This window comes from Eleutherodactylus coqui, chromosome 11 (assembly GCF_035609145.1).
Source record: "Eleutherodactylus coqui strain aEleCoq1 chromosome 11, aEleCoq1.hap1, whole genome shotgun sequence".
NCBI lineage: Eukaryota > Metazoa > Chordata > Amphibia > Anura > Eleutherodactylidae > Eleutherodactylus > Eleutherodactylus coqui.
Window position 1 is genome coordinate 128,544,561 of NC_089847.1, and position 133,365 is coordinate 128,677,925.

The window sequence follows — 133,365 nt, forward strand, 5'->3', positions numbered from 1 at the left end:
GGGGAGAGGGATCTCCCCTCCATTCCTCCCTGCTCTCCCCCGCCGCTCCCCGCCCCCCGCTGGCACCCGAATCTTTAGAGACGAGCGGGGAGATACTCGGCTAAGGCACTACTCACTCGAGTAATGTGCCTTAGCGAGTACGCTCGCTCATCTCTCATTCCTATCCAATAAGCTGCTGGTAAAAGTATAATATACTGCAGTACAGTATTGCAGTATGTTGTGCAGATGAAGTATAAAAAAACCCATAATTGGCATTGTCACATTTGTAAAAGTCTGAACTATTAAAATATTGCTTTACCTGTGCTCAACAGTAAAAGTCGTTAGAAGCACAATACCAGAATTGCATTTTTTGAGCACCTCTGGCCCCCAAAAAGAAATAGGAATAAAAAGTCATATAGCCCCATATATGTAGCAAGACATAAAAAAACAATATAAAGTTGTATCACTGTAACTGTATAGACCCACGGAGCACAGTGAGCATGTCTTTTTTAGTGCACCTTGCATATCGTAAAAACAAAACCCCAAAACCATTCAAATTTCAGTCCACTTCAACATTCTTAAAAGTTATGCAATATATTTTACGATACATTAAATGGTACCACCGAAAAATGTAACTCGTCCTACAAAACACAAGGCCTTACAGCGCTATGATGGTGCAAAAATAAAGAAGTTACCGTTCTTGAAAGGCAGGAATGAAAAAAATGAAAAAGAAAAACTAAACATCACTGGTCTTCAAGGGGTTAAGGAATCACATGTTTATTTTTTTAAAGGTAGCAGGGTAGTTGCTGATAAGGTCCTTCAGCCAGTAGCTCTTAGCTGTAATGCTGCCCTCCTCTGTGAAATTGCAGGGCACCGCCTGAGACCAGAGGCCTCATGATAGGAACATCCCTGCTGGTTTTTGGCCTAGTTATGGTTAAAGTGGTATGCTCATTTTGGCCCATCATGGCTGTAATAGGAATACTTCCTTGTATGAGGTGGCTGGAAGTAACAGAGCAGCACACATGTTTCTATACTTACTAGTAATTATTTGGAAATTATAGTACCAGTGTTATGCACATCACACACACAGCTCTGCTACATGCACGTCACACACACAGCTCTAGTACATGCACGTCACACACATAGCTCTAGTACATGCACATATCACACACAGCTCTGCTACATGCAAGTCACACACACAGCTCTAGTACATGCACATCACACACACAGCTCTTCTACATGCACATCACACACACAGCTCTAGTACACGCACGTCACACACAGCTCTACTACACATATTGTTCATCCCATAGAACAGGGATCAAAAGCAGCACAGCACTGGAGATGAAGGACCTGTGATAACGTCACCGTCATGCTCCACCCCTGAACACATGATGGTGACTCTCATCCCAAGTGAATAACTTACATGCTGCGCCCCTGATCATATGATGGTGACGTCATCAAAGATCCTACATCCTTGTGCAGATTACAGGCAGGCTACAAACCTCCTGCGGCCTCAGTTGTCATGGAATACTCACGAACACCTAGCAGGACAGCAGCCATGTGCGTACAGGTCCTGTGATGTCACCATCATGTGATCAGGGGCAGAGCATGTAAGTCACTCACAAACCCACTCACTCATGCACGGCCGGACAGATTGTCATTAGTAGTTTGACTGTCCACCCCAACAGCCGCATACAGCTAAATTGGGAGTGGTCAAGCTTGGTTGTGGAGATACATATGGGTCCAAAAGGTAGTGGGTTCTGGGATAGGCCTGGCTCACGAGATAATTAGGTTAGAGCTGGCATTAACCTGGCGGCCTCACCTTTCGCTGGTAGGTGGTCACTGCATATGGATAGTAAAAGTCGTGTGAGCCAGGTTTTTGGTTCAACAGTTAGTGAGGGGTGCAGATATAAGATGAGGCCACATCTTGAACAGATAGTACACATACCGTAGTAACTTTTTAAAAAACTTTGGTAGCTTACTCTTTACAACTTTTGATGTTGTTGACACCAGGAAGATGGCATTCTGGTGCCAGGTTTTAGGACTTGATCAGTGCTTCTGAATAGTTTAGTACCACGGTCTGAATTCACCAGCAACTGCTCCGTGGCACTTGGCCAGCCCTTGGAGACTCAATCTCCCTTCTGCGCCGCTGTCCATATAAATCCCCGTGTTGTACCAGCGCCGACTCCGCACGTACTTTTCATGCACTCTCTTCACTTTCTGTCTTGCGAGAAACTAGATTGCAAAAAAGCATCATGGATGCTAAACTGCGCCAAATCCATCGTAAACAATAGCGATCGATCGGCTCTCTTACATCCGCTTCCTTCTTTTTTCGACATACATATTGGCAATTCTTCATCTCTGCTCGCTGCAGGCATTGAACGGGTCACTGGTCCCATTGGGGGAGGCAACGACCATCGAAAATTGCTTAATAGAAAAATATACTACACTTTTCGATTGAAAACCAGCGCCCCCTTGGGTTTAAACAAGAGATCATACCTGCACTACTAAGGGTTAATTGCTCCCTTATCTCCCTTTTTCTGCTTAGTCACGTGATTACTTTCTTGTTTGTTTATTGGTTGTGTTGTTGGGATTTTAGTATGCCTCAATAAAGCTGTGATTGTACAAATGCCGGATATTTTTCTTGTTGTCTTCTGAATGTCAAAGGAGGTCCAAAGCGCTACTAGATGGGGGTCTCTAATAAAGCGTACATTCAGTTTAGCTGATAAAGTTTGGTTCATTCAGAAGGGGGGAGGGGGGAGTGCTGCCGGTGGCTGCCGCAATCAGAGTTAACTCTGATCATGGCAGTTAACTTTTTGGATGCCTCTGTCAAATCTGATCATGCAGAGGGAGCAGAGACCCCTTCCTGCACCCCAAAGGGACCCCTCAATTGTGTTCCGTGAGGTGATGATGGCCTAGCATGGCAACCTGAAGCCTACTGAAAGATCCCAGAGCTGCCATGCAAAAATGCCTATCCTTCACAGGCAACAGTAAAAATCTCTATTTACTGCAATACTGAAGTACTGCATCACAAGGTAAAGAAAAATTTAAAACTATTAAGTTGAAACAAACAACCCTTTTCTCATTCCCCCCCCCCCCCCAAATCTAAACAATTAATACCCCTCACCAGGGGCGTAACTAAAGGCTCAGGGGCCCAGGTGCAAAAGTTCAGCTGGGCCCTCCTTCCTCCATCTGTACCCATACCAGAGACATAACTTGAAGATTTGGGGTCCCAATGCAAAATGCTTTATTCATACTACTTGGCTCGCTATATAGAGAGGAGAGGCCTTATGGGCCCCCTAAGGGTCCTGGGCCCGGGTGCAATCGCATCCCCTGCATCCCCTATAGTTACGCCCTTGCCCCTCACATATTTGGAATCGCCGTGTACTTAAAAGTGTTAACTATTAAACTATCACAATATTTATCCTACATTGTGAAGGCCTTAAAAAAACAAAGCTGGAATGGCAGAGTTGCAATTTTTTTTGTATCCCAGCTCTAAAAAAATGTCAATTAAAAGTTTTCAAAAAGACATTTGTTTCCCAAAATGGTACTAAAACAACAGCTCACCCCTAATGGGTTGGAGGGCCAGAGTGCACAAAAGGAGAGTATTGTGGAAAGAAAAGCTCACATCCCTAAATCTACTAGGTCGCACCTTGACACGCCCGCAGCCGATTGCTCTGATCATCAAGTCAACATTCCCATACTCCCTAGTCTAGTATGAAGGAATGGAGGAGCACCCAGAAGATGGGGATAGCTGCAACCTTCTGGTTGTCAAAGACAGAGACTGGAGTCGTGGATGAGACTCAACTCTTATTAATAATAATAACTAGAGATGAGCGAGCATTGCCCTTAGCGAGTACCTGCCCGCTCGGAAGAAAAGGTTCGGCTGCCAGCGTGGGTGACAGGTGAGTTGCGGCCATAAGCAGGAGGGAGCGGGAGGGGGGGGGGGAGAGAGGGAGAGAGAGATCTCCCCTCTGTTCCTCCCCGCTCTCCCCCGCCGCTCCCTGCCCGCCGCCGGCAGCCTAACCTTTGCTCTCGAGCGGGCAGGTACTCGCTAAGGGCAATGCTCAATCGAGCAATTGCCCTTAGCGAGTATGCTCGCTCATCTCGCTAACCTTTATTTGTATAGCGCCAACCTATTCCGCAGACTCTTCTGTTTTATTTAGAACCATCAGCATAAAAAAACCTATTTCGTGAGTAGCATGCCCCTTCTTCAGATATAGCTGGAAATGAGGACCAATATCACAAAAATAAATAATATATACAGATCTTCATCTTCCATATTTATAATTCCACCATCATTTTTGTGATATTAGTCCTCATTTTCAGCTGAAGAAGAGGCATTCTAGCCTCGAAACGAGTTATTTTTGCTGGTTGTTCTAAATAAAACAGAGGAGTTAGGTCTATACGATCCTATCAAAAGTAAGAATGACAAGTAGTATTTATTTCCATATGTTAATACTTAGCGGGACTCTTTTGGCCCTAATGACATTGGATACTCTCCGTAGTATACTTTCTACTAACGTCTGATACACTTCAGCTGGTATTTCCCTCCATTCATCCTGTAAATGTCTGATTAGTTCTCTCAAAGAAGATTCATATTTCCTGACCCGACATTTCAGTTTGTCCCAAAGATGTTCAGTAGGTTCAGGTCAGAATTCTGTGCAGCCAGTCGAATCATAGAACATCCATGCCCTCAATCCAACGTAAAGCAGTGTTGGATGTGTGACAAGTTGCGTTGTCTTGTTGGAAGTATGGCCGACCATTCCCAGAGTATTGTCACATTGTTGGCAGCACATTATTGTCTACAATGTCAGGGTCACCTCCGTCTTCATGGTTCTTGTCACTACAACCAACGGACCGAGACCATGCCACATAACACATCCTCAGACCATAACACCACCTCCGCTATACTTAGCTGTTGCCACAACACACTTAAGCAAAAGGCGTTCCTCAGGCTCCTCCACACCCAGGTACGTCCGTCTGAGGTGGTTCATTACTCCATAGAACGTTCTTTCATTTCTTAACTGTCCAATGACACTCCTTACACCATTGCCGATGGCTCGATGCATCTTCTATGAGAGAACTTGACAGATGTTTGCAGGATGAATTGAGGGAAATACCACCTGAAGTGTATCAGACGTTAGTAGAAATTATATCAGGGAGAGTATCTGATGTCATTAGGGCCAAAAATAGCCCCACTAGGTATTAACATATGGAAATGAATACTTTTTTTGATTCTTGCTCGGCTGTCCAGTAACCTTTGGTACGATAGTGTAATCCACGACTCTGGTATTTTTCTCTCAGAACTAGTAGGTTGTGCCTAACTCTAACTTTTGTGTGTTCCTCTATTACTTCAACTGCCCCCATTGGGATCTAGGACTATAGACATCAAATGAGACAGAAGTGCCAACATCCTCCTTTGGCAATGTGTTACACAGTCTTACTTGGATAAAATGTAGTCTTCTCCAAAACACTTGAATCTCCCGAAGGACCTTCACCACCGATGAGTCCAAAATAATAAACTCTATGACGAAGGAGAGGCCAGTTTCATCACCTCCACTTCGTTCAGTAATTTATTATGGGTAAAACTTTTTAATAGCAACCACCATGGTGATCTCATAAAAAAGGCTGTCAGGTTTATGTGCCAACATGATGGGCACTCTTACCCACCCAAGCCGGTTTGGTAAGTCATGCATAACTCGTAGGATTACAAACTGCTCATCCAGGTTTATAAGGCTTGTAGAATACAATGGGTAAGTGTGAATGGATTAACCATCCCATATATGTGTCAAAATATGAAATAGCTGTATAGTCACCCAATCCTAATTATGTAAATGAGAAGGTCCACCTAGTACCCGAAGGTTTGTGTTCAATAAGGTATTCAGTATCTCAAGGCTTCTATATGAACCTGCTGTAGTACCAAAATATGACATTGACCAGGCATAATAAGTACAAGGTTCAGTCAATCAACCCATAAGAAATCGACCCTAGTGGCGTCATATGACACTACAGTCAGCATTAAATTGTGTTGTCTTCTAGTGGAGCTTTGGGCCTTCTACTTTGTGAAAGCCTTGGCCCCCTGTAGGATCCCTGGGTTTCTTGGTAGACTTGTCCTCCCATACAAACACAACTAGAGGCATTCTAAACTTAAAGGAAGTCTGTCGCCTAAATTTGGCCTGCTAACCCAATATACTGTTATGTAGGCGCTGCCATAAGGAGCCCAGCGTTACCTTGATCTTTTGCCAAAGTGACTCCTATGTGAAGATATCGGCCAATAAGTTTCTTTCGCATCATATGCTAATGAGGACGGTCCACTTTTGCGAGTGGTTTGGCTCTTTCCCAGCCTTTTCTGCTAAAACCCGCCCCTTTTCTATCTGAGTGACGCCTCCAACTCTTCCCGTTGGAGATCTCATTCGCTCCACCTCCAATGAGCTTGCGCCGCACTGACGATGGCGCATGCAGTGACTTGTTCTCAGGCCGGAGTGACGTCACATGCATGCGCCGATATCAGTGTAAATGCATGCCTTCAATGAGAATTCATTCGCTTCTCGTTCAATCAGGAAGCTGAACGGGGATCTAAACAGGCAGTAGTTTACTTATGAAGACTGCCTGTTTATTGTGAATGGAGGAGGGTGGCCGCAACGAGTCCCGGTCCGCTCCACCTCCGTTCACTGAGTGATGATCGCTCCTGTGTAAGGGCAGAGGAAGGATTATCGCTGGGACGAGCTGTTGGGGTCTTTAGTTGCTCCACCAGTTTATGCAGATTGTTTCAGTGAAGGCGGGAACAGAGGAGCCTCACCGTACAATAGTCTGTTACACCGTACTATCCGGTCGCATGGGAACCGCTTGCTATGACTTCGCTCACAGGGACACTCAGCTGTAGGACCAAACACTGGAACTGCTGCACCGTGTTGCTCCGGGGAGGAACTCCCTACCGCCACACCCGTCTACAACTGACTTCCTGTCTCTTTGGAGCTCAAAACTCTTCTGTTCCCGCCCCTTCTTAAAGGTACAATACTCCCAAAAAGTTTTCAAGGAAACAACCATGGTAGGACCAAATGTGACCCCTTCCTTTACACCACCCTCGACAACGTTGTCATTGCAACACCGGAAAACAAAGTAGTAAGGAACTGGAATGAGTTTTCTTCTTGACAAGGTAAGGGATGTGAAAGGTGCTGACAAATCCTCTCCTATTTTGCCCAAGTGTAGGGGTGGTGATGACCACAGCAGGAATGACCACCGAAATCAAGTCACATTGATGCATAACGTGAAGGTCCTGAGCCCCAGTAGACACAAAATGTAACAAGCCGCCACCTACCACGTCTTATCTATAATTATAGTGCCTCCTCATGTTGCAAAGGGCCTTTTAGCCCCCTCAGCCACCAGAGCCTGGACAGTATTGCTTCCTCTGCACCTTCTATAGCTACATCCCTGAATACCCACCTTCCTAAAGGGGTTGTCCAAGTTATGTTAAAGGGATTATATCACCAAAGTGTTTTTTTTTATTAAAACCAGATAGAGAACCATCTCCATTCTTCTAATTGGTTTTTATTTTCTGAGTGTGGGGGGCGGCCATCTTGCTTGAGCTACATGTAACAGCATTTAGAGATTTGCTTTATGGCAGACGTATGGGCCGATCACAGAATGGACAAGAAGGGACCCACTGACTTGTATAGGAGACTGTTCTAGACATGCTCTGTGATCTGTGCAGAGAGGTGGAGGAGGTGAACTGTGACATCACCTATTGTGAATGATGGATCCTGTGTTATCTACATATAGGTGTCACCTTTCAGTGTAATCCTGCCTGTGATGTTAGTGAGATGACAGCTGCAAAGATCTCTCTACAGATCAGGAAGTGTCGGACTAGTATTAGTCTCTGTGGTCAGGGTGAAAAATGCCAAATTTTAGTTTTTTTTTGTTTTTTTTAAATCCATATTGTGACCAAAAACGTTTTAAAAATTACTAAAAATTCTTAATAAATATATTTGACACAAAAATGTGCTTCTTATGATAGCTAATTTTCAGATGACACATTCCCTTTAAGAGCATCTTAATGGGTCCCTCATGGTATAAAATAAGAAAGCAGCTGATACCTCTACCCGATTGTCCCCCGCCGGCAGCTTCGGTCTCTGCTGTAGTGTTTTCATGCTGCAGTCAGCCTACGACATCCGGTAAAAATACAGCTGCAGCCAATGACAGCGCAGCAACAATTGTACTGTCATTGGCTGCAGCAGCTTGCCTGGAGACGGCTCAGACTGACTGCTGCCTGTAAAGTTGATGTCAGCAGAGACACCCCCTGCTGGTAGAGAACAAGCGGGATCATGAGGAGAGGGGATTATCAGTTGTTTTAGTGTTTTACACCCTGGGGGACCTGTTGAGTCTTGAGATGCCCTTTACATTACCTGGAGAACCTCTTCAATTCTAGGAACGTCTGCGTCTATGCCGTCAGTATATAGTCCTGCAAGTTATGCATCCCCCTCTTACGTGTTCATTCAGCTCCACAGCAAACACTTCTACTTGGAAAGAGATGACAACGTACATTTCTTGTTAAATATTTGCTCCTTCCTCTTAGTGTTTGTCTGCCTCGAGTCTTAAGTTGGCATTTCACAAAGTCAACAGATTCTGAGAAAAGCCCAAGCAGCGGGCACGCTATAGCCTCCAGCTTCCTGGGTCACATATAGAATGAAGTACAGACTAAGGACTAGTTAGTATAACCGAATACAAAATCAGCCTAAAATGTTTTACCGAACGACCGATATAGGAAACCGTCCATCAAAAAGGGAAGACGTTCTCCAACTGTACATTGAAAAGCCTTGGTGCTCTTCCATACATTCAATGTTACGGTGTAGTTTCTACATGGTAGCAGCTAGTGGCGGTTATCTCCATGATACATACTTTCGCCTACCTGCAAACATATAAGACTCTCTTCCTGCTCATGCTATTTCCATATCTCTACATCTAGGGTCAGTTGTCAGGCAATGGCGGATCTACATAGAGATGGTAGGGGTGGTCTCTATGGGCCTGAAGCTCCCAGGGGGCCCATGACCCCACAAAACACCACTCACTGCCGTCTCCCATCTGGTCTGACACAGCCCTTCTCCCAGCCACGGAGGATCACTATTGATTAATTGGGCTAAAGAGAGGCCAGAGCAGGTGCACTATTATTTATTGAGGCCACATGGGGTACACTAATACTTAGTGGGACCACAGTGGGCAGATTGTTACTACGCCACTTGTTGCAAACTGAGAGGGACAAAATCCTTGAACTCAGAGGCCTTGGTTTATTACTCCGGCAGATCGCTATGCGGGTAGGCTTAGATGCCAGCACTGTTCAACGGTGCCTGTCCCACTAATTGGGAGAATGACCAACTAGAATGCCAGCAAGCAGTGCAGACGCCAACCTCTACACGAATGGATTATTAGATTAGAAGAATGGCGTGCAGGGATCCATTCTGTTCTGGGAGTGACATTGGACATGAGATCCCAAGCCTAGGCCATCAAACAGTGTTATACAAACCATTAGAAGGCGGTTGCACAACATTGGGAACCAGACGTCTAGCGACAGATGTTCCATTGACCAACACTGACCAACACTCTTAACGGCTATCATGGTTCAGAGTAAGATGGCAATGGAAGCTGGATTGGAGATCTGCCCTCTTCGGCGATGAGTCCTGCTTTTTTCGGAAACAATGATAGCCGGAGATTCGCCTGCAGACCACGTGGGCAGCGTCATGAAGAGGCCTTCACAAGATACGTCACACTGGTCCTACTACCAGGATTATGGTGCGGGGTGGTATAATGTACAGTAACCCAATCCTTCTAGTCTTCATTCCAGGTACACCAACAGCTCAGCATTATGGTGATTCGATCATGGAACCAGAGGCACAGCTATTTCTCCTTAGTGTCCCAGGAGCCATTTTTCAACATGTCAATGCTGGGTCAAATATTGCTCATGCATCTGTGAGCAGCCTGGGTGGCCTAAACATGCTAGCATGGCTGTCAGCGCCTCCCACTGGGCACATATGGGATGTTATTGGTTGGCAATTGTAAAGAGAGCTGCCAGCAGGGCATGTTGATGATTTGCGTGCCCAAGTGCATCAAACGAGGCAGAACAATCCTCAGAGAACCATCAATAACAGCATGCCAAGATGTGAGTGCATGTAATGCTATGAGTGGCGTTCAAACGTAATACCAAGTAAATTGAGATGTTTTGAATATTTTGTTTCCATTTTTCCATAATTTGCATATAATTTCCATAATTCCATGACTTTTCCTTCTTGGTGTTGCAATTTCAATGTAGAAGAGTGTGTGTGTGTGTATATATGTATATTCTCAAATTATTATTATTTTTGGTGGGTGGGGGGGGGAGGCCCAAGTTGTGTGAGGAGCCCCGGGGGCCCATGGTCTAGTTAATCCACCACTGTTAGCAAATATGCGTACTTTAACCAGATAAAGAAAAAAAGTAACCAACTTGGATCTAATCCTGCAATCCTTGTGTTCTTGTGGTGCAAGGAAGAAGAAAAGCCGTTCCAGCTGCGGGTAACACAAACGTAGACAAGAAAAATGGATCTTCCAGCGCGCCAGAAGGAAACGTATAATTAAAAGCTTATCCTTTATTTAAACCTCCATTAAAAACATATGATAGCAAGCAGGGGGTAAAATCGTGGAACTCTACTAACGTGTTTCAACCCCCTCACACCGGGCTCCTAGTCATACTGCAGGTCCCAAATGATGGATTCCAACATATCACATTGGCCATCTGAAGATCTTGTGGCCACTTTATTAATTCTATATTGGCAGTCCAAATTACTAAAGAAGGTAATGGATATTTATGTTGATGGAAGTCTTCATGCGGGGCATATCCTCTGGTACGGAAAGTTTTTTTTTGATGACCTATCATTCATTGGGGCGGGAAGGGGGGGGGGGTCATCCATCTGCCGTGCCCAGGTTTGTCTCCTACCTAAATAATAATGAAGCAATATCACTGCTATAATGATGAGGACCAACAACAAGGCACTTATCAGTACAAAAGGACAGCCCGCTGCTCTCCGGAGACTGTGTTTCTTGCAGTCTTGCCGCCCACAGAAGATCACTTCCTGGTTACGGTCATAAATCCTGCCTCCAGGAAGCGATGGCTCTGATTGGTTCTCGAGCGCTGCTCAGCGAATCAATGCAGCGCTCGATGAACCAATGAGATAGCTATGATTGGTTAATTGAGTGCTGTATTAACTGGCTGAGCAGCAGTTGTGAAGAACCAATCAGAGTCATCACGTTGTGGAGGCAGGATTTATAAATTGGCTGAGCCGTGGCATTACCGAGCCTGATAGATAATGTATTCCTTTTTTATGCAATGCTAGGGCTTATTTTCATGGTAGGGTTTATATTTCAAGCCTCCCTGAAAATCCCCCAAATCATCGTAGGGATTATTTTCAGGGTAGGTCTGCAGTACTCATGGTTTGTTGATTCAAACTCTGATGTTTGTGGTACCACATAAGTAGATGATAATCAGGGATGATCGGCCTAAATTGGAGGTGATGTTCTGATAGCACACTGTCCCTATAAAAGGCCCTGCGATCACATTGCCTATCTCTGGAGCTATCGCCCTGACAAGAGCGAACCCACTCAATGAAGGCTAACCCTAAAAAACCCTAAGACCAACACCACATCCCTCCAAACGCATTTCTCCTGTATAGATTGATATCCCCTATATGGACATCATGATGATGGATGATAACCTGTCATATGCAAAACCCTTAGCAATGTGAACAGTGACATAAGGCGCAAATAACCTTAAAATCAATTTCACTATAAGTCCAAACTTTCACTTGTAGGTGCCAGCTTTATTATACAGCAGGCAGCCACAATAATGGCTGGGATTAGAGATATCTCGGATCCTGCCTGTTTAACCCCCTAGATAACGCTATCTGAAGTTTTTGAAAAAGTGTGACCTAGTGCTACGAAACCTATGTAACTGGCATAGCTCTTCATCAGGCCCGCGGAAGTATCACCGAATGCGACAAATGTATAAGTCTTGTGCCTCTTAATCCGCCTGTCGCTATAAGCCCAAGAACCAGTCTACTTATTAAATGCCAGTAATGAGCCCCATTGTCTGTTGTGGCCTTGAAACTTGGTACAATTACTATCTCATTGTGAGATTTTCATCTACCGGCTGTTTCTTCTTCCCTTTATATGGCGTCCAACATCAGAGCCGCCCGTGATCATTCCATTAGATAATTATGTGATCAGAGCAATAAACGGGGGCAATAACTACAATAAACTACGTGAAGATCGACTGAAGTTTATTTGCCCACATTCACTGCCCTTCCAGACAGAGAACAGCCTTAAAGGGAAACAAACAAGTCTTTATGTTATAAAGCTAGAGACCGTTATTGCACCCGCTGAATGATCATTAAGTGACCATCGGGGGGTTGGAAAATAACTTGCCATATATTCACATAAGCCATTAAAGGGTTTGTCCAATATAATCTTCAAGGGCATCAATAGTAGATCGGCAGGGGTCCGTCACTCAGAACCCACACTGATCAATCAATATGTCTCTGGGTCAGTGTGCTTGTGCACTGAGCTGATAACTCCATTTCCACCGCAGTGGCCAAGCTTGGTATTACATTAATTTCATGGGTAACTTGGCCTGCAATACCAAGCCTGGCCACTGCAGTGGAAATGGAGTTATCTGCTTCCTGCAGAAATCAGCTTAGTGCGTGAGTGCCGCGGCCTAGAGAACAGTGGAGATCCCTGGCAACAGACGTCCACCCATATATTAGTGATGACCAATCCTGTGGTTAGATTTTATCAATAATTTACAACCCCTTAAAGTAGAGCTCAAAGCAGATTGCACAATATTGAATACCTAAGGAATCTTCTTTGCTTGGATGGGTGCTCAATACTTTAAGGGGCTAATATGGTTATATTGGCACTCAATTCTTGAAAAGCCATTACTTAGATTTAGTTAGTATTCAGTCTATATTTTAATTTTCATTGGTTGCTGTAGGCACCAAGAACACAGTGCAGATGGTTCATTGTTAAAGACTTTCTGAATTAGTTTCCACAATGTGGTGGACATTTTTGCAAAAACATCCAGCGCACATGTCACGATCACCAGGACTGGTCGTGCTGTTTTGTAATGTCCTGTGTTCTAGTTTGTTGTAGGAGCAGGTGCTATACAATCGCCCCACATCTGACTCATAGGAGTGGGTTAGCTGACCATACTGCTGCAGTTCAGGCCTGTTTGAAGAGGAGTTACTGCTTAGTTAGACTTTCTATAAATATTCCTTGCCTCTGCAGTGTGTTGCTGGTTACATTGTAAGCTATGTGCATTTAAGTCAAGTTTTCCTTGCATGCTTCTAGTATCTTGTTCCTAATCTAACTTTGTGTCTCGTCGGTGTAGTTTTAGACTTGTGTTTTCTAGTCCAGTATTTGTTTTTTAGTGTTTTTTTTGCTTTTCCTTGTTTGTATCTCTCTTGTTTCTAACTTCAGCTCTGCTGATGGTTGGTTTTCATGTCTCTGGGCCTTAGTGCCTTCTCATAGTTTGTCAGGGTTAGTGTTTCGGATTTCAGGGTCTCCATTTAGGTATATCTTTAGAAATACTCAGGGACAGTGGTGTCTGGTATTAGGGTCAGCATCAGGAATAGATTAGGGAAATATTCAGGAAAATCTAGAGTTAGGATCAGTTATGTTCAGTTTATCAGTCCACCATCATCTGTCTTCTCCATTGTCTGACTACCATCATCATCCATTTGTACCATCATCTGATTACCATGACCATTCTGTTCCTGTCATCTATCGGTGAGCATTCTTGTTACCTACTAGTGTTAATACATGTTTTATATTATTGCACAATTCAGTTGTTGGGTTGTTACATAACTCAGCCCTACTGTAAATCCTGGAGGTGTCTGAGTACTGGGAAACACTGTCATGGAAATGCAAATGCTATAGATGACTTCTAGGTCTGTTGACGTGTGTCCAGCTGGCATTGTTACAGTGAAAAGGGGCCCCTGGCAGTGGGGGTCATCATGCAGGGATTTTGGTGTACTTACTCCTGGGGAGACAGTGGGGCTTGCCAGCTTCACTGTGCCCCTCTGGACCTCCACTGGGAAGAATTTTTCAAAAGCCTGGTCACAGGCCTTGCCTGGCATCCTGTAGTACATTGTCTCATCACCACGGAAGCACAGCTGTGCGTCTTTCATCAAAAGAAGTCCGGGCATGCCGAGCTGCTGCATCCGGTCCCTCGATCTCTTTCATCTCGGGGGCTTCCCAATGCTTTCCCTAAAGGATTTCACTTCTGGACTATTGAGATCAAGCCACTGCAGTAAGCCATACCCCTCTGGGACCATTTATGCGAGTCTCTACAACAATGTGCTGGGCCTTAGAGCCCCCTATGGCATGGAGTTGCTGTTCCATTGCTGTGAAGAACTGAGCCAGACTCTTATACCAGGCTTCTGGTGGTTGTCTTACCTTCGTGGGCCTCTCAATGTTAGCTGCATTCAACTCCGGAGCTGCTTTTGCTTTTGTCCCAACCAACCCGACTCTTGGTTTTCGTGGGGCTTCTCTTGTCTGCATTATTGCCAACTATGCCAACGGAAAAGAGGCCCTTGGCAGCGGGGCCCTCATGCAGGGACTTTCGTAGACGTACCATAAGGGAGACCATGGAGCTCGTCAGCTTCACTATCCTCCTCTAGACCTCCACTTGGGATTTTGCAGCACTCAGTCTCTGTGATTCATAGCAACCCACTGAGGTATAGCTCTTTCCCTTCTGCTCAGACCAATATCTGCTGCATCACCAGGGCCGGATTAACTGGCTCTAGGCCCCATGTTATCTGCCATTCAGAGGAACCCCAGACTGCCCATTCTCCGGCAGGCTGAGGGAGGCCCCAACACTGTGTGTCACCGATTTGGCAGAACCGGAGAAAAACAGTTATGACCCTCTCTGCATTGGTGGGGAAAAACTACATTGTCACCTGAGATCGGGCATTGGGCACAGTGGACACGGCCAGCACGTATTGCTATATAAGGGGGCACTTAAAACCATTAATATATAAGTGGGCACTGAGGGGCACTATTAATGTATAAGAGATACTACAGGGCATTATTAATATATAAGGGGTCACTGAGAGGCATTATTACTAAATAAGGGGGCATTGAAGAACATTATTACTATATAAGAGGACACCAAGGGGCAATATTCTATAAGGAGGCACTGAGGAGCATTATTTATGTATAAGGGGGCATCGGGGGGCAGTATTAATGTATAAGGGGAATTAAGGGATGCTATTATTGTAAAAAGCGGCACTGAGGGGCGGCTCCTGGGGATTAGTCATTAATAGTATTTGCCCAGAAAATCCTTATGATTATTTATGGGGTAGAAAGCGGCATGATAATTTATGAAGGCAGTAAAGGGGCATAAAAGACAGCAGTATTAGTTCGAAGGGCAGAAAAGGGGCATTATTACCTGCTGGAGGCAGAAAAGGTAGAATTATTACCTATAGGGGCAGAAAAGGCAGCATTATTAATTATGCAGATATAAAGGAAGCATTTATTACTTTATGGGGCAAAAAGAGAGATTATTACTCATAGGGTGAGAAAAAGCATCATTATTACTTATTGGGACAGAGAAAAGGGGCATTATTACTGATAAAGCATAAAACAGGACACTAACTGTGTGGAGGGCACTAAAAACAGCAGCTAATGTGTGGGGCCTAATTACTATCTGGGGTACTAAGTATTGTATAAGGTGTGGAAAACATTCGGAGGGTGATAGAAAAATAGGCAGCCGAAGATTTGTGTGTGTCAATTTCTACAGAGACAAGGTGGGGCCTGGGAGAAGTCATCATGGCAGTCTGGGCCCGAAGAGAGACTAAAAGGGAAAGAGAACAACACCAATCAGAGACAACGCCACCTGCGATCAGTGGAGGTAACAACAGTGTAATCACTATTACTGTTTAGAGCAGGTATCTGACTTATTTAGAAATAGTATTGTGAGGAGGGACACTATGATAGTGGGGGAGGCACTAACAGAAACTATTACTACCAGGAAATACAATGGGGTGGAGCTTTGTATGAAAGGGGTGTGGCCAAGCTTTTTTATCTTTGTTTTCAGAACTTTTTGGCCAAAAAAGCTATGGCAAAATAAATGCCACAAGTGGGGGGGGGGGGGGGACCCATCATGACTGAAGTGCTCCATACTTTGATACATGCACAACAATTGAGCCTGAACTGATGGCGGCTTTAGAACCAGAGCCACGTGGCGGTCCTTCCATAGAGAGGCATTTAATCTTATATTGCCAGGTAGTCTCTGTGTCTATAATACCCGACTGATTGAAACTATTGCAATTGGCGTGTAAAATGTTGGCAGATTTTGTAGGCGCCGACCTTTTGATCTACGGGGTTCAAATAGAATGATTTTTTCTAATTCAGTTAAACATATACTGGCGGATCAGAAACCCTTGTTTGTTCTCGCTCTCTGCAAATATATCTACAGATTTTCACGGTCACGGCCCGATTACTCTATAATTGGCGGATACATTGTTGTGTCTGTACCTTGCTTTAATGTAATGCTAAGTAACATAAATCACAGACTGATACAATAAACCTCTCCGGAAAGCAAAAAAGTATTGTGCAATCACAGGGAGTTCATAATATTAATGGAAGGGACAGTAGATGGAAGAACATGCCACCTAAAAATGTTTAACCCTTTCCAATCCACTGTCTGACGTCTGAAGACATTCTGATTGAAGGCTGTACAGCTCCGATGTGGGAAGACATCCGGCAGGGTATTCTTACTGCATATTACTGGCTGCTCTGTTGTCGGGGGCCTCTCCAGCATGTCCCATACTGCAGTACTGTCTCTAGCCAGCAGATGGCACCATTGTATAATGGCAGAAAGAGAAAGCCCCCTAGGAAACCCTGAATCTAAAATTGGATTACAAAGGGTTAATGGTATGTAGACGTTTGCAACCAGTTGTTTTGTATTGCTTGAATGCATGTAAAATAACTTTGCAGACAGTCTCCATTAAAAATATTCTTTCTGTCTACAGTTCCTATACAGACCCATGCATCTCCATGGTTACAGACTACAGAAAAAGTCCACGTAGTCAGGAGTCACTTCACTCTTTCTGTTCCACCATTCGCTATTCAACAGCAGAACAGATTGGGTCAGATCTATTTCTACAAGATTTGTTTGTAGTCTGTAACCATAGAGACCAATAAGTCAGCATAGGAGCTGTAGACACAATACGGTAGATTTTTTTTTTTTTTAATTGAGTATCCTCAACTCGACCCATCATGGCCAAGTACCCCTCTGTACACCACATCCAGGTGGCCAGGACTACAGAAACAGTTAGGTGGGCTCTATTATGTTGTTTCTGTACTCCTGACCGCCCCTTGCAACATCATACAACCAGGATGGTTGGGAAGCCTCCATACACATTAGAGAATTCGCCAATTCGGCAAGGTCAGTCGACTTTTATTAAATGTGTATAGTCAGTTTTAAAAAGGGTTTTCCAACATTGGACATAATATCACAGGGGTAGGTCATGGTGTAATATAGAAAATAAAAGCATGCTCACTTTTTCAGTGGCCTCCATAGTCTAATTCCGACACTTCGGCCCCAACCTGTCCGATCTCTGAAGCAACTGCAGTGGTCACATGCCGTTCATTGCTCACATGACCCATCAGGTTTCAGCAGGCACCTTGCATGAATGGCATATAAGTACTGAAGCCATTGGCTAAGAGGTCACATAGATGATGAGTGGCATGTGACGATTACAGGCACATCCGGGATCGGACTGGCGAGGACTGGAGCAGCGGCGCTGGACAGGATAGACCATTGGAAAGATGAGCATTGCTTTCTACAGTATCGACCCTCTGTAATTTTTTTCATGTCGAAAACCCCTTTTAATGATGCACCAACATGCAACTTTGTTCTCCTGCTGTGTAGACAGAGGACATCTCCTCCTCACAGAACTGTATCCATATGGGCCAACAAAGAATAAGAAGGATTCTCATTGGAAGCTAATGGACCCAGTAAAACGATTTCCTTTTGTAGAAATAATATGGAAGGAGGGTAAGGAGGTGGAGGTGGTTCTGGAAGATGGGGGAGGGGATGCTCCCTTTACTTTGATTCCCTATGGTTACAAGGATTGCATTCTTTTTTTGTTCGGTAACTTTTGGTTTCAAGTAATGTACCTTTAAAGGGGGTCTGGCCTGGTGAGCACATGCTAGCGGGGGTCTTGTGGGCGGGACCTAAGGCTCTAGCTAGCAGTAGTTAGGCGGTGCTCAGGTGAGTAAGGTGAACCGCAAGAGCTTTTGAGACTGGGTTTGAGAGATAGTCCCTGGATTCGATTACCCTCTTTCCTACGGGAGTGTCGAGCAGACCACTTCCAAATCTGTCCAGCGGACAGTGAGTGTATTGCAGAGGAGAAAGTGATGACACCAGTACCGATCCCAGTAAGCGCCCCACAAGGCCGAGTCCTTTTGGAGTAAAAAGACTGTATTGTGACTCTATTTTGTGTTCTACCGTTGGCCAGTAAAGGCAAGTTTACCAGCAAATATGTGGCCCTCCAATACTTTGATGTGGTAACTACAGGAACTACGGCTCTTCTGCACCCCAAGTAGGATGGCTTATGGCCCTACACCATCCTCCCTATTAGATCCTAGGCGCTTCCTGATGGACCTGCCAGCGAGCTGTCTCCTGAGCATGTCCTGGGCATAACCATGCCTAAATCTGTTCGAGAAAGCCTTTAGTCTAGAAGCCCCTGGGACCGATTCTTCGCACCAGGGGTGAACTTTATAGGAGCATGTTTGAGGCAAGACCACCTTGCTCTTCTTCTTACTTCTGGCCTCTAACGAGCTTCTGATTTTCTCCTCATAGACCTTCCATGAGTAGAACGTTGCAGATTCCAATAACTGCAATTTTTGGAAGAAGTTCTCCTTCAAAGATCACCAATGACTACAGTTGAAGAGAAGAAGAAAATGAAGTAGAAGACTCCAACTAACGGTGCGGATCCGACTTTCTCCTGTAGACCCATCAACTTGGGTGGCCCATCATGTGGCCTTACAATCTGTAGATGATTAGTAAGTGACTCTAGTGATGGGGGGAGTCTTAATAATATTTGTGAATGGTGAGATACAGATGAATGTAACACAAGCTTGGCATGCATGAGTAACAGATTCCAGGCTAACTTGTTGTGTCACTACACTTCACGTGTCTTCGCTACTTCTCACGTGTTTTACAATACTTGTCTGGTGATTGATTTATGGTTCTACCTATATGAAGCAATATGGAAACTACTTCCTTGTGACGTCCTGACACATTTTTGTTTTTCTTAAAAGACGCCCCAGTGAGTTGCGCGGAAATCTGGACTCCTCTGACTGGTGGATGTTTATTTACAAGTGTCGGTGTTGTCATACAACTATGAGGAGACTACTGCTTGAAATGTGCGAGCGGTTATGTAACATGCTTCCTCCTTGCTTAATTGGCTAGCATGAATAGGTATAGACACGGCTGATTAGGATGGCGAAGGGGGCTTGCAAGGTGACAACCGCTCATCTAAGCCAGGAACTTGGTCTAAGTAGTTGTCACTTGTCTTCCTCCACTCCTTTAGATTGGTCAGCAAGGTTTATAACTCAGCCAAGTGCAGAGATCTTGAAGTCTGTGTGCCCTCCTCGGGTACTATTTGGCTCAAGGAGCATTTTTAAAGCCTATTTGGGTTGTCATATGGGCATCACTACCTATGTGCGTTCCCGTTTTGTTTTAACTGAAGAAGGCACAGAAGAAACAGGGAGTTGAATATGGGATTACCATGTCCGGGACAAGGTCACTAGGTGCTCTAGAAAGGGGTTTCATTGGCACCCCACACCTTTGGTCCCTAAAGTTCTGCATGATAGCTGTTGGGTAGACCTTCATTCTGAGATGGGCGATATTATCTCACCAGTGAGCAGTTCATTGGTTAATGGGGCCCAGCACCTGCAAGAGTTCCAAATTTTTGGACACTGCCCCCAATTGGCTGCATAAAGAGATTCATTTTGCACTCTTCCCATCAATGATGCCCTAGTTCAGGGATGCCAATCTCATTTTCCCTGTGGGCCACGTCAGCTTTATGGTTACTTTCAAAGGACTGATTATAATTGTGTAGTTAGGGCTCGTTCACACGAGTGTATTTGCGCAGCGTATTATGTGCATACATTTTGTGCACATACCATGCTATGAATAGATACCATTGATTTCAATGGGTTCCTTTACATGAGCTTGTGTGATTGAGCTCTAATAATGACCCCCACTGGCGTAACTATAGGGGATGTGGTTGCACCCGGGCCCTGGAGACTTAGGGGTCCATAAGGCCTCTCTTCTCCATATAGGGATCCCAGTACTATGAATAAAGCATTATAGTTGGGAGGCCTGTTACAGGTTTTGCATTGGAGCTTTAAGTTACGCCTCTGCGTTAAGGGGTTCAGAGAAGTTGGGGGCCCCCAAAATAAACTTTTGCACCCAGGCCCATGAGCCTTTATCTGTGCTCCTGGTGACCCCCATAGTGGCTGCAGCAGTAACAGTGGCCTCAGTAGTGATAGTGACCCCATAGTGGTGCCAGTAAAAATAGTGACCCCTATACTAGTCCTAGTAGTAATAGTGACCCTTATAGTGGCTGCAGTAGTAATAGTGACCCCCCCCCCCCCATTATGTACCCAGTAGTAACTATGTCCTTCATAGTGGTCCTAGTAGTAACAGTGCCCCCATAGTAGAGCCAGTAGGGATAGGGACCCAATACTAGTCCCAGTAGTAATAGTGACCCCCATAGTGGCTGCAGTAGTAACAATGCCCCTATAATAGTCTCAGCAGTAACTGTGTCCTCCATAGTCACCTTAGTAATAACAGTGACCCCCCATAGTGGCCCCAGTAGTATATTGACACCAGTAGTAATAGTGACCCCCATGTAAGTCCCATATCAACCCTCTGATTGGCCTCTGGCCCGGCAGCATCCCTACAGGCTTTACACCCACCCTTCCTGCAGCTCCGGTCTGAGTCAGTGACCGCTGACCTCTCAACTCGGAGCAGATGTCAGCAGTCACCGACTCTGCACCACCAGACGGAGCTGCGGGGTGAGCAGGATTCCTTTAAAGCTGCAATTATGAGCGCCAGCAGCTACACAGGGTCGGAGAAGCGCTTCCGCTCCAACCCCGGTGTGTCCCGGAACTGACAGCGAATGCTGCCTGGAAAACCAATTTAAGATTTAATGCTTGGCCAGCGGGCCACATAAAATGAGGCGGCGGGCCAAATTTAGCCCACGGGCCTCGTGTTTGACTTGCGTGCCCTAAGTGGTTATCTACTCCAACAACCCCCTCATCCGGGTCTTGGGAGTACCAAACCCTCAACTGTCAGACATGGAAAATGAAGGAAAGGAGGGATTGCCTGTATATAATTGTATATATGGGGGGACTAGATGACCAAGGGACTCTATAACTCCAAGATGGCTGGCTATGGCTGCAACTTTTTTGCCCCAGTTATAAGGGGAAGATCAGCTCTAGAGAAGAAACTGCTGCTCTAGCAAGTGAAATCCTGTGCCAACCAAGAAATGAGGAATATTCATGACCGGTGATAAGTCGAATGGATTAATGGGGGCCCCATCTCTCGCAATTTGCAGACAGTTGGGGGGCACCAGGAGAACTAGTTTTTGGCTGCAGAAGGTCCCCACAATTCTGCCACATGTGAACGTACCTTAAAGGGGTATTCCGGTGACATGAAGTTATCCCCTATCTGCAGTGAGTCCCAACTGATGGGAGCCCCATCGATCGCCAGAATGGGGGTCCCGTGTCCCCTGAGAGACTGGAAAAACGAATAGAGCGTCCGTGCGCATGCTCGGTCACCGCCCCATTCATTTCAACAGGAGCAACAAAAATAGCAAAAGCTCAAGCGCTCAGCAATTCCTGGCGCACTCATTGAACTAAATGGAGCGATGGCTGAGCATGATCGCCGCCCTCATTCATTTTGCCAATCTCTAAGGGGACATGGGACCCTCATTCTGCTGATCGGTGGGGGACCCAGAGGTCAGACCCCCCACCAATCAGCTAACTACCCCCTATCCTGCTGATAGGGGATAATTTAATGAACCTTGAGTACCCCTTTAAGGATTGCATAGCATTGAGATGGGCCTCTATTGAACCACTCAAGGAGACTCAGGATACATACAGCATGAAGACCCGTTTGTTGTACTCCTACCACAGACTTGTAGCTAGAAGTGTGACATGTGAAACTTTATAGAGACACTTAATACTGAGACTAATCTGAAAGTTCATTTTATTAATAAACAATACAGTACAAATTAGACTTTTCTTCATCATCAACTTCAGAGAACAAATTGTCAAATTCTTCATCTTGAAAAAAAGAGTCGGAGTCTGCCCACCCGTTTACCTTTACCGTGACCCTTTATTTTTACATCACGCTTCACCCCATCACCCAAGAACGCCCCTAAAAATGACTAAAACACCTCTTTCTATGCAAATCTGCATTATGTCCCCCTATTCGTGGGCCGGCTCTTGGGACTGATCAGGGGTGGAGCAGTAGAGGGTGGAGTTTACCCGAGTCCTGGTGCCTGTGAGGAGCTAATAGTCCCCTGCTGCATAAGAAGGTACCAGTATGATAAATGGCACATGGTAACTGGGGCACTGGTACACATTTTGCATTCAGGCCAGGAGCTTGAAGTGATGCCCCTCTGATAGTTCCATGACAAGTCGGACGGTGGGCTGGCTAGGATTTGATGCCAGTTTTGCATTAAGATGAAGGCATGAGTTAATTAAGGCCGGGTTCACATCTGCATTGCATTGCACCGCAGATGTGAAGGCGGCCTAAGACAGACTAACTGATAGGAATTTGCCATTTGACAATAACCCCCCCGCCCCTACCCCCATTTAGAACATCCTACTGCCTGGCAGTGTATTCTTCTAAACCAGTCAGACCCCACAATGCAATAGAGACCTCAGCAGTACCTGCGACAGAGGAGGTCAAACGTAGCAACCAGCCTTTTACGTTCCACATTTCAGTTTGTGGTATTCAGTCCAAAATATTTTTAAAGATGCGGCCGATTTTTCTGATCGCGTTCAGTACGATTCTGTGATGGACAAAAACCATGCAGGTAAATAACCCATCAATTTAAATGGATCAATTCACACGAGCGATTTTTTTTTTTACTCGGTCTGATAGTCCAAGTTTGAAAAATATGCATGTCCTATTTTTGGAGGGACTCTTGCTGAAGAATCGCCCATCATACTCTATGAGGGCGTTAAAAAAAACACATCGTGCGCAAAAAAACCCCAACTCGCTGTTGTCGGTGGCCCAATAGAAATCAACGGGCTATGGACATTATGTGTTGAGCATGTGAGTGTGGCCTTAGGTGGAGAACTTCTCTAGGGTGTACGAACAGTCCCTCTTCCATTAGAGCTGCCTTTCACCCAAATTAACTATCGTGACCCCATCCTCCAAGCCCCATTTCATTATTTGCATTGGTAACTTTTTTGTGACTACTAAGCGACTAGCTAAACACTAAGATAAAAAAAGAGTTTGTGTTAACATTGGGGCGCCAATTTTTTGGAGGACCTGTCCTGTTCTGCTTTACATAGACAACCTATTGATTTGAATTGATATAGTGTAATGCTTCATTTCCCCTGTGGGGGTGCTGCAGGCACCTGACAATGCTGTGTAAAGGGACCAGCAATTAGCCAACCAACAAGCAAACGGGCTGTACACGGATGAACGATCATGGTAAATGGCTTGTACCAGAAGTACCTGGTGATAAAAGTCTGATCAGTGAGGGTGTCATGGTTGACACCAGCACTGATCTCAGGATGGTGGTCCTCTGCCCCCCTCTTCCTGTCACTGTGGGGTCACTTCACCCCCCAACCCAAGCAAGCATGGCTGCCGCTCCGTTCATTTCAGTGGGGCTGATGTAAGTAGCCGAGCGTTTGTACTCGGCAATCTCCAGCCGTCTCAGCGGTGTGATCCCAACATTTATGACCTATACTAGGCATGGATAATAAAAGGCGATTCTTGTACTAGCCCTTTAAAGATTGATTGGTCCTATAGAGCCTATTATTTGTCCATGTACACAGAAGTAACGACCATTGACTGACATGCTGATTGTTGGTCCACGGCCAGGGGCGTAACTATAGGGGATGCAGGGGATGCGGTTGCACCCGGGCCCAGGAGCCTTAGGGGGCCCATAAGGCCTCTCTTCTCCATATAGGGAGCCCAGTACTATGAGTAAAGCATTATAGTTGGGGGCCCTCTTACAAGTTTTCCATCGGGGCCCGGGAGCTTCAAGTTACGCCTCTGTCCACGGCCATTAGCTTGGGCAGATTACTCGGCCATACTGTAAAAGCAGCCCATAGATTGAGGAGGCCTGTTTCGCAGTAGGTTGGCTTGTGGACATTGTACCGAAGGCATAGAACCTATACAGGATGCACTGCAACATTTGCAAAGAAGAAAGTGGGAAATGTACTCAGGTACCTAAAAACAGGCTGGAGGCACCAGGACCTCCTGTCCCCATGATTAAGGGCGTGATGGTGTCAAGAACCACCAGAAGGGAGCCTCATTTTTGTTTTTGCTACGGTGGCCGCCATTCTCTAACAGCCCCGCGTCCCAATAAACTTTCAGGACCCAGCTTAGTGTCATAGATTTTCTCAGTCTCCTCTACCGGAGGCTCTTCTGTACCGGCTCATCCGTCATGATAAAACCTTCTGCTCTGAAGCTCAGGAAATAGCGATAAGTCAGCCGTGGTGAGCGTGGCCAGATAACAACGAGAAGGGACATTTATCACAGCAGAACACTGCTTGCACAGATCAGATAATAAGTGGGCACGCATCCTCGCCGGGGCGCAGGCAGAAGTCATTTACAGGTCTTTTTTGGCAAAACTGACAACTGCAAAATTCTCACCAAAATGTCCGGGTGCGGATGAGAGGTGCTAATGCTACATTTAATTTTCTGGAAGCTTCTACAATCATTATGTCATGACCCGTCACAGTGGTCTCCAACCTGTAGTCAGGACATGCTGCGAGTTGTAGCTTTGCGGCAGAAGGAGACTCATGGGTTGGACCTTATTGGTCTATTCTACAGTGTTATTACAAATGACCTTCCCGATGTGAGACCCTCAGAACTCCCATTTAATGTCACACGGTTACAGAAATTTAATAAGATGGAAACAGAAACTCAAAAATGTTCTCCACATCAGAGGTCGTCACTGCAGCCCCCTTGTCACTTGTCACACATGAAGTCTGTAGCCATGTTCCTGCCATTCATGTTGTAGCGGATCACGACTAACTGATGCAATGACTTCAGGGATGCAGCAGATCATACATGGTGGGTGGTAAGAGCGGCATGTAGACACGAATCACAAGGTGTAAGGTCGCGGGATGTGGAGGACGAGGAAGACATTCACTATCGTCACCACCTGCACGATCCATCGGTTTTGTAGGTGCAGCTCACTTCAGACTTCACTGTGACAATGAAGGTGGGGTGCTACATTCTGTTGGGATTTCCAGGTTGCGGCAGAAGCAAAACTGCCTAAGATGATCCTTCTTGTCCATAGCAACCAATCACAGTGCAACGTTTATTTTACCGCAGCAGCTCGAGCAGTGAAAGCTGCGCTGTGATTGGTTGGACAACAAGGCCGTCTTATAGTGGGCAGTTTTGCTACATGAAACTTTTTTGAGTTTCTGTTTCCATTGAGATCAAACTTCTGTATCTGGGTGTCATTAGTTATGGGGCGTCAGAGCCGAAGATCATCTGTAATAACTCCAGATACGAACTTGTTAGATATTCATGTATGGCTTCTCCACCTGCTGTACATCTACCCGTTGGGTGGCGGTTGCCATCTTTCCCTCTTCGGTGGGTGCTTTGTGGCAGATGCCATCCTTCCACTGAATCAGTTTTTGTTTTGCTTTTTATGGCCCAACAACAGAAGTAGTTCAACTTTCAGGACCCCACAAATCAGCAGCTTGCAAAATTTTCCGAACAGCACCTCTACTGGCAAAACGCTGTAATGACCTTTAGCCTTCTCATACGCTTATTTGCCACAAATGCAGCACGTCCCGTCACCAAAAATATGCTCCAAAAATACATTCCTAAAAATAACCCATGTAGCCGATTCCAAGCCAAAGTAGCCCTCAGCCTTAAAGGGGCTGTCCAGAGTTAGAAAAACATGGCTGCTTTCTTCCAAACACAGTGCCAACCTTAACCGTGTGTTGTGTCTGGTATTGCAGATCAGGTCTCACTCAGTTCAATGGAGCTGAGCTGCAATACCACACACAGCCTTATGGACAAGGGTGGCGCTGTGTTTGAAAAAAAAACAGCCATGTTTTTCTAACCCATGACAACCCCTTTAAGGTTCATTCACATAGGATGATTGTCTTGCGCAAATCGCCAAAGTAAGGGACCCTTCACACAGGACGGATTTAGTCCGGAACGATATCGCGCTCGCAGTATGAAGACACCCGAAGACTTTTCTTGTTTCCAATAGCAACCAATCAGAGTTGAGCTTTAATTTCTATGGGCAACAAGAACGGTCTTAGGGTTTGTTCACACGGATGTACGCACAGCAGGTTTTCTGCATATGTTGTGCGCATTTACGTACTTCCATTGATTTCAACCGGCTCGTGCGGTGTGCAAGAGATCGGTCAAGCCGCGCATTTTTCCAAGCGATGACACATCACGTGAAAATGTACCTTCATGTGAACAAACCCATTTAGATCAATGGGTTCTATTCACTGCTTATTCCGTGTACACGCATCATACGCTGCTGTGAACGAGGCCTTGTGGTGAATGAGGCCCGATATTGTTTACGGATAGTCAGCGCAATCATCCCCAGACCCCCCCCCCCCCCCCGTGATACTAGACAGGGGCTTATTTACTGAGACGGACGTTTCACACACCGGGCTACACCCTGCGCCCGGCTACGGTATTAAGGGGCACGAGGCTCTGATCCGCTGGCACCTCCCTGCGTCCTGCGCCAGCAGCGAGCTGTGGTAGGGTTTTGCTAGAATCTACAGCAGTTTCTGGCATAGATTATAGTAAAAGCGACGGGCCGTACAAAGCCACGCCCCCTAACACTTTTTGAAAAAAGAGGTGTATATGGCCAAAAAGTTACAGCTTTGGCGTATGCCCCAAAATTGCGCCAGAATTCTAGCATCAATTCATAATAAATAAGCCCTAAAGCTGTAATGAGCACAGATGGCGGCCTCCACCTCCGCCCGATAGGGGCCCATTCACACGGGCGTATTATCTGTCCGTGCGCTGTACATATTTCGTATTGACTGACTACGGACCGCTCACGGACACGTGCAAGTAAATGGATGTTTTGGAATGTGCGGGGTTTTTTTATGCGAGAAGTCGTTGCACGTAAAAAAAGGGGGGGAAAAAACTGCGCGAACGAAGAAAGTGAAATTATTTGGCCCTTTTTGAGTTTTTTTTTTTTTTGCGCAGGTGAAAAACAGATAAAAAATGGAAGGCAAAAAGAACAAACGCAACAAGCGAGCGTGTGACCTGCAGCGAAATCGGTCCGTTTTTCTTGTGCCGCGCGAAGAAGCCATTACAGGTAAAGTCATGAGATTCACAGTCTAATAGTCATACGTGTATCAGTTTATGGACACGTTTACATTTTTGGGCCATATTTAGATTTTTTGGTAAAAACATGAGCGGTACAAACGCAGAGTGTTACAGAGATAATACAACATGGCCGATCATTCGGACTGAACGGTAACGGTCGCTCCGCGCAATTGGCGTAGCGGCACATAGCATGCCTACAGTATCAATGTAGCAGTTATCTCAGTTGGCGCTGCTACATCTGTAAGGTGGCCATGTGGACTAAAACAGCCAATCAGAGTACAGCTTTTTTAAAGGGGTTTTCCAACCTGTAAAACGTGCCCCAGGGTGTAATAAAATAATATGGCCGTTACTCGCCCTTCCATGTTGCCTCAGATCTAACACCGCAGGCCAGATCCCCTCCGCTCCCGCTGATTACATTACGCTCATCCCTGGCAATGACTGCTGCAGCCAATCGCTGGCCACAACACTCATATGTGTAAGAACAGCATGTGACTGCTGAAGCCACTGATTGGCTGCAGAGATCATATAAGCAATGACATCATCGCTTCCTGTTTCAGCAGGGGCGGGAGCAGAGGGGACAAGTTTGCAGTGCCAAACAGGGGGCACAGGGGAAGGGTGAGTAAGGCCGGCCTCACACGAACGGGTCGGATTCCACATGCGCATTTCTGCATGCTTTTCAATTACCGCGGATCTTTCGTGTGGACGGTGATCGCAAATTAAAATCCGTTTGTGTGAGACGCCCCTAATGGGTATTTAGTTTTTATGCTATTCCCTATCATGTGTCGAGTTTTTTCAAGGCTTGGAAAACCCCTTTAAAGGGGTCGCCACATCTGGACAATCCCTTACATATGTATGTCATAGGGGACTCTCCTGTATGGGACCGGTCTCTATGGGCCAAAGGAGAGAACGGTTTTGGACTTTGTATTGCACGGTGGTCGTTAGGTTGATAGGCAACATGTAATATTACTACTTCCACTGGCGACTACAACAGGTCATATGGGGTTAAAGAAACCGTAGCGGTGGCCAACTGGTGGTCAACCGATCACCGGAAAGAAACCGTAGCGGTGGTCAACTGGTGGTCAACCGATCACCGGAAAGAAACCGTAGCGGTGGTCAACCGATCACCGGAAAGAAACCGTAGCGGTGGTCAACTGGTGGTCAACCAATCACCGGAAAGAAACCGTAGCGGTGGTCAACTGGTGGTCAACCGATCACCGGAAAGAAACCGTAGCGGTGGTCAACTGGTGGTCAACCGATCACCGGAAAGAAACCGTAGCGGTGGTCAACTGGTGGTCAACCGATCAGCGGAAAGAAACCGTAGCAGTGGTCAACCGATCAGCGGAAAGAAACCGTAGCGGTGGTCAACTGGTGGTCAACCGATCAGCGGAAAGAAACCGTAGCGGTGGTCAACTGGTGGTCAACCAATCACCGGAAAGAAACCGTAGCGGTGGCCAACTGTTGGTCAACCGATCACCGGAAAGAAACCGTAGCGGTGGCCAACTGTTGGTCAACCAATCACCGGAAAGAAACCGTAGCGGTGGCCAACTGGTGGTCAACCGACCACCAGAAAGCTTCATTCTACATTGGGGAACCCCTTTAAATATCTGAAGGGAAACATGTGAAGCAGATTTGTGATTGGATGCCGTGAGTATCACGCCACGCCTAGACAAGCGCTCGCTCCTTACTCTACGGCATCCGTGTGGCATCACTGCCAGCGTCACCATCACCAAGACAACAACGAAGAAATGTGTGTTTTCATATAAATCACTGTATAGTTAGGAAAAACATACAAATACATATCAAAGGTGCCATACCGCATGCGACATACCAGCGTCATCGTCATCACGTGACCAATGTCACATGACCCCTGGACAATGATGTCAGGATGGCCGCCATTGATACGCTATTAGTAGAAGACGATTGGTAAATCATTGGTCCCAGAAACCCAAGATGTTAAAGGAATGTTCCGGTTGCAGTTGAAAACATATACAATTGTTCTATTGTTTTTTAAGATTTTTGCTTGCTGTCAGTGAATGGGAACCTTTATTTTTGACTACTTTTTGGTACTGATCATGTGATTGCTCTAAAACCGAGGTCTTATAACGGTCTGTGATAAGTATATGATCATCACATGCTGGATTTCCATCCTCTGGAAGTATAAACTACGACGGTTCTCTTTCCCTGACAGCAAGCAGAAATCTTAGAAAACTATGAAGCATTGACAAACTTTGCAAAGTTTTCTGTATACAATCAATAAGTTTTATCTGCTGAAACCAGAACGCCCCTTTAAGATGCAGCTGCCATCAATTACATTGCAAAATCTCACCCCTTTAAAAAAAAACTTTACACGGCGTATATACAAGGCGGGCGACAATTATACGAGAAGCGTCCGGCGGTCGATGATTGGATCCGATTAACCGCAGAAATGTCCCAACAGCGAAATCCTAGAAGAGGTTGCAGGTCACAGAAAACTGTGTACATAATCATTCTCCCGAGTGTAGAGAAGTGGCACCGCGGGCACCGAGTCCTGGATCCTGGTGCCTTCTTGTGCCCCATATAAATAAATTAGTCAGTGTCCGCAGTCTTCCAGGAGCTGCTTCAGCTGTCGTTCTCCTTCCATCCCCGTGCGTTCTTCCCAAACTTATAGACCAGACGCCTTCCATCGACGCGCTCCAAGATCTCTCTCTTGTAGTAGTATCTGGCAAGAAAACGCCAAAATGTGTTAATTTAGCCTTCAAGGGGTATTTATAGCATTAAAGTATTTACCTATTGATGATTAATGGATCTCAGCTGATTAAAGTGACAGTAGTGCTCAGGTGAGCGCCGCCGTCACTTCAGTCCATACCCGTCACAGCGCTGTACATTGTATAGTGGCTGTAGCTGGTATTGCAGCTCAGTTCCATTTATGAGCTGTTCTTAGGCCATCTGACCGATGGTCACATGTCTGAGAAAAGGCCATAGTGGTCACCTGAGCGGCGGCCCCTTCGATCAGCTGATTGGCATGGATTCCTAGCGGCAGACCCCTACCGATCAACTAGGGTAGGTCATCGATAGTTAAGTGTTGGAAAACCCGTTTAACGTTGATGCCAAAAAACCTTGTAGTGTCTTAAAGGGACATTCCAATCTTAACAACTTGGCACAATCCCTTTAAATAGAGTTATATGGTCACTGTATGGTGGTATCATTAGAGCACTATATGGTGGTATTTTCTTGGCATGATGTGGCACTGCAGCTCAGACTGTCTATGCGGTCTATTATTTGTGCAGTTGATAGTAGAGCATGGTTATCTTGCCAACGTATGGTACTGCAGTGCAGGCACCATGCTGTATGACGGTGCTATATAAGCACTATATGGTGTCATTATTTGTACACCATATAGCCTGTTTCCCTGAAAATAAGACATACCCTGAAAATAAGACATAGCATGATTTTCCAGAATTTTTGAGGATGCAAAATTATTTTTCAGGCTTTTTGAGGATGCTTGAAATATAAGCCCTACTCCAAAATTAAGCCCCGCTAACAGTTAATTAAAAAGGTCAATTTAAAAAGTGTCCAGGCAGCTATACATGTAAAAAAGTCAAACCTTTTTTGAACAAAAATTAATATAAGACACTGTCTTATTTTTGGGGAAACACGGTAGTAGCGAGTAGAGTCAACAGAATGTAATGCACAATCAAACATATGGCCACCTCTAGCCGTTTCTTTGGAGAGGAATCCGGCACATGTTCTCACCACCCAATAGCAGATGGGATTGGACCAATTATGGCTGGGACCCCATTCTCTAAGTGCCCCATAGCAGCTGCATGCTCTGTCCCGGTGGTAAGTGTGCCTTTGATTGATTGGGTGACTCAGACATGGGGTTTCTTTGGAAGTAGCACTGGCGTCAGTAGAGCGGTATTGGCAATATGGAAATTTGACCCAAATTTTCCCTAATATCCTTTCTCTATCAGTGAGTATCTGTCAGGTGGAGAGGACTTCATTATGTCATGATTCATGCTGAGGTCTTCTAAAGTTCATTCCCCGAGACCTAATGGAAAAACTATGTTGATGAACCAGATTAGAGATGCTAACGAAGGGATATAATGCATAAGTGTTGCGACAGAGGTTACTCCATCCGCATTTATCACCCGACCTGTAATAGTCAGCGACTCTGTGGAGAAGACGATGAGAAGAATCACTCATTTGTCTTATGTAATAGTTGCCTATTTCAGAAAAGTCCCTTTAGTCTACAGACCTAAAGATTAAAGGCGTTGTCTGGAACTTAAGGACTTTTTCTATGGATGACCTATAGATGATCGGCGGAGGTTTGCCGATCAGTTCATTCCTGTCAACATGGGCAGTGCAGGAAGCAGGTTGCAGCTTCCGTACTGCATTGGCCAAGTTTGGTAGTGCAGGTGTATCTCCCATTGAATTCAGTGAGAGCTGTGCCTGTAGTACCTAACCGGGCCACTACAATATAGACAGCACTTATCTGCCTCTTACGCTGTCTATACTGATAGCGGTGCCAGGAATCAGTGGGCATTCCGAGCAGCGGAACCCTGCCGATCATCCATTGATGACCTATTTTGATGATAGGTCAACAATAGAGCTGGAGCGCTGTCTTCTGCATACTCCTGCTGTGTTCACGGAGCGCTCAGCTGGTATCCAGCTGAGCGCTCTGAGCGGGGTATACAGAAGGCAGCTGGAGCGCTGTATTCTGCATACTCCTGCTGTGTTTACGGAGCGCTCAGCTGGTATCCAGCTGAGCGCTCCGAGCGGGGGAAAAAAGAAGACAGCTGGAGCGCTGTATTCTGCATACTCCTGCTGTGTTCTCCAAGCGGGATACAAGCTGAAACAATAGTATATTTCCCAGTTTACAGACTGGACAATGCTATTTGAGTACTGAATGAGTGTATTATTTTAGCACGCCACGGTAAACCATAAGGGTAGCGTCATAGCTATAAGGGGTGCAGAGGTAGCAGTTGAGTGCCCGAGCCTTGGTGTAAGAGAACCCAAAGACCCCCCCCCCCCCCCCCAGCCACATAAGGAGGCACCAGGATTATACACGACACATGGAAGGGCAGGGCCCTGTTACAGGTTTTGCATTGGGGCCCCGGAGTATCCAATTGCTCCTCTACATAAGGGGGGAGTCAATAGAAAATACTGCATGGGGCGCCAACCCAAGATCGGCCCTCTATGAAGCCCATAGTCATGTTACCTCATTGCACGGCTCAGCTTCTCGTAGGTCATGCTGTTGTTGTTCTTCTTCTTTCCCCAGAGTTGTGCCACTGCCTCGGACTTGAGGAATCGGAACACCCCCTCGGAGCGGTCTTCCCACCTTATTAATCCGGGGTTCTTTTCAGGTGTAAGCAGGATGTCTCGAATAAACTCCCACAGATGTGTCCCGCGTGGAGCTGCACAGAAAGGGTCAATTCCATCAAACTGGGCTCACGGATAAATAGGACCATGCGGCCATCTCTAGTATCTGCTTGTCCATTCTAGGTGATTACACATTCACACTCACCTTATCCAAAGTCCTGGAGAATGTATGCTGACTCTGAGTTACAGCCTGCATTATTGACCAAAGCTGCATTTACAATTCAACAGGCCCCAGAGCTGAAATCTCCCAGTATTCAATCCTAGGATAATATCTGTACCAAGCCTGTTCTGTTATGTTACATAGTAATCATATGTAGGAAACACTAACCGTCCCCTTACATTATATGAACTATTAGTCCACTGGTTGGCTGCATTAGTTTTCAGTATCATCTAGAATAATACTGAGTGCAGCTCTGGGGTATAATACAGGATGTATCTCAGGAGCAGTACAGGATAAGTAATGTATGTACACAGTGACTCCACCAGCAGAATAGTGAGTACAGCTCTGGGGTATAATACAGGATGTATCTCAGGAGCAGTACAGGATAAGTAATGTATGTACACAGTGACTCCACCAGCAGAATAGTGAGTGCAGCTCTGAAGTATAATATGGGATGTAACTCAGGAGCAGTACAGGATAAGTAATGTATGTACACATTGACTCCACCAGCAGAAGAGTGAGTGCAGCTCTGGAGTATAATGCTGGATGTAACTCAGGATCAGTACAGGATAAGTAATGTATGTACACAGTGACTCCACCAGCAGAATAGTGAGTGCAGCTCTGGAGTATAATACAGGATGTGACTCAGGATCAGTACAGGATAAGTAATGTATGTACACATTGACTCCACCAGCAGAAGAGTGAGTGCAGCTCTGGAGTATAATGCTGGATGTAACTCAGGATCAGTACAGGATAAGTAATGTATGTACACATTGACTCCACCAGCAGAATAGTGAGTGCAGCTCTGGAGTATAGAATAGGATGTAACTCAGGATCAGTACAGGATAAGTAATGTATGTACACAGTGACTCCACCAGCAGAATAGTGAGTGCAGCTCTGCAGTATAATACAGGATGTAACTCAGGATCAGTACAGGATAAGTAATGTATGTACACATTGACTCCACCAGCAGAATAGTGAGTGCAGCTCTGGAGTATAATACAGGATGTAACTCAGGAGCAGTACAGGATTAGTAATGTATGTACACAGTGACTCCACCAGCAGAATAGTGAGTGCAGCTCTGGAGTATAATACAGGATGTAACTCAGGATCAGTACAGGATCAGTGATGTATGTACACAGTGACTCCACCAGCAGAATAGTGAGTCCAGCTCTCGAGTATAATACAGGATGTAACCCAGGATCAGTACAGGATAAGTAATGTATGTATACAGTGACTCCAGCAGCAGAATAGTGAGTGCAGCTCTGGGGTATAATGCAGGATGCAACTCAGGATCAGTACAGGATAAGTAATGTATGTACACAGTGACTCAACCAGCAGTATAGTGAGTGCAGCTCTGGAGTATAATACAGGATAACTCCACCAGCAGAATAGTGAGCACAGCTCTGGAGTATAATACAGGATGTAACTCAGGATCAGTACAGGATAAGTAATGTATGTACACAGTGACTCCACCAGCCGAATAGTGAGTGCAGCTCTGGAGTATAATACAGGATGTACCTTATAATCAGTAATGTAATGTACTCACTGTAAGTGATTAATTTTAATTTTTGACGTGTCAAAAAGAAAAAAAAAACAGATTGCCTAAAGCGGACGACTCCTTTAAAGTGGCTCCAAACCAGAGCTTCCCTTTATTAATTGACTGTTGACTCAGGAATCTCATTGCCGTTCCTAATGGCATCACAGTTGGAGCAGACCTGCATCACGCAGTTCTCTGGGCGATTACATGCATACACGCTACTGTAATTTTAAGTGATTTTGTGCCGTTAACCACGTATAATAAATGACATAGTTCTACAGAGATGGAGGAGCTCCTCGGAGCGGCGGCAGCGCTGGGGGCCCCCCTCCTGGCTGCGAACATCCCAGCAAACACTACAGAGGAAACTGCATAAATCATTGACAAATATTGGCAAGGAACGCTTCACCCCTGAGCGCTAAACTGTCTACCGGAGGAGGCTTACTGTAAAACAAGCCTCGTCAGCCATCTGACCGGTAACAGTCTATACTTGGGCCTCACTTGTGTCTTGGAGGATTTTCTTCCTGAAGAATGAAACTTAAATAAGTCTTATCACTCAATTAAGTGGGGACATACACTGACCGCCCCTTTATTAGAGCCCCCGGGCCTCTGGCGGTTGGCGCTCCCCTGTATGGACATTCTCCCCGTTACCCCGGAGCGTGGCATTAAATCACGTGACAAGCTTTCCGTGGATCAGTTTCAGTGTGAATCCACATTAGATGGGAAAATCCAGCGATCGGAGCGACTTCTAACGAGGCCGGTCATCGGTGCTAGACTAGGCAGGGGCTCACTGCCAACTACGGTGTAGCGGTGTGGCATGTATACCGAGTATAGTGTGATCGAGGACAAGCAACTAGCAAAAAGGGATCCTGTGGATCTTCGAAAGGGGCAAAGGAGGATGTCAAGAATCATGAACAGGTGAAGAACAGTCAACAGCAGCAGAATACAACACTGGAGCTCCAACTAACATGTCCGAACGCACAACTCGCTGTTCCTCAGAACGGATGGGCTATAACATCAGACGACCAGTCCCAGCGCCAATGTTAAGAAAAACAGAAATACGAGACTCCAGCGAGCAAAAGAGCACAAAACTTGTATCACTGAGCAGCGGAAAAACATCCCCTGGTCAGATGGAGCCAGATTTCTGTGCTGATGGGAAGCCAGAATTTTGGTGCAAGCAGCATGAATCGCTGACCCCTTCCTGTCAGCTGGTCAGAACATGTCAGCACCTCCATCTAATCTGCAGCAACTACAAGAAGCTTCCTGTCCGCAGGGGCCGATATTCCTGCAGAACGATGTACGGAACAAAGAGTTAAAAAGCCAATTCAGCTCCGCTACATATGTAGCAGTTTTGACTGACACTTTGCAGTGCAAGATTGTTTGAGAGTCATTCCCAACCTCTGTGGATGTGCCACGAGATCTCCCCTCCTTCCTTGAGTCTATATGTATCATCTACATAGTGCCAAACTACGAAGAGGAAATCCCTGTACGCAGGTTTTATCTACAATCTTGAACAAGACATCAGGCTCCCGGCATCATCGCTGCCAAATAATCTCTACGGACGCATCGCTGCTGCTGAACATCACTAACTGACGTCACAATGCCTCAAAACCGCCACATAACCAACAGGTACTAAATCCGTGGCAGCGTTACTACATCCACAACCCTTATGCAAATTACTGCAATGAATGCAAACTATTGTCGGGCAGTACTGGTTCTCCTTGAAGAGACTCGCATGGAGTGATGCTCTGTGGGAAAAAGTATGCAAATTAGTTCTCTAGAAAGAAGAACTCGGTCTCCCTGATGCCACCGATTGGAGATGCAATAGTTACCCTGCCCTTGAAACGTGACTACGGATTTTAGCCCAGCCAGAGTCCCAAAAAGGAAGAGACCGGTATCCGATAAGGAAATATTGTAGTTGTTTAGCCTAATGGGAAATCTGTCCCAGATTGCAACATATTCATGACTCCCAGCTATACTAACGCACTGTTTGATGGGCGGCTCCAGCTTGAATGCACTTTAAATATTATATTAGGGGATCTCCTTATAAACTGCTTCCTTATACAACGTAATTATCGGAATCCGGATGTAGACTCTATAACTAATCCATATGAATGATGATGGGAACGGCCTAAATGGGTCATTACATTATCCGGAATACCACGTAAAAAGGCATTTTCTGGAAATTAAAAAAAACTGTACTGTGCAAAAGTTTTAGGCGTGGGGAAAAAATGCAGCACAGTAAGAAGGCTTCCCAAAGTAGAAGTGTTAATAGTTTCTTTTTGTCAATGAACTAAATGCAAAGTGACTGAACAAAAGAGAAATCCCAATCACATCAATATTTACCGTAATACAGCATCAGTTCTTTTAGGTTCACTTGCACAAAGTCAGAGGTTTTGTAGGATTCTAGTCAGGCGTATGATTAACCAAGTATACAAAACAGGTGATCATGATCATTAACAGTCAATAACTGAAACAGCTGTGTAGGAGGCTTAAAACTGGTGAGGAACAGCCCGACTCTGCTACAAAGGTGAGGTTGTGGAAGACAGTTTCATATCAAAGGTCATCATACACCATGGCAGGACGAAGTACAGCAACAAGACACAAGGTAGTTATACTGCATCAACAAGGTCTCTCCCAAGCGAAAATTTCAGAGCAGACTGGGGTTTCAAGATGTGCTGTTCAAGCTCTTTTAAAGAGGCACAAAGAAATAGGCAACATTGAGGACTGTAGACGCAGCGGTCGGCCAAGGAAACTTAGCGCAGCTGATGAAAGACACATTGTGCTTAATTTCCTTCAAAATTGGAAGATGTCCAGCAGTGCCATCAGAACAGGCAGGATCCAGTGGGACCCAGCTAAGCCATTTATTGTTCGGAGACATCTGGCCAGAAGAGGTCTTCGTGGAAAAACTGCAGCCAAAAAGCCAAACAAGGCCAAGGGACTCAACTATGCATGAAAACATAGGAACTGGGGTGCAGAAAAGTAATTCTAAGCTCTCACTCACGACCTGAAGGTTGTGAGTTCAATCCCCGCAATGTTCAGGTAGCCGGCTCAAGGTTGAGTCAGCTTTCCATCCTTCTGAGGTCGGTAAAATGAGCACCCAGTTTGGTGGGGGGGGTAATAAATAAATCACCTGAAAGCGCTGCGGAATACGTTGGCGCTATACAAATACCAAGATAGATACTATGTCTGGCGGTCTTAGTAAATTTTCCCCTTTGTATTTAGATGGCATTACAAAGCATTTCCAACCCAATCATTCTTAAAGGGGTTTTATGAGATTCGATAACGAGTCTAATTTAATTAATTTCTTTTTTCCCATTTTTTTGAAGAAATAGCGCGACTCTTGTTCATTGGTTCTGTTTGCAATTGCAGTTCGGCCCCCATTTAAGTGAGCTGCAATACTAAACACGAGCAGGGGGTAGCGCTGTTCTGTTTTCATCCAATCTCATAAATGTCTATAACTATATGGCTCTTGTTTAAAGAAAAAAGTCCCGTAAAGGCCACCCAAAAAGAGACTACAAGCAACAATGCCACATTGATACAAGACATTCATTGGAACCCTATTAGATTTCCTAGAAGAGTGATTACAGTATACAATGTATGGCATGCGACAACTAATGTGTTCCAACCTGTTACAGTTCATCACAATTCGCCTGCTTACAGTAGACCCTACGTTATCTGTCTAGATCGCTGCCCCAGGATACAAAATATCTAGAAGAATGTCCAAAGATAAACTTTTGAGCATGACGAAAGGTTCATTTCCTCTGGGGGAGGCTCACCCCCCCCATCCACACCCGTATGGTGCCGATTCCCGATAGCCTACCCAGCATAAGTGATTGGCAGATGAACAGTCACTTACTGTGCTTCTTTGTGCTGGCTTTCTGGGGATGGTCCTGAGCTTTCTTCACCTCCGATTCTGCATAGGCTGCGTAAACAAAAAACAGTATTGTTGTCCTACGGGTTGGTCGGTGCCAGCAATGGTGTAATACTGACTGTTGAAATTTTCATATAGAAGACAAAGGGTCATTTGAGGTGTGAGACAATACAGCGCACTAAACCTCTGCTGTTCTCACGCACCTCGCAGGGGCAAAAACAGTGTTATTGTTTTGGGTGTCAACTGTTTCTTTAAGACAGAAGGCCTGGGATGGGACATTTGTGGTGGCACTTTTTTGGATCTGAAATCTGGACAATAATGGAGTACGTCAGAAAAAGGACCGAAGGGGACAAATAGACCTTGGGTTTGTTAGGGCACTCATTAATGTTTTGGTAGAAAGTGGTTAGTTAGGGATTCCATGAGCTCCAATGCCGAGAGGTCTAGATCAACCTCAGTCCAACTCTGAACCCGAAATCTTTTGCTGTTGGTATGCGAGGGGTGACCTCCACTTATTTCAAGTTTTATCGAAGTTTTTATTGTTTATACCATGTGGTGCTTTAAAGATTTGTGTGCGCTGGTGACGCGGCGCAGGGTTAGGCCGGCTCCCGTGATGTTAGGGGCGAGCATATATATATATAGCAGGCGGTAATGGTGCATGTCAGAGTGTAAGGGGACTAAGAGGCAGAGGGAAAGTCTATCTCGTGAGCTGCCAACAAGTATTGAAACGGGCCTAACTTTGGAGGTCCTGTGGCCAGCAGTAGTAACCGGTAACTGTTGGAAAGTTTCCAGTGGTCTTCAAGTTATCATCCTTTCGACGCTAAATCGGAGAAAACGAGAGTGCGGTGCACCCTGTGTGAACAAAAGCCAGTTCTACCTCAAGCGCTAGCCGATACCACCTACGAAGGACTGTGTGGTGAGCCAACAGAATAAAGAGCTTGTTTACATGTACCAGTCTCCAGCTTATCTCCACCGCGTCCCGTTTCAAGGACCCTGTGGACACGCTCACTTTGCTCAGAGAGGAGCTGGGATCTTTGGACATATGGAGCACCACTGCTGGAGTTAGCTAAGGACTATGATGCCTCTTGGCTCTCCTCACTTGGGCCTATCTCCACACATACTTTCCCTAATAAACCTGCTACTGGGAACCCCCAAAATGGATAAAGGGGTTGTCTTACAAGGACTACGGCTCATCAGCACAGCTTCTTGCAAGAGCAGCGGTACAATGGCATTCATTTCCCCTGCAGTGCAATGTAGGAGTACATGCCAGCTGTGTAATGGACGAGCCAGGTCTTCCAAGTAGAGCTCATCCCATCCAAGAAAACCAGTATGTTCAAAAAGCTGAACAGGAAAGAGGATTTACAGCAAAAAAGTTTGATGGAGACACTTAAGAAAAATAGACCCATCAAGTCTGAAGACCTCAAGCAGTAGACGGGACATTCTGGAGAAATACTGGGGGATATTTACTATTCATTTGCGCCAGAATTGGGTCATCAAAAAGTGGCAATTTTGTTGCAAGCGGCTTTTTGCATCAAAAATATAACTTTTTAGACTTCTACACTACTGAACTCTAATTTACGCAAGAAACTAGTACAAATTATAGTGCAAATCTATGCCAGTGTCTAGCTACTGAAGATTTATCTGACTGGCACATGGGGGGGGGGGGGGGGGGGCAAATATACCCCTAATTTTTTAAGTAATTAATTAGGCACATTTCACTTTCACTCCGGCACAGATTACATCAAGACAGGGTCATCAAGACAGGCTCCGGAACACCTGCCATGATATATTTGCCCCACTGTCTTTAAAGGGCTAGGCCATACCTCCTTTATGGCATGATGTAATAATATAATGACAATGCTGATATACCTGTATTGTAGTGATTTGCTGCAGCCACAGACAGCTGAGTCCGGCAGAACGCTTTACCATCATATACGTCTAGAAGAAAGAAGAAAGTCAAATGTGTGGCTTTAAAGGTTAAATTAACGCTGGCCACAGATGAAGAGATTATCACTAAAAATTCAAAAAAAAATCTTTGTAACCAACTGGAGTTAATTGCTCTAAAGTATCCAAAATAAAAAAATAACCCAACGTTACAAAAAGTCTACATTTTAAATCTCCTATCATGTTGTGTGGATAAAGCTTCTGTGCATTTCCGTGGCAACAGACTACAAACAATCCATGTGTAGTCTGGTCCTGCCAGAGTCTCCTCAGCTTCTTTCTAAAGTATTAAATGGTAAGTCAGTACAAGTAAGGAAGTATGACTGTAGAATCAGACTACACGATCTTGTTTGTAGTCTGTAACCATGGAAATGCATAGTTCTTCATAGCAGCTGAAGAAACAAAACCATAGCAAACTGATTTATAGGGTTGTGGCAACTCTTCAACTTGAAGATAATTGTCTGATTGGTGGGGTTCCGACTTCTGGAACACTTACTGATCATGAGAACAAAGACCCTATTTCCTCATTGGAATGGAGCGGTGGTCACATGTCAGCTGCTGCTCCATCTATCTGCCGGAGATAGCCAGTCTCATTCATGTATGGCACGGTAGTTGGTAAATAATGAAGGAAATTCAGACTTTGTTGGAGCACCACAGTCCTTTCAGTCACCTGCTGGTGGGAGTGGCGGGATTCGAACCCACACTAGTGTGATATTTGTAGCCTATCCTGAAGATAGTCCATCAGTATCAAAGTTTCAAAATGCCCCTTTATGGCTACATGGGCTGTAAATATGGCAACGCTCACTTACCATCATAGCTGTTTTCGAATAAAAACGTATCTTCTTTCCAGGGCGCAATCGGGCTGGGATCTAGAATAGACACCGTGTACGTTAGTGACAGTCATTCAGTAATTATCGTAGCAAAGGTGGCCTTTATTTCATGAAGTTAATCCTTTTTTTACACTCGGGGCACAAAAAAAGTAATTAGTCATGATGGGCAAGGGACCAACCCAGAAGATTAAACAGTACCTCCATTGCCCAAGAAGTAGACATGAAATACAACTGCCGAGGGCCAAAGTCTAACAAGTACATAGGGGGCACAATTTTTTCTTTCCTATGCATGACGGATGGATTCCCTCTTTGACTCCAGTTCTGCCCCTTTGGCCCCATAAAAGCAGCAAAACACCATAAAAACTGTTTTTTAAGTTAAAGGGGGTGCACCAAGATAGACTTGTATCACCTATCCACAAGATAGGTCATAAAAGGTTGATTGATGGGGGTCTCACCACTAAAGCCCAACGATTCTGAGAACGGAGGTCACGGATCTTCCTCTTCTCGCCACTCCAGGCTCACTGCACCCCCCACAGTAAGCAGATTGAATGTAGTGGCGTCACATATTCAGTGCCACTCCATTCACTTTCAATAGGACTGCAGTGACTCTGGGTGGGAAAAGTGACGAGACATGGGAGCCCTGTACCTGTTCTTGGGATTGGTGGAGGTCTCGGTGGTGAGACCCCCACCAATCAGACCTTTATCACCTATTTTGTGGAAAGATGATAAAAATGTACCAGGGTTCAACCCCTTTAAGTTAAGGCCCCATATACATTAGGCTACAGTCATTCCAACCCTCTGATTTTGGCGGGACCGGACAATTTTCATACGTGTATAGGGGTCTCCTGATGTTTCCCCGACAGATAATGTTGAGGGAAAGATAGATCGGGGATACAGAGATTCAATACCTGGAGATACGCCGCTGCCAGAACTGTCAGGCTAGGGCTTTCTCGACTGTCTCTACATAAGACACATGAACTCTTAGTCAAACCAAGTGTGTATGGGGGATTTGGGAGAAATTTGGCAGCTATTGAAGGTGTATGAGTACCTTTAGAACAGCCCACATCTCAATATTTGTAATTATTGGGGTACTAATTGTTAAATATATCTAAAAAGATGGAAATCAAGGGTCCCTCACAATGACTATTAACCCTTTCCAATCCACTGTCTGACATCTAAAGACATTATGATTTAAGGCTGTACAGCTCCGATGTTGGAAGACGTCCGTCGGGGTTCTCTTACTGTATATTGCCAGCCTCTCTGCTGTCGGAGCCTATCCAACATGTCACCTCATGCAGTACTGGCTTTAGCCAGCAGATAGTGCCATTGTATAACAGCAGAAAAAGAGTAAGCCCCCTAGGAAAACCAGAATACAAATTGGATTGGAAAGGGTTAAGGCATATGGACATCATAGAGCTGCATCCGTGCTTGGACTACCCATCTATATCAACTAGTGGTTCATGCATCTGGTATGTAAGAAGACATTTCTCCTTTAATGGCCACTGCAAGGAAAATATATGGCCAGCCGCAGCTTCCTCAGTGCTAGGACAAATCCCCTGGGGGTCCCAGAAGCCAGACCCGCGGAGAGCAGCTGATCGATGGGTCTGATTCGCCTCTTCACACTTGTATGGTCGCCTTCACATTCTCGGTGGAATATGCAAATTTATGTAAATGTTAAATTGTAAATTAAATAATATTAATTATACCTGTTTGCTCAGTTTTAATAACGACATTGAGGGACTGGAAAACTTGGCTTCCATAATGACCTGTGAGAACAGAGAAAGGTCTGAGCCATGTGTGATGTCGATAACAGATTGTAATATGGAATGCCTGAACATTGGATAAAACAATTATTCTGGGCTTTTACAAGTGACGACCCATCCTCTGTAATTGATCGGCATCGATCAGCCACTCGAGTTCCCCACTGATCAGCTGATTGTCCAGCCCACTATCGGTGCAGACGTTATCATTGGTTGTTAAGGGAAGAGGTGTAATAGGCAGGCTTCTACCTAATGAAAATCAGTGGGAGGGATGCCTTCTACTACACTTCCGGCTCTGACCGCAATGAGCAACCAGAAGTGTAATAGGAGGCAGCGCAAAATATATTACCTGCTGTTGTTCTTCTCTGCTGTCCCTCCAATTTACTGATTCTGGGTCCCATTTTTAGCCATCCAAGATGGTCGATGCAATCTTCAGACTACCTAATCCCCACAGCGCATTGGTAGCGTTAGACTACCAATGCATTATATATCTGCACTCTCATTGGCCGGGGCTGCTCATGTGATAAGCACTTGCCAATCAAAGAGAAGTGCACCATGTGCATTAGGTACTTAGTTAGACATTTCATGTAGCTATCTCGGATGGCCATAAGTGGGGCATGGAACTGTTGGTTTGAGGAGCAGCTTTGAGAAAAGCAACTGCAGGTAATATACTCAACCCTACACCCTCCTTCCGAGGGACAGAATTATGTCGCAAAACAGGAGGGCTGCTTTAAGCCTTCCTCTTTCAGTAGGCAAGAATGTCCCCATTCATTGACAACAAGCAGAGATCTTGAAAAAGGGACAGGATTAAAACCCTAATTATATTAGAAGTTCATTGAAGGACAACAGAAAGGACTTATCTACTTTGTACATTCTTTTTGTTGAAAGGGTCCCTAATGGTGAACTGATCACAGGTTGTTTAACTGCTCGGAACCTTAGTGATTAGCTGCAACATGATAGCAAGTGCTCAATTCTCCTGCAGCGCCTCCACAGGGGAACTGAAGTATTACCACAGTTCACAGTGAAATCAATAGGCTGCTTGTATAATGCATTGACGTGCTGGGTCCTCCAGAGTAAGAGATGCTGTTTGTAGCCACTCTTTGACCTGGCTGATATATGAGGGTCCTGAATGGGGACCTATCTCAATTAACTCTGAACGCCCTGATAGAATATTTGAAAACTGTACATCCCTATTAGGCTTTATTTACAGAAGACTGGACAACCCATTATCAGTAAATCCCTAATGTTTGATAGCCGCCGCACATCTGGTATACCACATAAGCCATATCATTCAGTTGTGTACTACGTGGTCTGTCAACTGGCACGCGAGTATTTGTTACAGCATGTTGCTTACTGCCAAGGAGGAAGTTTAACGAAACAATGTAGGAATAACGCCAAGATAGAAGATAGTCAGTAAAATAAGGAAATGATGAACACCCAGACACTTAACCCCTTGAGTGGCACGCCCGGAAAATCTCCGGGGCTTGCTGCACTGACCATGCAGTTAAACCCTGGAAGGTTTCCGTGGACAGCTCTAGTGCTGAAATGTGCAGAGCACTGAGCTGTCAGTGGAATTTTCCAGGGTTTTTACTGCATGGGGAGTAAAGGGGACTCCCTGCGGGAAGTAAAGAATCCCTTCCCACAGCTGTCACAGCGCTGACAGCTGTGGGAGGGGACCGCAAAGCCCTCCTATTGATTTAAATTGAGCCACCTCTGCTGGAAGCCTCATTGAAAGCAATAGGATGCCGACACCTCCATAGTGATTTTCGGGGAAGGGCTTGAAAAATAAGCCCTTCCCTGAAAATCATTTCTATCTGGTGTGGGGGGGGGGGGGGAAACATACTTACCTCTCCGCCAGCTGAAAAGGCTGTGTCTGATTGGCTGAGCGCTCAGCCAATCACAGGCAGCCCTCAGTCCATTCATAGAATTCTATGACAGCTGTGGGAGGGGATTCTTTACACCGTGCAGGGAGTCCCCTTTAATTGATCACTTTTATTGCAGTTTTTTGAGAGGCAAAATGCTAAAAATCAATTTTTGTAGTGTTTTTTTCTACGCTTTTTGCCATGCAGGATACAAAGCATGTTCAATTTATTGTACATGTCTTTATGGACACGACGATACCAAATATGTGAGATTTTTTTTTTATATGCGAATATGGACAACCCCATTAATGGCTGAATGGTTTTAGGCAAACTGCGGGGCCATTATATTGGCTGTGAGTACTACAGGGGGTGGACAAAAATATGGAAACAGCATATTAAACCCATGTCTTAAGTCACATGGGATTAAAAAATCCTATTTCAATAAGAAATTTAGAGACTGATTTTAAGTGGAGGTAATATGGCACAGATGCTGCCGGGCAGAAGTGAACATCTGCCCGAGCAACAAGGTTTCATTGGTCAGGGGTTTGAGCTACTCAGCATTGCTACCAGCTGGCTCCAAAACCACCCAGAGCAGGGCAAGAGGTGAAGTAAACACAAATTTGGCAGGAAAGCTCTCAGCCACGCAGGGGTCAAAAGGGCAGCTCAGTGCTAATGATTCAAATCCCATGCATTTCGTAGGTGTTTCCATATTTTTGTCCACCCCCTGTATACCATTGCATCCAAATAATATATTGAAGAATACTATACTTTGGGCGTCAAACTACTGGACACTAAGGGTCATATTTATTTATTTTATACACGGTCGGAGTAAACTTTGCATCGGTGTAAGTGCAACAACTGTATTATGAGGCATAAGCTTATTACGTTTGTCGCATCTGGCGGCACCCCAATGCGCCAGACTGAAACCTACACTTCAGCTGTAATTTATACCGGCTTTTGGCGTAAATTATATGAAATTTGACGGGCCATGCTTGGCCACACCCACTTACACTGAACCCCACCCACTTTTAACTAAAGTGCAGCGTAAAGCCACAAAAAGTTTATAATAGAGTGACCAGCTGTCCCAGCGCATGTGGAAATGGGGTGTGGGGTAAATGGGGAGTATGTGTTATATTAGAACACAAGAGAGACTAGTGCAGATGGGGAGCAAAGGGCAATTAAAGGAGTTTCACTAGCTTCAATGCTCATGTACAGAACATGGGAGAACATGGGAGCCAGTGATTGGCTGCAGTGGTCAAGTAAATAATGAATGCAGGAGCTTCTGGGACCAGAAGAGCTTGAGAAAAAGGGATCTGGGCACATTCTGCCCCAAAGGACCTGTCCGAATTTGGGACAATGGATCTAAAGTATTAAAATATCAGGGGACTGGGGTACTGAACCATTGCACAGTAGGAACTGGGTCAACAGACCAAAAAATGCGAAGAGCTGAGAGATAAGCATGAGGACATGAAGGACCAGGCACTATAGATATGTGACGTTGGTGGTTGACTTTGGGTTGGTGGGGATGTATGACGCTGAGTACTTCATGCACCTTACAATATGATCCGGAGCCTCACCATGCCACTTGAGATGTTGCACATTGCTGTACAAGATGTGTCCGGCTGCACCGGCGGCTTGATTGAAGTCCTGTAGGCTCATACTGCACAGACGTTCCCCGTTGATGTCAAACTCTTGGAATGGGATACAATTGGCGTCCAACTGGTTGGTGTCCACGAACTGCTGCAGCCACTCCCAGACCTGAAACTTAGTCCAGTACTGAGGATGAATGTCGTGCCACTGACCCGCGAAGAACCCTGTAGACGAGCCAAGATGCAGAACATGTCATGCACTACATAAGTACACGGTCTCTTGGCAAGGGTTGGAGATTTTATAGAAGCAGCTGGCACCGTAAAGATGGGGAACATTTCACTTTATTTGTGAAAGGAGTACGACTCGGTATATTAATTGCTTCCTGCCTCTAAGTTTTCCTCATTTGAAGCACAAGTTTTTTCCATTGCTAATTAGAATAGAATTGACGACTAATATTGTGACACTTAAGGCATTGGAGCATGGCCCTTCAGTTCCTATTAGCCAGAGATGAGAGTTTTCCTCTGGAGGACTCAGTGTGACCATATATTACATAGTGTAGCAGTCATTGGTATTGATCTCATGCAATACCACATTGCTCCTGCAGTGGCCGCTGCAGGAAAAGTGTACAGCCACCTACCTGTAACTACCCTCAGCAGCTGATTGCTTATTTACTTACAGAGAGGTTAGCATTTTTCTATTTAGTTGTTTTGGCCATTTTTTGCTAAAGTGACTACAGGAAGTGCGGCCATATTGTTTTTCACTTTTACATTATTTCTCAAGAATGGACGATCTAGTGTTTCATCAAACTATTCAATTAATAGCAAAGTGATGGTTTTGTTGCCACCCACTGAGGAGGCAAATTCACAAGTGACAAACAATATGGCTGCACTTCCTGTTGTCACAAACACAACAAACGTTATATAAACATAATTAGCACACATGGCCCAACTTGTATAATGGTCCCTGGAAGCAGAAAATACTAATTCCTCTAATTGTTTTTCGTGTCCACTGGGATTGTGGCTTTATATTTCCAGTGTAAGGGCTCTTTCACATGAGGGACCTACACTCGCCCAAATTCAGCGTGTGAATGGACAAATTTTGTGCACACAAGTCCCAAGCTTAATTAGCACTAAAATCACCCATTTACACGATTGGGAGCTGCATGATGCAGAAAAACAGCACTCAGAGAGATCGCGGCAGCAGCCACGAAGTCCCGAATAGCAAGTTTTAAATATCCCATTGCAAACTCCTGTTAGTACCAGTGGGGCTAGTGGGACTCCCCTAGAGAATTCCCCATAGCAGGGAGAGAGAGGATGGGTCTAGAGGTGTGCCCCACCACCTCTCTCTCCTTGCTATGGGGGAATCCCTCTGAGAGTCCCTCTAGCCCCGCCCTCTATTTCCACCCCTCTCTGCCCTACTATGGGGGATTCCCTCACAGAGTCTCAACCAGACCTGCTCTCTCTTTTCCCTCTAGCCCTGCCCTCTCTCTCTAGCCCTACACCCTCTTTCCCTGCTATGGGGGGTTCCCTTGGGAAGTCCCTTTCAGCCTCACTATCTCTCCCTGCTGTGGGGGAATTCCCCTGTAGCAGGGAGAGGAGGGTTATCCTGCAGGAGGTAAATATATTGACTGTCATTACGCCTTTTAGCCCTTAAACTACCCATTAATGTCTGTGCCGCTAATGGGTAGTTTAAGGCATAATGACAGTCAGTGTAATAACCCTTCTCTCCCTGCTACAGGAAATCCTTTGTTCTGCCTTTGCCGTCCGGCTTGCATAGTCTCCCATAGGAGTCTATGGAAGCTCCTGCACCCAGCGCACCAAAGATGGGTCAGGTCCTATTTTTTCGTGCAGCAGCGATTGGGAACTGCTGAATTTCAGTCGCTGAGGTCCTTTTTTTGGCGCGGGGCTTTTTTTGTGCAGCTGAAATTCCTTCATCTAAATGTTTCCATAGGAAACTATTGAATACACTCGTCTGAATAAGCCCTAAGGGCCCTTTTACACGGGCCGCTAAAGTGCACAGATTCTTGCACCCAGCGAGAATCTGAATGATTATCATTCAGTGTAAATGCCTGCTCCGACTGAACGACCAACTGAAATGGAGCATGCTGAGAAGGGTCCGCAAATCAAATCTGCATGCTTTATTTCATTCGCGAATGCCCATGTATCCCTATGGGCGGCTTGATTTGTGGATCTTCCGCACGGATTCCGCAAATCAGATCTGCCCGTGGACATTGGGCCTTAGAATGAATCAGATTGTTCTTCTAATCTGGAGGGAAGAAGTGCCCTAACTTGGAGGTATTTGAACTTCGCTGTTTGCAAAATGACTTTCCGTTACATGTAGACGTAGCCTTAGGGAGCGTTTACACGTATCGGATTTGATCCGGAAAATAAGCATCGCAGTCCATGTCAGAATCTTCACTATTTGGTTGGGTTTGGGCGCAGATCTTCAGCAGATTTTACATCAAGTGAAGGAATGAAATTTGCCGCAAAATCACATCAAATGGTGCGGAATGTGATGCTGATTTAGGTTCTGGTTTTCCGCTAAATGTAGCCTTAAAGGGGCGTGCCGAGATTGACCCATATCACCAATCCGCAGGATGATAAAATTCTGATTGGTAGGGGTCTCAGCACAGAAACCCCCATCAATCTTGACAACATGAATTCCGTGTCCCCCGATTCCCTTCACTCCACCCCCGAGGAGAAGGTTGAACGGAGTGGCGGTCACAAATGTGCCTCTCCATGCATTTCAGTTGGACTCACGGAAACAGGCAAGTACAAGCGCTCGGCTATCTCCAGCAGTCCCATTGGAGATGAATGGAGCGGCACCATGCGGCGAGCCAACAGGAGGACCAGCTAGCCCAGCACTGAGAACCGCATATGTGGAGGAGGAAATTAGAATTGCGCTTGTAATTGCAGGCTGGGGTCCCACTGATTTCAATGAGAGTTGTGCCTGCAATTACGTGCCCCAGCCACTACACAAGAGCTGGAGCAATAGCTCCCGCTCTGACCACGGCGTATCCCGGCACTGGCAGCCGGCGCTGCCTGGAAAACCCCTTGCATTAAGAGCAACTGGATGACAGTTTCCAAAGAAGTGCCATATTCCCTATCTATTATATTGTATCTTAGTTTGGGCTTTTAATCATCCTGGAAATTGACACTTTAGATGTTGCAAAACTACAACTCCCAGCATGCTCTGACTGCCGCAAGCTAGGATTTATATTTTTGTAACACCTGGAGAGCCACAGGTTGGAGATCGCTGCTCTAGGCACTTCAGAAGTCTTTCTTACCATCACATGCGGAGTAGGGGGTCGGCCAGATTGGTGGATGGGGGTGTGAGCTGGCACTTGGATTAATATTCATAATGTTGCTTCCTTGTAAAATCATGATCTACCAAAGAAGAAATATTAGATAGTTAGTGAAATACTAGGCATTCTGGTGTGAAAGTCATTGAATTGCACGTCCTAAAATACTGTGCTTTGTCCCATATGCAGAATTCCGCTGCCTTCAGCCAACACTAGGGGGAGCTCAAAAGCTTACTGCATACTGTGTTATCAGTGAGTTCTACGTATAGACAGTATGCAGTAAGCTGTGAAGCACCCTCTAGTGGTGGCTGCAGGAAGCCAGAATGTTATCCTTTAGAAACGTCTGTAAGAGGACGTTGGAGCTCTGCATCAGGTATATTAAGAAAATTGCAGTTCAGCTACGTTCACTTAAAATGGACTGAGCAGCAATACCAAACATACCCTGATATTGGCGCTGTCCACGAAGGAATAGAAGAACGAAACAACCTTATTTCTTATCTCAGCCAACTCCTTTATTACAACAGACTAGTAATAAAATTAAATCCTTTCGCTTTCAATAGAATCAGTGGTCATGGTTCACATTAGACCTGGGGTTTGGACATCAGCAGCGAGTCACGTGCGCCGCCGATTAATTTACAGCCTGCAGATAAGCCGGGATTCTGAATGGCGGGGTAGGAAATAAGCAGTAAAATCCGTTAACTCTATCTTGGAAGATAAACAGAAAAAAAGGGACACATTGGGGGAGTTTACTCCGACCGGTACTTTATACTGTAAGTAAGGACAGAGCCGGAGTGAAGTGCGCCAAGTGGACTAAGAGACATACACCTCTAATTAAACTTTACGCATGTCTGGATAGTCCGTGTGCCGGACTGATACACTGTTTCCCCCAAAATAAGATCCTGTCTTATATTAATTTTTGCCCCAAAGTAGGCACCTAGCGGCTCCGTCCGGGTCCCTCCCGCTGCTCTCTGGAGCTCCGACATGCTGAGCTGCGGCACTGATTGGCCAATTGATAAAACCTGCCTCCACAACGTGATGACTGTGATTGATTCTTTAACCGCTGCTCAACTGCAGCGGTCGATGAACCAATTACAGCCATCGCATTGGTTCATTGAGCGCTACATTGATTGGTTGAGCAGCGCTTGAAAACCAATCAGAGCTTCCTGGGGTGGTATTTATGAATCCCGTAACCAGGAAGTGATCTTGTGTGGGTGAACAAGGACTGCAGGACGCACCGCTAGGGCTTATTTTCAGGGTAGGGCTTATATTTCAAACCTACCCCAAAAATTAGGGTAGGGATTTTAGGGGTAGGTCTTATTTTTGGGGAAACAGGGTATGTGTGACAGCTACAAGCTACTGTAGATTTCAGCTATAACATATACCAGTTTCTGGGATAATTATAATAAATCCAACAGGGATGTTAGGCCACACCCCATTATTTAAGCCCCACCTACTTTTAGCATAGTGTGGAATAGAGTGCAATGCCCCTTACTGCTGCAGGACATGCTAGGAGTTGTAATTTTGCTGCAGTTGGAGAGCCACAGGTTGGGAACCATTGCCTTGGACCATACCTCCTCCCAAGTGTCCTTCTTTTGCAGGGACAGTCCCTACTTTTAGCCCAAGTTCCTCTGTCCCATTTTGGCCCTTGAGTGTCCCTCTTTTTGACCTTGGAAACAGATTTGCATTAGTAAACTTGCCATATTGCTCTATATGGTCCCTAACTGTTTCTAACACCACAATTTTCACATTACTCCATCATATGGTGCAATTTGAATCATAATAAATTCCATATTTCAATGATTTTTGGGCTAATATTTAAATTATATCTCACAGAATCACCAGGGATATCCGCCCCTTCATGCAGATGTACAAACCTTCCACAGACCCAATATATCCAAAAGTCACAGAAAAAAGCGTGCTGTGCTATAAATAAGACATACCTTTTTATACATATCCTTTTAAAATCCTATTGTATCCTTACAAGTCCTGACCACTAACCCGTAAATGATAAAGCGGGGTAACCGCCCTGGAAAGGACGATCCCGCACAGCAATCTAACCCTAAATCCCACTACTTCATCCCCTTACCTAGGGCGAAGTCTGGTGATTTTACAAGAGTGAAGGAAATTGATTTAGGGTTATGTTGCTCTGCAGGGTTGTTCTTCTCAGGGCGGTTTCCCCTGCGTTATCCTTCACAGCTTGTTAAGGTGCAACTGGATTTTAAACGGCTATATATTAAAAATGATGTTCTATTGATGACACAGCACAAGATATTTAAATTAAAAGCATCCAAGTGTATAGATATGGATGGAAAATGGAGCAGTCACATAATGAACCATAAATGTCCTTCTTTGACCATCCTTGGACTATGACCAGGAAGCTAATTCAAGGGGCTTTGACTAACCATGCTTGTCGAGACTAGGGTGGGTGAGAAAATGAGCCTCTGAGAGCCCTGGTTACTACACGGGGGGTAAACTGAACCCAATAGTGTTTCCACCAATCCTACACATATTAACAATACCGACTGTTAATAGTCACGTCTTACACCAAGCTGCCAAGCAACGCGTTTTACGAGCTTACAGTAGTTGCCAGGCTTGCCCCCGGGTCTGTATAAGTCATACAATGTTTGACATGGGACATCGCAATGGCCAATAAAACAACACACTCCGGTCTGTCAGATCAATAAGCCTCTTGTCTCCCCGCTGACAACCGGTCCAGGACAACAATAATGATCGTTTGCTGCGTCTGACATCCACTCGAACCCAAACAATGCCGTGCTTGTTGTCATAGGGAACCTGTTTATGATCATGATGATGGATGCTGAATACTCGCAGTTTACAAGCTTAAGAGATAAATACACAAAAGACACGAACATAACGAGCTGAAGGTAATATGTAGCAAAAATAGATATATGAAGGAGTGAAGCCGCAGGGCCGCAGTGCAAAATCTGTAACGGGGCCCCTCACCTACCATGGGGTCTCTATAATGCTCAGGGTGACCCCTTAGGGTATGTTCACACTGCAGGATATTGCACAGATCTGCACTGATTCCAAACAAATCCCATTACTTTTTAGGGTAAGTTCACACCGCAGAATTTTCAGCACCTGTAAAACTGCAGCCATTTCGACGCGTTTTTGCCCAACAGTGGGAAAAATCCGCATATGGACGTTTTGGCGCGTTTCCACAAGGATCCATATGAAGAAGAGACGTGTCATTTTTTTGGCAAATCGGAAATTCCGAGCGCGGATTTTGCCCATTGACAAGGTAGGTTAAATCCACATGCAGATCGGGGCAAGACTATGGCGGAATAGACGGAGATTTCTGCTACGGCGGAATGGCAGCATGTCCTATTCCAGTCCGATCTTCATATGAGAACAGCCCATGTCAATGTGCCACGCTCAGCACATCTTTCTCTGATCATTGCTGAGCAATCCCAGAAAAAAAAGGGCTTCCTTCAGTTTTTTTTTCTTGGACGCAAGAAAAAAAAAACGGATCACGCGCCTGTTGCGATAATTGGTAGGCGACGCACGTACCGGGATATGAAATGGACACCAGATTACAAATATATTAACTTTATATGAGAATAAGGAAATGACTAGGCAAACCTTTAAAAAGCGCTGAGGATGCAGACAGCTTCTACGGATCCGTTTTTAACCCTGATTATCTCTCACTAGAAGTATTCACGGCTTTGATAGATATGCCGTAGTATAACAGTTATCCATCACAGAGCCAGTAACACACTTCAACAAGAGAGGAAACAATATTGCCTCAGCATGTAATAACCTGTTATCTGCAGCTTGTCGCACACACTCTGAGGATAACAAAAAAATTGTCCAATGATGTGTCCGCAACCTGCAGATACGTATTCCTACGGGAAAAGTTCCTATAAGTTTCTGGGTCGACTGCAGTAACGCTTCTGTGCTTTCACTATGTGCTTGATTTTACTTGTGTCCGTCAGAAAATTGTAGGCCTGTGTAGTCCCTATCAATTTCTCTGTTCGTGTGCGATTTTCACTGAGGGCCATCCTCACTTACGGAACTCCTAACATCAGCTGGTAATCCCCAACCCATTGAACTGTATGGTGGTTCTGAGTTTTCTCTTTCCAGCACAGCGTTGGTCCCAGTAGCCGCTCCTGTGCCAGTCCCTGGAAACCTGTAGAATGTTGCACCCCGTAGCAGCCCCTGTCTGAGGTAGTTCTATCTTTTATTGGAAGCCTGCGCAGCAATGCAGAGGCACAATCCTCTCCTCGCCCTCCCATGCTGCCCCTGTGCTGCTCTACTCAGCGCTTCACAATGTGCATCCCCATTTGGAGTACTGTAGTCTTCTGTACCGTAGTCTTCACTGCCCAGCTTCTTCTGTCCTTCTCCCCCCTGTGATGCAGGGGATTATCTTATACTGTATATACCCCTCCAGAACCTACAAGCTAGTTCTGGTAGGGGTGTGGGAACCAGAGGCCAGTGTCAGGATGGTGGCATGCTAGCCATGTCACCGCCTGCATCATAAGGGGGGTATAAGCTCCTTCCTGCCCCTAACAACATGGCACCCAAAGCGCTCTTTATGAATTCCTCCCTGCCATTAACTTGATAAGGGAGTTGGCGCCACGCATCGGAGCTTGCATGCACCTGACGGTGTTGCTGCCCATCCCCTCTCCCGGTAGGGTCCCAAACCAGGAAGGGGCAAGGCTAAGCCGCCTAAGCTGCTTGTCTGAATGGTGGGTCACCTCTGAATATAGGGTCGTGAGCATGCATCACTCCTGCCCAACACAAGGGCTTAAAAAACGGAAACACTCAGGTATACCCAGACACATTAAAAACAGTCAGTTTTTATCGCACAAGTGTGTCCAATTTTATTTTGGTGACATCCCCTTTAAGGGCGCCCACCCACTGGCGATTTTTTTCCCTGTGAAATTCGCAGCATTTTTTTCTCTGCAGGGGTCTATGGGACTTGTAATGTTAAAATCGCGATCGCGCAAAATCGCAATTTACCGCGAAATTGCGATTTTGCGCGATCGCGATTTTAACATTACAAGTCCCATAGACCCCTGCAGAGAAAAAAATGCTGCGAATTTCGCAGGGAAAAAAAATCGCCAGTGGGTGGGCGCCCTAACTCGGAGGGCTCTTGTGGTGACGTTGCAATATTAATGACAAGTTCAACTCTGCTATATCTGCAGGAATTGAAGAATTTTGTTGGCTCCCGTACAACCATGAAGCAGGGCAGTACGGCGGTTACTGGCGACCTGCAGGTGTATCTAGGCATTTGTGTGGCACGCTCTTGTTGTGAAGCTCGTCAGTGGGAGGCCGGGCGTGACACCATGAGCCCCTCCGTGAGGCAGACGTTAGTTCGTTGTTGGCGAGATGACTGATATCTTGGAATGGCTCTTGTGCGGCATCATCCACCCGTACAGTTTATGTTGGCAGCCCCGGCCCGCGCACCTGTTCTGCAGCTCTCATGCCATCTCATAGAAGCTTTGATTTGCAGCAGAATAAACATACAATACAAAGAATAGCATCTGCCTTAATTACAGCCCGCTCACTGCACCTTATTTCCCAGTAACGTCTACTATCCACCCTTTTAAGGCCCCTGAACTTTTTACTAACCCTACTGAACCAAGAGGAGATAATCGTACCTTACACTGTCTTACCACCAAAAGTATCTGGACCCCTGAGCAAGAATCACAAGTAGTATTTATTTCCATCTGTTAATACTTAGTGGGGCTCCTTTGGCCCTAATGGCATTATATACTCTCCATGGCATACTTTCTACTAATATTTGATACACTTCAGCTGGTATTTCCCTGCATTCATCCTGCAAATGTCTGGAGAGTTCTCTAAAAAGAAAATAGACGCTGTTCATATTTCCTGACCTGACATTCCAGTTCATACCAAAGTATAGTTCAGGTGGGGACCAATCTTGGAACATCCATATCCTCAAACCAACATAAAACAGCGTTGGATGTGTGACGAGGCGCGTCGTCTTGTTGGAAGTATGGCCAACCGTTCCCAGAGTATTACGGTACCACATTGTCAGCAGCACATTATTGTCTAGAATGTCAGGGTCACCTCCGTGTTCATGGTTCTTGACACTACAACCAACGGACCGAAAACGTGCCACGTAAAACATCCCCAGACCATAACAGAGCCTCCGCCGTGGCACAACACACTCAGGCATTCCCCAGCATCCTCCACACCCAGGTACCTCCATCTGATGTGAAGATGGAGTAGGGGGATTCATCACTCCATAGAACATTCTTCTATTGCTCAACTGTCCAATGATGACGTTCCTTGCACCATTATAGATGGACCGATGCATCTTCTTTAAAGAGAACTCATCAGACATTTGCAGGGTGAATGGAGGGAAATACCACCTGAAGTGTATCAGACGTTAGTAGATAGTATGCCACAGAGAGTATCCGATGTCATTAGGGCTAAAGGAGCCCTACTAAGTATTAACAGATGGAAATAAATACTTTTGAATCATGCTCAGGTGTCCAATACTTTTGGTAGGATGGTGTATCTTGCCATGAGATAACATAAAATCTTACTAGTTATGTGTCGTGGGATAGAGCCCCATATCTATAATGCTCCATTTATAGGACTGATCTTGTATGGGAAAGAGAGAACTTAGGGGTCCCCTAAGGATCATCCAGCACCATCCTCTACACACCCTAAAGTTACTTCCCTGGAGAAGGGAGGCCAAGGGCAACCGAATGAGACCCAATGACCTCCTGCAGCCACCACTGTCTTGGATGAATCACTTTATATATATATGTTTACACCTAGCGGAAATGCTGCAGATTCTCCACATCCGCTGCTGTCCCCCTCACCTCTGAAGTCCTCCGCGGTCCCCCTCACCTCTGAAGTCCTCCGCCGTCCCCCTCACCTCCGAAGTCTTCCTTTACCGATGGCCTATAGTGAGAGTGGATCAGATGACGCAGAAGTGACCAGCGGAGCTGCGCTCACTAGAGGCCACCGGAGCCCCGTGAAGGAAGCACCAAGAGCATGACGATTTTGGAGGTGGGGGGGCGCCGTATCTTCTCAAATCAGCTGCGGGTGTGCCGCTAATTTTGACTCCAAATCTGCATCTCTCAGCATTTCCTCGCCGTGTGAACATACCCTAAAGCTGGCGGTGGATTATTCTGTCTGCTGTGATCTCCACTTCTTGCTTTCGGTTCTCCTTATGTTCTCCAGGTGCTTGGCACCCTGCAATAACCTCTCAGATCGGAGCAGACTGTGGTTACTGACTGTAAGCCAATACTAAACACTCAAAAGATATTCCTGGAAATATTAACTACAGTATCGGTAATGCTAAACTAGTCAAAAGATAAATAAACCGTAAGGATAGCATATCATCCATCGGATCAGGTGTAATAAGTATTCCCTCCATCTGAGTTAGTGCCATAAATAAGTTGGACAGCATCGGAAAATCTTAGTTTTCTTTTATAAACAGCACCACACTTGTCCACAGGTTATGTCTGGTATTACAGCCCAGCCCCATTCATTTCAGTGAAGCTGAGCTGCAATACCAAACACAACCTTATGGACAGGTGTGGCGCTATTTCTGGAAAAAAAGCAGCCATTTTTTTCTCTAGTATCGTACAATCCCTTTAACTCATGCAAATCCATAGTCTGTCTTGTCAAGCGGTAATCTGCAACGTCTTATCCTAAAAGATGGTCAATGTACAAGCTCCACACCGGAGTTTTATATGAAATTTTCCATTGCTGCAGAAAAACTACAATTTGGGGTTGGGAGTCAGCAAAGTATTAACCTAAACTCTTATGCTTATGGGAATTCCCTTAAAGGGATCCTACCAAAATCTGAAGTTAGACCCTACCCTCAGAATACAGGATAACAGTGTGATCGGTGGGTTCTGACTGTGGGACCCCCACCAATCCTGAAGACAGGGGGTCCCGATTGTCTCCATAAGAATGAGGCAGCAGTCGCAACGATGGTGGTGGAGATAATAAGTGCTTGTACTTGCCAATTTCTGGCACCATCATTGAAATGAATGTGAACTGTTAGGACCCCCATTCTCAGAATCGGTGGAGGTCCCACCCCACTAATCATAACGTTATCCTCTATCCTGTGGATGGGCGATAGTGTGAGATTTTGGTACAACCCCTTTAACATTAATAGAAAGATGTCTCCCATGATCAAAGAGCATCTCTTGCCCTGGAAGACCCAACGAGTCCATGCAAGCAGAGTCCACTGACCTCAATGGGAGCCGTGTGATACTCATGAGGTTTGCCAATTTTAATTTTGGCCCCGAGCTACTGCCAGGTTGTGCCGCTCTGCTCTCAACATAAACCAATTATCTGAAGCGTTTAACCCCTTTAAGGGCTCTTAGAGTTCCTATTAGATTATTTTGTATGCCATTGACAGACAATCAACAGATCTTGGGTCCCCATGTCAAATCTTCATATTCTCCTTGGCCACTGCCCCATGCTACAGCATTACTGCCCCCCTAGACCCCTGTCCCACTCTGCAGCACTACTACTCTCCTAGACCACTGTTCCAATTGCAACATTATTACCCTCTTGGGCCGTTGCTCCATTTTCCAGCACTACCACTCTCTTAGAGCATTGCCTCAATGTGCAGCACTTCTACCCGCAACCTCCCGGGCACTGCCCCAATCTGCAGCACTAATATCCACCCATGCGACTGCATCATTCTGCAGAACTACTATCCTCTTAGACCACTGCCCTAATCGCAGTGCTGCCCCAATCAGCAGCACTACTACTCTCCTACACCACTCCACCAATCTGTAGCACTAATACCCCCCCCCAGGCCACTACCCCAATTTGTAGCACTAATACACCCCCCCACCAGGCCCCTGCCTCAATCTGTAGCACCAATACCCCACCACCACCACCAGGCCCTGCCCAATCTGTAGCACCAATACACCCCCACCCCCACCAGGCCCCTGCCCCAATCTGTAGCACCAATACATCCCCCCCCCCCCACCAGGCCCCTGCCCCAATCTGTAGCACCAATACACCCCCCCCCCACCACCAGGCCCCTGTCCCAATCTGTAGCACCAATACACCCCCCCCCCCTCACCAGGCCCCTGCCCCAATCTGTAGCACCAATACATCCCCCCCCCCCCCACCAGGCCCCTGCCCCAATCTGTAGCACCAATACATCCCCCCCCCCCCCACCAGGCCCCTGCCCCAATCTGTAGCACCAATACACCCCCCACCCCCACCAGGCCCCTGTCCCAATCTGTAGCACCAATACACCCCCCCCCCCCCTCACCAGGCCCCTGCCCCAATCTTCAGCACTAATATCCCCCTAGACCACTGCATCATTCTGCAGCACTACTACCCTTCTACACCACTGCCCCAATCTATACCACTACTACTCTCCAAGGGCACTGCCCTATCATGCAGCACTACTACCTCCCTAGGCCAATACACAATCCTGCAGCACTACTACCCTCCTAGACAACTGCCCCAATCTGAAGCACTACTGTTTTCCTAGGGCACTGCCCCAATCTGCAGCACTACTACTCTCCTAGGGCACTGCCCTATCATGCAGCATTACTACCTCTTTAGGCCCATGCATAATTCTGCATCACTATTACCCTCCTAGACCACTGCCCCATTCTGCAGCACTATCATCATCCTAGGCCATTGCCCCATTCCGGAGCTGCATACTACTGACCCCAGGGGGGATGATGGCCGTAACTACCTCGAATTTATTGGCATCTGGTCAAAATACCTGCAATACTTCTATACAACTTACTTTATGGCAAACAATAGTATTTGTGTACAGTATGTGGAACCTTGTTTTTCTTCATCACACCTGAGCAGACAATGCAAAAAAAACGTTTTTTGGAACATTAGTCAGACCTTGGCCCAGCACCAAGGTGATGGATTAAGTCGTGCATTGCAAGGGTCTGTTCAATATATCCTGATGTGAACCCACATCCACAGCTATATCCCTCCCAGCAGTCACTTATTCTTTATGAGTCTGTGTCTATAGCTCCCTGTGTTCCCAAACAATGAGTAAGAGGCCATTACCTGTGAAAGGAGTGTCAATATAGGATAAGCATATCTCAGGTGTGCAGCGTATAGATTTAAGGACAGAGTTCATATAAGATTCTTAAAGCGAGCTTTGGGGAGGAGGGTACATTGCCTGCAGTCCCTCTGATCCGACAGTTCTTGGTCCCATTTTTAGCCATATACCGTCGTATACTATACCTGCTCTCTGATTTTCCAGAGCTGCTCACATGATCAGCACCAGCCAACCAAAGAGCAGTGTCCATTAGGTAGTTAGAAAATTGCTGCAACCATCCTGGAAGGCTGAAAACGGCACCCGGCATTGGTGGATCGGAGCGGCAGTAGAGAAGAACAACTGAAGGTTCCGGGACAGAATTTTGTCCTGAAACTCGGGTTCACTTTAACGTCAAGTGTTGGCTTAGCTATAGTTGGTGGAGAGAATATAATTTACAATTTACCCATGCGCCATCACTTGATTGGAAGAGGAAGTAGAGTCATGGCTAATCTTTTCTGTGGCCAGGGCATAAGACTCGCTACACTACCCAAGGTAGAGTGGCTTGTTGGCCATCCCTTGGCAACTAATGCAGCTCCAATGACAAATGCCCCATCTCACCAGCTACACACTTGAGGGGGAAGTTATAATCAATGGGCATCGGCTAAACTGCAGTAGAATACTATAAGAGTGAAGAATGAGGGATCTAGAGAAAAATTGCACTTCCCTTATCCCCCACTCCCAAGAACCATCTCATCTCTTCTTCTCAGTCGCACTCATCTGGTCTATTCAACAGAGGCCCCTATTCAATTATATAAGACCTGGAGTGCAGCATTTTCTGCATCAGAGACCTGGTCTATATGGGATACTGAGCTTGTGGTCACTCCAGAGTCCTAGTACCCTGAACTGCTTTAAGGGGTATTCCCAAAATCGGCTTTTAGCACCTACCAATAGGATAGGTGATAAACGTGTGATCAGTAGGGGTCTTACAGCTGAGATCCTGAGAATAGATCCAAAGTCCTCCTCACTTCACCTCCATGTGCAGTGCCACTCCATTCATCTTCTATGAGGCTGACTCGCTATGTCCAGCAGTCCCATTGAAGATGAATTGAATAGCACCACACATGCTTGACTACTGCTCCATTCGATCTCCTCCTCCCCCCAGGGGAACCAACGTTCTTAGGATCAGTGATGGTGAGACCACCACCGATCAGAGTTTTATCACCTACGCTACAGATAAGTGCTAAAAGTCAGTTTTAGCAATAACCCTTTAAGAGGGGTACCATGCCACCTTTGGTAAGAGCCATTTACCTTTTTTGCATTAGGGCTCTAAGAGCTTCTACCCATGCTTCTCATCAGATCGAAAGATCCAGAACCAAACTGTGTATCACCAAGGCTATTCCATGGTTGAGAAGGGATGGTTGAGAATAGGAGCCAAAGAGATCCACAACTTTAATGGTGGTCTTCCTTGCCTCTACGGCAGGTCCGCCACTGTATGCCAATTGCGTTAGATACAGTAATCATGCTATACAGTACGACATCTCCCGTCGTTACCTAATGTGGCTTTTTTGCATTATGACCTAAAATCTTCAAACTCCATCTATGCTATAATAAAAAACTGGAGAAGAACTCAGTCCGTGCCGAAAGGATCAGAAGAAACGTTGTGTACATTGGGAGGACACCCCACAATGTAAACAGCTAAACCCACGGCAAACATGCGCTCAGCACCAGCAATGGCATGTAAATTGCTGCATCAAGTGCTCACCGCTTTCACAGGTGACATTACTGAGGGAGATAAGATCTTTTTTGTGAAAGAAGGTCAGTAGAGCTATTTACATTACACTCGGTAAAACATCAGCGCTGTTCTTTGGAAATATCTTCAACTAGGTACGTGAAATCCAATTCAGAGACATTCAAGGTGAGGCTTCCTCACAATCCGATGGGTTGGTTCTGCATTCAGTTAGCAGTAAGGATCGTCTCCTTTGATCCTTCCTTATTTTTTGGTTGAGGATAGGGGGTCATTGTGCAAGATATGGACGCAGCACAGTCTACTGTGTTCAAGGTTGGATTGGACCATCAAAGAACCAAGAGATCCTTCTAGGAGACCCTGGTACTGCTAGAGGAAGGCCACAAAGACCAAGATGAAGTATGGAGATGAGTTTGCTGTCCTTTGACAGTAGATGTTGGAGGAAACAAAGATCGGCCATGGTGGATTCCGACTTGCCAGATCTTGGGTTCTCATGGGAAATATTGTTGGCCATCTTTAGAGATGAGCGAGCACCAAAATGCTCGAGTGCTCGTTACTCGGGACGAAATTTTCGCAATGCTCGAGGGTTCGTTTCGAGTAACGAACCCCATTGAAGTCAATGGGCGACCCGAGCATTTTTGTATATCGCCGATGCTCGCTAAGGTTTTCGTTTATGAAAATCTGGGCAATTCAACAAAGTGATGGGAACGACACAGCAACGGATAGGGCAGGCGAGGGGCTACATGTTGGGCTGCATCTCAAGTTCCCAGGTCCCACTATTAAGCCACAATAGCGGCAAGAGTGCCACCCCCCCCCCCCCCCCGCACTGTCAGCATAAAGATCGTTCTCCTCTGCCACAGCTGTAACAGCTGTGGCAGAGAAGAACGATGTTAGCCCATTGAATTCAATGGAGCCAGCAATACAGCAGGTTCCACTGAAAGCAATGGGCTGCCGGCGATCGCAGGATGAATTGTTGGGAAGGGGTTAAATATAGAAGCCCTTCCCTGCAATTCATCCAGAAATGTGTTACAAAAAAAATATATACCGGCGTATAAGACGACCCCCCAACTGTCACCTTATACGCCGGGAATACAGCGGAGCAAAAAATAAAAATCATTACTCACTTCTTCTGACGTTCTGCGGCGCTGCTGCAGGATGTCGCTCCCTCCTGGTTCCCGGCAGAGCATTGCTTTCTGGATGCAGGGCTTGAAATCCCCGCCTCCAGAAACACAGCCAATCACAGCCATTCAATGACATCATTGTCATTGGCTGTGATTGGCTGCAGGCACGTGTGTTTCTGGAGGCTGGGATTTAAAGCCCTTCGTAGAGAAATCAATGCTCTGCCGGGAACCAGGAGGGAGCGACATCCTGCAGCAGCGCCGCAGAACGTCAGAAGAAGTGAGTAATGATTTTTATTCTTTGCTCCGCTGTATTCCGGGCGTATAAGGTGACAGTTGGGGGGTCGTCTTATACGCCCCGTCGCCTTATACGCCGGTATATATTTTTATTGTAACACATTTCTGGATGAATTGCAGGGAAGGGCTTATATATTTAACCCCTTCCCGACCATTCATCCTGCAATCGCCGGCAGCCCATTGCTTTCAGTGGAACCTGCTGTATTGCCGGCTCCATTGAATTCAATGGGCTAACATCGTTCTTCTCTGCCACAGCTGTTACAGCTGTGGCAGAGAAGAATGATTTGTCTTCTATATGTTCTCAATGGGGTCGGCGCTGCTGCCGCCGGCCCCATTGAGCGCATATAGAGAAGAGAACAGGAATCGCAGATCGCACATAGGTGCGATCTGCGATTTCTGTGGCCTTAAGAAGGACCGTTGGGGTTCTTGAAACCTAAAATACTCTTAACACTCTCCCTATAGCAGCTCCGGCACCAGCAGCACTGTCCCTGATCTCTGTCAGAATGCATCTGTGGCGAGCCGCGGGAGGGGCCGATTTATATACTCGGGTGACACCTGATCTCGCCAGCCACTCACTGCAGGGGGGTGGTATAGGGCTTGAACGTCGCAGGGGGAAGTTGTAATGCCTTCCCTGTCTTTCTATTGGCCAGAAAAGCGCGCAAATGTCTCAGGGAAGAAAATGAAAGTAACCCGAACATCGCGTGGTGCTCGCCTCTAGTAACGAGCATCCCGAACACCCTAATACTCGAACGAGCATCAAGCTCGGACGAGTATGCTCGCTCATCTCTAGCCATCTTCGAAGGGTGTCTGACAGAGACTTGAGAGCCTTTTACACAGTTCGATAAACAGGCAAGAATGTTCACCCGAACGACCATGAACAGCCGACTAATGACATTTCTATGGGGACAAATGACCATATTAACGATTGCTTGTCTTATGATAGTCTGAATAAGTCTATGTAAAGGCCCAGTATACAAGCACTGATCTCGCTGATGTTAAAGGACTCTTATTCTTTTCTCCAGATTGAGAACACATGCTGAGCGAGCATTTGTATGAGTGAGTTGGGAAGAGTAGGTGTTAGTCGATTGACTACTGAAACTGTATGGGCACCTTTAGGCTGTGCCCTTGGAATCATTTCCTTTGGTGGGTCCAAGAATATGAAAAAAGTACCAGCGCTTCAATGCAACCATTAAAGGAGAGATAGCAAGGTGTAGCACTTACTTTGCAGGGGTGCCGTATCACCTGGCACCCCTGAATCCCGGATGGCAGATAATGTAACAAGCGTATCCAAAAAGAAGTGTTTATTCATCCAGAACGTATAACATGCGACACGTTTCGTCTAATACAGAGAGCCTTTCTCATGCTTGCACGCCTGCAAAGTAAGTGCTACACCTTGCTATCTCTCCTTTATTGGTTGCATTGAAGCGCTGGTCATGTTTTCATATTCTTGGCTTCTCTTTTGATTCCGTGGTTGAATTTTTTCACTTCTGGAATTATACCATGACGCTTTCTCGTGGATGTTTTAACTAACCGATGTAACTCCTATCCAATTTCATCAATACCCGAGGCTCGGATTATTCTATATCATCCCGATATTACCTGGAATGATACGCTCTCCTGGATTGTGACGCACCGGTGCCTCCTAGTAACGTCGGGTGAGTTATTTTCTATATACATTTTTTCTCACCCCCATATTTCCAATACTCCTAGCCTCTGGAGCGCTGTTCACGTTTCACTGTTTTTTGTCCCTTCGGTGGGTCCAAGGAACCTGGTAAATTGGACCATATAATTTTTGTGCTGACATAGACGTGGCACATATGCATTTACCGTGTAACAGTAACTTGCTATATTAATCAATGCCCTCCTCGTTTCTGGTTGTCCTCTCCGGCCTAAAACATAGGATGGAGCAATAGGTGACACCATTAAGGAAGGTTCCTGCACAAGGTGTGGTCAATAGCATAGAACGTTTCCTTTGTAGGATATTAAGAGGCCTCCCATCTAGCATGTGTCCTATAGAATATTGCTCTCTTCTTATGTGGTGAATGGGCGTTTCAGACTTCCTGCGAACCAAGTCTTGGGTGCAACTCCTACCTCTACACCCTCTATAGCTACGAGCCTGCCTGTCAAGGTGGACTTTTTTGGTGGTCAGTCATATGAGACTGGGAGTAACCACCCCAAAAAGTCTAATGCACATTCTACCAAGGCTTATTTTCCTTTTTACCCCTTTCTAGCAACAAAGCCGGTCTCAAGCAATAATTCGCTCTTGGTTTGACCATACATTTTCTAAATGTTTATGTTGGCCATAATTGAGGGGGCTCCAATGGTGGTCAAGAAGGAAAGTGTGCTGGAACTTACCTTGAGTGGAGGGAGTGACCACACTGTGAGGTGGGGGAATTCTCCTCCCTATGGCCCCCAAACTGTGTGTTGAGGAAAAACCATGTCCTCTCTGGATGGATGATTACAGGATACTTTAATCCATACACATTAATAGGGAATCCCAGCATACAAGAAAGCAATGGAGGTCAGTGCGACGCGTTTCAGTGCTGAGAATGGCTACTTTTTCAAGCACAAATCTGTGCAGGGATTGCTGGACGCTGGAGTGTCCAAGTAGGTTCCAGCTCACTTTCCTTCTTGACCACCATTGGAGCGCACTCACCCAGTTTATTTGTCTTTATACCCCCCAAAAAAAAACATTTTTGGGAGGTTTTCTCCTTTTTTTGTATGTGCGGCTCTCCACTTATGTGGATTGTATGGGAGGTTAAGAAGAACTCTCAAAGACGTTTCCCCCCCCAGGAACCGTTTCTTTTTCACTTCCAAGGTGCTGTCCATTTCTACCTTTATGTCGGCCATAAGGCGTGTAGGTTCAATACCCGGATCCCTTTCCATCTTTTTCTCAGCACAGATGTTGAGTACCCCTATATGTTATAGTAATTGTAATATACATACAATCACTCTAACAGGGCGATATCCACCATATTTGTTTGATGCATCTGGTATCTGCTCCCTTTTCTATCACCCATAACAATGAACATATATATTGAGCCAGGCCAAAAACGAGACATGCGGTATGGGGGGTAATTACAGCTGCAGATATCTTATGTGTATTACCACAATGCAATGTACTCCAAAGTGGATGAGGGAGAATATCAGACATGGCCGGCCTTAGCTACGTGCAACCTATATGGTGGCACAGGGTGGCCACCAGGTAGATGTAGGCTAGCGGCAGTCATCCCCCCTAGGTCCACCTGGCCAGATGATCTTCTTTCTGCGTACGGCAGTGCCTTGTGCAGCTATATACACCTCCTTCTGCCTCAGTACAGGTCCTTCTGGTGTTCTGAGGTGCTGCTGTCAGCCAATTGGCACCCCCACAAAACAATGGCTTGGTTCTGGTGCTGTATTTATGTTACCAGTTGGTTCTGGTATTGTATCTATGTAGTGGGGTTGGTTCTCATATTATTATATGCTTCTGAGCCCCAATGCAAAATCTGTAAAAGGGCTCCCAAGTATAGTACTTCATTTATAGTACTGGTCTCCTCATATGGAGAAGAAAAAAAAACTTATGGGCCCCTAAAGGTGCTTCACATGTACCAGAATATTTCGCAACATGCAGTGGAATGACTGCCTGCTAACTGTGAATGGAGGCGGCCGGGGTGGAAGGATCCCCGGTGCGCTCCACCTGTAAAAGCACAGGAGCGATCATCATTGGGACGACCTGTTGGGCACTGATAGGTCATCCCATGTAAATGGGCCTAAGGCAGAATAAATGTTTGGTCGCCCAAGATATACTGTGTCTTGCCCGGTGCCCCCCTGCACATTCATCTCAGCGGAGAATATATGTACCGTGAACCTAGAGAGTAGAGAAAGCCACCACCAAACACCCCTGCAAGCTTTATCTACCGGGAACCACACATCTGCCATCAGGGAAGGCCGAGGAGGCCCCACACACATTATATCCTAGGCCAGACCTGCCAAAATCATTGGGTTCGGCCAACCTACATCTAATCTGTATATACAAGACAGACTTTAGGTTACGATCCCTTTAATATTCCCCAAACCATGATCTCAACGGCCAAAGATAGCAGCTGGGTACAGAAGGCTAAAAACAATAGGCACCCTACAGCGCTCCCCCATCTTCCTGGACAAAAAGTTGGGGAATTTTTTAAGGACACCTCAGGTTCCCACAATACTAGAAAGTGCTACGTCCGCGGCACAACTTCCTGTCTGGCTACGTCTGAGTCTTTCAACATTCTCCGTCTCTTCTCAGATTTCCTCTCTCCATTCAACTCGAATTCGGTCAGGTCTCTCGTATCCCAGTAGTGGTTTCCACTCCGCACAGATCACAACTCATGGCTTCCTCTAGGAATCCCCCTTACATGACTTTGATGAGACGTCTCTGACTTTGGCATGACCTTCTTTAAAGGCAATGTGTCATCAGAATATGACCTCTTCTGGAAGTCAAGTGTTTTGGTTGAACTTAATTTTTTAAGAATGTTTGGTGATTTTTTTTTCTACATTTTTGCTGTCGCCACAGATATTTAAAAGAATGATACATTCAGCATTTTTCACACTAAGCCTAATAATAGTCTGATACTTCCTGTGTAAAGAAAAGTTCCCAGAGGTCATCTCATTAGCATCTCAAGCAGGAGTACAATGAGAGGTGACACATATACATAGATTACACAGGATCCACCATTCACAGTAGTTGTCACAGCTCACCTCCTCCCCCTCCCTGCACAAAGAATGCCCACAATACTCTCCCATAGAAGTCAAATCCTTTTCGTTGTGTCTACGACTCATGAGTTCTGCTGTAAAGCATATTTCTAAATGCTGTTAACCGCAGCTCAGGCAAGATGGCGCCCCCATTGGCATGTACAGACAATGGAATAAATACAATACTTGAATTAGAAGATTTTTTAAACTTTTCGGTTATATGATGATTGGAGTAACAGATTTGCATTTGTGCCCATTTTTTAAGATGGGATATTAGGGAGATTCTGAAAAGTGATGTATGAAGTGGCGTGACAGCAATTTTTTTTATCTTATGCCCGGTCCATTTATTTAATACACTGCCTCAATCTACACATTTGAATCCCAAACAATGTATGTGACCCCTTCATCACTAGCCAAAATGAACACAGACTCCAGACCAGACCCCGAAATACAAACCACAGACCAAGACCCCCTAAATGCAGACCTTCTTGGTATACACCACAGACCAAACACTCTTAATATAGACCCTTAATTCACTAATTCAGACCCCAGACCTCAATAGATACAGACCCCAGACCAGACTCATCTCCCTCATAATCTCCTTCACCTGACAGGAGTGAAGAGGAAGAAGAGAGGTAAGTAGAGGATGCCTAAAGGGTTGTATAGCACGCTCTCATTTATGCTCAGCCCAGCTTTATTCAACAAGTCATGTCAGGTATTGCAGCCAGTGCCGGCCTTAGCTTACATGGCACCCTGTGCGGAATTTGAGTTTTTGGCGAACCCGCCCATCAAAATAAAAAAACTATATGTATTGCACTGATATCAGTCTGTCTGTATTCTGCTTGTGCAGAAAGTAGTAGGATAGCAGCAGAAGAACACCGGAACTCAGTGAATAAATGTTGAGCCATAACCAAGCTCAGTACACGAATACAGCACCAGAACCAAGTTTATAATATAAATACAGCACCAGAACCATGCTCATAATGTAAATACAGCACAAGTACCAAGTCCAGTAGATGAATGCAGCACCAGTACCAACTGCAGTACAGATATACAATGCCAGAACCAAGCTCATAACATAAATACAGCACCAGAACCAAGCTCATAACATAGATATAGCATCAGAACAATGTTGCGTACATAAATATAGTATCAGAACCAACCTCAGTACATAAATAAGCAGCAGGACCAAACTCAGTATATAGATACAATTCCAGAACCAAGAGCATAACATAAATACAGCAGCAGAACTAAGCACCGATGGGTTGACAGAGGCACCTCTGAACTTAAGAGACGAGGAGACAGAGCCAGGAGGTGGACGATTCATGTTACTTCACAAGATGCTGCCACATGGAGGAAGACAATTATCTGGCTTAGGGCTCCTGCCCACGGACGGATATTTGCTGTGGAATCCGCGGCGGGTGTCCGCACTGTGGATCTGCAGCAAATAGCACCCATGGAATGCTATGGCAAATCAATTCTTCCTGCACACTTGCGGAAACCAATTGCAGTTTCCAAAAGCAGAGGAAAAATCGCAGCATGCTCCATTTTTCCACGGATTCCGCGTGCAGGGCTTCCATTGAAGTCAATATAAGCCGTCCGATCCGCGGCCCTTCCGCAATGTAATTGCGGAAAGATCACAAAATCCGCGGGGAAAAAATCTATACTGCACCTGTCCGACGGCTCGCCGTGCGGGCCATCCGCAATACAGATCAAAAGAGAAGACGGCAGGTACACGCGGGAGCCGCTGCTAGCAGGGACCGATTCCACTGTGGGGTTCTGCATGCAGATTCCGGCTCTGCCGTATGCAGGGGGCTTAGCGGACTTAAGTTGGGTGATCACTCCCAGCCCACATCCACCTTCTCCCCTCACAAGCTGGTTTCTAGTGCTATGAGTGATAATACAGGTCGCACATAGCTGAGTCCAGCCATGATTGCAGCTTAGACCCATTCAAGTGAATGGGGTGAAGCAACAATGTTCAACACCAATGAGTTACATTGTATCAGTAAAGGAAATGCCAAGGGGCTGATTCACTCTTCTCTGCACAGGTGAATGATTTGCATACATTTTTTTTCATTCATTTATTATATAGTTCATATATATTCTGCAGTGCTATAACGAAATGATCATCACCTATACTGCAACCTCATAATCTAAATTCACCTATAGATATGTTTTTGGAGTTTGGGAGAAGAGCCACACAAACACAAAGGGAACATGGAAACTCTATATAGACATTGTTCTTGGTCACACATGAACACAGGACTGCAAGGCAACAGTGCTAACCACTAAATGCTACCATTGCTTGCTTTTCGGCGGAACAATGATTTTTAATTCAGCATAAAATCCATTGTTTGGATGGGCAACTGATAACAAGGACCGCACACTGCGATTCTCCACAGGAGCACTGATAACATTGTATTGAGCTGCTGTCCTGCGGGAGAACAAAGGGTCTGTATGCAGATAACAGATCGCCTGCTGTTATCTGCATACAGCGAAGGGAGGCTCATTTTCACACAAATGAAGCTAATAAACTGCTAATGGGCATTAGTGCCCAATAGCAGTTTATGCAAAATGATCGCTCAAACTGTCAATCCAGCTATCTTTTAAACACATTTTGAGCGATCATCTTTGCTTTACACTCTGGTTTACATTGCATCTGTTGCAAAGCATGCTGGATACTGAGGTTTAGCGGCACCCGCAGAGCCATTATTTGTCAATGCCATTGTTATAGGGCTCCTCCTACCTTAATCCGACCATCACAATTCTACTTAATGGAGAATTTCAAAACCCGAGGATTAATCAGTAACGCCGAGCAAACACTCGGCTCTTTAAAAAGAACGTTCACACCTAAAGATGAGGTCATAGACCAGAATAAAGGCTGCGTGCCCGCTGCTGTAAACAATGGCGCAGAAACCCTGCAAACGCTAATAACCTATAAAATAGATCATAAAATCACCCCACTATAAAGACTACAGAGCGCTGATGCTGGGTGATCCCATAAACAATTGCTTATGTAATAAGTAGCAGGTTTATTGTATAAAGTGGTTCCAGGTTTATTATTGGGTTATATCGGGCTATTACAGGCTTATATAAAGTGATGCTAGGGGTATATAGGGTGATTATAGTTAGAAGATCAAGTCAGTGCATCCTACAACTCAACAGTAAAGAACAAGGTCCAACCAAGGGATTTACAGAAGGAATGTATCAAAGGGAACGAAACTTCCAATCTCGTCTATGTTTGTCTAATCTTCACAAAGAGTTGAGTCACTGTGTACATATATTACTTATCCTCTATCGATCCGGAGTTCCATCCTGGATGCCAAGAGTTAAATCTCTCCTTGATGCTGTTTAGCTGAAGTGTTGGCTGGGATGATTGACAGCCTTGTCACAACCCTCTTATGATATATAAATGGGTTACTCCTTGCTGAGGGTGCCGGTTATACTTTTCTGGCCCTGTCAGGGCTCTCAGCATTACTGTCATATTGTCTATGTCCAGCGCTCTGCATTCAATGCTTTTGTAGTCACCGGCCCGGTTCTCTGGTCTCTCTCCCGATCCCTCGTTGATGTTGGACCCTGCCTCGTACAAGCAGTGGTGTCACCCTTCTTAGGGCGGGTGCTCCTTTTCGTTGCAGAACCAGTCAGGGAAGTACAGGAGGTTCCGTTTCAGTCCTGTACTTAGCTGTTCTCCAATTACCTGTCTAGTCCTGTGCCTAGCAGCCCTCAGTCCCCCACCTACATGTCGTCCTGCCTGTCCTTGTCCAGTCCTCCACGGTTATCTTCTGTATTCATTGGTAGTCCTGGACAAATGTGATAAGTAGAGATGAGCGACTATACTCGCTAAGGCACATTACTCGAGCGAATAGTGCCTTAGCCGAGTATCTCCCCGCTTGTCTCTAAAGATTCGGGGGCCGGCGGGAGAGAGTGGGGAGGAACGGAGGGGAGATCCCTCTTTCCCTCTCTCCCCCCGCTCCCCGCCACAACTCACCTGTCACCCACGCCGGCCCCCGAATCTTTAGAGACGAGCGGGGAGATACTCGGCTAAGGCACTACTCGCTTGAGTAATATGCCTTAGCGAGTATACTCGCTCATCTCTAGTGATAAGTAATAGCTGGAGAGGAGTAGACTCTAGACATTCAAAGAGACACTTGTTGACTTTTTTGTTTTCCAGGGCCTAAATGTAACAAGAGCCTAAGAGAGTCAAAGCTAAAAGTAATAGATCTTATATGGCTTAAGTATATTTCCCTAGAAATGTATAAGTGATATCTGTGTCCAAGGGTGTTAGAGGCTTGAGGTCTGGGGATCCTGCCAGGGGGAAAGGCCTAGGAAGAATAGAGAACCAAGACACTTGCCAAGACAAACAAAGTCCAGCGGGAGGACCAGCCCGTATTCTGTCCTCCTACCCAAATCCGGGACTCCTAGTATCCTGAGGTCTCAGTTATCACCGGAGAGGCAGTAGATTTCCATAACTAAGAGTTTGCTGTAGACAGAAGATCAATTGTTATATCTTCTCACATCTTGGATCGCCTACCGTGGTGTCTTCAATGTCAATGAAAATGTAAAAAAACATGACTGACAAAGTTTTTCTAATTTAAAGGGTATGATATCATAAACGTAATGATCCTTCTTACAACGGCTCCTTCTTGGTCTAAACATACAAAAACATATCCAGGGCTAAGATACTGATGACCTATCCTTGGAGTAGGTCATCAATATCAGAGGGGTAAATATCCACCACTTGGGATCCTCACCAGCTGTTTGAAGAGGTATTGGCACTTGGGTGAGCACAGTGTTCTCTTCACTACATACCAGGCACAGCGCCGTACATTTTGTAGTGGCTGTGCCTGGTATAGCAGCTCACTTCCATTCCTGAGAGGAGGCTTCGGTGCACAAGTGTGCATTGAGGCCTCATCAGCAATGGTCTCAGGGGGTAGACCCCCCTGATTAGATACTGATGACCTTAACCTGTGGATAGGTCGGTACTATTGTACCTTGACGCCACCGGATATTTGCAGCCAATCAGCCACAGGGGCATCACCTGCCTCTCAAACACCCTCACACTTGACTACACCCACCACTATCTGTGGCGTCAAGATACAACAGTACCGGATAGGTCATCAATATCCTAGCCCTGGAAACCCCCTTTAATTAGCAACATTTTCAAAAACTTTCGTCATCATGGTTTCCTTACCACAGTTGTACAAAGAAGCAAACACTTGCAGTCCCAAAATGTCTCAAAAACCTGTTTCCATGACAACAGCTTCTTGTATCAAAAATATCCGTAAAACCATTTGATTGCCTCTATGCATCTAACAGTAACATTACTGTTCAAGTGCACTGTAAGGGTTAATTGGAGCAGACTAAAAGGGTATTCTGGGCATTTACTATTAATGACCTATCCTCAGGATGAGTTATCAATAGTTGACTGGCGAGGGTCCACCGCTCAGAATCCTCGCCAATCAGCTGATCCTCTGTCCCTATGTCTGTGCAGTGGGGCCTGATGTCTCCATCGGTGGTCGGAGATGGAAGTGTAATAGATGGCATCACTCCCATTGAAATCAATAGAGCCAATGCCTCCTATTACACTTCCAGCTCTGACCACCAATGTGGACATCCAGCCTCACTGCACCAACAGGAGGACAGAGGATCAGCTGATCGGTGGGGATCCTGAGCGGTCGACGCCTGCCAATCAGCTACTGATGACCTATCCTGAGGATAGGTAAAACGCCATACACTACCATTGTAAAAAGTAGTTGACCTACAATTGTGTCTCCTTTTTATGTGCCACCACCTGCCGGATTTTGCTGTAGATCGCCTATTTGGATTTGTTATGGATTTTGACATCTCCCTTGAATTCAAGGGTGAAAATCCACAGCAAATTTGCGACCAATATACGGCGTAACCTGGCAATTTATGGATTAAAAATCTGCACCACGTTTGCTGTGGATTCTTCCCGCAGTCTGTGGATGGCGCTCCTTGAAGTCTCATCCACATTGCTGGGGCCATAAAATGCTGCTAATTTTCCACAGCCAATTCCAGTGCAGAAAATCCGCAGCGTATCCGGCCCCCAGGTACAACCATTAGGGTATGAGCACACGTAATGTATACATTGCACATTGTCCTATGTGGATCTGCAAGTGGAAAATATGCAGCATATTCTAGTTCAAACACCGAGGACGAGACTTCAAGAAATCGCAAGCAGACGCTGCAATAAGAATCCATAAACTGACCTGTGGAGAGGATTTTAAATCCACATATAAATGTGGATGATGTGGATTTTCGGATTTTCACTGTGGATTTCAACCCCTCTAAGTGAGGGCTTCTTCAGACTGGCGTGATTTAGTCCCGTGTCTGAGTGTCTTTGCGCATACGCCCATGTGCTTTTGCCCCAAAGTGGTGAAACCTTTAGAAAATCCACACCAAAATCCGCAGTGACTCCAAATGGAACACAAACAGGTTTTGCCGCACATTCACAGCAGACATTCCTTTGCAAACAATGCCCCCCGCGTAGATGTACCGTCAGGATATGTTCACACGCGCGGGGGGGGGGGGGGGGGGTGCTGTGGATTTTACAAAAGTCTTCCACAGGGGCAGGCGGAGCGGCCATACGGCGTTGTATTTACATCCACAGCATGTCCGTTGTTTGCTGTGGATTGAAGCATGGATTTCACCCTTTTCCACACGAGGGTGAAATCCACAGCAAATCTGCGCAAAAATGTGTAGCAAAATCCGTACCGTTAGGGCAGCTTCAGACGGATGAGATTTTTTCTTCCTTATAACGGGACAAGCGAAGCCATTGCTTTTTAGTGGTTTCGCTTTCACTTTCGGGATTCTCGCCCCTTTAATTGTACGGACAGACGAGAAAAGGCCGGGCAGGACCTATCGTCTTGCTATTTTTTTTCAAACTCCTGAGCTATGGCGTGGAGTTAAAACGGTCAGTAAAAAAACCTCTTTAAGGCGCAACTACGCCCCGTACCGGTGAATTAAGTTGTGCCTAGGTGCGCATTTCTGGAATGGAAAATCTGCAGCAAATACGCCCTTTGCGTACAAATTCTTACTACATATATACACACACATATACGCACAGCCTTAGGAGCGTATTTTCGCATGAAACAATCGAAAGTATTTTTTTTACCACTTAAGCGTCACATTATTGCGCAGGAATAAAAAAAAAAAAAGCAGCCAGAGGTCCTGCCCTATCTTTCTTGAGCGTAGTAATATTGCGAGAGAGTCACGCTAGTGAAAACGAAACCATCAAAATCAGTGGTTTTGTTGTGTGCAGGCGTGATTTTCACACCCACAAAACGATCCAAAAACACGACCGTCTGAAGAAGCCCCGATGGCGGCCTCACAGGAGCCTGTGCACACCAGCGCTTGCCACAATGCAGCGCATTTACGCATTTGCGTTTTGGCGAGGTTGATGTGCACGCGTGTCTGCATACAGTACTGTACTTTTTGCGCACAAAGGTCCAGTTCACACGTGTGGGAGACATACTATTTCCGTGGATTAAATAGCTATGTAAGCCTTATGAGGTCCAGATGTGCGCTTTTGCCTGCGTTTTGCGCAGTGTTTCATCCTTCGCCTTGAGGATTTGCGCACCTCCTATAGACTTTTATTGGACCTTTGTTGTGAAAAAAGCAGGATTCTTAAGGGGTTAAGAGAAGTTGGGGGCGCCAAGATAAACTTTTGCACCCAGGCCCTTGAGCCTTTAGCTACGCACCCTGGGTCCCACTTTTGATTGCGCACGCAAGATATTCTTTATTAAGGGTGGGCAGCTGAAAAGCAGAAGCGACACTAAAGGCAAGTTAGTCCCTATGAAGATGGGTACCCTGGGCAATTGCCTAGTTTGCCCCAGCTAACGCCAGCCCTGGTTCTCAAGACCCCCACCAATCAGCAAGCTATCCTGAGGAAGGGGGCAGAGTGGGACCACCAGGCCCAACCGTACAAAGCAGCCATGTTTCTCTAATCCCGTCCAACCCTTTCACCACTGGACGCCTTCAGTTGAACTCCTCACACTGATGGAACGCCGTCAGACCGGAGTTTACCTTTAAGTCTGAGTATCTTTATTTGGCCGTCTCTGGCTGTGTATCTGTCATACTCCACTGCTAATCCTGGTATTTGCTCTCCGTCGCTGACTCACTCACCAGCCGGCAGTTTCTATGTTAACTACTTTTCTTTGTAATGACAACTACTTCAGCTTCAGAACCTTGCCTCCGATTATCCGGAATCCTGCTAATCCAGCAACTATCTCAAGCATGGAAGAAGCAATGACAAGCAGTTCGGGAACTTCCCCTGATCCCTCGGCCGTATCACCGCAGTGCTGAACGATGTGGCAGAGCCGAGCCAACCATTTGGCTCTCTTGTATCATGACTAATAAGGCTAGTTTCACACAGCTGATAAAATCGCGTGTGATCTGTGCGCTGCGGGACGCACAGATCTCGCACAAATATGACCCCCATTCTTTTGTATGGGGTCATGCACATGAGCGATGTTTCCCCGCATCGCACCGCAATGCTGGAAACAAATCGCGGCATGTTCTATCTTTTGGCGCGCTCTCACATCACACCGCTCATTGTTTTCAATTCAGCAGCGTCGGCCCCATTGAAAGCAATTGGAGAAACTCCGCACTCTGCCGCCACGGCTGTGACAGCTGCGCCGGACGTAATGCGCCTCACATCCACAGGGCTTTTACATGGGGGGAGCACGATATGGGGGCGGGATTCACAGCCCAATATCGCGCTCGCCTGTGGAAAGTCAGCCTGAGGGTGCATTGACATGGGCAACAGAGCGTCGCCCCTGACATTCTCGGGCAGGGCTTGCATTGCATGGCACATGGACGCTCCATCCGGTGTGCAGGAGACGCACATCTGCAAGGTGTATTCTTGTATGAGACTTCGCACGGAAATACAACACGCTGCGACGCTTTTGTTTCGTGAGAGCAAATCTGCAAAAAAAGCAAGGGGAAGGGTGCGGCGCTGCGGACAATGAAGGGACGGAAGGCAGCTGGCCCTAATTTGGCTTTAATAGCCATTCTATCCCACTGGCATTCCGAGCGCTAAAATGACAGTACTATGCGCTGACACCCGCGGATCAGCCGGACTATTGCCATTCCCAAACATGCGCAGATATGCTGTGTCGCGGCGAGCGTATTTGCACATATGTTCGTCTGTGGAAGGCCGCCTCACAGCGCAGGGAGGACTTAAGCAAAGTGCTTCCACGTATCAACATAAGGGCGCTTTCACATATGTGGAATTAGCTTGGAATTGGGTGGATTTGGGGGCGTGATGCAGGGAAGCTCCGACCCACCTGAAACCCCCCGAAGGGCAGATTCACACGGACGGATTTGCATGCAAATTTGCGCAATATTTGTTGCAACTTTAAATACGTCTAGAGACGTGGAGTTCGAGTTTATTAAGGATGGTTTCACATCCGAGTCGTCGCTTCCGGTCGGATGCGGCTGGAAATACCAGTACAGAAGCCGGCCAGCTGGGCTGTAAGCGGTCGGACCTCTGCTTGTCAATGGGGTCCATCCAGCACTGTTCAGTTCCGTGCAGAGAGGGAACCATTTGGACGCGGGGATTCCCCTTTCCTGCTCCCCGAATGAAGCAGGAAAGCACAACCCCAGAGCGCAGATGTGAAACCGCTCTAAAACAGTTAAAAATCAGGTTTTGTATACAAAAATAATGAAATTTCACATTTTTGTATCACATCGATGGTTACAAACCCGATACAATAAGTGTTGGCATCTAGAGAACACGGGGCACCTTTATTACTGGCGCAGTGCCAGAATCCTAGAAAATTAGACGGGGTTTGGTCGGAGTGCCGTTTTTATAGACATTTTTGACATTTGGATTTTTAAAAAGTTGCACAAACTTTTTGCACAAATCGCTGCAGATCGAGCGAAGGTTAGCCTCACACTAAACTCAGCGGTGTAGCTCAGATACATATACTATATCAGTATAGCATGGGGTCCGGCGATGGCATGGATTCCTTATGGCCGGCAGATAATGTTTAGGTGATTATGTTGAACTGCAACAAATTAGAGCATCCATTTTACTGATATTTTTCCACCCTCAAAAATAAACGGCCAACCGACAGCGGGTGACTACCAGGGTGTTATAGATGCCAACAAGATAACATATCAGGACACGTGAGGTTCTCCTAACCGGCGGAGCCTCCTTATGACCCCCAGGGGTGTTAATAGTCAATGGAAATACCTGGGCACTGGCAGGTACAACTGAATGTGATGATCACTGATGCCAAGAGACCAAGCAAAAGACCCGAGGAATGTGATTCTAGTGCCAGCAGCTGCACTGATGAACGATATAGGGGTATATGCACACAAAACATAGATAGATCTGAGATAGATAATTAGATAGATAGATAGATAATTAGATAGATAGATATGAGATAGATAGATAGATAGATATGGGATAGATAGATAGATAGATAGATAGATAGATAGATAGATAGATAGATAGATAGATAGATAGATAGATATGAGATAGATAGATAGATAGATAGATAGATAGATAGATAGATAGATAGATAGATAGATAGATAGATAGATAGATAGATAGATATGAGATAGATAGATAGGAGATAGATAGATATGAGATAGGTAGATAGATAGATAGATAGATAGATAGATAGATAGATAGATAGATAGATAGATAGATAGATAGATAGATATGAGATAGATATATATGAGAGAGATAGATATGAGATAGATAGATAGATAGATAGATAGATATGGGATAGATAGATAGATAGATAGATAGATAGAAGATAGATAGATATGAGATAGGTAGATAGATAGATAGATAGGAGATAGATAGATATGAGATAGGTAGATAGATAGATAGGAGATAGATAGATATGAGATAGATATATATGAGAGAGATACATATGAGATAGATAGATATGAGATAGATAGATAGATAGATAGATAGATAGATAGATACATAGATAGATAGATAGATATGGGATAGATAGATAGATAGATATGAGATAGATAGATAGATATGATATAGATAGATAGATAGATAGGAGATAGATAGATATGAGATAGGTAGATAGATAGATAGATAGATAGATAGATAGATAGATAGATAGATAGATAGATAGATAGGAGATAGATAGATATGAGATAGATAGATATGAGGGAGATAGATAGATAGATAGATAGGAGATAGATAGATATGAAATAGATAGATAGATAGATAGATAGATAGATAGATAGATACATAGATAGATAGATAGATAGATATGAGATAGATAGATGTAAGGTAGATAGATCTGAGATAGATAGATCTGAGGTAGATAGATATGAGATAGATAGATAGGAGAGAGATAGATAGATAGATATGAGATAGATAGATAAATAGATAGATATGAGATACAGAGGTATACAGATGTATAGATAGATACATAGATATGAGATAGATAGATAGATAGATATGAGATAGATAGATAGATAGATAGATAGGAGATAGATAGATAGGAGATAGATAGATAGATAGGAGATAGATAGATAGGAGATAGATAGATAGGAGATAGATAGATAGATAGATATGAGATAGATAGATAGATAGATATGAGATAGATAGATATGAGATAGATAGATAGATATGAGATAGATAGATATGAGATAGATAGATATGAGATAGATAGATAGATATAAGGTAGATAGATCTGAGATAGATAGATATTAGATAGATATGAGATAGATAGATAGATAGATAGATAGATAGATATGAGATAGATAGATAGATATGAGATAGATAGATAGATATGAGATAGATAGATATGAGATAGATAGATATGAGATAGATAAATTATAGATAGAGACAGATATGAGATAGATGATGAAATAGATAGATAGATAGATAGATATGAGATAGATAGATAGATATAAGATTGATAGATAGATATGAGATAGATAGATATGAGATAGATAGATATGAGATAGATAGATAGATAGATAGATAGATAGATAGATATGAGCTAGATAGATAGATAGATATGAGATAGATCGATAGGAGATAGATAGATGATAGATAGATAGATAGGAGATAGATAAATAGAAGAAAGATAGATATGAGATAGATAGATAGATAGATAGATAGATAGATATGAGATAGATAGATAGATAGATAGATAGATAGATATGAGATAGATAGATAGATAGATAGATAGATAGATAGATATGAGATAGATAGATAGATAGATAGATAGATATGAGCTAGATAGATAGATAGATAGATAGATAGATATGAGATTGATAGATAGGAGATAGATAGATGATAGATAGATAGATAGGAGATAGATAAATAGAAGAAAGATAGATATGAGATAGATAGATAGATAGATAGATATGAGATAGATAGATAGATAGATATGAGATAGATAGATAGATATGAGATAGATAGATAGGAGATAGATAGATGATAGATAGATAGATATGAGATAGATAGATAGAAGATAGATAGATATGAGATAGATAGATAGATAGATAGGAGATAGATGATGAAATAGATAGATATGAGATAGATAGATAGATATGCAATTGAAATATATATACTGTATGAGATTATATAAAAAATAGTAGCTGCAATAACTAATTGTGATACCTAGATAGATAGAAGATGATGTAGATAGATAAATCTGAGATTAGATAGTAGATGATATCTCGTCTTTTGTGGGGATTACATTCTAGAGACGCCCGCAATATGTGAAAATCCGCGACATAGCGGCGTTATGTTTAGACAGATCAATCTGTTGGGTGAACTGCCAAACAATTGCAAAAAAGAACGAATCTTACGCTTTTTAGCGACGGCAGTTTACACGCAGCGAACAAACTAACAGCATGCTACGATCAGTGAGCCAATAAGCACTCAGGCTACAGAACACATTCCATCAGCCAATAATGTGCCGTGTACAATCTCGCGTTGGCAAGCGCTGGTGGCGTACTATATGTACCGCAAAACACCACGATATAGTGAAAGACTCCGTGAAAACAGAATTATATATAATCTATCTAAAATCCATGACGCACTGAGGACGCAATCATTGAACCGCAATATAGTGAGGGATCACTGTATATTAGATAGATATGATATGATATAAATATTAAATATATAGATAGATAAATGTGATACATAAGACATGATATAGATATTAGATAGATAGATATGAGATATTAATATTAAATAGACAGATATAGATAGAGAGATAGTAGATGATATATAATATACTGTATATATATATATATATATATATATATATATATATGATGATATTGATATTAGATAGAGAAACAGATAGATAGATAGATAGATATCAGATAGATGGATATTAGATAGATAGATAGATAGAGATGAGATAGATAGATATTAGATAGATAGATAGATAGATAGATAGATAGATAGATAGATAGATAGATAGAGATGAGATAGATAGATATTAGATAGATAGATAGATAGATATGAGATAGATAGATAGATAGATAGATAGAGATGAGATAGATAGATATTAGATAGATAGATAGATATGAGATAGATAGATAGATAGATAGATAGATAGATAGATAGATATGAGATAGATAGATAGATAGATAGATAGATAGATATGGGATAGATAGATAGATGGATAGATAGATAGATATGGGATAGATAGATAGATAGATAGATAGGAGAAAGATATAGATAAATAGATAGATAGATAGATAGATAGATATGGGATAGATAGATAGATAGATAGGAGAAAGATATAGATAGATAGATAGATAGATAGATAGATAGATAGATAGATAGATAGATAGGAGATAGATAGATAGATAGATAGATAGATAGATATGGGATAGATAGATGGATATATAGATAAATAGGAGATAGATAGATAGATATGAGATAGATAGATAGATAGATAGATAGATAGGGGATAGATAGATAGATAGATAGATAGATAGATAGATGATATATAGATAGATAGGAGAGAGATATAGATAGATATTAGATAGATATGAGAGAGAGAGATAGATAGGGGATAGATAGATAGATAGATAGATAGATGGATATATAGATAGATATTAGATAGATATGAGATAGATAGATAGGTAGATAGATAGATAGGAGATAGATAGATAGATAGATAGATAGGAGATAGATATGAGATAGATAGGTAGATAGATAGATATGAGATAGATAGGTAGATAGATAGATAGATATGAGATTGATAGATATGAGATAGATAGATAGATAGATAGATAGATAGATAGATAGGAGAGAGATATAGATATTAGATAGATAGATAGATAGATAGATAGATAGATATGAGATAGATAGATAGATAGATAGATAGATAGATAGATAGATAGATATTAATTTATCTTGGCCTTATGCACGGCCAAACGACTGGACCAATCTGCACCAAATATGCCACGTGGGTAAATCAGGCGCTTTAGAAGTTTTTAGACAGGGTCTTATCCCAACATATTCACAAATAACCAGAATCTACACGCAGTGTGACTGTGTCCTGCCCGATGTGACTGGGGCTATACCACGGCCTGGCTGCTCTCAGAATGAAGATGTCTTCACTCCTCGGACCCCTCTGATCCACGATGACAAGCATTCACCATCACACTTTATGGTTTCCTGTCTCTTGTGCGATGACAACTGGCACACGGCCGGACCCTGAGCATTGCTGGTGCCAGCTTGGAGCGCCATGCTTCTCTCACGGACTACTGTATGTTGCCTGCTGTAGGGTTGGCTCAGGCAGAAACCTCTATGCACTCGCAGCGGAGAACAAGCCAAGACATGCAGTCTACCCTACAGCGCCGTCTTAGACTTCTAAGAAATAAGACTGGAAGCGGGGATCGGTCACCTCAGTGTCAGAGGTTCCATTCACCACCTCCCTGGCTGATTTCTGCTAGAAAACCGGCTGAAGTAGTGCAGCAAGGTGCGCAATTTCATCGTGTAAATTGCGGCAAAATGCTGGACTGCTAGACGAAAATCAAATGGACCCCATTATAGTCATTGGGGTCCGCTGAACGGAGCAGGAAAAGGGAACTCCGCACTGCTGATGTGAACATGCCCAAAGTGCCGCTGGGTAATGCTCCTAGTAAAATCCAAAAAGGCAAAATAATAATATACCGTATTTTTCGCTTTATAAGACGCACTTTTCTTCCCCCCAAAGTGGAAGCATTTGTTCGTGCAATCGTTTAAATGCACGATCGCGTGAACTAAATCGCGGTTGTGCAAACAAACTCACAATTGCGCAAACAAATGTGCGATCCGTTACCAGTTCTCTCTCTTAGGCACTGCCGCCTATAGGTGCCGCTGATTGGTGGTGAGCGCCGGTGGTACTGCTGCTGCCTCCACCAATCGGCTTCTTCCCTTCCTCCTGCCGAACAAGCGCCGCTGTGACACGGGGAGCTCCGGGGTTTCAGACCTCTGCTGCTCCTTCTGCTCCGTCGCCCCGCACTATCCCCTCTCCCTCGGTGAGTTCGAAATATTTTTCCCTATTTCCCCCTCTAATACGGGGGGGGGGTGTCTTATCATCCGGGGCGTCTTATAAACAGGGAAATACGGTAATAATAATAAAAGCAGAATGAGAATATAAACAAAAAATAACTAAATACCCTGTTTCCCTGAAAATAAGACACAGCATGATTTTCCAGAATTTTTGAGGATGCGAAATGATTTTTCAGGCTTTTTGAGGATGCTTGAAATATAAGCCCTGCTCCAAAATTAAGCCCTGCTAACAGTTAATTTAAAAAAAGTCAATTTAAATAGTGTCCAGGCAGCTATACATGTAAAAACGTTAAACCTTTTTGAACAAAAGTTAATATAAGACACTGCCTTATTTTCAGGGAAACACGGTAACTATTATAACTAATCGTCTAAAAAGCACAATAGTGAAATAACACTAAACTGTAATCCGGAAGGTGAAGTATATACTAGCAATAATACAAATAATCACATTTTTAGTTTTTTTTCTCATTTGTAAAAAAAACAATAATTTCTCCCATTTATTAATACAGTCACAGTTGTTTGAGCACATATTATATATCAGTATAGCATGGGGTCCCCGGCTATGGCAGGGATTCCTTATGGCCGGCAGCTAAGGTTTAGGTGGTTGATTATGTTGAATTGCGCCAAAGTTACAACATGCATTTTACTGTTATTTATGCACTCTCAAAAATAGACCGCCAACCGGCACCGGGTGACTCCCAGGGTGTTATATATGCCAACAAGGTTACATATCAGAACACGTGAGGTTCTCCTAACCAGCGGAGCCAACTTATGACCCCCCAGGGGTGATAGTAGTCACTGGAGATACCTGGGCGCTGGCAGGTACAGCTAAATGTGATGATCACTGCTGCCAAGAGACCAAGCAAAAGACCCGAGGAATGTGCTTCTGATGCCAGCAGCCGCACTGATGAACGATATAGGGGTATATGCACACAGGGCAGATTTGCTTTTCATCTGAGTCCAGATGAGTAAAACAGCAATTTTTGCACCAAATCTGCCACGCATGGACTCACCCCTAGCCAAAGGGGGCGCCAGCAAGTCGTTCTGTCTTTGCCAGAGCATTTAGGTACAGGGTTAGGCCAGCGAACCGAATGAAGTCTAAGTACATGGGATGTTTTACATGAAACTAAATTGTTCTGCAATACGCTGCGGAAATCTAAATGCAGATTGGATGTAGAATTGGCGCTGATTTAAGTCATCTTCAGTTCTGCATCAAAATCTGACGTGTGGATTTCGGTGTGGACTTTTGCAAATTCCGCTGTGTGTTGCAGAACAAGTGTGAAAGCTCCCATCTCTCCACCTTAATTGGTTCTCTAGTTACAAGTCTCAGTATTCTCCTCCAGGTGATATCCTTAAAACAGTAACAATTGTAATGAAGGTTTTGCAGAGATGTAGCAGAGCCGAGTTTGTCATTTGTATCAGAGTTCCCTTTAGCAGAACCCATGGTGATATCATGAAGTGTCCTCTGTAGATCTGAACAGAACGGCAAGTGAACCTGATGCCTTATCTTAGACGCTTATCACCGCGCACAAAAGACGCGCTCAAAAGCCGAATGACAAATTCGGCTCTGCTACATCTCTGTATAGATGCAACAGTACCGATTCGTAATTTGCCACAACTTCTTATAATATCACAATGCATTATCTCTTGCGTTACATAGGATTGTAAGTAAACCTAAACTATCTTATTTTTCCGATTAGTAGCACTGAGTTTGTCCTTTGGCACAACTCCTAGGCATATCATAATAGGTTATCCATGACTTTACACTGGACTGTAGGTAAACCTACTACATTATCTAAACCCAGCTTTATCACGATGCACAAACATATCAGCCCCAATGAGTTGAATGACAAACTCAGCTCTGCTACTCCTGTGTTTGTATACATACCCATGTAGTAGTACTAGGATTGGCATCTCACCTCTGTGGTTTGCAGGTAAACTTACTCCATTATCCGAACTCATGATATGGTCACTAGACAATGTGGCGCTGTGCTGAGTGACAAGTTCAGCTCTGCTACATCACTATATTTTAAATGATTCCGTTTCTAAGTTTCTTCTACATTTGAAGAGGTGCAAGTACTTACCTGCCTACAGGTGTGTATTGAGTGTCATCCACAGATAGCCCAGGCACTGCCACACCTGTCGCGGTGCGGATGAAATAGCACCACACTCACACTTGTGCACTAAACACAGACACAGTTGGCATTGTTAAATATTTGTGGCAGACAGGCAGCAGCGAGGAGTCATCAGCCAATCAGGGGTTTTCCTGGTGTCACTTCCTTTTATACATCACTTGGTCACAGCAGAATAGGATACAATCACAAGCATGCATCTGCCACCTGAGAGTGACACAAACAGGTTTAACGGGTGTCTGGGTGAAGTAACCGTGCACGATGGGGGGACGAGGGGCGGAGGGAGCAAAACTTTCTGCAAACTTTTGATTCCCTCCCTTATGAAAGATCTTTTTACGTACAGAGGCAACGGACGCTTCCCACTCACGCACATGTGCGACTATAGTGTCTGGCCAGGGATCAGCAGAATGCAGACCGCCAATGGTGGTGCTGAACCGCGTGCCGGGACACTATCATAAAAAGTTACTTTAGAGGAAGCTCAAGGCATATTGATTTATACAGCCATTTAGTTCAGTAATAACTTTTTGAACTCATATAGAGTCGGCTCCCCCTAGTGGTGGGCAGAACTGTATCATTTATCAGAGTCGGAAGAAGAAAACTAAGATATATATTGAATAGTCACTTTATTAGAGCCGCCTGCCCTAATAAACCCCGCTCCATCCAAACCTCCTGCTGCAATGGCTGGGATCAGAGGGAACACTATTCCTCGCCGTTAAGCCCTTACAAGCCGCTTGTAATGAGATAACAGAGGGAGCTTCCTCTGTGATGTCATCAGCCCTCTACCATGAAGTGTCAGAAGGCAGGTAGGGTTGCAATGTGTAGCAGTGGCTCCAGGTCTGCCATAGCAAGTACTGGTAAGGAAATGATGTAATACACTGCAGTACAGAAGTACTGCAGTGTGTTATCTGAGCAATAATATGACGACAGGTTCATGTCCCGTATAGGGAGATAAAAATGGTGAGAGGAAATAAAAATAGTAAGAAAAAAATAAAAAACACTTTTTGTACACTTTTCTCTGTTTAATTAAAAAAAAACTAATTTAAAAAGCTGTATATTTGGTGTCACCCCATCCATAATGATTAGAGATGAGCGAGCGTACTCGCTCATGGGCAAATACTCAAGCAAGTATTGCCTTTTGCGAGTACCTGCCCGCTCGTCTCAAAAGATTCAGGTGCCGGCGGGGGGGGGGGGGGGGGGGCGGGGAGCGGCGGGTGAGAGCGGGGAGGAACGGTGGGGGAGATCTCTCTCCTCCCTGCTCACTCCCGCAACTCACCGCTCCCCTTGCTGGCACCCAAATCTTTTGAGACGAGCGGGCAGGTACTCGCAAAAGGCAATACTCGCTCGAGTACGCTCGCTAATCTCTAATAATGACCAATACAAAAAAATTGAAAACATTTTTTATCCTGCGCGCAAACATTCTTAAAAAAAAAGGACCAAAATGTGTTTTTTGGTTTTTTTTCCAACTCCCAAAAATTGCAATAAAAGTGATCAAAAAAGTCTTTTGTACTCCAAAATGATGCCACGAAAAACTGCAGCTCATCAATACAAGAAACAAGACCTCAGATACTGGAAGAATAAAATAAGTACCAGGTCTTTGATTGCAGTAATAAAAAAAAGAGTTTACCAAAAAAGGGATTTTATTGTAAAAAAGTGTTTCCAATGATACCAAAGAACTGAAATCGTATGAACCGGCGGGAAAGAATGAATTCACAGCATAGTGAACACTGTGATAAAACAAACTATGGCAGAATTGATGTGTTTTTCACCCTGCCCCTTGCCCGCCCATACTCCCCAAAATAAAAAAAATCAAGAAAAGTTCAAAAATACTTTATACATACCCCAAAATAGTACCAATAAAAACTACTGCTCACCATGCATGACGAAGCCCTCATACAGCGATGTCAGTGGAAGAAAAAAAAGGATGGCTTTTGAAAAGTAGAGATGAAAATCTAAAAAAAATTGTCACATTCTTAAAGGGGTTTCCCATGACTTAAAATTGCTTCATAAAATTGCTGCAGACCTGGACATGTGACTGCTGCAGCCAATCACTGCTATACAAGGTCACTGCTATCACCAATGATTGGCTGCAGCAGCCACCTATCCTGGTCAGCAGCAACCAAGAAGGAGAGAGTGGTTGCGAGGTAATTTTAGGTCGTAGTAAAACCCCTTTAAGGGTTTTTTTTCAGGCAGCGCTGGCTTTCAGTGTCAGGAGTCAGAGCAGAAGTCGCTGCTCCGATCCCTGTGTAGTGGCTGGCACTCGTAATTGCAGGTGCAGCTCCCATTGATCCTAATGAGACCCAGCCCGCAATTATGAGCACTGGCCACTACAGAGGGGTTGTAGCAGCAGCTTCCATTCCAACCCCAGTGTATCCTGCCTGGAAAGTCCCTTTAAGTAACAAACTAAGCCACATCCTTAAGCGGTGAATGTAAAACTTTATTGAGTCCTCTTAGGGGAGTTGAACTTGTGATTGTTTGATTGCTTCTCCATTAAATATTGGCAACTCTGCATCTGCTACATGTTTTAAGCACGTGATTGGCGGGTTAGGGCACCCCGTGGTCAGTGCCCGCCCCTACACAGATGCATAGGAGCTGCCCCAGTCTGCAATACTGAAGACTGAGTTACGGTTGCAACAAGGTGGCATAACTAGTCGTTCCCCTTTAAGTTGCTCCGTGCCGCGGGTAACGTTGACATTTCGTGAAACAATCTTACTGTTTTGTCAGCACTGAACATTTAGGTCACCCAGAGGGATGTGTCCCGACAAATAGGAGTGTTCTGTGAAAACCTGAGACAACTATGTACACAATATCTGGTGTCCACTGAGACGTGCAGTATCGACGTTAGATCTGAGATAATAGCTTCACCCCCTCCATCACCTGCAAGCAGTGTTGGCGCTGCCAATATCCCATGTCACCCTATGTCATAACCTGGCACGGCAGATGTATACCTGCCCCTGTGCAAACACAACATTTACCGGGATATGGCTCAATGAGGAATTTACTGGAAATAACGATGAACTTGTATGAACGGAGGCAGCGACCTCTCTGAAGGCCGATCAGATGGAAATCCAGATCACTGGTGGGCGCTGATGAGTTGTGTCGGCATTGGAAGGAATCGTTGTAAGGGTCTTCGATGAGCGCTCAGTTCTCAACTCTGAACATTGTATTAGCAGGCTCTACCACAATGGGCACCCAAGGGCGTAACGTGAAGCTTCTGGGCCCCAATGCAAATTCTTTACCAGGACCCCCACCTACTAAGTGCAATTTATAATACTGGTATCTTCTCATGTGGCAGAGTGACCTTTGGGCATCCTCAGGCACCTGAGCCGAGGTATGACTATCAGCTCGACACCCTCTATAGCTGCCTGTTAATGAGCATAGCAACTAGAGAAGAGCTGAACCATAGGATCTTGATTGGTTCATGCACCACACGCTTCATCCAAGAATCTTGTTCTTATTCATCCATGTTCACCCTCATGGTGGGGGTCAGTAGAACCCTCAAGCTAGATCTTCTCAATTCGGCACCCTCTATAGTTAGCTTCTTGTTGAGTATGGTACTTAGAGAATAATGGGTCCACAGCATCTTGAACAATTCATGCACCACACGCTTCATCCAAGAATCTTGTTCTTATTTGCCCATTTGTCCATGTCCATGGTGAGGGTCAGTAGAACCCTCAACCTGGTTTTTCTCACTTCGGCACCCTGTATAGTTAGCTTCTGGTTGATTATGGTTCTTAGAGAAGATGGGGTCTACAGCATCATGACCGGTCCATGCACCACACTCTTCATCCGAGGATCTTGTCCTTAATCGTCCATGTTCACCCTCATGATGAGGGTCAGTAGAACTCTCAACGTGGGTTTTCTCAATTCGGCACCCTCTATAGTTAGCTTCTTGTTGAGTATGGTATCTAGAGAAGAGGGGGGCCTACAGCATCTTGACCGGTTCATGCACCACACTCTTCATCCTAGAATCGTGTTCTTATTTGCCCATTTGTCCATGTCCATGGTGAGGGTCAGTAGAACTCTCAACCTGTTTTTTCTCACTTCAGCACCCTCTATAGTTAGCTTCTTGTTGAGTATGGTACCTAGAGAAGAGGGGGTCCACAGCATCTTGACCGGTTCATGCACCACACTCTTCATCCAAGGATCCTCTTCTTCCTCCTCCATGTTCCGCCATTTTAATAAGGGTCAGTAGGACCATCAGGCTGGTTCTTCTCATTCTTGTTGTTGCATTATGGTGGTTAGGTTATAGGAAGCACTGTGCAGGTTTTCATTGCCTATAATGAAGGGGCATGGGGTCAATCTAAGCAGTGCGAGGGCTCTCTCCATGGTCCTTGGTTTTGGGTCGTCAGATTCAATAGACTAAAACATTACAGGCAAATGAGTTTTAATAAATGAGGTTATACTGTACTTGATGTGATTGGACCTCCTACATGTAACTTCCTCGTGCAGAAACTGGCACAGTTTGGGGGGTTGGTGGCTAATTCTTTTATGGGGCCTATATGGCTGACTGAAGTATAGGATAATGTGATTGACAATGTTATAGGGCTACTACGGTTTGCACTAGTGCAAGGTCACCGATAATGGTTAGCAGGTTAATGAAGGCACTCAATGGTGGCTAGTAAGGGTGCCCGTGTGCCCTTGGAAGACTTTATAATATGTACATTGCAATATTAATTAAAGGGGATATCAGTCATAGACAACCACAGTTCATATGAACAAGAGGAGAAAAGCGGCCGCCTCCTTAAAAACACTTCTTTCACAAAAAAATCCATAAAATTATAAATGATGGGTACCGCGTGATGCCATGCCAACGCGTTTCGTGAGACTGTGCTTTCTTGATCACAGCCCTGGAGAACCCAACCTGTTCACACATTACTGGACAGCATATAAAAGTGAGGTATAATCTTTCGAGCACTGGATGTAAATGAACGCAGAACAGTCCGGTAGGCGGGCCTGGACCGTCTCTGCTGCCCGTAGTGCCCTCCAGTCCTTGGCCGACTCCTGTGGACTGACTCTTCTACACATGCGCTGGCCTGTAGTTGTACAGTGCATGCGCAAGGTTTGGATGGGACTGTGGATGATGTAGGCAAGCCGCCGTTGGACATACGCAGTACAGATTTGCCCTGTCCGCAATTGTGGAAGCCGTCCGTGCGGTTTCTGCATGAAAATATAGCATGCTGTGAGTTTTCCTCCGCTGGTGGAAACCGCAATTGGTTTCCACGAGTGTGCAGGAAGAATCGATTTCCCATAGCATGCTGTGAGCGGCATATGCTGCGGTGTGGACGCCCCGATTGCAGATTCCAAAATGCAGATCCGTCCGTGTGCGGGCAGCCTAATTGGACACCAGAGCAATAATCACACGTAGTATTTATTTCCATCTGTTAGTACTTAGTGTGGCTTCTTTGGCCCTAATGACATCGGACACTCTCTGTGGCATACGCTTCAGCTGGTATTTCCCTCCATTCATCCTGCAAATATCTGGTAAGTTCTCTCAAAGATTGATGCTGTTCATATTTCCTGACCCTATGTTCCAGTTCTTCAGTAGGTTCAGGTCAGACTCTGTTCAGCCGGTCCTATCATCATGGAACATCCATATCCTTAAACCAACATAAAATAGGCACGCTGTCTTGTTGGAAGTATGGCCGACCATTCCCAGAGTATTACCACATTGTAGGCAGCACCTTATTGTCTAGAATATCAGGGTACTCTTCGGTGTTCATGGTTCTTGTTACCACAAGCAATGGACTGAGACCATGCCACGTAACACATCATCAGACCATAACGGACCCTCTGTCGTACTTACCTGTTGGCGCAGCACACTCAGGCCGGCGGCGTTCCCCAGGATCCTCCACACCCAGGTACCTCCATCTGATGTGAAGATGGAGTAGCACGATTTGTCACTCCATAGAACGTTCTTCCATCGCTCCACTGTCCAATGACGGCGCTCCTTGCACCACTGTAGACGGGCCGATGCATTGTGCTTCGTGATGGACGGCTTGTGTGCAGCGCCATAACCCGTATGTCCAATAGCGTGCCGGTCCCGTCACAAACTATGGTGACCCCTCCAAGGGTCTGCGTCTTATGTAGCGTGGTTTAGCACACGTGACATGCTAATTAGACATGATCCATTCTACTAGGGGGGCGGGTCCAAATACTTTTGGTAGGATAGTGTATACTCTCTAGTTTAGTGTTCCCAAACTCTTGGACCATTTGGAATGAATGGGTTAAATAAGAAATGAAGTCATAATATTCACTAGATTGATGGATGTTTTTATTCAATGGAAGCGGTAGAGCCCGAGGCCAGATATCCGAGGGAGAAGAAGAACAAGAGACAATGCCACCAATCTAGGTCAAAGAGAGCAAACAGAGGAGTCATGAGTCCCGCAGGTCTCAGAGGTCAGCGACTACATCCAAACTAATACCTGTACAAGACATCATCAGGCCGCAGCGGAATACGGCCCCGACGGCAGCGGCGTCCGCGCGGATCTGTCATTTCCCTCTCTTATCTGAATTGCGGATTTTTTTTTCAATTTTTCCCCGCATCGTCGCTAGGCGATGACGCAGAATCCGCAAACTGACTGCAATGTTAATTGCAGACGGGCCGCGGGTCAGATGGCTTCCATGGATTTCAATGGAAGCCATCTGCACAAAAATGGAGCATGCTGCGATTTTTCTTCCACTTGCAGAAACCGCAGTTGGTTTCCGCAAGTGTGCAGGAAAAAGCGTTTTTCCATAGCATGCTATGGACGGTATTTACTGCTGATCGGCGGTGCGGATACCGTGTGCAGACGGCCTCAAGAGGAGCCAAGTGAACCCCAGGCAAGGGTATTAGTGACCCTCATTTTGATTTCAGATGAGTGCTCACCTCTTAATAAATTGGGGGCATCAAGTTCTGGAGTAAATTATAGTAAATGTGTCCAGTTGTGGGAGGCCACGCCCCTCGTGATAATCCCCACCCACTTTTTTGAGCACAAAGTAGAAAAGTAGAATCAAAAAGTCACACATTTTTGGGGCAAAAACTGTGTGCACCAAAATATGAGATTTTTTTTTTGTAGCATGTGCTTTGATACATTTATCTTATTATCTTTATAATCTATATTAAAGGGGTTGTCTGGTTTTTACATACTATATTTTGAGTTAAAGGAGTTGCCGGAGTTATTTTTTTTTATTCGTGCCCTCCATGTGTAAAAATAATACATGATGCTGTACTCACCTCTCCTGGGTCCCTGCATGCCCACCGCTGCTGCTGTGTCCTTCATGCCAGGTCTGTGTTGACGGGCTGGAGGACCCAGCAACTACAGTCAATTTACAGAAAGCCCATGGATTTCAATGGACACTGTGTAATTCTTAATTTTCCCTGTGGGGGCACTGCAGGGAAATAAAATTCTGACTACCATGTTTCTGCACAAAATACATCTGATCCCTGGGGGTCTCAGTAACGGGACTCCTCGCTGCTTCATAAATTTGATGTATTTGGAATGGTCTAACAGAAACATGTCCACCATTTTCAGACTTTCTTGATCAATTTGATTAAAACGACGTGTTTCTTGGAAACCACTGGCAATTTTCTCCATGCTTTTCAAATTTTACATAACTTTTTGCAAAAATATATAGCAAGTCACCATTTGCGACTATTTTTGGAACACTTTTATAAGCTGCTCGGTGAATGTGGATCCCTGAACTCGATGCTTCTTCCCTATTCAGGTACAAAGTTAGAATTTGGAGAAAGTACCCAGGAAATCCACAGTCCAGGGCAGGAAGCTATAGAGAGGAACTTCCCCTGAGCCGGATCTATACAGTGACACCCGTCATGCCTGTACGATGGAGGTCATCAAGGGGTTAAAAGGGATTCTTACAAGAGACACTCTCTTTCTGTTAGAAGGATTCCTCAGTATTAAGCTCATCCGTGAGCCGTTTAGTAAAGTTGGAGTAAATAAACTACAAACTGTACGACCGATTGACATGACATTTTGCACATACCGTGTTTCCCAAAAAATAAGACACTGCCTTATATTAATTTTTGCCTAAAAAGTGGCACAGTGTCTTACTTTCGGGGGATGTCTAATAATACTCACCTAGCAGCCGGCGTTCGGGTCCCTTGTGCTGGTCTCCGTCGCTGCCGCAGGCTTCCGTGTCCCCCTGCACGCCGACAGAGCAGTTCTTCCTGGTAGCGGAGCTTGAATACCCCGCCTCCAGCAAGCTAATGCTCCGATTGGTTAATCAAGCGCTGCGTCAGCCAATGAGAGCTGGCGCTTGATTAACCCATCACAGACATTCATTGAATGACACCCGAATGCCGACTGCTAGGTGAGTTTTTTTTTTACATGTAGTGTAGCTAGAGCTTATTTTCGGAAGAGGCATTATATTTCAAGCCCCCCCAAACCCATCTGAAAATCAGGGTAGGGCTTATTATCGGGGAAACAAAGTAGTATAATCTCTACCTGGAGAAGGTTGTAGGCTAAAAAAAAAAATCTGAAATATTGTTGTCGTGCCAACCTTATTTGCATCTTTTTGCCTTTGCTTGAATTTTAATGCAGCAACCCCTAAATTTGCTTTCACCAATGGATTCTACGGACTCAGGTTAGTATTCCTGGTTGTTTCCAGCAATTAATTCCCACTAGAAGAGTCAGACTGAGAGCTGGACATTAATGTTTCAGGACTGCTTTTTAGCCCCCGTCTAACCCAATCACAGCACAGCTTTCATGTTACCTCAGTAGTATAATATATAGCAACCAATCACGTCGCAGCTTTCATTTCACCTCAGCAGAATAACAAATAAAAGCTGCTCTGTGATTGGATGCTATAGACAACAGCTTTTAATCCTCTTAGTGCTGAGATAAAATGAAAGCTGCTCTGTGATTTGTTGCTATAGGCAGCAGCTTTTAATCCTCTTAGTGCTGAGGTAAAATGAAAGCTGCTCTGTGATCGGTTGCTATGGGCACCAAAAACTGTTTTTTCTACAGTTTGTTGGTTTCCTGTTAGACAGTTTTGATAAATGAGGGGTGGCGTTCATCAATGCGCTCCATGTACTCCTGTCTGGGGTCATTATCCTCGGACATCCAAGACGGAATTATCCAGGACAAGATGGGCCAATGACCGGCGGCTCCAGCAGGGTCAGACGGTGCTAAAGAGCAGTCCTGAAACACAAATGTCCAGCGCTCAGCCTGACTCTTCTAGTGGGACTAACTTGCTGGAAACAACCAGGAATACTAACCTGAGTCCGTAGAATACGTAGAAAAGCCCTAAGGTTGCCAAGACAACAACATATCAGAACTTTTTTTAGCCTCTAACCTTCCCCGGGTGGAGATTATACGGTGTGCCCAATGTCCGTCAGCCGGCCGTACAGCTTGTGCGCGGCGCTCCAACAGACAGACACTGACAGATATATAGGAGATACAGTAAGAACGTATGAACCACAATGTGCTCCTCAGACGGCTGAATGCTGGGATGTGTCAGGAGGAAGTGACCGCTTGTACAAATCAGGTTTTTAAGTTGAACCTATTTTTTAAGAATTTTCGATGATTTTTTCCCTTAACCCCTTAATGACACGGCCTATTTTGGCGTTGAGGACCAAGCAATTTTTGGTATTTTTCCATCTCCATTTTTCAAAAGCCATAACTTTTTTATTTTTCCGTCGGCGCGGCCGTATAAGGGCTTGTTTTTTGCGCGGCGAGCTGTAGTTTTTATGGGTGCCACTTTTGGGTACATAGACAATATCGTAAAACTTTTATTATTTTTTTTATGATAACAGGGAGAGAAAACGCATCAATTCTGCCATGGATTTTTTTTTACAGCGTTAATCATGCAGCATTAATGACACACTAAACTTTTTCTGCGGGTCGGTACGGTTACAACGATACCAAAATTCTTATATTTTTTTTAGGTTTTTACACTTTTTTGCAATAAAATCCCTTTTTTTGGAAATCTTTTTTCTCTATCGCTGCATTCAAAGTCCCGTGGCTTTAGATATTTTCTAGAATGTCCTACAGGCGATTGTCTTTTAATTGAAAACATCCTGTTCCATTATTGATTTCCTTTCCTCATTTGACTCCTGGCACGCAGACATGACAACATCAGACTTCCGTAATGTCCACAACTCTGCTAATTGCAGAAATATTAACACTGATGACAGAAAGTGATTATTTTCTATGGCACAGGCTGGATGGAGGCACTCGAATTCTGGCCTTCCTTCTCCTGGGGCAAAGATCCAGTTGGCTCCTGCTCCTTATTTGTGTCTAAATACCCTGGCCAAGACGGAGTGACCTGTTGGTCCTCTCCCCTGGCACTCAGGGCACATACCCAACCACCCCCCAAACCTAGTTTGTTCTGGACCTAACAAAAAAAAAACAATTGACCCCAAAGCAACAAGTAGAGTTACTGATCTAGAGTGACATCCCTCCCAGAGCTGTAATCATAATTCTCCTGCTAGTCCTTTCAAACAGATTGCTGTTTCCCTACTTGGTGCTCCCAATTTGGAAGGACAGTCTGGGATTTTAGAGGTTGTCCCTCAAAGCATGTTACATGTCCCGCCCTCCTCCAACCAACTGCCAGGCCCCAGGTATGGTGACTCCATTAAGCAGTAAAGCCACACATGGAGGGAGACACAACACATGGGGGGTATCAGAAGCATTATAACTGAGAGCGGGCATGCAGTGTCATTATTGCTGAAGGGGTAGTGGGGGCATTATTACTGTGAAGGGGCACTATTACTATGAGCTGGACATGAAGGGGCACTGTAAGGGGGTCACTGGAGCACACTATTACTGTGAGGAGGTCACCGGGGGGCACTATTACTGGAAGACGGGTACTAAGGAGCACCGTTATTGTGAGGCGGACACTACAGGGGTTATTCAGGGCCACTATTACTGAGAGGTACATGAAAGGGCTCTGTTAATGTGAGAGGGTCACTGCCCTACCATCCCTAAAGGCATGCTACATGTTCCACAATCCTCCATCCCACTGCCAGGCCCTACCTCCAGTGACCCTGTTCAACAGCAGTAAAGACACACATGGGGGGAGACACTCTACATGGGCAATATCAGAGGCATTATAAGTGAGGGCAGGCATGCAGTGGCATTATTACTGAAGGGGCCATGTGGGGGCACTATTACTTTGAGGGGTCACTAAGGGGCACTATTAATATGAGGGACATGATAGGACATTATTACTGTGAGGGGATCACTGAGGTGCACTATTACTTTGAGGGGTCACTAAGGGGCACTATTAATATGAGAGGGACATGAAGGGACATTATTACTGTTAGGGGGTCACTGAGGGGCACTATTATTGTGAGGGAGACGCTAAGGGGCACTACTATTGTGAGAGGGACATGAGGGGGCTTTATTACTGTGAGAGGGTCACTATTACTGTGAGAGGGTCACTGAGGGGGCTCTATTACTGTGAGGGGGTCACTGAGGTGCACTATTATTGTGAGGGAGTCGCTAAGGGGCACTATTATTGTGAGAGGGACATGAGGGGGCTCTATTACTGTGAGAGGGTCACTGAGGGGCACTATTATTGTGAGGGAGTCGCTAAGGGGCACTATTATTGTGAGAGGGACATGAGGGGGCTTTATTACTGTGAGAGGGTCACTGAGGGGCACTATTACTGTGAGGGGATTCTGTTAGTTTGAGAGGGTCACAGAAGAGTCATATTACTGTGAGGGAACACAAAGAGCATGGCTTAACCACAAAAGAATGTGACCCAATGAGAAAGAAACACTGTTGCTGCGCCTTGTGCAATAAGCTCTAACGGCTGAGCACTAACCATTCATCTCAGCTCCTACAATGTACTATTCTCTGCTTACAGGAAACCTGCAGAATTCTGAATGCAGCTCTGGATGTAAGATGCCATGAAGAGTAGGTACTGTCCACCTAGATGTGTTCACACTGGCAAATGCAATGAAAATCTGACCTGCATCGCACTTGCTTTCTTGCTGTGCCTGACTATCTCTGTCTGCCCCCATTGAAATGAATGAAGTAGACAAAGATAGTCTAGCATGGCGCTCGGGTATCTGCCTGTGCCAATGAGAAGAATGAAGCCGCTGCTGTGCGAACAGTGGATCCATTCCCCACTACACGGCAGAAAAGGGAACAGTGTATCATGAACTGTGAAATAGGGGGGACTTGGGTCCCATATTCTGAGGATAAGTGGGGGTCCCAGCGGTCGGGCCCCTACCGATCTACCAGTTTTTACCCATCCAGTGAATGGGTGAAAAGTTTAAAAAGGCGCATCACTGGAATACCCCTTTAAGGACTCATGCACACAGGTGTGTTATGGCTCCGTACAAGTTCTGAGCTGTATAGAGTGATAATACAACTCCCACAGAAGTCTACGGACCCACAGTACACGTCCGATTGGATCTGTCTTAATGTCATAGAAAATCACTTTTGCCTTTCGCCATCAGATGCCGAATTGCAAAATTGTTCTCCCCTATTGGCATGGCGGGTATAGAACAATGTCTACGTTATGTTGTGGAGGAAACTCACATACGTACGAGGCGATCACACAAACATACGTGACAGGTTACAGGGGTTACCATCCAAGTTTATAGATAATGAGTTTATCATTATAAATCCCGTGTGATCCTCCATGGTACACGCGATGTACTAGGGCAGGAGGTCACCGTACAGCGCCTCCAGCTACAACTGTACCTCCTCTCTTAATTAGCGCACCCTGAAGCTGTTGCTGTCTCTTCATTGTATCTATATTTTGTATCATTGTTTTTGTTTTCACTGCTTAATTGCAAAGTGAAATAGCGCCACCTAGTGTAGAACAAGAAGAACTACAACAAACATCAGCAGCCGGATAGTACAGTAGAATAAAACAGGTTCTTTACTGCCAGCTTTCCAGGAGGTTTTGTGCTACAGATTTCCTACATACCCGGGTCTCTGACCCAATTTGGCCAAGTGCTTGGTCTTCCCTCAGTCCCATCCATTTGATTGCTCCGGCCATATCTGTTAGTTCAGGTGTGCTGACATTTGTATTAAAGGCTCAGATCAAAGCCTCTGTCATGTATGTAGCGCTATTCTATGTCAGCACAATGTCAGATCCCGACGGACCCCCTTGTAAGTCAATGGAGTCAGTTTTGACATCAGGCACTGCATTGTGTCTTCTGTTCTGAATGGACAACAGTGCAGATATGATCAGAGCAATATAACGGCTATGACATGATCCTTCCATAGAATATCTTTTCCTATCATGTACAGTTGCAAGAAAAAAAAATAAGTAAACACCCTGGAATTACTTAAATTTCTGGCCTTCTTTACTCTATATAAATGCTGTAGTATGACCTGAAGAAGGCTATTGCGTGCAAGGCATCCCAGAAATATTGATAAACAAAAACATATCTACAGGGAGGAATGGTTCAAAATTCCTCCTCAATGTTGTGCAAATCTGGTATGTAGCTGCAGGAAACATTTAGTGGAGGTGAGACCTGCTAATGAGGTATCTGCAGGTTACTACATTCAACGGTTCAATGATGTATTTATTACTTTCTTTATATCAAAGACTAATATCTGGAGTTTGCGCCCATCTAGTCAGTATAAGAGCCAATACAAAACCAAGCCAAAGCAACCTCAAAAAGAACCTGTGTTTTTATGATAAACCATAACCTTTATTAATTCTATTAAAAGGACAAGGTAAAATAGAGAAAGATGCTAGTACATACATTACTACCTAAGTGGGGTACCCGTCCTGACAAGGGCAACCCTGCTCTTGAAGCTATCCTGGAAAACCCTAACTTCGTAGTAGTGAAAGTTAAGTAATAGTGGAGAGACGAACAGAGGAATCAGTTAGCCATGTATCCCTTTTATAACCAGATATAGTAGATCTAGGATAACTTAGCATTGACCACTACACGAACACTACCATGATTAACTGCAGCTAAGCATCATATTGCAGAAACAGATTACACTTAGTTTCAATCCATCATTGTAGTGTTTAGTAGCCAGCACCGCATACGTCTCTCCTAGATTAACCACTATCACTCATCTTTCCTTATTAAATTATTTATCTTTCACTACCACTAGTTTAGGGTTTTCCAGGGCTAAGTTTGAGAGTAGGGTCACCCTTGTCAGGGTGGGTACCCTGCTTACGTAGGTAGCAATTTTTTATTAATAATAATCTTTATTTGTATGGCGCCAACTTATTCCACAACGCTTAAGATCATGATAAGGTTCTTTCTCTATTTGATTGTGTCCTTTTAGTTGTATTAATAAAGGTTATGCTTTATCTTAAAAAACTAAATTCCTTTTCAGGTTATTTTGGTTTATTTTTTCAGTGTGGGAGAAAACCGGAGAACCCAGGGAAAACCCACGCCAACACGGAGAGAACATACAAACTTCATGCAGATGTTGCTCTGGACGGATTAAAAACATGAACCAAGGATCCACTTGCTGTAAGGCTGCAGTGCTATACACTGAGCCACCATGCTGATGGTGATGATGATGACTCTTGAGAATGGTTATGTAGATCCTGATTAGGATTAACAACAAAAGGGTTAAAATGATCAGAGACTGATGTTGGTTCTTGATCACTACCTGAAGTCCTAGGCCCCATTAACAAGGGTGTAGGAAGTTTTGATCATTGAAAAGTGTGCTGCTTCCACTGCATGCTTTGTCCCTTTTTGGTCCGTATGTTCAGTTTTTACATCCGTATTCACTAAGTTTTTCAAGTGCGCAAAAGAAACCACAAGAAGACCCAATTGATGTCCCTTTTTTTTTCTCCACTGTTTCCTGGCAACATGCATAAAAAAACACAGTGAGTCCGCGGTCAGACAAGCAATTTTTTTTTGCGCGCCTATGCATCGGCATTGCCTGGAGATGCCTTCATTGAATGGCTGAGCGCTGCCTGTGATTGGCTAAGCGCTGTGACCAATCACAGGTAGCGCTCAGCTGACATTCAATGAATGGCTGAGCACTGCCTGTGATTGATTGGCTGAGTGCTCAGCCAATCAGATTCAGCCCTTTCAAGAGATGGGGATTTTAAATCCCTGCCTGCTGAAAGAACTTCATTACAGTGACAGGACCCAAGCGGCTAGATGCGCCTCAGCCCCAGCAGCAGTGGACAGGTAAGTATATATATTTTTTCATTTTTTACACATGCTAGGGATGATTTTTCAGGGAAGGGCTTATATTTAAAGCCTTTCCCTAAAAAATCACTGCAGTGGTGCCGACAGTCCATTGCTTTCAATGGGGCTGCCGGCAGCAGCTGCGGCCCCATTGAAAGCAATGGGTGAAACTCGCGACTCGAGTATAAGCCGAGGGGGCCTTTTCAGCATAAAAAATGTGCTGAAAAAGTCAGCTTATACTCGAGTATATACGGAAAAATATTCCATGGGTTATCCTCCAAGTCCCCCCTTCCTCAAGCCTCCCACTCAGGCGCCTTGGACACTTCTTTGGCTACCCTCCGGGTGGGAGATACTAGAGCCACCGTGACAAGGCCTAGGATTCATCCCCGCTGTCTCCTAAAGCTAGGGCCCACTCCTCGGACACTGCACTTGTGGTTGGCTGGCACTCTCATGGAGCATTGAATATCACTGCTATGGCGGCACTGTGACTGTCTGGCACTGCTATGGGGGCAGTGTGACTGACTGGCACTGCTATGGCGGCACTGTGACTGTCTGGCACTGCTATGGGGGCACTGTGACTGGCTAGCACTGCTATGGGGGCACTGTGACTGACTGGCACTGCTATGGGGGCAATGTGACTGGCTGGCACTGCTATGGGGGCACTGTGACTGGCTGGCACTGCTATGGCGGCACTGAGAATCTGAAATGGGGTAACCTAAGGCCACTCTCACACATCCGCTTTTTACTGCGATTACTGCAGCATTTTGAACGCCATGGTAATCGCGGTATAACAGTCCCATTGATTCTAACGGGGCCTCGCAGACATGTGCTCAAATGCGGCGCTTCCTAGTGCTGTGATTTCCGAGCACCATCTACCCTATTTTGCGGTGTTTAGCGCACCTCATCACCCATCACAATGATTTGTTGCGCTAAAACCCGCCGTCGGAGGCCGCCACCTGCGTCCGAAAACAGCAGTAAAATCGCGGCAAATTGAAAACACAGCGTTTTGCCGACGGCGCGTGTGAGAGTGGCCGAAGACAAAAACCGCTGCGCTCACACAGTGACTTGCAGCTATACCTAGCATTTTTCCCCATCACCAATTTTTGGAAAGTCCGGCCCAATTATCATCCGCAGCTGGTTTAATTAATCGGTTAATAAATTCTATTTGGCCGCGATGACGGCAGGCACATCCTGTGCGCCACACCTACCGGGAGCTCTGATGATTAATTCTTACATTTCTTACGAGATTCTTACAGATGTCCCCGAGGCGCAGCAATTACAGGAACTGGCAACCGTTCCCATCGCGTTCGGAGAGAGACGCACGTCTATACGTATCGGTCGATGGAAAGGTGTTATTTGGGGAGCTCCGACCATCCGCACTCCGATGTGGGGGAGCCCATCCTGCTGGGGAAGAATGTAAGGACCTGTTCACAGCTCCGTTAGGGGGCGCTGTTTCCTGCTCCATTATGGGGGCAGGAAAGGGATTCTCCTGGCAAACAGATCCGTTTTATGCTGAATCAAACGGCGCTGAACGCACTGACCGCGCTGACCATAACGGGAGCCGTTCGGTTTCCGTTCGGCCGTTCAGAATTTAACCGGACAAAAAAGTTCTCGAAGCGGGAGAACCGGCATTTTATGCCAGATCTGCGACGGAACGGACGCTCCGAAGGGAGACGCGAACAGAGCCTCAGGCTGCGGACCGGCTCTTTGGGGATACAGGAAGTGCTCCACCGTGTCCCGGTATACGGCGCAGTGAGGGCGGCTTCACACGGCCGTATTTTTGCGCACGATACGCTGAGAATAGAAGCCATTGATTCTGGCCGCCCGCCTCGATTCGCAGTAAACCGGATTGGTTCATAGATGGAGTGACTCCTGTTTACACGGAGCAAGAAGCAGAGCAGGGAGCCGAACAGAACGACTGGCAGCGACTGAGCGACTCCCCTCTCCGTGCCCTACAGGCCGTGTACGTACGGGTGACAGTCGTCTGTCACCGGTTGTTTGACTGATTAGTCAGGTGACTAGCGCCCCTTGTAAACCTGCCTTGGGCTAATTCACGGTCCGATATAACGCTCGCCAACATGTGCTTTCCCCCGGATGCAACAATCCTCCGCAGCGGCTGTGGTCACCGAGTTTCTCCCATTGCTTTCAATGTATCACACGCATGCACCTAGCACGCAGCGATGCTGCCTCCGGCCCCACGGGAGACAATGCGAGGGCGCGCCCAAAGATAGGACGGGACAGGGTGTCCCCAAAAGTATGGGGTTCATATCCGTGCAAGATTTGTGCGTTGCGAGCATTTCTTATACCGCTGAGGTGAAATGAAAGCTGTGCTGTGATTGGTTGCTATTTCTTATACCGCTGAGGTGAAATGAAAGCTGTGCTGTGATTGGTTGTTATTTCTTATACCGCTGAGGTGAAATGAAAGCTGTGCTGTGATTGGTTGCTATTTCTTATACCGCTGAGGTGAAATGAAAACTGCGCTGTGATTGGTTGTTATATATTATACCGCTGAGGTAATATGAAAGCTGCGTTGTGATTGGTTGTTATATATTATACCGCTGAGGTAACATGAAAGCTGCGCTGTGATTGGTTGTTAGGGAGACCACGAACAGATGTACAATGAGACAGCTTTGATAAATGAGGCCTAAAATACTTTGATGGTTTCCATAATTTAATGCTAATTACACCCAGTACCACCAGCACGCGACTGGAGTTTACGGGGTGCGCACAATTTCATGGGGAAAAGAACACATTGGGAACTAATTAGGGTAAATCGCCATTTTACTACCTGCATGTGAACGAAACCATTATAATCAATGGTCCTATACTCGGAAAATCGCACGCGCAAATTTTGCGTGTACAAATACGCCCGTGTGGCACCAGCCTAAAGGTAAAGATTTCCTTCCTGCCTCCACTTCTCACATTGCGTGGGCGGTTGGTACAGAACGCCCTGTATTATTGTTACGGTTCGTGACGACAATCATGGCGATGCTTATAAAGCGGCGCTGTACGTTGCCTAAATGCGCCCAGCAGAAAGTACATTGTGTAACATATCATGCAGCTGAGGCACGCTAATGTAGCCAAGGCCTGTCCGCAGGATGAGTGATACGGCGCTCCTCGCCATCGCTGGCGCTCCGTACATGTTCGGGCCACGTTTACACTGAAGTAATTAAGAATTTCTAGGAATCATTACCGAGAAAAACGGATTCGCTGCCAACAATAATGTTGTTCTTAATTATCAGCGTGTTTACACTAGATGCTTTCACACAGGGCGCAATCAGTCCGAACGGACACCTCTGCATCGCGAGGGGATCCCTGCGGGGCCCGAATCCGGAACGGTTAACATCCGCGCGTCTTTACTTCAAAACCGCGAGATTGAATTCCGCAGTGGAAAAGGGTTTACGGACGTTGTTGTCGCAGATTTCTAACGTATAGGAGATGTAATTCTGTAATTCAAGTAGGCGAAAAAACGTTAGAAATTTCCAAAGACGTTCCGCAGAACGCATTCCGCAGTTAAAAACACAACGCCATCCACGCTAATTCACAAGATCCGCGTCCGCGCTGCGTCCTGCAGACAGTTCCGTCCCGTATGAAAGGTCCGTGGCTATTCAGTATTGATCGGGCTGTAATGCTGCAGGTTGCTGCGATATATCAGTGATGGTGAGAACGTTAAGCCCGCTTTCATACGGGCGTCAAAATTGTGCGATTTTCACGCGATGCGACGGTGCAGCAGATCGCATGTATGTGAAGCCCATGGTTTACAATGAGCGATGTTTTGTAGTCTGCTTCATTGCAAGGGGAAAAAAATGGCGCCATGCTCTATACAGACGCGATTTGCGCTGTTTTGTAGCCCATGTATCCCTATGAAGCCTTCCTTTGTGTTGCAATGCGATGTAACTTTGACAGTAGGAAATCCTACTTTTCCCCCTAAAATAAGCCATAGCTGTGTTAAAAAAAAACAAAAACCAATACATCCCCTAACAGGCGCTGTCCGCTCCGCCGCACTTCTCCTCCGGCAGTTCCGCAGCACTTGTTTGTAGTCTTCAGCCAGAGCTTCCTGGTCAGGACTTTCAAAAACTCCGTCTCCAGGAAGCGCTGTCTCTGATTGGTTCTCGAGCGCCACGGCTGAGCCAATCACCGCAGCGCTCAATGAACAAATCACAGCCACCACATTGAATAGCTGTGATTGGTTCATCTAGCACTGCAATGATTAGATGAGCAACAGTGCTCGAGAGCCAATCAGAGACAGCGCTTCCAGGAGGCGGGGTTTTTGATGCAATGCGATTTTAACATTAGAAAGTCCTATTGCCTTTCACAAAAAAAAAAAAAATAGTAGCAAAAAAATCGAGAAAAGCAGTGATGATTTTGAGAGAAAAAAAACTGCGCCGACGCTCATAAATTGCAGGAAAAAGACACAATTTTGATGTGATTTTTTCGTGAGCGTATGCACAATTGCGCAATGTATATGTGCTATAAACGAAGTGCTTTCCAGCATGCAGGGCAGGGTTATTTGCGCACGGCCAACTTTTAGGCAGCAGTTTAAAAGGCTTAAATATGCTCTTTTTTTCATGGAATTGTGCAGCGTATTGCGCATTTGCTTACCTCCTATTGACTTCTATGAGGGCCGTTGGGGCGCACAAAAATATGGCATGCTGTGTTTTTTTCGATGCACGCAGAAAGTACGTGCAAAAACAGAAAAATGAGAATGAACCTATCGAAATCCATAGCATGAATGAAATCCAATTGCGTGCACAAATACGTCTGTTTGAAGTGCAGCATCCGAGGAGCATGCCCCAGCATAGGAGACAGCGGGGTAGAGTTTAGGCCTGGTCATGGTGGCTATACCGTCCCCCACGCCGAGGGTAACCAGGGACATGTCCAAGGGGCCGAGAGCAGGCTATTAAATAGGTTAACCCAGTAATGGTTTACCTTAGGCCTCATGTCCACGGGCAAAAGAAGAATTAAAATCCGCAGCAGATTTTAACTCTTCTCCCGCGCGCGGATCCGCACCCCATAGGGATGCATTGACCACCCGTGGGTAGATAAATACCCGCGGATGGTCAATAAAAGTGATTTTAAAAAAAATGGAGCATGCTCCATTTTAGGAGACCTAAAATAGGAATTTAAAAGAATTTACTCATCCGGAGCGGGCGGGGAAGGTCTTCTCTTCCTCACGGCCGGATCTTTCTTGCTTCGGCTCGGCGGATGTGCCCGGCGCATGCGCGCGGCACGTCGGCGACGTGCCGCCGGCGTGACGAGTTCATCCGCCGGCCGAAAAAGAAGATCCGGCCGTGAGGAAGAGAAGACTTTCCCCGCCCGCTCCGGATGAGTAAATTCTTTTAAATTCCTATTTTCAGCGCTCATGTCCGCGGGGCAGGAGGGACCCGCTGCAGATTCTCCATGTAGAATCCGTAGCGGGCCTGATTTTCCCCGTGGACATGAGGCCTTAGTCCTTTTGTCACGTGTGACGCCAGCGTTCCGTCCGCCACAGTGAATTCTTGATGATAAAGAGTCTACGCACGCAGAGATGAGTTTAAAGGCAAAACCGGGAACGGTCAATAAAGCCGTTTACTTGGAACACAACGAGAAACAGTCCCACAACAGTTTTACATCCACCGGCGAGACGCGGGTGCAGGAGGACTTGTGGTGTGACCGGGAGGAAACACGGGAGGACAAACGGACTTCCACAGGCCAAGTTATCTGTGGTTCTCTGTTCCCGGACACCTTTCCACGAAGAATCGCCAACTCTCTACCAGTACACACGGAGCAGGACCTTACACGCAGCGCTGCACGATGGGGACTCGCAATCCTTGCAGCTTTTCTCGCTCTCAGTTCTCCGGGTAGGGAAGAAGAAGGGATCCACAACACACAAAGGCAATCTTCTCAACCTCCTCCAACTTCCCTACACACAGACAAAGGGTGATTGCAGAAGGCCGAGTCGGATTCTGACTGCAAGAATTCTCGTGAGATGCGATTTTAACATTGGGAAGTCCCATTGGAAAAAAAGCAGCGATATTGCAGCGTTAAAAAAAAACGCTAGTGGATAAAAGCTCTTAACCCTTTCCAATCCACTGTCTGACGTCTGAAGACATTCTGATTGAAGGCTGTACAGCTCTGATATTGGAAGACGTCCGGCAGGGTATTCTTACTGTATATTACTGGCCGCTCTGTTGTCGGGGGCCTCTCCAGCATGTCCCATACCGCATTACTGGCTCTAGCCAGCAGATGGCGCCATTTTATAAATGGCAGAAAGAGAAAGCCCCCTAGGAAACCCCGAATCCAAAATTGGATTGCAAAGGGTTAAGTTGTCCGTTTGCAGACAGGCTCCACACTTGCAAGCAGGATGCTCACAGCAAGACTGACTGGGAAGACAGACCTCACTCATGCACCTTACAAACACATTTATCAAACAAGGTCACATGACATGCACACGATACATTTCCAGACAGTAACCCATTCAGTGCTGCAGCTATGCCATACACATGATATTCACTCACATGGAACACATTGACAACACATGAGCACAAGACAACATGGACCATTCAGAAACGTATGCACATCAACGTCTGTACACTACGGCAGGAGCCCTGAGGCCGCTCTCACAGGGTGCACAAATCTCACACTTCTATGAACCCCTTTCTTATGAATGTCTGCAGGGATTGCGCAATCGATCCAGCAGGTAGGAGGCTATGCAAATCAGACACCTGTGGAGCAGGATCTCTTCCCCCTGCAGGACCGCAGAGCGCCCCCATTCCCAGCTTCCTGTGCGCCGAGGCCACATCCTGTTCTCTCATGCACAAGCCTGAATTGCTGTCAGTGAAGAGCTTGGTAAGTCGCCTCTACTGGGACGGGCGCGCAAAACCCTCTGGAGAAAACTGTAAGTCCTCATGTCCACGGGCAAATTCTGATTTAATATCCGCAGCGTTTTTCCTGCATGAGGATCCGCGCCCCATAGGGATGCATTAGACACCCGCAGGAAGTTAAATACCTGCGGATGTCATTTTTCCCTGCAGGCGCGGGTCCCGCGTGCAGGAAAAAATCCGGAAATGCTCCATTTAGGTGCTGGTCTCCCGCGGGGACGGCTCCCGCAGGCTTCTATGGAAGCCGTCCAGATCCGCAAAAGACCCGCACCTGAATTAAACTCCCCTGCTCCGGGCGATGCAGGTCTTCCTTCCTTTGCAGCCGGGAACTTCTTTCTTCGGCCCGGCGGATGTGCCCGGCATTCAATGCCTAGAATTTACGGGACAGGATTAGAAAAACAGCGCCGAACCCGTGTAACACCTGTGTGGCACTGCCACTCATCGCCATCCACTTCACTGCAGTTGCACTGCAGTACCAGACACATCCTGTGATCAGGGGTGGTGCTGTTTCTGAAGACGACAGCCATATTTTTATAATACTGTTTTTTTTTTAACCCCATACTCTTCAGAGGGCGCAGGGGTCTCCAGCCAGTGGGGAAATTATCAATCCTGATGGTCTACAGCTGTCAACTCATGCTGGGAGTTGTAGTTTCACAGTTAGTAGGGAGCCACAAGGAACGGGCGGCGGTGGTCCAAATCGGTGTTGGTATGAGTCTGCGTTTCGCACTGAGTAACATCCAGAGTAGTCACGGCGCTCGTCACGTAATGGGTGTGTTCCTGAGCCCGGAGAACTGACCTAACCTGTTCGGATGCTCACAATCAGCGGAGTGTTCATTACTTTCCATCGGAGGTCGGACTCGCACACAGCTGTGTCTTCTTCAGGCTCTCAGGAGACTTTACGGACCTCTATAAGGTGAGCACCCGTGTCCCTACCGGACCAGAGAGTAGAACTCATACAGTGATGCCCCCTAATGGTCAGTCAGGTCATTCTGAACTGAGCATGATTGCTCTACATTCCCTGTTGTCAGCCATTCCAGGCAGGGGGGAGGCTCTCTGTAGTGATCTTAGTGTTATTGACAGGAAGTCCAGAAAGATGTCCGCTGCTATGATCCCTATCTTCTCTGCAGTTGTGTGTTCCTCTTATTGAAGACTACATTCATGTACTGTGGGCTCCGTGTAGTGTGTCCCTTTAAGACAATCTACAATGGATATGAATCATGTGATATTATGCTTCTGGCTCGACGAGTCCGTTATTACTAATGTTTTTCACATTATTACGTGTTGTTCTGACTATCTCATGTCTATATCTGTCCGCCTGCCTAGCTCGCGGCTGTCTGTCCGCCTGCCTAGCTCGCGGCTGTCTGTCCGCCTGCCTAGCTCGCGGCTGTCTGTCCGCCTGCCTAGCTCATACCTGCCTAGCTTGTGGCTGTTTATCCACCTGCCTAGCTCGTACCTGCCTCGCTCGCAGCTGCCTGTCCGCCTGCCTCGCTCGTACCTGCCTAGCTTGCGGCTGTCTGTCCACCTTTCTAGCTCACAGCTATTTGTCAGCCTGCCTAGCTCGTGGCTGTCTGTCCGCCTGCCTAGCTCGCGGCTGTCTGTCCGCCTTCCTAGCTCGTACCTGCCTAGCTCGTGGCTGTCTGTCCACCTGCCTAGCTCGTGGCTGTCTGTCCCCCTGCCTAGCTTGTGGCTGTCTGTCCCCCTGCCTAGCTTGTGGCTGTCTGTCCCCCTGCCTAGCTTGTGGCTGTCTGTCCACCTGCCTAGCTCGTGGCTGTCTGTCCGCCTGCCTAGCTCGTACCTGCCTAGCTCATGGCTGTCTGTCCGCCTGCCTAGCTCGTGGCTGTCTGTCCGCCTGCCTAGCTTGTACCTGCCTAGCTCGTGGCTGTCTGTCCACCTGCCTAGCTCGTACCTGCCTAGCTCGTGGCTGTCTATCCGCCTGCCTAGCTCGTACCTGCCTAGCTCGTGGCTGTCTGTCCGCCTGCCTAGCTCGTGGCTGTCTGTCCGCCTGCCTAGCTCGTGGCTGTCTGTCCGCCTGCCTAGCTCGTGGCTGTCTGTCCGCCTGCCTAGCTCGTGGCTGTCTGTCCGCCTGCCTAGCTCGTGGCTGTCTGTCCGCCTGCCTAGCTCGTCGCTGTCTGTCCGCCTGCCTAGCTTGTCGCTGTCTGTCCGCCTGCCTAGCTTGTCGCTGTCTGTCCGCCTGCCTAGCTCGTGGCTGTCTGTCCGCCTGCCTAGCTCGTGGCTGTCTGTCCGCCTGCCTAGCTCGTGGCTGTCTGTCCGCCTGCCTAGCTCGTGGCTGTCTGTCCGCCTGCCTAGCTCGTGGCTGTCTGTCCGCCTGCCTAGCTCACAGGATAGGTGATTAATGATTGATTGGGGTACAACTGTTGGCACCCCAGTAATCACATAATTGGAGCACCCCAAAAACCCCAGGAGAACTGACTAGTGCTGGGCGACCACCACTCCACTCCCTGCCTATGGGACTGAGGGGGATAGCCAAGCGCAGAACTCAGCTATCTCCATAGATGATGAGTAAAGCCGTGCTCACACATGCCCACACCTATCCACAACATGAGGGTTACAAATGGCAGCTTCAAATCCCAAAGAGACATCAAAGGGCAGGGAGACAAGTTTATAAGAAGACTGATACTTTGAACAACGGTCCCAGATTCTTCTGGCAGGGTGGGCTATCTGAGAGAGCTGGTGCAGGAATAGTGGAGCCCCGGGCTCTGACCTTACATTAATTTAAGCTCTATTTAGACCAAACGATGCCCGACACTCGTCCCTGTGTGTCCATGCTCCCGTGCTAGTATCGCTGGCTCGCTCACGGAGCGGCCAGCAGTGGGGCAGGGAGGCTGCAGGAGATTTCTCTCCTCTCTCTCCCCCGCCCCTCTCCATTGACTTTACATAGCGGTCGTTCAATACTGAACAGCTGCTATTTACACTGAACGATAAGCGATCAGCTCATCATCCATCATTTATGCTGCTCCAGCCGCACCGCTGTGAGCCAGCAATACTAGCTCCCATGCAGCAGCATGAGATCGAGTATGTGTGGGGACGAGTGTTGGGCATTGTGTGCCCGACATTCATCCCGTCTAAATGGAGCTTTAGGCTGTGCCTGTGGTGTGGCATGATAAACTGCCGGTCAGAACGCGGTATAATACAATACGATGGCACTGCAGTAGCCATTATTCAGACGTGCGTATATCGATCAGGTTTTCACGCCCAGCCAATATACACTCGTCTGAATAAGCCATTATACTGTTTAATTGATCAAATGATCGCAAGTTCAAATCCCCTAGAAGGACTAAAAAAATGTAAAATAGAGTTTTAAAAAGTTTTATTAATAATTCAAAAAATTACAGGTGTTAAAAAAAACTTTACCCATATTTCTAATTTTAAATTAGTTTTTTTTCCCAAAGATAATTTTAGTTTTTAAAAGGAGTATAGCAAAAAAAAAAAACTATATAAATTTGGAATCGTAATCGTACCGACCCACAGAATAAGGTTATCATGTCCTTTTTGCCTCTGTGTGCATGCCATTAAAAACAAGACCCTTCCAAAGATGGCGGAACTGTGTTTTGGTTTTCTTTACCATTTCACTCCACTCGTCATTTCTTATCACGGATGGACTATAACAGCCGACGACCAGTTCCAGCGCCATTGTGTCTAAAAGAAACAGAATGACAAGACTCCAGGGGGAAGAAGAGCGCAAAACTTGTATCACTGAGCAGCGGAAAAACATCTCCTGGTCAGATGGGTCCAGATTTCTGTGCTGATGGGAGGTCAGAATTTGGCACAAGCAGCATGAATCGCTGACCCCTTCCTGTCAGCTGGTCAGAACATGTCAGCACCGCCATCTAATCTGCAGCAACTACAAGAAGCTTCCTGTCCGCAGGGGCCGATATTCCTGCAGAATGATTTTATCACCCGGTGGGATTTACACCACGACGAACTGCTGCGGATCTGAAGGCCAAAGGGGTCCAACGTGCTAGTAGATGGGGGTGATATTACATTTTTCTTGCGAAGCCAAAATATGTAGCCATCTGCAATCAGCTGATCTGGGCCGGCTTCTCTAGATTAGGCAACCTCTTTAAGGAATTGCTATTTATGCCATTTTCCAACATATCAATTAAGGTTCGCCAGAAGTTTCCATATTATTTTTGGATCGCAGCCACAAGTTTGTACGCTGTAACTGACACTAAACCGCACCCCAACCACAGTGTTATCAGAGGAGTCATCACAACATGCTGGGGATTATTACACCAGGCGCTTGTCTTCAGCCTCACGAGCGGGTGAGCGCCTACGGAAGTACTTGCTGCGTACGTTCAATCCCTGTTGCCTATCTTGGCGTGTATTCGCACCTAATACATGCCATGTTTTTCCGCATGTATTGTGTGAACAGCAGTATGACGGTCTGTGGGAACCAGTCCCCCATACTATATGTAGTGAACATGCGCTCGTGTGAATGATCCCTTATAGAAATGGTTTCACTCCTCTGGGAAGGCTCATTCCAGGGGCGTAACTATAGAGGATGCAGGGGATGCAGTTGCACCCGGGCCCAGGAGCCTTAGGGGGCTCATAAGGCCTCTCTTCTCCATATAGGAAGCCCAGTACTATGACTAAAGCATTATAGTTGGGGGCCCTGTTACAGATTTTGCATCGGGGCCCGGGAGCTTCAAGTTACGCCTCTGGCTCATTCACATCTGTGTTGGGGTTTCCGACTGTCCGGTTTTGGAACAGAAAAACGGAAGTAAAATGGAATCGCCCTTACGGCTCCTGCACACTGGCAAGGGCCTCCTTTTAAAAACCCCTGGATGCAAGGTGTTTTCACAAGGCAACTGCCTCGAATTACTGCGGGGGTTCCCTTCATCGCCGCCGCGGCTGTCACAACCACGGTAGGAGATTGAGTGTTCTCCCATTGTTATCAATATGGCTGCACTGCTGCCGCCAACCCCATTGAAAACATGTGGAGGCCCCTGGATGCGACAGCTTCGCATCCCTGCGGGCTGAAGGAATCCCCTGCTGCAGCTGTCTCAGCCACGACAGGGGATCGCGATCTTCTCCCATTGATTTTAATGGGGCCGGAGCTGCTGCCGTCGGCCCTATTGAAAATGATGGGCGATTATCGGAAAAAGCATTTTCAGTTTCGCTTGTAGTATGAGACAGAAGTGCGTATAATGAGTGGAGAATATTAACCAGTTCTAATCAACTGTCTGACGTCTTCCAACATTCTGATGGAAGCCTGTACAGCTCTGATGTTGGAAGATGTCCAGCAGGGTATTCTTACTATATATTGCCGGCCGTTTTGTGGTCGGGGCTCTCTGGCATGTCACATACTGAAGTACTGGCTCTAGCCATTGTATAATGGCAGAAAGAGAAAGCCCCCTAGGAAACCTCGATCCAAAATCGGATTGCAAAGGGTTAAAGGGATTGTAAGAGTGGCGCAGTTTCTGACAAAAAGCGGCCAAGTTTTCCTAGTCTCATACAAGTCCTTTAGGCTAGAGCTGCATGGTGACTTCAACTTTGATACAGGTTATACAGCTAAATATGTGATATTGAATATGCGTAAGTGCTGAGCAGAGGTGTGGCTAAAGGCTCGTGGGCCCGGATGCAAAAGTTCGGCATAGGGGCCCTCCGACAATTTTCCTTTGCATTGTTGGGTCTTTTAAGAAGAAGATCCTTAAAAGATTAGGCAGAGGCTACATATAGGGAGCCCCAATGCAAAATCAGCCAACCATGTGCCATTTATAACACTGGTGTTTCCTTATATGATAGAAGGGCCTTTGGGCCCCCTAAGGCTCCAGGGCCCGGTAGCAACTGCTACCTCTGCCAACCCTATAAATACGCCCCTGGTACTCAGGAATGTGTTTCTGTTACCGTATTTGTTGCAGCCGTGGCTGACTTTGGCTTTTGTTGCATTGGTGGAACAGTGGCTGCCGGTGCGTAACTATAGAGGATGCAGGGGGTGCGGTTGCACCTGAGCCCAGGAGCCTTAAGGGGCCCATAAAGCCTCTTCTCCATATAGAGAGCCCAGTACTATGAATTAAGCATTATAATTGGGGGCCCTTTAACAGATTTTGCATTGGGGCCCAGAAGCTTCAAGTTACGCTGGCTGGCTTCATTTCTGTCATGCACTCCATTCACCCGTCTGTCCCAGGTGCTTCAGTGAGAGTATACAGCCAAGTGGCCAGCTTTCCCATCCGTTCGGTGGCTTTTTACCCAAACAGAGGTGTCTATAGAGCTAGGAACCCATCCAATCAGGTTCGCCTGGGTGGAACGGATGGGTTCACATGTTTTGATCAAATGTGCGCTAAGACCCTTGCATGTTTAATGAGGCTAGCCTAAACCGTCGTACAATTCTATTCCCATACTGACTGTGTGAGCGCCGAGGCGCGGGTTTCTGACAGTGTAACGCCGTTGCAATGTAACAAAAGTCAAATCAGTCACCTTGGGGCTTACAAGTTGCTGCGATCTGCAGATCATCAGAAATCCACAGTTATTTGATCGCTGCGATCTGCGGATCCCGGGCCGTACAGTAAAACGTTTTATTATATAACCACATGAAATTTGTATGATTAATGCATCAATTACATCCAGTTATTAAGCGCCTTGAACCTAATTAAACCAGATTAAAACCACACAATGCTAAATGACCTTTGAGGAGGCGTGAAAAACAATACTGTCTTTCACAGCGTTAACAAAATATCAGCCGCTGTTTATTTTTTACAACATGAAGCTGCAATCAGCAGAACACAATGGGGACTAGTGAGCACAATGGGGACTAGTGAGCACAATGGGGACTAGTGAGCACAATGGGGACTAGTGAGCACAATGGGGACTAGCGAGCACAATAGGGACTAGCGAGCACAATGGGGACTAGTGGCTGACACGTTTTATACTATAATAGCCGATAGTCGCCTGAATACCCACCTAAACGGGCGATTATGGACAACTGTCGGCCCGTGTACACACCGCCCCCAGGGCACTGAGTGAGATGCCGCTCGGTAGTCTGTTTCAACGGATCAGCTACTGAGCGGCTCCTCGCTCCGTGTAAACAGGAGGCGATCAATCTCGGAGCGACTGCCTATTTGCAGTGAATGGAGGTGAGCCGACAGAAGTATTTTCCGGCCTCTCGGGCATGACCAGCATATTAGTGGGGTCTATTCTAGCAAATTAGGATTGGCTAAAGTGGACAACCCCTTTTATGTGTACCCAGATATCTATCATCACACTTTTGGCCCACTTTCAGCTGAACGCGTTGAATGTCGTATCTCTAATGACAGCCGTGTGTTCTGTTGGCTGTTATCTGGTTAACCCTTTGCAATCCAATTTTGGATTCAGGATTTCCTAGGGGGTTTTCTCATTCTGCTATTATACAATGGCACCATCTGCTGGCTAGCGCCAGTACTGCGGTATGGGACATGCTGGAGAAGCCCCCGACAACAGAGCGACCAGTAATCTACAGTAAGAATACCCTGACGGACTTCTTCCGACATCGGAGATGTAAAGCCTTCAATCAGTATGTCTTTAGACATCAGACAGTGGATTGGAAAGGGTTAATAGTCCCGATTTGTATATTAGATAGCGTTCCTCTGTGCTCCGCCGATAATCCTCCCAGCTGCCGGCTCACTGGGACAGAAGAACATCTTGTCAGGGGGTGGAGCCCATGTGCGGTGACACCGGGCCGGCGATGACAGGAACCATGTTGATGTGGGGACAATACAATGTTTGTGTTCTACTGGTTGGCATCAACTGTTGGGGAGGATCGACGTGTCATTGTGGAGTCGCCTTACCCCAAATACACCCTTGTTTACTGACTCCGCTACATTGGAATCTCACCTGAATTGTGGTGAAAACATCATGAAATGAAATAAAAACCTTAAAGGGGATCTCCACCGAAAGTGGTTTGTAAAAAAATATGTTTTAGGCCGGCTGTCCTTGGATTTTTAGACGCGAGTGAAAAATTGCGGGCGATTTTCCACTCGTGTACATTGGGCTGCACTTTCCATAGTTATCCTATGGAAAGTGTGTCATGCGCGCTCTGGGTGCGACTTATCGCTGCGATCACACTATGACAGACCGCCCCTGGACAGCCAGCCTAATGGGTCGTGTACTGCACAGATTTCACATTATACAGGCAGATATAGTATATAACGCCTGTGAAGATAGATGTCCTGTCATGTGACCTCACTTATCATCTGAGTCACGTGACATCCACAGAAGTTACCGTGGTAACTAGGAAAGAAGCAAAATAATGACATTTCTGCAATAGTTAGTAGATCAAGAGCATGAAAACAAAAATTGGTAATGTCATTATTTTTACAAGTTCCCTTTAAAGGGGTTATGCTGCGATTTAAAGACGCAGAGTCAGACCCGCCACTTCCGCTTGCGTTCTGACAAGAGGTCATGTGGTATCACTGGCTCCATGGTCTGTGGCATTGTAGGAGAGGGACGGGCTGCTGCCTTATTAAAATACGGTAATTAGACAAGGCCATCTTTTTATCACCGCCAATGGAGCACTGAGTCCGGGCACGTAGGTGTTATACTTGCCTTCCCCACAGGGGCGTGACTAAAAGCTCAGGGGCCCTGATGCAAAACATGAGCTGGGGCCCCCCCTTTATCTGTACCCGTACCTATACCTAAACCATGCTGCACAGAGACATAACTTGAAGCTTCTGGGCCCCAATGCAAAACCTGGAATGGGGCCCCCAACTATAATGCTTTATTCATAGTACTGGGCTCCATATATGGAGAAGAGAGGCCTTATGGGCCCCCTAAGGCTCCTCGGCCCGGGTGCAACCGCATCCCCTGCACCCTCTATAGTTACGCCCCTGCTTCCCCATCATTCCCCCGGTATCAGTGCTGGAAGCCGCAATGCATTGAGCGACGGCTTTCAGCGCTGACAACGGGGCAGTGATGGGGCAGGAAAAAATAAAACTTCCCTTATCTCCACAGACCTACTTTCAGCCTATAAGCTTAGCTCCTAGAGCTACAAGTTGGTGCCAGACTCCCTTTAAAGGTTGGAGATGTGATAAAATATAAAAGCACAGAATACTCGCCTGTCTCCAGCCCACCAGAACCCGGCTGAGTTGCCCCATCCGCGGACGGCCGCTGAAAGTCATGTGAGTGCTGTGACCAATCAGAGGCTGCAGTGAACTCCTGGCATCAGGGCGCCCAGGATACAAGAGCTGATCACAGGAGTTCAGATGGTGACTACTGTAGCCTCTGATTGGCCACAGCGGCCACCTAACTTCAAGGGGCCATCTGTGGACGGGGACACAAGACCTTTTCCTTTTAGCAATTTTGTGCAAACCTACTCAGAAACAGGAACATGGATTATTAAAGAGGCTCTCCGGGATTAGAGAAAAGGGTCTCATTCGTTTGCAAAAACAGCGTTAGTCTATTATCATCATGCCAGGTCCAACACTCTGTGTAATTCATGACGGTATGCAGTATATACACTACACTCAATATTACATGCACACTTAAATCCCACTTTGGATCTTGTTGAATCTGTTCTCATCTGTGAGGAGAATGGGGCACCAATAATGGACCTGCCAATTCTGGTGTCCTCTGGCCAATTGAGCTGCACGGTACTGGGCTGAGAGTGCTGGTCCCGTTACAGGATGTTGGACCCTCACGCCATTCTCATGGCGTCTGTGTAGTGTGACCTGTGTAAGAGGCAGGAGTTTGCAGGTTGTGGGTTCCTTCATAATGGAGTCGCTGGTGCCATCCCTCCCGTCTGTGGGATGCCCGCGGGGCATGACGTTACTCCTCGTGGCTGCTCTCTGCACCCTTCTGCACCAGGACTTTTACAGATGCTGCGGTTTGAACTCTAATTTCAATGCAGATTAAGGTCCCTTTTACATGCCCCAATCATCGTTCAGATTCTCACTGGATCGTGGGAATCTGAATGATCGGCCAAATAAATGTCCCTAACGAATGAAGGATAAAAAATAATTCATTCATCTTTCAATTTCTGCAGGCCTTAAAATCAAAACGACGATCAGCCGTGTAAACAGGCAGTTGTTTATCTCTGAACGACGGCCTGTTTATTGTGAATGGAGGCGGGCGCACCGGAGATCGTTCCGGCCCACCCGTCTCCATTCAATGAGCAATCCTCTGTAAAAGCACAGGAGCAGTTAAAACTGGGACGATTGTAGTGGACTGAGCGTCTGAGAGTCATCCCGTGTAAAAGGGCCCTAAGATCCTCTATAATCCAAACCTCTGACTCCTGTCACCAAGACTTCTTCTGAGCTGCACCAGGTCTCTGGGATGCGCTACCCCAGACAATCAGGTTCGTCACCAACACCCACAGTTTTAACAGTGCCCTAAAAACACATCTTTTTAGAGAGGCCTGACATATTTCCTAATCTACGCCCTTTCAATTTACCCTGTATCTCCCCTTAGAAGCCCAATTTCTTCATCCCACGGCATGCCCTACATCCCGTACACCCTAATAGACCTCATATCTATATAAAAGATGGCCGATCATCGTACAGAACCAGCACGGATACCTCTTGTGTCCCCCTTATTTTTGTCATAGGTTGTAAGCTCTTCTGAGCAGGACCCTCACCCATGTTTCCTCATAGATTGTAGTCTTGTGTCACCCCTATTTCCACATATAGTGTAACTCTTGTGAGCAGAACCCTCACCCATATTGTTCAAACTGTCTATTAGCTTACTACTTTGTTTTATTTTGCCTATGGCGCCATAGAGACGATGATGATGATGATGATGATTTTGAGACTCATGTAAAAATGACTCTTTGACATTACCATTGCAGGTGATGATAGACTCCTCCACGCATAACCTTGTTATGCCCTCATATACTGAAGCCCAGTTTTCATGGACAGACTTATTCTGCAGCGACCTGTACCCAACATACAGAGAACCTTCACCAGGTAAGGCGTCTCTTATATCAGCCGTCGCTCCTAAACTAATCCTATATGTGATCCCTGTAAAGGTGTCCTCCTAACTCTAAAGATCATGAATGTTGGCTAGTGTATGTCTGGCACCCATTACCAGAGCATTCTCTGCTTGGCTCAGGATCGGACGCAGAACTGAGCCCCAAAGGTCCAGCAGAAGACAACCCATTTGGTGGTGACTTTGGCGGCAATCCCTTGTCACTAGGGTTTATCTCTTATGGGCTGATTCACAAGTAACCTACTAGACCTTATCGATGATACATCCTATATGTACAATGATATCACCAAACATTAAGATGTAATTCCAAGTGATTAGATGAAGGGTGGGCCTCAGTATACTCTAGTGGGCCCATGACACTAATGAGAGAACTGACCAGGACACATTAGGGACAGTGAAAACCCTGGATAACAGGACTTTGGCACCAAATCACTAGATGAGAAGTGAAATTAGTGAACACCAGAAACTGGGTCACTTAATTTGATCATTATGAATTGGGAAACATGGGACTGGGGTGAAACCCCACTGGACATTTGGGGCAAGGATGCTACCTCCAACACTGGGACTGGTGCATTAACCCAGTAACCACCAGAGATTGGAAATCTAACCAATGACCGCAAGTGATTATTACTCCCTGGACTCAAGGGACTCTAAGGTTCTTTTTACACTGGCCAAGAATGCTAGCCGACAAAGTATTACTCTTTCACGGGCGGAGAGTCAATGGTATGATCGTTAGTACATCTGATAGTTCTTGGCCATACAGTTGGCTGTACATCTCCCCGGTCACACAGATGTACAGCCAATTGGTGAGAATTCTTATGTTTGCTAAAAAGCAACAATCAGCCACTAATGAGTGAACGCTTGGTCGTCGGCTGATCGTTATCCCTTTTACATAGCCCCAACATTCATGCCCATTAATTTACATGGCCTTAAGCCAATGGACACCGTCAACTCCAACTGCAAGCCACTGAACACCTGGGACTAGATTAATAACCCCACAGATTGGTACAGTAAACCAGTGAACACCAGGAAAAGGGACTGTAAAACTATGGTCCCCATCAATCAGTAAACCACTAGACAACTGGGAGTAGGATACTTGGCCCCTAGAACCATTGACTGGTGCACCAAACCATTAAACGTCAGCAAAAGGAACCTCAAGGCCAATGAATGCAATCAAATGGGAGGTGGCCAGCGAACACCCGGGACTAGAATACTAAACCCTAGACACCAGAGATGGAGCATGAAGCCACTGAACACCAGGAATAAGGTCTCTGAGCCTAATGCACACAACCAGCTAGGGTTCAAACTCGCTGAACATCTAGAAATTAAAGCAATAGAGGCCGCTGTACTAAGCCGTTGTACACACAGCATGGAAATTATGACTGGTGGACAGTAAAAAATTCAACACCTGCTTCAAATAGTTTAATCACTTTGCCCTTTATTCGTAATGTTCTGGGTCGGATTGTATGGAGGGCTAATAGGACACGTACCAGGGCCTCTACTATTTTTAATCTTGGCCGGCGGCCTCCGGCTCCCTACGCCACCTTTCATCTTGACAGCCTACGGCCTTACCGGTGCCTTCTCCTATATGTGGATGCAATAGGGGGTCAGGTGAGGTATGGGTGCACCAAATTATTTGACCAGAGGCAAAACTGTAACGGGAACCCCAACGATCACACGTCATTCCTACTAATGGTCTACTCATATGGGACCCCTCACACTGTAGGGTCTGGGTGCAACCCAACCTTGCACCACTATGGTCTTACCTTGGGCTCCCACCAATCTTATTCTAGCACTGTTTTTTGTTTTTTTTTTGGACGTATTACTCGAAGCAGAAGAGACAATCTTGAGACTTTCTTTTTTCTTCACATCCATTTTCTTCCACTTGTATCGATGACTTCCAGATACTACCATGCCAGGGCAGAGGGCATGTGTCAGCACAACCGGCTGGGTTAATTTTAGGTTATTTGCATATGTGTTCCCATAAGTTAGGGATTAATTATGTGTGCTCTATATATTGGCACATAGTTTCAGATCCATGTGGTGATATGGCAGCTGGCGTCATCCTATAGGCTCGAGGTCTTGGCCTGTAGCCCAGGTCAGGTTTATTAGTCAGTTCTGGAAAAACAGAATCTATGACAAACCTTGCCTGTAAGGACTGACTATGACCAGTCATCAATGGACGTCATTGTCATTCCTCTGTCGTTAATGGTAGCTAATGTTAATTAGCACATCGTGCGTTGTCATTAAGATTGATAGCGTTTTTGCTAATTAAATCCTATCAATCATGGCTCATTCCTTCTTTAGCTACATAAATAGCGCCCCCTGGTTTGTGCCAGCTCGTTAATGCGGATAGCAATTAGCTGCAATTTATTAATTTTCACACGCTAACATTAAATTATAGTATAAGGATTTAATTAGAGCAACACTTGGGGCTAAATGGGAAAAAATCAAGGGAGTTGGGCCAAAATGTGAGCGCCAATGAGGAGGCCCCATCAACTGGGTAACGTGACCAGCCCTGAAAAACAAGGGAAGTGTATGGAAGGCCAAGTGCTGCTCCCTCCAGAAGCAGCCTGAAGATTTTAGGCGCAGCAGATGCCGTATGAAAGGAAAAGAAGCTACATCACAATTTAATGTGATGCAGTAGCAGAAATCAGTCCTTGAAGTGGCGGAGGCCGGGGGCTGAAAAAGCAGGAGTCTAGAGAGACTAGGGGGCAAAGTGAAATATCTGCGCAGTAGCCGCTGTGCAGACGACAGAGGGGCCTGCTGTAGCAGCGGGTGAAAAGCTGGCCTGCGAAAATGCAGAAGAGGGGCCAGACCATCGGGGCCGAAGACCTCGCTGCACAGGAAAGGAGAGCGAGTCTTCCTCACGGTTTCCCCAAGGCAGGGACAGGGTGGCTATATAAAGGTCTGTTTAGCAACTACTGCACAGATGAAGACTTGGCGAGCCACGGTCTGGTGAAAATCTTCCCAAGGATGGTGGCCCAGCTTATGTTAGGTGTAAAGTCCCTGGCCAGGTTGGGGACTTCGGACCTACTGGGACTACCTGTAAGGGTTAATATTGTGACCGTACGGCAATTGGAAGCTAAGGAGCCTCCACACAACATGGAAGAAGGAAGCTGGGTGGGGAAAGTGTGATGAGAGCCCTGTACATTAATAGTCAATTGGGTGAATAGGGAATGGCCAGGGTTTGTAACTTGTGCCTTCCTGCTGCCAATTCTGCCACCATTTGGAAAGCTCTTGAGGTGATCCATGCGGGCCAATGTGTTCTGCCATCCGATGCATTGTGCCGCATGTTGGGAAGTATACTTTGAATAATACGTAATGTGGTTATGCAACAGTTAAGTGTACCGAACCCTCCTCCGGAGTGCTGTGTACATATCAATTATGTCTTAGCAAAACTGTTATTGCTGCACCAAACTGCCTCCACCTCCGTCTGTCACTACTGTAAATGTACGCCCCGGCTGGGAAGAGGTTCCTGCGAATGGATGTAAACGTATGTCTTACGGCTGGCACAGGCTCAGAAGACTGACAGCCTGCCTCCCACTGCAACAGCAGGGATCGGTGAGAACACCGGGTCCTGCTGTTAACCCGTAGCATGATATGATCAATGTTGTTGTAAAGTGTCCCTCTGTGATGTCATCGGCCCTCCGCCGGGTGCCGTGGCAACTAGAAGCCAGACAATGGCGTCCAAGTCTGCCACGACCTGTGATCACTATGAGAAGCGATAATGCACTGCAGTATTTCTGTACTGCAGTGCATTATCAGGACGCTCATATGCGGCTTGTGCTAAAAAAAGTTTTTTGCACACTTTCCCTGCTTTGTTTTTAAAAAAAAATTAAAAACCCGCGTTTGGTTTTGTCATGTGCATAACGAACCGTATAATCAATCAAACACACTTTTTATCTTGCACAGCGAATGCTGTTAAAAAAAAAAAACACGGAAATTGACCCAAAATGCTTTTTTTGTTTATTTTGCCTCCCAAAAACCTGCAATAAGGCCAGTTTCACACGGCGATAAAATCGCGCACAAATATGAACTCCATTCATTTGCCGGGGTTTGTACACTTGATCCATAGAAAAGTCCAGTTCGGAAAATGCGCCACATACGAACAAATCGGTAATGTCTCACGAGGGTCCGTTCTGTCCTCCTTGAATACTTACTAGTCGGCCATTGACATCAGATCCATACTGACTGACATCTATCCCCTCTATCACCAGTCAGATTGATCATTTGATGTCCTAGCCGGGGCTATCCGGCGCCGCTTATCTGAGGGGGATGCTAGAGGTAAAGGTCCTAGCTGTCCAAACTCTTTGGAGAGTTTCTGCAGCACTTTGTGTGTCACGTCTCCTGGTAATTAGGGCTGATGTCTCATGCGCTGATGTTACCTGGAAACCAGAAGAAATAAATATTTCCTCCTTCTATTAACATCTCTAATTGCTGGTGTGTCATTAGCATCAGAGTTCTGCTGCATTAATCACTTCATTGCCTGTACTTGCAAAGTTATATCTGTATTCGGGGTTTTCCCTTATACCGAATAGGCAAATGAGGAAGGCAGGCTCGAGCAAGCAGGTACGAGACACGGGGATAGCATTCATAGATGGGGAACAGAGGTGATGTATATGGATTCACCAACTGCAGAGAATCTGCAAACCCAGATGATGGCACACTACATGATGCCCTGCCTTGCCACAAGGACAGCCATACCTAACATTAATCATTTGCTGCAAGGATCTACCAATATTTTGGGGTTAAAGAGTCATTGTTTACTTTCCCATAGACAGCCCCTCACTCTGGAGGACCCAGCTTTCCAGTATGTTTAATAGGAATGGTGTAATGCTACATTTTCCCATGTGGTGGCGCTGCAGAATTCCACTCCGATCCTCTCGCTAGGCAAGCCAAAAACCTACTGCACACTGATGAGGGGCAAATACCCTGAAACAGCTGTCTGTGTATTGATTCTGGCTTGGCTATCAATTCCCAGTCTTTGTTACAAGGCTTGTATAAAGAGTCTAACATTGACCTGCAGGAATACTGCCTTCCAATAGGTGGCGCTACAGAGGTATTGCTCCATCTCCCTTGTTTGAATGATGGTTAAAATGGTACCATCACCTCTGTGCACTCCCATCTCTAGAAGGGCTTCCCGTGCTGTATGTTAATTAGACTTGGATAGTCCGATGGGCGGTTCACATCTGCCAGGGGTCAAGGCTTTGTACTGCCCCCTCCTATGTTGAGGGACATCTCCAGCTCCGGCTGCTGGAGACATCATGCGCGTTTGCACTGTGAATGGCGCATGCGTGTGACATCATTCCTGCCAAGGAGTCGTTGCAGGGCATGCGCCTAAAGCCTCAGTGCGGCGCAGGTATGTCACACATGGAATACATGATGTCTCCAGCAGCCGGAGTTGGAGACGTCCATCGACATATGGAGCATCATGTCAATCACTGCTTTTGATAGGCAGTTGTTCTGCCCCATTGCCAGGACCCAATCATGGAGTCCAATCACCGTTGTTACATTCTGTATCTCCTTCTCCTCAGATGTCCTTTCGCAGTGGTCGGCCCTACCCCCAGAGCATTGGAGCAAGCACCATGTGTGTGAATGGCTGCAGTACTCCTGTGACAGCCACAAGCTGGACGCCGCCTGCATTCCCTTCTCCCATTTCAATGTGTCCGGCATGGAGCTCTGCAACATGACCAAAGAGGACTTCACAGAGGCGGCAGGAGCGTGCGGTCACTTCCTCTACAGTCTTCTGCAAGAAATTCGAACACATGGTAAGAAGGGACTAAAAGAAGAATGGGGCCGCTCCAAGGAAGCTTGCATGCCCTCACCAATCTCCCCACTGGGAATGGAGGTCAGGACTTCTACCAACCCCTCCCTCTACCCAACTTTTTATGGTAGCACGACCCTTAGGCTGCCTGTCCACGGGCGATGATCCGCTTGCGGTGAATCGCCCGCTGATCACGTAAAAGGGTTACTATGGAAAGCGTGGTGCCGGTGTCCACGAGCGGAGAATCATAGCGATTCTCTGCTTGCGGGATTTAAATCGCGGCATGCTGTGATTGCTGCGATTCTCCACAGTGAGCCTATCTATTGGATAGGCTCATCTCGGAGAACTGTCGGTGCTCCTCCCCTGTGGCGGAGTATCGCTAGCGATATTCCGCCTTGGCTGTGAACAGGGGACCTTAAAGGGAATGTCCACCATTATTTTTTATCTATATGGGTCCACAATTCTGCAACTATCAATTCTATGTACATTTAGATGGTCCCAAAGAACAGTGGGCGACTCAACTATCTATAGAATGACAAGAGATGCCCAGATTCCATATAGGGAAAAATACATTTTGCTGAATGTCCATTAGGTGCCCTAATGAATATGCCACATGACCATAGAGCTACCTGGCACTGCCTAAATATGTTTGGGCGGCTGCATACTAAGCAGGAAGGAGACCATGCATTGCGCCAAAGAATGCCAGGTACACACAGGCCTCGCTGCTCCTTTTGTGAGGTGGACCGGGGTGAAGACTGAGTTAGTCCCCGCTCCCTGTAGACACTCGGGCCGGTTCGGCCATTGGTGGAACGATCGACTCATTTGTGACAGACCCTGCACCACAGTACACATCCCGGATCTGGCCATATTAGGGCAAGGGTTGGTTGGTGTGCCACCTCCCTGTGCTAACTACTTGGCATGGGCACCCACCGCAGCCGTTGAGGAAAGTCCTCCTATCCAGACATCGAGATGCTTGATCACTTTATTAACTGGGTGAACCAGAAACAAACAAGGCCAATTCAGACCAAAGAACGTCCCCCATGTTGGAAAATCAAAGCCTCTGCAACTTCCTCCACTAAGTCGTTCACAGATGACAACAAAAAACGCAGCCGAGGCGTCGCGAGTAAACGGGCCTACTGGTTCATCATATATTTGCTCTGTGAGTCGAGACGGTCGGGGAAAATAACAGACTCCAAGTGTGCGGCAGAGGGGAAAGGATTTCACCCGTAGGGTTATCTGGCGCCGTCTCATTCGTGTTACACCTGTAGGGCTCGGTAATTCAGCGCTAAGCTTACCTCCCCAGGACTTCCCAACACATCGACTGTCCAGTCCTCGCTGCTCTGACCGCCCTCCTCCTGGAAACCCACCTGAGGTCTCGTGTGATGGAGCCTGTTGCTTCCTCAACCCTGCTAATAATGTACACTAATGGCGGCTTCACACGGGTGCAAACATTTTTGCGCAGGCATCAGTGCAACATATTTGCGCTGTGAATGAGGCTTTTTTACATATCTGCGCATTTTACCGTACTTTTTGCGCACACAGGGCATATTTATTGGCGCGCAGCAGACAAATACGCCCCGGTTATAAATGGCTATTTAGCCGAATGAGTTCCGGATGTGGGTTTTTTTGTGTTTTTTTCCCACGGAATTGCGCAGTATTTCATGCATCCCCTTGCATATTCTGCACAAATTTGCGCACCCCTTCATAGACCTCTATAGGGATCTCTTGGTGGGCAAATGCGCAGAAATATAGAACAGGTTGTATTTTTTTTTTTTGTGCGCGCGAGAAATACGCAAACAAAATGGGGAGATGCGAACGCACCCATTGTTATTAGCGGGTTCCATTCTCGGTGTGTGTCAATTTTAAGCGCGCAAATACGCCCGTGTGAAGCCGCCCTAAGGGCCCTTTCACACGAACCGATAAATCGTTTAGATTCCCCTATCCAGAGGGAATCTGAACGATTATCGTTTGGTGTAAAGGCACGCCCCGACTGAATGACGACTGAGAATATGTTCGCTTCTCGTTTGTTGTTTGGTTTCCGCATGCAGAAGACTAAATAATGTATCGGCCGTGTAAGCAGACCATCGGTCAATGGAGGCGGGTGAGCCGGAACGATCCCCGATCCACTCCGTTTCCATTTACTCGTGATTCCCGTTCCTATGTAAAAGCAGCAAAATGATGATCGTTGGGTCAACCTGTTGGGCATCTGCACCCGTCGGGTCGTTCCATGTAAAAGGGTCCTAAGCTAGACCTAAACATTACATTAATAGCTATACAAGCAAACTGACAACAATGACCCCCCCCCCCTTAAGACGACATAGAGTGGGTATCCCGATCATGCCCTCGATGACCCAGAACGGGGAGCGGGTCAGTAATAGCGGCTCCCCTTCTGCCATCCTGTAATACAACTCTACCCCTGCAGCAAAATTGCTTGGATGGCTGCAGCTTCCCCTGTGGGCTAGTTGATTGCATGGGTGCCAAGAGCGGGACCTGTGCCCATCAGCTGTTTGCCCCTTGTGCATGTTGGCACAACCCCTTTAAGTGGTATAATTGCATGAACGATAAGTAACCCCCTTGTCGGAGTTGTTCTCCTGCTGACATGTCTCCTGTTTATATTTCCTGCCCCCAGGCGGTCCATTACTTACTGCTACAGAGGAGGTGCCACCAGCCCAAAGTGCTGACCGTAAGTGACACAACTTGTTAGGAGTTACGAGAAGTGTGGTTTTGTATTTTGCATATTCTTAGACTAAGAGAACCGGAATGTCAGGTCTTTATTATAATCATTTCACTTAAAGGGAACTTGTCAGCACCTATGTTATGGATCTCAAAGCAAAGGGAGCGGGAGCTGCATCTGATCCTCACTGGGTCCCTCGTTCCAGCATTGTGCCCCTAAGGCTCTGCAGAAGGCCGGGAGGGGTAACATCACTCCTTAGGGAGAGCACCAAGAAGGTGAATGAGGAGACTTATAAGGCCATCCATGGTCCTCTGGGAAATATGCAAATATGCTAGATGAAGCAATACCTCTACAGCGCCACCTATTGGATGGCAGCATTCCTGCAAATCAATGCTTGACCCTTTATACAGGTCTGTAGAACAATGATTGGGAATTGAAAATCTATCCAGAATCCATACACAGACAGCTGTTTCGGGGTTTGGCCTTCATTAATGCGCAGTAGGTTCTTGCTTAGCTAGTGGAGGCCTGTGACGTGGGTTAGGAGGGGTATCATCACTCCTTAAAGAGAGCACCTGGAAGGTTAGTTAGGAAACTTATAAGGCCATCCATGCTCCTCTGGGTAATATACAAATAAGTTGGAACAATACCTCTGCAGCGCCACCTATTGGACGCTCTCCCATAGAGATCAATGAGAGAGTGATTGTGTGCAAAGTTGTCTGAAGAGAGTTACACTTTGTGTGCTCTGATTTCTCGGGAGCGCTGCCCTGGAATGAGTCAACCGGGGAGTATGAGATGCAACTCCCTGTTCCCTCACTATTGAGCCCCATAACATGGCTTATGGGGCCCATCAATGCTGTCAGGTCCCCTTTAAAGGAAACCTGCCAGGTCCCTAATGCTGCCCGGGCTGCGGGCAGTACAGTACAGTGACGGACACACTGATTTCAGCGGTCTGCCACTTATACCGATCGTTTCAGGAGTTTTTGAAAAGTTTCAAAGTTTTTGAGCATGGAGCAGAGATATGTCCAATGTGCTTCATTAATATACATATATTCACTGCCCACCCCGCCTCCTGGGGCTGATTGACAGGTATTTCTATATGCACAATAACACAGTCAGTGGCGGTGGAGGCGGGGTGAGCAGTGAATACATGAATATTAATGAACCCCATCGGACTCCCCTCTGTGGCTCACTGAAAACTTTGAAACATCACTAAACTGTACTGCCCACAGCCCGGGCAACATTAGGGACCTGACATGTTCCCTGCTTTAAAGGGGATCACTCATCTCGCCTGACATGTTTTGTATGCCATAGAAATAGCACTCTGCATGTGCAGATCCTCTGTTATTCCTCCTGGAAATGTATGAATAAATAGATAAATGGGTATTACCACTCCCCTTGTCCATAGGGTCTGTTGCTACTCGCTCTGACATGGTCAGCACTGATTGGACAATGTGTAAGGACACATCCATTTGTCATGTATTTGTTCATTTCCCAGAGGAAGAACAGAGGAACTGTTTAACGCAGAGTTCTAAGAAGGGATGGGCCCACGTGACCCGTAACCGTTTCATTACATTCATACCTTCATTTGTGGTTTATTTTTTTCAGGTGATGATAAAGTATACGTAAAATCAGAACCAGTGAAACGGCACAAAACTCCCAACCAGCATCGAGCGGGTAAGACTGAGCGCTGACGGATCTGCTTAGTTATAGTTATTAGATGACATTAAGGCCGCCTGCACACGAGCGGAAATCCCGCCGCGGGATTTCCCGCGGGATTTCCGCCGCTGAAAGTTTGCATAGGAGTGCATTAAAATACGCACTCCTATGCAGACGGCCGCGGTTTGGCCGCGCGAAATCTCGCGCGGCAAACAAACCGCGGCATGTTCTAATTTTCTGCGGGGCTCGCACTCACCCGGCCGCCGGCTCCGGTCTGCGCATGCGCCGGCTGCGCGGCAGCCAGCACATGAAAGAGCTGGGGCCGCCAGGCGCGGGTGAGTACGCGCTCGTCCCTGCAGGCGCTCGGGTCGGATCGCGCGGCGAGAATTCTCGCTGCCGGATCCGACCCGCTCGTCTGCAGGCGGCCTAAAGGGGTCTTCCAGGACCATAATAAGGATGGGCAATCCTTAGGGTAGCCCATAAATGTGATATTGGTGGAGTCCAACTCCCAAGCCCCGTACTCCAATGGGCGCTGTGTCCCCTTCACTGCTTACCAGGAACAGCGCCGTACATTTTTAGCGCTTTTGCCTGGTATTGCAGCTCCGTCCCATTCACTTAAGTGAAAAGGAGCAAAGCTAGTCGCAGCGCCATGGCCAGTCAGCTGATCAGTAGCGGTGGCGGGATTCAGACGCTATCGATTATGAGGAAAAGCATCAATATCCAAGTCCTGGACACCCCTTCTTATGGATTTAATAAAGTGAATATATAAGTAACAGAGATGAGCGAGCGTACTCGGTTCGGGTGTTTTTGCACTCGAGCACCGCTTTTTACGAGTAACTGACTACTCGGACGAAAAGATTCGGGGGGCGCCGGGGGTGAGCGAGGGGTTGCAGAGGGGAGTGGGGGGGGGGGGGGGAGAGAGAGCTCCCCCCCTGTTCCCCCACTGCAACCCCCCGCTCCACCACGCCGCCCCCCGAATCTTTTCGTCCGAGTAGTCAGTTACTCGTAAAAAGCAGTGCTCGAGTGCAAAAACACCCGAACCGAGTACGCTCGCTCATCTCTAATGAGTAACCTAAAATTGCCTCGGCTGTCGACTACATTGATTTCAATTGCAATCCAAGGAGGAGAAGGTAGCTACTTCCTCCCTCGTGAACTACACTTCCCAGCAGTCCCTGTTTTTCAACTTGTCTCAAAATAGTACAACTTCATAACCTCATGAACTTCAGAACTGAGAGGGGGAAAGTGGCCAAATGTCGGGCAATAAGCCCTATACGAACAAATATGGCTGACAGATGCCACGTTTAGCCTTTAAAAGTCAATGGAGACCTGGAGAATCAGATTCCTATAGGGGGCCATATAACACATCTGTATATGTGGGATGTGGCCATGACCCCAGGAACAATGGATACGGGTTTACAAAAATGCAGTTTTGTTTCTTTCTAGTTTTGGGGCTAGCGGTAAGAAAGAGAACCCCGGAACACACCAGAAAAACAGGATTATTGATAATAACCAGCTACTGTCTAGAACCTGGTGCAACTCCAATCTTCTTCCCATCTGTACGCTCTTCATTAACAATGAACATCCGATTTTCAGTATTTTATGTCACACAGTAAATACAAAATCACACAAGTTCCCAAAATATCATGGTACCCTTCTGACACTTTATGATCAGACCTTGTGATCTGACACGGTCCATGATTCCGCTGCTTCTCTTATAGTATGTGGGCACACAGCAATCGTTGGAGACCGGTTTCTCTTGCCTTCAGAAGTTGGTACTATTGGCAGAGGGGGATTTGGTTGGGTAGCTCAACCCATTCCCTACCCTCCAGACTGGTTACCAGGAGCTCCCAAATTTATAGCAGACGCCTTCCCTATATAGCCAAAATGGAGTTCCAATGCCAGTAGTTCTCTGCTGCGGTCCCTGAGCAGATAGTGCTTCACAGCCGCACCCAGAAGTCCCAGAACATTATCAGCACCTCAGCGTATTCAGCTACATGGCAGAGCTGTCCCACAAGTCAGCTGCAGACAGAAGGCGCCAAAATCCCAACCAGACTCCTTTTATATCCTCCCAAGCAATCTACCAGAACCTTCCAGTAGGTTTCTTAGATTAACATTGCTCATTCAGCTCTATTGAGGAAGGTCTCTTTCTTTATATTGGAGCTCCCTCTTGTGTCTAAACCTGGTACTGCAGTCTGTCATATATCAACAGTAACACAGAGAATCTGACATCCTGCTACAGAGTGCTGTCGGAAGGAGGCATGAAAATGTCTATATTTTGTCGGAATGTATGTCGAAATCCGCAACATTTGATGAGGATTTTGCTAATTTCACCCCTTAGAGGTGAAATCTACTGCAGATCTGCATCAAAATCCACTCTAAATAGTGCAGATTTGAGCGCACCGTAATAAAGCAAATGAGGTGAAACTGATAGGGCGAACTGAATCTGCGCATTTTGTGCATAGAACAGAAAATGAATACCGTCTAGTAATTGGCTGGTGAGTATGAGGCCTTAGCGCTGTTCGCGTGTCGGCCATGTTGCACCGCATCTCCATGGATGATGTATGCTCAGGTGGTTTTCTTCTGTCTTCCAGGTGTGCACAGCTCTCACCTGTGGGAATTCCTCCGCGATCTTCTTCTGTCACCTGAGGAAAACAATGGCATCTTAGACTGGGAGGATCGGGAACAGGGGGTTTTCCGTGTGGTGAAGTCTGAGGCTCTGGCGCGCATGTGGGGTCAAAGGAAGCGCAACGACAGGATGAATTACGAAAAGCTCAGCAGGGCACTAAGGTGGGTACTGGTTATTGGGCATCGCCATGTTTTATGGGAGTAGCCTTCTAGCCCAACCACCATCACGGATGTCCGCCTCCTGTAGACCGTCATCTTTCTTCTAGATCCCCTGTCCTTAATACGGCTTTCATTTCTTCACAGGCACTACTACAAGACGGGGATCCTGGAGCGAGTAGATCGGCGGCTGGTCTACAAGTTTGGCAAGAATGCCCATGGGTGGTGCCGATCTGTAACGCACTGACCGAATCATCCGCTGGCCGCTCTGAGGCAATTCTTGTAGATTCCATGAATCACCCTTCAACCTCAGCGGCAGAGGAGGAGTATTGTCCTTGTGCAGAACATGAACTGATCGCAGAATCCGAACCATTAAGCCAGTTCATCAATATTAACGTAAACAATCGCCGCAAGCCTGAAGCGCGCAGATTCCGTTCGCCATGTCGGTTACACATCAAAATCTGCGCCTTAAGGCCGCCTGCACACGGGCAGAAATCCCACGGCGGGATTTCCGCCGCTCAAAGCCTGCATAGGAGTGCATTACAATACGCACTCCTATGCAGACGGCCGCGGTTTGGCAGCGCGAAATGTCGCGCGGCAAACAAACCGCGGCATGTCCTATTTCTGTGCGGGGCTCGCAGAGCCTTGCACAGAAACATCACTCACCCGGCCGCCGGCTCCAGTCGGCGCATGCGCCGGCTGCCCGGCAGCTGGCACATGAAAGAGCCGGGGCCGCGGGGCGCGGGTGAGTACGCGCTCGTCTCTGCAGGCGCTCAGGTCGGATCTCGCGGCGAGAATTCTCGCTGCCGGATCCGACCCGCTCATCTGCAGGCGGCCTTAGTGAGGATTTTGATGCAGATCTGCAGCAGATTTCACCCCTAAGGTGCAGATTTTGGTGTGATTTTTTTTTTTTTTTTTCTCTGCTGCAGAAGATCTGCAGCAAATCCGCCACGTGTGAACGCAGCCTCAACCCCTCCATATGCATTCCAACAAAAGATAGACATTTTCATGCCTCCCTCTGATAGCACTCATGAGGTAGCGGGATGTTACATTCCCTCTACTATGTTGATATATGACAGACTGCAGTACCAAATTTGGACACGAGGGAGACAAAAATGTACAGTAAAAGAGGTAAGGAAAGGCAGCTCAAAATGCAGTCCCCCACATGATGATGGGACTCACAGTAAGTTCTGGGAACCTTATTACAGACAATTATGGAAAACTTACTGCGCCAGGAAAATAGGAGTTGTTCTCGTGTATCTTTGTGTCGCACTGAATCTTATTTGGTGTTTTTCAGGGGCGTCTCCAATATAGACCCCCTACCTCTCATACTGATTGGATACACCATGGTTGATGAATATCTGGTCATAGTGGTCAATTGTGTTATTTTTGCCCTATTATGTACGCATGTGTGTCTGAATGAGGAATCCAGCGGTGCGCTTATTTTTTTCCAACTGAGGCTCTCATTTTAAGATATCGCCGCCAAAGTTTTTCCCATTTCATATGCAAATTAGCAGCGGACGGTCCGATGGGCAGTCCACCTCTGCAAGCAGTTTAGCTTCTGTGCCTGCCTCTTCAGCTAAAACATGTTCCCTTCTCTGCTTGCTGGAGACGTCATGTGTGCCACTAAATGCGCCTGCAATGCACTGAGGGATTAGGTGCCGTAACTCCCAAAGCACCTGATTCCTCAGTGCGGTGCAGGCGCGCTTCGTGGAACGGTTGATGTCTAGAGCGGGCAGAGCTGGGGACGTCATTCAGCAAAGGAGGGGTGTGTTTGAGTTGAGAAGGCAGGGAAAGAGCCTGACCTGCTTGCAGAGGCGGACCACCCATCACACAGCGGACCACCCATCACACAGCGGACCACCCATCGCACGGAGGACCACCCAGCAGACAGTCCACCGCTAATTTGCATACGGCATGGGAAAAACTTCGGTAAAATCTCTAGATGGGAGCCAGAGTTAAATTTTAAATAAAGGTACCGCTCATTAAGGCCCACGGGTAGAAGTAGATTGCATTGATAGGCGATGCCAGACTTGATTAAGCCTGACTTGTTGCTCTTCCTTCTGTGCGGCTCCGCCTTGCTGTCCGCTTAACTTAATAGTTCTATTTGCATCCCTCTAATCATTTGATTCTCAAGTTGTGGAACAAATTAGGCTCCGCCCTATTCTGCCAAACAAGGACCGAAAGCTGCATAGAAACGCCCCCTTTTCAAAGCAAATCTTGCATAAGCTCCGCCTCTTTGGGTGCAAGAAATGGGACTATCTTCACACTGGATTCTGTCTCGGCCTCCACAGCAGCAATCCGAGCGCAGCCA

At 46.0% G+C, this 133,365-nt stretch overlaps 2 protein-coding genes across 3 annotated transcripts; one reads left to right on the forward strand and one right to left on the reverse strand.

The window, feature by feature from the left end:
- Positions 1–25,820: 25,820 nt before the first annotated feature.
- EHF (ETS homologous factor) lies at positions 25,821–85,444 on the reverse strand. Of its 2 annotated transcripts, XM_066583502.1 has the most exons (9): positions 85,279–85,441; positions 49,785–49,884; positions 46,486–46,722; positions 42,993–43,052; positions 41,266–41,325; positions 40,385–40,453; positions 38,504–38,569; positions 32,787–32,982; positions 25,821–30,287 (listed from the first exon to the last, which is right to left on the reverse strand). In XM_066583502.1, exons 2-9 carry the CDS (start codon positions 49,879–49,881, stop codon positions 30,188–30,190), a joined length of 885 nt encoding a protein of 294 aa, XP_066439599.1. In that variant the 5' UTR covers positions 49,882–49,884; positions 85,279–85,441; the 3' UTR covers positions 25,821–30,187. The 2 variants fall into 2 exon arrangements, with proteins under 2 accessions (XP_066439599.1, XP_066439600.1); XM_066583503.1 differs by lacking the exon at positions 42,993–43,052 and having other exon boundaries at positions 85,279–85,444.
- A 22,690-nt stretch (positions 85,445–108,134) lies between these two features.
- On the forward strand, positions 108,135–133,076 carry ELF5 (E74 like ETS transcription factor 5). The gene is made up of 7 exons (XM_066583505.1): positions 108,135–108,169; positions 118,034–118,151; positions 123,711–123,944; positions 126,570–126,623; positions 128,220–128,288; positions 130,862–131,057; positions 131,199–133,076. The coding sequence occupies exons 2-7, from the start codon at positions 118,037–118,039 to the stop codon at positions 131,296–131,298; spliced, it is 768 nt and encodes a 255-aa protein (XP_066439602.1). The 5' UTR covers positions 108,135–108,169; positions 118,034–118,036; the 3' UTR covers positions 131,299–133,076.
- Positions 133,077–133,365: the final 289 nt, after the last annotated feature.

Bases quoted from the DNA above. Each gene is read 5' to 3' on its own strand.
- EHF (XM_066583502.1), bottom strand. From the start codon at position 49,881: ATGATTTTACAAGGAAGCAACATTATGAATATTAATCCAAGTGCCAGC. The intron at 40,454-41,265 runs GTAAGTGAGCGT...TCTTTCTTCTAG, and splicing joins ATTCGAAAACAGCTATGATG to ACGTATATGATGGTAAAGCG. The intron at 32,983-38,503 runs GTAAGTGACTGT...CTTTCTGTGCAG, and splicing joins AGCCAGCACAAAGAAGCACA to CTCCACGCGGGACACATCTG.
- ELF5 (XM_066583505.1), top strand. From the start codon at position 118,037: ATGATAGACTCCTCCACGCATAACCTTGTTATGCCCTCATATACTGAA. The intron at 118,152-123,710 runs GTAAGGCGTCTC...CCTTCTCCTCAG, and splicing joins ATACAGAGAACCTTCACCAG to ATGTCCTTTCGCAGTGGTCG. The intron at 123,945-126,569 runs GTAAGAAGGGAC...TCCTGCCCCCAG, and splicing joins GCAAGAAATTCGAACACATG to GCGGTCCATTACTTACTGCT.